At 34.1% G+C, this 144,179-nt stretch overlaps 11 protein-coding genes and 2 non-coding genes across 19 annotated transcripts; 6 read left to right on the top strand and 7 right to left on the bottom strand.

Moving 5' to 3' along the window:
- Nucleotides 1–2,281: 2,281 nt before the first annotated feature.
- LOC102628050 (gibberellin 2-beta-dioxygenase 1) lies at nt 2,282–3,886 on the top strand. The gene is made up of 3 exons (XM_006477863.4): nt 2,282–2,745; nt 2,851–3,187; nt 3,294–3,886. The coding sequence occupies exons 1-3, from the start codon at nt 2,342–2,344 to the stop codon at nt 3,543–3,545; spliced, it is 993 nt and encodes a 330-aa protein (XP_006477926.1). The 5' UTR covers nt 2,282–2,341; the 3' UTR covers nt 3,546–3,886.
- A 2,385-nt stretch (nt 3,887–6,271) lies between these two features.
- On the bottom strand, nt 6,272–8,423 carry LOC102628338 (cationic amino acid transporter 8, vacuolar). Of its 2 annotated transcripts, XM_052438684.1 has the most exons (2): nt 7,088–8,423; nt 6,272–6,833 (listed from the first exon to the last, which is right to left on the bottom strand). In XM_052438684.1, the coding sequence occupies exons 1-2, from the start codon at nt 8,353–8,355 to the stop codon at nt 6,521–6,523; spliced, it is 1,581 nt and encodes a 526-aa protein (XP_052294644.1). In that variant the 5' UTR covers nt 8,356–8,423; the 3' UTR covers nt 6,272–6,520. The 2 variants fall into 2 exon arrangements, with proteins under 2 accessions (XP_052294644.1, XP_006477927.2); XM_006477864.4 differs by having other exon boundaries at nt 6,272–8,423.
- A 41,364-nt stretch (nt 8,424–49,787) lies between these two features.
- Nucleotides 49,788–50,591, bottom strand: LOC127900609 (uncharacterized). Its single transcript, XM_052435773.1, has 2 exons — nt 50,139–50,591; nt 49,788–50,069 (listed from the first exon to the last, which is right to left on the bottom strand). Exons 1-2 carry the CDS (start codon nt 50,589–50,591, stop codon nt 49,788–49,790), a joined length of 735 nt encoding a protein of 244 aa, XP_052291733.1.
- A 3,505-nt stretch (nt 50,592–54,096) lies between these two features.
- On the bottom strand, nt 54,097–54,774 carry LOC127900608 (uncharacterized). The gene has a single exon (XM_052435772.1). It carries the CDS (start codon nt 54,772–54,774, stop codon nt 54,097–54,099), a length of 678 nt encoding a protein of 225 aa, XP_052291732.1.
- A 10,198-nt stretch (nt 54,775–64,972) lies between these two features.
- LOC127901573 (small nucleolar RNA R71) lies at nt 64,973–65,076 on the top strand. The gene has a single exon (XR_008053816.1). It is a non-coding gene; the product is annotated as a small nucleolar RNA R71 (small nucleolar RNA).
- A 3,111-nt stretch (nt 65,077–68,187) lies between these two features.
- LOC112498391 (small nucleolar RNA R71) lies at nt 68,188–68,294 on the top strand. The gene has a single exon (XR_003065709.2). It is a non-coding gene; the product is annotated as a small nucleolar RNA R71 (small nucleolar RNA).
- Nucleotides 68,295–78,278: 9,984 nt separating this feature from the next.
- On the top strand, nt 78,279–82,937 carry LOC102613747 (uncharacterized). The gene is made up of 4 exons (XM_052438679.1): nt 78,279–79,567; nt 79,668–79,817; nt 81,356–81,541; nt 82,422–82,937. The coding sequence occupies exons 1-4, from the start codon at nt 78,404–78,406 to the stop codon at nt 82,500–82,502; spliced, it is 1,581 nt and encodes a 526-aa protein (XP_052294639.1). The 5' UTR covers nt 78,279–78,403; the 3' UTR covers nt 82,503–82,937.
- A 5,432-nt stretch (nt 82,938–88,369) lies between these two features.
- LOC102628912 (ubiquitin carboxyl-terminal hydrolase 15) lies at nt 88,370–97,920 on the top strand. 5 transcript variants are annotated; one of them, XM_052438678.1, is made up of 14 exons: nt 88,370–88,561; nt 90,527–91,048; nt 91,853–92,288; nt 92,378–92,789; nt 92,877–93,025; nt 93,124–93,215; nt 93,759–93,838; nt 93,943–94,105; nt 94,317–94,440; nt 94,583–94,740; nt 94,837–94,921; nt 95,210–95,422; nt 96,669–96,730; nt 97,057–97,920. In XM_052438678.1, the coding sequence occupies exons 2-14, from the start codon at nt 90,681–90,683 to the stop codon at nt 97,757–97,759; spliced, it is 3,045 nt and encodes a 1,014-aa protein (XP_052294638.1). In that variant the 5' UTR covers nt 88,370–88,561; nt 90,527–90,680; the 3' UTR covers nt 97,760–97,920. The 5 variants fall into 5 exon arrangements, with proteins under 5 accessions (XP_052294638.1, XP_006477931.2, XP_024954294.2 ...); XM_006477868.4 differs by having other exon boundaries at nt 88,371–88,561; nt 90,617–91,048; nt 93,759–93,844; XM_025098526.2 differs by having other exon boundaries at nt 88,371–88,561; nt 90,591–91,048; nt 93,759–93,844.
- Nucleotides 97,921–98,049: 129 nt separating this feature from the next.
- Nucleotides 98,050–99,993, bottom strand: LOC102628634 (uncharacterized). The gene is made up of 2 exons (XM_006477865.4): nt 99,656–99,993; nt 98,050–98,634 (listed from the first exon to the last, which is right to left on the bottom strand). The coding sequence occupies exons 1-2, from the start codon at nt 99,913–99,915 to the stop codon at nt 98,202–98,204; spliced, it is 693 nt and encodes a 230-aa protein (XP_006477928.2). The 5' UTR covers nt 99,916–99,993; the 3' UTR covers nt 98,050–98,201.
- A 4,115-nt stretch (nt 99,994–104,108) lies between these two features.
- Nucleotides 104,109–106,321, bottom strand: LOC102614052 (receptor-like protein 33). Its single transcript, XM_052435771.1, has 2 exons — nt 106,154–106,321; nt 104,109–106,100 (listed from the first exon to the last, which is right to left on the bottom strand). Exons 1-2 carry the CDS (start codon nt 106,319–106,321, stop codon nt 104,109–104,111), a joined length of 2,160 nt encoding a protein of 719 aa, XP_052291731.1.
- A 2,102-nt stretch (nt 106,322–108,423) lies between these two features.
- Nucleotides 108,424–109,977, bottom strand: LOC127900607 (receptor-like protein 33). Its single transcript, XM_052435770.1, has one exon. It carries the CDS (start codon nt 109,975–109,977, stop codon nt 108,424–108,426), a length of 1,554 nt encoding a protein of 517 aa, XP_052291730.1.
- An 8,309-nt stretch (nt 109,978–118,286) lies between these two features.
- On the bottom strand, nt 118,287–120,509 carry LOC127900606 (receptor-like protein 33). The gene has a single exon (XM_052435769.1). It carries the CDS (start codon nt 120,507–120,509, stop codon nt 118,287–118,289), a length of 2,223 nt encoding a protein of 740 aa, XP_052291729.1.
- A 16,369-nt stretch (nt 120,510–136,878) lies between these two features.
- On the top strand, nt 136,879–139,371 carry LOC127901402 (cytochrome P450 72A397-like). 2 transcript variants are annotated; one of them, XM_052438610.1, is made up of 2 exons: nt 136,879–137,301; nt 138,486–138,922. In XM_052438610.1, the coding sequence occupies exons 1-2, from the start codon at nt 137,025–137,027 to the stop codon at nt 138,500–138,502; spliced, it is 294 nt and encodes a 97-aa protein (XP_052294570.1). In that variant the 5' UTR covers nt 136,879–137,024; the 3' UTR covers nt 138,503–138,922. The 2 variants fall into 2 exon arrangements, with proteins under 2 accessions (XP_052294570.1, XP_052294572.1); XM_052438612.1 differs by lacking the exon at nt 138,486–138,922 and adding an exon at nt 138,929–139,371 and having other exon boundaries at nt 136,880–137,301.
- Nucleotides 139,372–144,179: the final 4,808 nt, after the last annotated feature.

Raw genomic sequence — 144,179 nt, 5'->3', positions numbered from 1 at the left:
CTAAAACCAAATAGTGCTTAAATATAAAGTAGACTAACTTAATTTTTTATTACTATAAAAGAAATTCAAACAATATGGGGACATTGCCCATTGCCCAAGCCCGACGGCCAAACCAGGCATGTACATAAAAAAGAAATTTGATAAATTAGAAAAAAAATTTTTTCTGAAAAATAAGAAAAATAATAATATAGCCGACAGTGAAAGCTACGAATGAGATGAGGCCACGTATCCTGATAAATCAACGCGGAGTCTCAGCTAGTCCACGTACATATATTTTTGCTTCTTTGATGATGTTCAAGGGGAGGCTGTCATTTTAACACGTGTATTTTCCTTTTCTGAAAAGTGTCACTTTTTTTTTTATGTCTTCTGAAGTACGAAAGAATCTTCCAACACTTGCATCAAATTTGTATTAACAAAATTTAAAATATTCAAAATATATTAAGGGACGTCAATTCTTGTCTGAGGTCTTATTTGGTGGGATGGCTCCGTTAAAGTAATCTAATTGTCGACTTAAGTTACGATAAGGGAACAGAGTTTGAAGATTTAAAATGATAGGCCTTTTTAGTCAATCATGCAGAAAATTTGTAATAATATTTATTGGTGGAACTAAATATGAAGGTGGTGAATTTTTTGAAAGAACTGGGAATGTATATCCATCAAATCTCTAACTTATTGTGTGCATATTGAGTCCAAATATCTTTTATATATATCTTAATATCCTAATTTTCCTCATCTCATTGATAATTTTTATTAGTTTGTCCAACTCTCTCTCTCTATATATATAGGGTCTCCTTGAGTTAAGATTTGCGTAACTTACAGCCCATGAAATTAATCAATCCAATCGGTTACTATTTTCTCATAAATTCAATGTCATTCGTTAGATTGAACAGTTGTAAGTTACGTGAAACGCAACTAAGCAATTTCTCTCTCTTTCTCTCTCTCTCTATATATATATATATTAAAAAGTATGAAACTTTAATAGTTCATTAAATAAAACTTATTATTTAGGAAAAAAAATTGAATTTGTTTAGGATTTTTATTTTTGTAACTTAACATGTTGTCAAACAAAAAGAAGGAAAAAAGGTTTCCTCTTTAAAAGGGTGCCGCCCATGACTCTCATTCTTGGTCGAAGCAAAACTTACTTTTTTTTTTTTTTTTGAGGGTGACATCGTGTTCCCTATGCTGTCACCTTCTACCATCTTGTAGAGATTTTTACAAATTATTATTCATCTTAAATTAAATAATATATTTTATCAGTCTGATCCGAGGCTAGTGACGTCAGAAATTAACATATATTTTTTGGTCCCAAAAATATTAATTTATCAAAATTTCTAACATCAAATTTGAGTGCTGCTTTTCCGAAATTTATTTCATGTTTTAGGTTGCCTTCAATAGAATAATTGAATTGACAAGATCTCTTGCCAATAAATTGAAATCTTTCATACATTTTGTACTTATAACGTCATTTATTAACGTACATGGTGTAAATTTAATGATCCAATCAATAAATACAAACATATTTGTAGTTTTGCAATTTACGTATTGTCCTTTTTCTGACCTAAAGAGCTTCTACTAATATCTAGAGCATGAAAGATTTGTAGAAAAAATTTAAAATTTTTAACATATTGTGGCCATTGAAATATAGCCACGCCTCTTTTTTCTTAGCACGAAGGTAAAAAATTTATCAATTAGATTTAAGTTTGTCCAATAACTATTAAGCAGTTTTTATTTAACTAATCACTTAAATTTAAATTCAGAAAAGATAGAAATTAGAAATTTGATTTGAAATTTATCTATCCACGCCTTATCAAAAGAAAATTAGAAAGGAAAAAGCTGTATTGTGTATGAATTTTTAAGAAAGTAAATGGGACAATTCCAATGACAGCTAAACCATGCGTTATGGTTATACAATCATTTTTCTCTCAGCTTATGAATTATCATGTAATTCTAAAATCCATTGATAAATGATAGTTATCCGTAACGTCTTGTCGATTTGACCCATTCTTTTTTATGATGTTTTTATGATAAAAGAAATTAATATTAGCTCTTTTTTAATCCTATGAAGAGTTATTATTGCCTGTTTTTATCTTTTTTTTTTTAGAAACTCCTATAGGACAGTAATGCCTGTTGACTAGACTTCACTTAGAAAAGATTCTAATGGCCATACCAATAAAAAATTGTGGTAAAGTAAACAAAAATAAATAAAAATAATATTGCAATATCAAAATTCAATTTGTGCTCTCTCTCCTTCCCATATAAATAGCGAAAGCTGAACCCCAAAGCCATTCACTCGTAAACTCATAAGCTTTCACTTTCCAGAAGCTAAAAAATTATTCCAACAATGGTGGCCTTATCAACAAAACCAGCAATCGAACAGTTCCCGTATATCGAAACTTGTTGCACAACTTCCGCATTATTCACTTCGACTTCAAATTCAATCCCTCTTATTGACCTCTCGAATCCCGACTCAAAAAACCTTCTTGTCAAAGCCTGTGAGGAATTCGGATTCTTCAAGGTAATCAATCATGGGGTCCCCCTGGAATCCATTTCCAGGCTTGAATCTGAAGCCATCAGGTTTTTCTCATTGCCATTTTCAGAGAAAGAAAAATCTGGCCCTCCAAGTCCTTTTGGTTATGGCAACAAATGCATTGGACGGAATGGTGATGTGGGTTGGGTTGAGTATCTTCTCTTAAACACCAATCAAGATTCAAATTCATCTCTGGGCAACAACCCAGATCAGTTTCGGTATAAATACCCAACCGAATGAATCAAAATTCAGTCTTTTCATTCATAAATTTCTGTTTCTGAATTCTCAGTTTCTTTCGTTTGCTGTTTCTGGTTTTGTTGCAGCTTTGCTTTGAGTGAATATATATCAGCAGTGAAGAGGATGGCATGTGAGATTCTCGAGTTGATGGCCGATGGATTGAAGATTCAACCGAGGAATGTTTTGAGCAAGCTGTTGATGGATGAGCAGAGTGACTCTGTTTTCAGGCTGAATCACTACCCACCACGCCCAGATCGTATTAGCAATTTGATTGGATTTGGAGAACACACAGACCCACAAATCATTTCTGTTTTAAGATCCAACAACACTTCAGGATTGCAAATTTCTCTCAGAGAAGGTAGTTGGATTTCAGTACCTCCTGATGAAGACTCATTTTTCATCAACGTTGGTGACTCTTTACAGGTAATAAGCTATTATTTTGTTCCTTATCTTTTATTGTTATTGAAGTTTGGTGTAGGGAGATTTTTAATGATTTTGTTGGGTTGGCATTGGCGTATGCAAAATGCAGGTACTGACCAATGGGAGGTTCAAAAGTGTGAAGCATAGGGTTTTGGCCAACAGCTTGAAATCAAGAGTTTCAATGATTTATTTTGGTGGACCACCTTTGAGTGAGAGAATTGCTCCATTGCCTTCACTCATGAAAAATCCCGAACAAAGCTTGTATAAAGAGTTTACGTGGTTTGAATACAAAAGATCTGCTTACAATTCAAGATTGGCTGAAAACAGGCTTATGCATTTTGAGAGAATAGCTGCCTCATGAGAATTAATCTGTGTTGTACACTTGTACTTTGTGTTATCATGTCATTACTTTCCTTTCTTGTCAACAAGTTCTCAATAGTTAATCCCATCATATATTACCTTTGTAAAATATAGAACATTTTGATGATTTATTGTGTGTGGGTGTCAGTTAGCTCGATAAAATATCAAAGTAGAACAAGAGGTCTAGGTTCCAACTTCCAATCTTGCTCACATAGCAAACTACTTATTCGTAATTGTCATTGTCGTGTGATAATCTCCTGTACACTTGTACTTTGTATTATCATCTTCTGATTACTTTCCTTTCTCGTTAATAATACAAGTTGGTTGTCATAATTAATCTCATCAGCTGCCTTCATCGAATATAGAAACATTTTGATGATTTATTGTAGTGGGTGTCAATTAGCTCAGTAAAAACTGTTAGGTAGTACAAAAGGGGAATGGTTCGAACCCCACTCATGTGTATGCGCTATCTAGTGACGTATATGTAACTGTCACTCGCATTTTTCTGACATGTAGGATGTAGAGATCGAAGGATTTGCACATTGTAAAGCGATAGAATCTTGTGGGCTCCTTTTGAAAGGGATTAGGGACCACAAAATGATAAAAAGAACAGGCACATTGATTGGTACCGCGGCTTCAGCTCAGGTCAAGAAGAAACCGCGTCTAAGGGAATTGATTTTGAGCTCCTATCTTTTTACTCACGGCTAGAAATAAGACACTTAGTACTAGTGAAAACTTTACATTTTCAATCGTTATTTTCGTAAATTTATGCAATTCTTCAACTTCTCAGACTGCCGGTTGAATGTTAACAATGGTTGGTACCTTGGTGGTGAAGGCCACTTCTGGCCATGTGTGTGTCAGAAAAGCCAGAAAGGAAATCTACGGATGCATGAAATATCAAAATCAGTCAGTGTTGGACCATTACTGGGAAACCCCACATGATGTACCAATGATTCTTTGACACATTTTCAAGGAAAATTTTGATGCCGTGTATGTGTGATAGTTATCATATCAAAGGAAAGGGACTACTCATAATCACATGTCAAAATTTCAGCACATATTGTTTTGCGAGTAGAATCTGTGAAATTTTCTATTTATGGAGATGTAAGAAAACATCATGAAGGAAAATGGAAAGAAGGATGGATATTTACTGAATATTTAACATCTTGTGACCCGTACCCTATTGCAGAATATACTCCCTCGAAAGAGAGAACAATTAATCAAGTAATTTCGAATATTTAGAGGTACATGCTAAAATCCTCTGCAACTCAAGATGCTTGAAGATATAAAATATCTTGAGCATTATGACATTCTTGAAGAATTGAAATGAAGTCTTCGGACACTATTTCAGGAGTAATGCCAACCAGAATACAATACCAATGAAATCTACAGCAAAATATCAGAGAAACCTTGCTCAGTCTGTCTATATAAATAATGAAATTTTGTAGCCTAAGCTAGCAATATTCTTCAAAACTTCAATGCTAAAAATTTTCTACATGTACACACACACACACACACACACAAATAGCTGAAAAGGTATCTTTACAGCTGGTTTCTCTGAAGCATTTCAGACGAGAGCTCATGTTGTTGAACAGATATCATAAAATCCAGTCAAAAATTAAATGATAGTGACTAGGAATACAACAAATGGAGCTTGAAGAATAGAAAAATCTGGGGATTTATTAGCAGGTTAATTTCAAGATACTTACAAAAGGCCTAAACATCAAGACTGCTGTAACATGAAAATTTTATGCTTTTAGGTTGTTATTTAGCATGTTTAACAGCATAAATGAAAACATATATGACACGAAGGAACAACCAAAACCAACGAGGGTATATAGACATCCTTGATTCTTCTTATTAAAGATGATCTTCAAAGTGAAATCCAAAAGCCAAATATAGAACTTACTTCAGTAATTAGAAGATGATTGTACCAATTGGCTAAGAAATACTACTTCGTTCACTAATTTAATAACCAGTGACCCCCAATAACCAATTCTCGCATGAATTCCTAAGGATCCAATAAGTCCAACATTGATTCCTTTGAACATATCAATTGGACAAATGCAGCCATAGTGAGTAGGATGGATATCTCGTACCCCGAAACTAGCAATTCGCCCTGTCAATCCTCCAATGCCCAAATAAATCAATTTTCTCCCATGAACTATGTGTCAATGGATTAGTTCGATCCGAAACTTGAGATAATGGATGTAATTCGAAACAAGAATCATAAGCGCTTGTTAAGAGAGTTGAAGTTAACAAATTTGAAGAGTTGGCATCAATTTATGCCTAATTGCTACCTATCACTCTGTAATACCTTGTGTATCACTTCAGTAACTATAGAGATCCACAAATGAAATAGAGCACTTAACAACACCTGCCTTAGTCTGCAGAACATTGAACTGCTAATTAAAGCTTAAAACAAGAACTGACTTCTAATATTTGTTTTACAAACGATGCCAATGTCCAACTGTAGAATTATGTGAGCAACATAATAAATATATGTTAATTTAGGCTTTAGATGGCTCTAGCAATTTTCTGTTTGCAGTAGCAAACTCCACAGATTTGAATGGAATAGATAATAAAATCCATAAATAATATGATACTCCATTTCAAGGGACACCATTTCTACAATTTTAGAGATTGCTGAGACTTCAAGACCTGAAGAGTTACAGCAACAAAAGCAAACATGGTCCAGTTTTCACCGGAACATCAATCATATGAAAATTTAATAAGGAATTGACCATTAATTCTTCATTGATAAAAAAAACTACATTAACATAAAACAGGAAAAGGAAAAAAAAAATGCAATTTCATTTCAAAAACTATGAAATTTAGAAAACAAGTTGCACAAACTATGCACAGATCATCTTTGGCAATATCCTAAGGATAATCAACTGTAATATGAAGAACGTCTAGATGATTCATTCGGATCAAGATGAAAATCTCTTGATTATATCTCAAGGACCTTCCTCTTTATTTGATTTTTCTTGGTTCTGATGAGCCACATCGTAAGTTGCATGAAGGCCAACTAACAAGTAGTAAACAAGCATTACTGCACTGCAAATGATGAACCTCAAAAATGCCAAATAACCCAATGAGCCTATGAGAAATAAATTCATTGCAATTGACAATGATGGCAACCATGGAACCAGAGGAACTCCCCAGAGTTTTGGAACACGTTGTTTCGGGAGCAATGCCATTCCTAAAGTCCCCAAAAACCAAGGTGCAATGGTTACCACATAACCAATCCATCCTCTTCCATTTGAATTCCAGAATGCTGTTATGCCTATCGAAGAAGCAACAACAACAGTTAAACACACTAGAAACTTAACCAAATTATTCTTTGGAGTAACATCCTTCTCATAATATCGCCTTACAAGCAATGCAATAGCCATGAGCATAAAAATTGAGAGTGTACTGAAAGAAAAAACACTTGACAAAATATTTAAGCTAGAAAACAATGCGATTATAGCGCTAAGAGTGGTCACCAATAGGGTAGCATTAATTGGTGTTTGAGTTTTAGGGTGAACCAGGGCAAACCAGGGTGGAATCATATGAGCTCTAGCAATCTGAGTTGTGTATCGAGCTTGACCAAGTGATCCCACCAGCAAACTAGTAGTCATTCCTTTAAGTGCACATACGCTCACCAAATACTTCGCCCAATTCATCCCAATTTGTCTGAAAGCAATCGAGTAAGCAGCGTTCATATCAATTTCGGTATACTTTACCATCATGGTCAATGCCAAAGCCATTAAACAATAAACCGCAGTAATCATACACATCGAACCAACCAAACCAATCGGTATATCCCTCGAAGGTTTCTTAGTCTCTTCAGCCATAGTTGCCACCATATCAAAACCAGTATAAGACCAATAAACCACAGCTGCAGCTTCAAAAACACCCTCAGTCCCGTACGGCAAAAATGGATCCAAATTTGTAGTCTTCCCATGAACAAACCCAACAATTATAACAAATACGATCACACATGAACTCACAATAGAGCTAATCCAATTCAACCAAGAACTCCTCCTAGTACCACTCAATGCTATCCCATTACAAACCAAAAGAATCAAAACCGCAACTGGGTCCAACAAATTAAACCCATCAGCAAAACAATCAACTTTAAAGCGCAACAAATCAGAATTGTTGCTATCAATCATGCTAGCCAAATACGAAGACCAAGACCTAGCTAAACCTGCAGCACCGACAACAGCTTCTAAAAGGATATTCCCAGCAGCAATATAAGCAACAAAATCACCTAACTCAACACGCAAGAAAGAAAACGAACCCCCAGCAACTGGGATTTCAACGGCAAATTCAGTGTAACAAAAGGCCGATAACAGAGCAGAAAGACCTGAAGCTAAGTACGACAAGACAATGGCGGGTCCGGCATGTTTTTTGGCTTCTTGGCCGGTGATGACGAAAATGCCAGAGCCGACGACGGAGCCGAAGCAGAGCCAGGTGAGGTCCCACCAAGTGAGGCATTTCTGCAAGGGCTGTTTGCTTTCTTGTTGGAGGGTAATGAGCTCGGTGGCGTCCGTTGAGCGGGAAAACAGGCGGTTCTTGAGACGTGGGTAGGTTTGTTTGAGTGCTGATTTGTAGGAGGTTGTGTTTTCGAAAGAGGGTTCTGGGAAAAAGGCTTGCTTGTTCCATTGATGCCAGCAGCTTGTTCCTCTCAGTGGGGTCTCTAATTCTGTCTCTGTTTCTACAGCCATTGTTGTTGTTATTGTTGAGACAGATGGTTTTTGGGATGATGATGATGCAGATGAACTCATGAACTGAAAAATAGAAGATTGTTGCCTAATCATTTACTATGTCTAGGTGTATGATTGGAATTAGGTAGTTGGGCTGAACATAGCCGGAATTTTGGGCTTTGTGAGTGCCAATGAAATTGAAAATCTGAAATGAAATGAAATAAATCACCTTTCGAAAAAACAGTTAAATGACTGTTTTAAACGGACACGTGTCGCAATGGCAGGGAGCCAGCAGTATATATTTTCATCTTGTTTTAATTGGGTAATTTTTAAAAACCTCTCTTAAGGTTCGAGCTTGTTGCAAATAGACGACGAGAATCTATTTATTTGTAAAAAACCCCCTACCATCAGTTCATTTTAACATTGACCGTTAGTTGACTGTACAAAGACAATATTACCATTAACAACAATTTGTAGACTGATATAACTAAAAAAAAATAAAATTATTGGCGCGAAAAACACAAATCCTATTTTTTGATAATTTTATCCTTGTCAATTTCAAAAATTTACAATATCATAGGGAAAAATTATGACTATTTCATTTTCAAGTTTTTAATTTTATCTTTCTTGTAGGAACTTTAAGGAAATATCAATAATTTAAAGAGGATTTTTCAAATTTTTAATTTTATCTTTTTTGTAGAAACTTTAAAGAAATATCAATAATTTAAAGAGGATAAAATAACCAACAATTTTAATTTTTTTTTAGTTATATCAGTTTACAAACTGTTGCTAAGGGTAATATTGTCTTTGCATAGTCAACTAACGGTCAATGTTAAAATTAACTGCGGTAGGAGTTTTTTTACAAATAAATAGATTCTCGCCATTTACTTGCAATAAGTCCAAACCTCAGGGGAGGTTTTTAAAAATTACCCTGTTTTAATTTTACCATTACGAGGTGAGTAGTTCTCGGTAAAATTTAGGCAGCATTGGATCATTAGAAAATCAGTAAGATTAGTAAGGAAGAAGTGGCTTTTTAAAATATGATTTGTGTATCACTTTTGTTGATCCTGAAATTTGGTCTCTTTTTGTCCGATTAGATCGTACCACTAACGTTTGTGTTGACAATAAAGAAGAGGTTGCACTCCACTAGCTTTAGCAGTTGCCCGAGCTCATGAGATCCAAATCATTCTTTCTCTTCTTTCCAAGCCTGCATTCACAGAAACAAATCAAAGACGTTAGTAGTTTTTCCGGCGTAAACCCTCTGATACTTAAATCAGTACAAGATATTTACGGGAAAACTGTATGATTCAAGTTGTGCAGATTCATTGTAATATTCTTAAAACAAAATGTATCAAGGATTCGTATGTAAAAATATCTGGTATTAATTTGGCAGAGTTTTTTCTTTTTTCTCAATTTTTATCTCCCTTTTTTCATCGATTTCTCAGCCTTTTATAGGCTGTCATCCCACTCTCTCAGAGCATTTTTCATGCGGTCAAATTCGAGTGATCAAGGACCTTGATGAGTCTTCCACAACCGAACGTGGGTAAACTTGGGGCATCATGTTCTCCCTAACGGTTTGAAGCATGTCGAAACTGTCGTGCGTTCGTGAGATAGTGTTCTCTCTCTGAGTGACAGGCATCTGGTTGGTATGGACTTCTAGTCGGTGTCCGTTTCTTGTTGGCTCGTGTTCTATAACAGATGTGCTACTAGGAACCGGCTCGTAACATTCAGCCGGGGAGATTCGTTCCCTGGTACGGAATGGGGAAATGCATGCATTGTATTCAGCCGAGCAATGGACCAATTAGGTCGATCCCCCACTGGGCAAAAGGCAATGGGGATGACATAGCGGTCAGCTTTTCTGGGGGCTGAGCAGGGACATTTGAGAAGTTTTGGCAGACCTTGCAACTTTTAGTCATCTCCTTCGCATTCTGGTGCATAGTTGGCCAAACATATCCTTGTCATAGTGCCTTGAACACTAGAGTCCTTTCTCCCAAGTGGTTGCCATATATTCCTTCATGTATTTTCCGCAGCACATAATTTACTTTCTCATCATCCAAGCATCTCAGGAGGGGTAAAGTGAACCCTCGGCGGTAAAGTACCCCATTAAGTAATGTATACCTTACTGCTCGATATTTTAACCTCCTTGCTTGCTTTCAATCCATTAGTAAAATACCGTCACAGATATATGAGAGAATGAGGTCCATCCAGAACCTTTCGATGTCCACCCCCATTACTTCTATTTCTTCTCCAATACTTGGCAAAGTTCTTACTTCTAATGGGATTGACTTGGGCAATTTTGGATTTGCAGTCGCAGCCATTCTGGCCAGCATGTCTGCCCGGTAATTCTCTGTTCTGGCTATCTGCTTTATTTCTACATCTCGGAAGAGCCTAATCATCTGCTTTTCCTTCTTCAAATAAAGCTCCATCTTCTCTCTTCTTGCTTGAAAATGCTCATTGAGCTAATTACAGACCAGTTGGGAATATGCTCGAATCTCTACCCTTTCTGCTCGTATTGCGTGTGCCAGCTTAAGCCCAGTAATGAAGGCTTCGTACTCTGCCTGGTTATTCGTTAGCTGAAACTCAAACTTCACTGCATAAAATACCTCGACCCCCTCTGCACTCCGTATCACCACCCCTGCTACGGATCATTGTTCACTGCGTGATCCATCCACCATTATCAACCACACCCCCTCTGGTTTTTCTTGTTCAACTGGTTGCTCCTCGTGAACCTCTTCACTTGGCTCCGTACAGTCCAACACAAAATTGGCCAAGGCTTGGGCTTGGACCGCTCCTCGAGGTCGGTAAGTTAAGTCAAACTCGCTCAGCTGCACAAACCATTTCACTAACCGACCAGATGCATATGATTTTAGGAGCATTTGCCGAAGAGGTTGATCAGTCATCACAACTATCGGGTGCGCCTGGAAGTATGGTCTAAGCTTACGTGCTGTTGTTACTAAAGCCAACGCCCATTTCTCCAACACGGGATACCTGATTTCCTCGTCCACCAAAGCCTTACTAGTGTAGTACATTGGGTGTTGCTTTCCCTCATCTTTTTTGACTAACACCGAACTGGTAGCCCACTTGGAGACAACGAGGTACAAGTACAACTCATCACCCTATCTCGAAGTTGATAACATTGGGGCATTGGCAAGATACTCCTTCAGCTGCCCAAATGCCTCATCGCATACTGCTGTCCACTCCATTTTCCTTCCCTTCTTCATAATTTGGAAGAAAGGGTGACATTTATCCATGGCCCTCGAAATGAATCTGTTTAATGCTGCCAATTTCCCTGTAAGGCTCTGCACCTCCTTGATTGTTCGGGGGGACTTTATTTTTATCACTGCCCGTATTTCTCTAGGTTGGCCTCTATTCCTTGGTGGCTCACCAGGAACCCCAAGAATTTACCCGAGCTAATACCAAATGCACATTTCTCGGGATTCAATTTTATTCGGTATTTCCTCAGCAAGTCAAAGGTTTCTTTCAAATGCCGTACATGATCTGTTGAGTTCTTAGACTTCATAATCATATCATCCACGTACACCTCCATGGTGTGTCCAATCAATGGTTTGAAAATCCTATTCACCAACCTCTGATAGGTTGCCTCTGCGTTTTTTAAGCTAAATGGCATTACCCTGTAACAAAACAAACCCATGTTAGTTATAAACTTGGTGCTCTCCTCATCTTGTTTATCCATGGGTATCTGGTTGTATCTAGAAAAAACATCTATAAAGTTGAGTAGGCTGTGGCCCGTAGTTGAGTCAACCAACTGATCTATTTTAGGTAGGAGGAAGCCGTCTTTTGGGCATGCTTTGTTGAGATTTGTGAAGTCTACACACATTCTCCATTTTCCATTTGCTTTCTTTACCAGCACCACGTTGGAAATCCATTTTGGATATCTGGCTTCCCTAATGAATCTTGCTCGTAACAAATTTTCCATTTATGCATTTATGGCCTCGTACCTCTCTTGGTTAAAGCACCTCCTTTTATGCCTCATCGACCTTGCACTTTTTTTATTGCCAACTTATGACAGGCAACCCCAGGATCAATTCTTGGCATGTCTTCATACGACCAAACAAATATGTCTGCATGAGATTGTAAGCATTTCACCCGCTCGCCTCGCCCAAGTTGGACCCGACTTTTACTATTCTGCTCGGATCATCTTGGTTTACCACCACCTCTTCCAAAGTCTCAGCTGGCTTCTATCGACCATTCCTGGAATCTCCTCGGCTATCAAGCGTGGTAACTTATAATGTTTCATTGACGGCTGTAGCATAACAACTCCTCGCCATCTTTTGGTCACCTTTCACCACGCCTACAACCCCGTTCACTCTATACTTCAACGCCAGGTAATGCGTGGATATGACACATTGGCTTACCCTCATGAAAGGTCGCCCAAATATTATTTGATAAGGGCTTTTTTCTTCTACCACTACAAAGTCCAGCATCATTATCTTTTCAAATGGTTTTGAGCCTACAGTAACCGGCGGCTCAACAATTCTTGGGGGGTCAGCCATCCTCCTCTGAATCCTTTCAAAGATGTGTTCGTGCGTTCCAACTTCAAATATACAATTCCCATTTCATCTAAGGTCGATTTAAAGAGTATATCGACTGAACTGCCTGTGTATACCAGTATCCTCTGGAATCCTTTACCCGCCACGGTTGCCTTGATAACCAATGCGTCCTCGTGAGGGTATATGACACCTTCTTCATCATCATATGTCCACATAATGGGAACTTATCTCACCTTCGCCCTCTTGGCTGCTGGCAAATTGAAAAACACCTATTTGCTGGTCAGAACATATCTCCCATAATTATTTCTTGCCTTATTCGAATCACCCGCCAATGTTGGCCCTCCTGCTATCACCAGGATGGTTGGTTGTTCACGCTCCAGATTCCTTTCAGTTCCTTCCCCCAACGTACACTGTGACTCCTTTCAGTTTCTACATACTCATCCATATATCGGTTTCTCACCAGATCCTCCACTTGATTTTTCAAATCGCGGCACTGGTTGATAGTGTGCCCATGGGTATCGTGAAACTTGTAAGACCTACCCTTATCCCGTTTGTGAGTAGGTTTGGTTACATGGGCAGGGGGTACAAGAGACCTCGCCCATCAATCTTTTCGTATAACTCCTCCATGGAAATCTTCAATGGAGTGTACTGCTTGTATGCCAGGCCTTGGTCAATCAATTGGACTACTCGGCTGTCGTGAAATTCTTCTCGGTTGGCATCGGGGGTGGTTGGTTTGGTCGGCTCAATCTTAGGTTAACTACATTCAACGCCCTGAGAGTGTTGTGATAAGGATGGACAGCCATTTGCTGGAATTCCCGTTGCCGCTCTGGGAATGGGGAGCGCTGATGCTGAGCTCGGCTATGTTGGAACTGCTGTGGTCTTTGAGCTATTAGGTAAGGGCGAGACCGAGCTGATGCTACTCCCATTACTGACGATTCCTCAGCATGCTTTTCGAACCCGCTCTCATTCGGTGCTCTCTTCTCCTTTCGCCTCAGCTCTTCAACTGCTCACTCTTTATCCTCGCTGCTTTCTCCTCTTCAATGTCTATATCCCTTTTCGCCTGTTCATATCCAGCTGAATCTTTGAATTACGGGATTTCTCAAGTTGTACCACAATCGGCATATCCTCACCCATTCTTTCAACCCTTTCAATGCTTGAGGATGGTTGAAGGCCCCCAGATCAAGTACGGCCCGATAATACCTCTTCACAAAATCCCGAAGAGATTCATGCTCCTCTTGTTTCATCCCCATCAACTCCATCATATCATCCTCTAGGGCTACTGCTCCGCGAAATTGCTTGGCCAACTCTTGGCATATCTGCTCGTAGCCCTTTATACTTCCACGTGGCAACTTATGGTACCATTCTCGGGCTTGTCCTTCCAATGTCAATGGGAACACCCTACACCTCTGAGCTGGTGCTAACCCTTGCACACCCGTCATGTCATTGAAACGTTCGATATGCACCAGCGGATCACTTCTCCCATAATATTTTAGGTCGGGAAAGTGGAAATCTCTTGGGATCACTAATCTCATGATTTCGGCTAATAGCGGGGACTCATCATCCAATATTATCCTCTAGCTCGGTTGCTTTCTCTTGCCCTGCATTTCATCCATCACCTGCGCCAACTGTCGCACCTCTCCCTTCAATTCCAAAGCCCGATCAGGATCGCGTGCAGCTACCTGGTCATGCTTCTGCTCAACATTATGCAGCCGCTGTCTGAGCTCGCTTTCCTCAAAATTTGCTCCTCGACTGTCAATTCTCAGGACCCGCTCAGAGCGAGATTGGTCTCTCCCTTCATCCATATGCTCTCCTGGGATTCGAACTGCACTCCTATGGGGATGTACGCCATAGGGTCGCTCCCCCAACAGAGGAATTTCCTTGTTTCTACGCCTCTGATGGCTGGGCTATGCAATAACTTCATCTCTTACCGCATAGTCTCATAATCCCTTCTCTGCTCATCCTTCAGCTCATGCAATATAGCCGTGAGAGTCTCCATTTACTTCTCCATCCGCTCCATTCCCTCTTGCATAATTCTCTCTCTAGCCTCATTCGCTATCTCTCAGAGAGTGATTATCTCATAGGTTTCATTGTCGCTCCCTAGGGCATCCTTCCTTGTCACATCCATCACTTATCGTTCACTGCTCCTCTAATTATTACTATCTTAGTGGTAGCTTTTTATCCAACTCCCCACAGACGGTGTCAAAATGTTGATGCTGAAATCTGGTCGCCTTTTGCCCGACCAGATCGTACCACCAACGTTTGTATTGACAATGAAGAAGAGGTTGCACTCCACTAGCTTTAGCAGTTTCTCGAGCTCCTGGGATCCAAATCACTCTTCCTCTTTTTTCCAAGCCTGCGTTCATAGAAACAAATCAGAGACGCCGGTGGTTTTTCCAGCATAAACCCTCCGATGCTTAAGTCAGTATAAGGTGTTTACGAAAAAACTGTATGATTCAAGTTGTGTAGATTCACTACAATATTCTTAAAACAAAATGTCTCAAGGATTCGTATGTAAAAATGTATGGTATTAATTTGGCAGAGTTTTCCTTTTTTTTTTTTCTCAATTTCTGTCTTTTCATCGATTTCTCAGCCTTTTATAGGCTGTCATCCCACTCTCTCAGAGCATTTTTCATCTCTTCAAATTCGGGGGATCAAGGACCTTGATGGGTCTTCTACAACCGAACGTGGGTAAAAGTGGGGCATCGTGTTCTTCCCAACGGTTTGGAGCATGGCAAAACTGTCGTGTGTTCGTGAGATCGTGTCCTCTCTCTAAGTGAAAGGTATCTGGTCGGTATGGACTTCTGGTCAGTGTCTGTTTCTGGTCGGCTCATGTTCTATAACAGATGTGCTACCATGAACCGGCTCGTAACATTTAGCCGGGGAGATTCGTTCCCTGGTACGGAATGGGGAAATGCCTGCCTTGTATTTTTTATTACTCAACAACTTTTATACTTATATGCAATGCTATGTATATTGTTATTTATATTATAAAAATTTGAAATTATCTTTATTAATCAGGAAATAAAATTATTAAGTTTAAAGAGATTATTATTAACTTGAGATAACAAAATAAAAGAATAAAATTAATGATATAAAATATTGATGTTAATTATGAGTTATTATAGACAAACAATAAAAAAATTTATATATACATATTTATCAATATGTAATTTTATTTAACATTATGTTTAATTAAGTTATTTATATTTTTATAGTAGTTTAATAGTAAGATCCACCAAACTCATATTATTGCTTTGAAAACTCAAACCATTTTTAAAAATAAATTTTAAAAATTAACAACAATTATTTTAAAAATTACAGAATTATCGTACTTGCTCTTGGAATAATGTCTTATGGTAGTTATTAAATTGGACTTTATCATATTTAAAAATAAAGCTAATTATTTTTCATGTTTTATTTACATGTGTTTATTGTATATGTTGTAATTATATGAAAATTAATTATATATAAAATATACATACAATAATCATAAAAAAATAAAGATATCTTTATGATGCTGTATGCGGTTTTACAACATTGATGGTGGGATTAGTATGCCTAAATCTTAATCGTTTATTTAAAATAATAGATAATTAAATAATTAATTACAAGATAGCAGATAGCTTACAGATTGCTAGTAAATATTTTTTTTAATTTTAAATTAACATAAATTTGGAAAACAAAGTCACCCACACTCCACCCTTAGTTTCATAAATAGTAACACATACCCCTTATTTTCATAAATGACTATTATGCATTTTGGTTAAAAACAACCTAAATAAATATAAATATACTAATAGGATAAAAATAATAAATAAATATCATATGATACAAATAAAAAATTACAATAAGTATAATTAATAAAATGACGTGTATGACAGAAATTTTTTAATATTAAGTTATTATTAATCTATCCTGGCGGATGTACTAAAATCTATTAATGCAAAAATTGACTTTAAGATTGATATTAATATAGACATAATTAGAAAAGATATTGTAAATAAAACAATATAAATTTTATAAATTATTGTGAATATTAGGTATAATTATTTCAATATTCTATATCATACATTGCACTTAAGATGTTAATTTTGTTGAAGTGATATGTTATTAAAAATTAAACTTCGCATTTATAATGTACGACAACTTTAATGTAAAGACATTTTTGAGTAGTCAATTGTAGTAAATACTATTATAGAAAGATAGTTGGTAACATGTAACAAAATGGTATGGAAATAGTTAGTAGAGATGATTTTTCTTGTACTTACTAAAACATATGAACTAACATATATACACACACACATATAGATTGAGTCCTCCTATCTACCCCTATTTATAAACAGAACATAAATTAAAGTCGTTATTACCGCAATATATTATGAATTGATATATCAAATATAAATATTAGTAAAAATTATAATTTGTAGACTAGTGAAGTAAACTATATTTTATGGGTATTTGATACATTAATCTAAGGTCAAATGAGATATATCACATACTACTTCATGTAGTAGTACAATTTTTACACTTCCATATAGTTTTGTAAGCTAGTAAGCTAATGAAATGTTGGGTTTATGTGCTTTTTAAAGCATGTATGGATTTACTAATGTAGTTTGACTATATTGAACTTGATCACATATGAGATTTAATTAACTTTGAAATGATTGTCAAACTTATTAAATCTGATAGGTATTGATTTTATTACAATCTTAATCTTGAGTTAATTATAGTTTCATGTTTGTGATTGTCATTTCATTTGAGTTACCAATAGGCACGACTGACAAATGGATCGGTCCAATTCGGGTGCCCTTTTAGGATTCGAACCATAGCACATGCTTTCATAAAACCGTACGATTCTCATTTCCTAATGATACGTAAACAAGGTATTTCTGGCTAGTTTATCAAAGAAGAAACTATGAGAGTTAAGTTAAATAAAACTGAAACCTTAAATAATTTGATTGTCATTTCATTTGAGTTACCAATAGGTACGACATACATTTATAGTCATGATTACCCAGTATCTTGGTAGAAACAATTATGAGCAGTGAGATTATAAATTAACAATATAGAATTTATATAACATATTTTTTGGCGGGTTTTTGGTACTTGATCATAGAATTCTCTGGTCAGATTTTATCAACATAATTAGTATATTGAAAATGGTCATTAGAGAAAACCAGTAAATGTCAAGGAACAATATGTACTTAAATTGATTGGACAATTAAGATATCAATTTAAATAACGATGTAATACAAAGGATTGTTCAGTAAAGAAATCAATGTGGTATCAGTCGAATTATTATTCAAGAATATTGTCCTAGATGGCAAACAATTATGGAGTTAGTTCCAATATTTTAGTGGAGTAGATTTGGAATTAAATAATTGTGCTAGTTTAATTACATGTCTAATTATTGTAACCACTATTGTATGTATCCATATGATCCTTGGGTTAGCTCATTTAATTGATTGCATAACTACTGGATTGATAAGTAAGATAACTAGCAATTTGGGTTAAAGACTTAAATATATTATTTGGTGAGAGGCTCTATTTAATATAATTGTATATAAGGAGCCTTGTATTATTTTACTAGACAGTCTCTTATAACAAGAAGAACTCTACTTTTGGCTTTAATATTATATTTTAATTTAAATCAATTTTTTTATTTAATAGAATTAAAAAGGGATAAATAAGTAGTCTAGGGTTTTCATCAATAGATATAAAGAGGGCTTGTTCTTTTACCCAAAAAAGAAGATGAGCCACATACAGAACGTAGAAAGAAATTTTTTCTCTCTAGCTTTGAGAAAAAAAAAGTTTTCTATTGTTAGTTGCTTATAGTAGTGATACAGACACCTACACATCAAGTGCAAATCAAACTTGAGTCATAACTTGAAAGATCATTGACGATAAATTGTGATGCAATACAATTGTTGGTGACATATCATGATCTAATAAAATTGGTGGTGACAGATTGTGACTTGGAGCCTAAATTACTTCTACGAAAAAGCAAATATACGATTTCTAGATTATAGTAATTCTATATGTTGTATGAGAATTGCGATTCAAATATTTTCGCTGTAAAAAAAAAAACTAACAATTGGTATCAGAGTGATCTCATATTAATATATAGAGTTACTGTATGAAATCAATCTCTTGTGTTATGCGTATAAGATCAGTGGCACTAATTTTAAAGATTATTTCATTATGTGAATGAATATATTTGTCAAGCACGTTAATGGTTGTCTTAAGTCATGGTTATAAATTTCCTTATATTAATTTTATGGATTTGTAACAAGAGTGGTGGTTATTTTAATGGTAAGAAATTTCGTGGTTAGAAATTTCCTTGATTCCTCATGTTCCATTTATTTTAATGGGAAGAATATGCAACAACTCACTGGTGAAGATGTAATATGAAGTCAATTTGTGACACTTATAGATGCTGAGAATTTTTATAGTAAATACTCGAAAGTTATGGGCTTTAACATTCGTAAGAATGATATACAATATGATAATGATGGTGAAACCTAAGTAAGACGTTGGGTCTGTAAAAGGGAAGGTGACCGTGCTAAAAATATATTAAAAGGAAAGATAGAATTCGCGAATTGAGGGTTACTATGAGAGTCAAGTATCCAATTGCTTTCAGAGTGAGGATGAATAAGAAGCTTGGTACTTGGTTTGTTATTCCTGAACACTTATATGAGTTGGCAAAGGATTAAGAGGTTACGTTCCTTCAATCCCATCAATTAGTTAAAGATTGTGACATTGCTTAAGCTACTTCAATGAAAACTGTTATTGTTAAAACTAGTCAAATTATGCACTTTTTAGTCAATCAAGCGAGGGGCTATGACAATATGGGTCTTACATTAAAGGATTTGTATAACTTATTAGATATTGAAAGTTGATCTATAATACTTGAAATAGATTCAGAATTTGCACTTGCGTGCTTTACATTAGAGGATTTATATAACTTATTAGATGTTAAAAGTCGATTTATAATACTTGAAACAGATTCAGAATTTGCACTTGCATACTTAAAAGGAAAAGTTGATATGGATCTAAATTTCTTCTATAAATACATTGTAGACAAGGAAAATAGATTTGCAAATTTATTATAGGCTAATTCTATTGCTCGTTTAAATTATCGACACTTCAGGGACGTGTTAGCTTTCGATAATACGTACAAGACAAATGAGTAGCTTAAGCCATTAGTCATGTTAGTAAGAGTTAATAATCATTATACGACATGCTTTTTGGGATGTGCATTGCTTGTAGATGAGACAATTTATATATATACATGGGTATTGGAAACCTTGTTGTACGCTATGATAATAAAAAGCCTATTTCTGTAGTGACTGATAGAGATTAAACAATGAGGAAGGCGATTAAAAAGCTCATTCTTGAAGCTTAACATCATTTGTGTGTTTTCCATCTACAAAGGAATGCATAATCTAATGTATGTGATAAACCTAATTTCACAAAAGTATTTATGAAGTTTATTTTCAAATTTCTTACACCTACAGAGTTTGATAAATAATGGTAGAATATGGTGGAGGTAGAAGGTTTCCAAAATAATGATTGGGTTAACAAAATTCATGTAAAACAAAATGGATGGGTGGAAACATTCTTAAGGGTTCATTTTTTTGCTAACATGCGTAATACACAATGGTATGAGGGAATGAATGCATAAATGAATAGATTTCTTCAATAGAAGTTAAAGTTGTGAGAATTTGTTTCATAAGTTGAGTTGATCGAGCCTTGTCACACACAAGATACAAAGAATTGCAGCATGCATTTAAAATAAAGCATTTAGTTCTTTGATCAATATCCATCTTGAAAGCTTTAAGAAGCATGCCGAGAGCATTTGCACTCAGAATTTAATTTTCATGGTTCATGATGAGATTCACAAGGAAACTTATTTCATGGTATCAACCTGTATGCCAATTGACTAAATTCGAACAAGCAGATAAAAGATGGATTGTGGTGTACCACCCAAAGGATCAAAATCTTGAGTGTAAATGCATGGAGTTTCAATCATCCGATATTCTATGTTGTCATTTATTTTGTGTGATGAAATCTTTACATCTTTATGAGATACCTGATTCATTGTTAATAGAAGATGGAGTCAAAATGCAAAAGTAGTTGAATGTCCATCGAAGTTGTTGGATGATCAATCTAAGGATATTCTTAAAATGAATAGATAAAAGTCACTGAGTATTGAGTTCAATGAGATTTATTGTTATGCCTCGACGACAGATGTTGGATACTTGAAATTAAAGGGTTATATCACTTAATTCAAGTCTGAGATGACAGAGTTAAGTGGAACTTTTGAAGAGAAAAGAGGTAGATGGTTCACTGAAAAGAGAAATGCAATTATCATAAAAGATCCATGAACTGTGAGACCAAAGGTGCTCTTAGTGCAAAGGTTAATAAAGGTGTGAACTTGCAAAAATGTGGATGCTGCAAATTACATGGTCACAATAGATGCAAATGTCCAATACTGAATAAAGTACTTTTATATTAGCATAATTCTTACAAATGTTGAATATTTTAGTTGTTATTGGAACAACATTAAGTAGCGAGTAACAATATGTCGCTTAGTCATTATAATACTTTCTCTATATCAATTATACACTCATATTAACAGTAGATTAAAACAAATAAGAACATTAAAATACAAACATACCAAATACGATCATATTTAAATACTTACACCCCTTTCATCTAGTTGTTCATGAAAAATATATTGTAAAATATACCATTCTTCCTCTGAAAAAAAAGCTCTATGTTCGAATAAACCAAACTCTTTGTCGCGGCGGCTTCTCTTTTTGGTAAAATTTTTGTAAGGAGATTTTTTATAACGACTAGGCTTTTGGGGATGCATCTTTTTACTCTAAATTGTATTTAGTTCGATCGATGATACCAAATACAAAAATCAACCCCATCCATGGTTTTATCTTACATATATAAGAATATGAATTTTATTATTATTTTTTGTTTAATGAATGTATTAGTATATATAATGTTTGAAGAAAAAATGTAGAATAATAGTTTATTATCATACCTTTTCAACAACATTATGGAAGATTTGGTCCTATTTCAGTTTTTTACATGTGAAAAAGTTTTTCAATGACAAATTTCATCATATACATCTTTAACCTTTTCTTTAAACTATCTTCACTGCAAACTCATCTCCCTTCTCTATGAAATTTTGACGGTTTGATTCAATCTTACTAATTTGAACATCTTTATTACAAGAGGTCATCTTGTCCTTCCATTATGTTCAAGTATTTTAACTACAATATATATAAGGAAAAGGTATTGGCTACAAAAGTGATAGGTATATAAATTGAGAAAATTAGCTCATGAAAGTATATCAAGCAGCTTAACTCAAGTATAAGGTGCTAAGAAGAGGAAAGTCTAAGGTTATTGCTTGTTGAGTCTATGGAAATGAAAAGAATGGACCTTAATTAAAAAATTATATTTTAAAGACACTTAAATTAAAACAAATAAAATTATCATTTGACAACTGCGATAGAGCTTTACCGTGTTTAGATGAATAGTGTTTACACGTTGGTGAGATATCCATAGATAAAATTTTGATTTCATGTAGATTATTCATAATTTTCTTCGTTACTGTTAATTACTATTTAACCTTAACACCAAGGAGAGAGTGTTTCAATTAAAAGACACCAAAAATCCACAACATAGCATGTAAAAATTTAACATCTTAAGCTAGGTCTAGTTGTTGATGGATTCAATTTGTTTTCTAATGTGAGCAATGCATTTAGTTGTTGGTCTGTAATACTTGTCAGTACAATTTACCTCTTTGGTTATTCATGAGAAGAGAAAATATCATGCTGACTTTACTAATTCCGATGCCTAATTAGTTGAGTAATGACATTGACGTGTATTTACAACCCTTAATAGATGACCTTAAAGAATTATGAGAAATTGGAGTGAATGTTTTTATGCATTCGCTAAAGAGTCTTTTAATTTGAAAGCAATTTTGATGTAGATGATAAATGATTTTCTAGCTTTTGAAAATCCTTCTGGATGTAAAACTAAGGGTAAACAAGCATGTCTAATATATGCAATGAACTTCTTCAAAATGGTTGGCATTTAGTAGAAAAGTTGCATATAAAGGCCATATATGTTTTCTGTCACATTTTATTCTTTCTACAATAAAAAAAAGCATGGTTTGAAGGAAAAACGGAGCATGGAACACGTATGAGGATTAAGGTTGGCAAGAAAATTTTGAAATATTTGAAGGATTTTGAAAATGATTAGGGAAAGTGAACAAAATACGAAAGAAGTATGATGAAAATTCTAAAATTTCTGGAATTTAGAACAAATGATGATTGATTTACCATATTGGAAGGTACAAAGCACTGAATATATATATATATATATATATATATAATAGTTATGTGTTTAAAGACTTGTGTTTTATTTTCAAGTTTTGTTGTGTGGTGAATCCTTACTGGTAGTAAGTCCCGCCATAGGATAAGGTCATCCGTTTAGGGCTGTAAAACCATACCTGTAGCCATCCTGACAAAACCATAGATAGACCATAGGTTTTTACTCATGGACCCTATGCACTGTAGATCATCATCCTTTTCTAGCTCTTCTTCCGGGAAGACTAGTGCTTCAAAGCATGTTGTGAGTTCAGAAGAATTCTTTATTGAAAACTTTGATAAAGCAATTGATTGTTGGGAACTTCCAAAAATTTCTAAAGAAAAGATTTACAAAACAAAAAAGCTTGATTTTTTAAAGAATGATTATATTATAAAGACTGAAGAACGTGACATAACTCTTTCAAATCCATTTGAAACAATTCACTTGTTTTCTGAGCATTCTTTAAAGAAATTAAAAGAAAAGAATTTCAATTATGTTCACATCGGTCTTATTCAAGTCGGAATAAAACCCTTAACCAAAGAAGGCTTGGATACTTCTATCCTTGCTGTCTTAAGAGATGAGCGATTCATCTCTTTTGATGATTCTTTGCTAAGTAGCATCGAATCCAGTCTTTGTAAAGGTCCAATTTCATTTGATTGTTATCCAAACATAACAATTTCACTTAAAGATAAAAATATTTTGAAAAGCATGATTCTACAAATCAAAACTCATAATTATAATATGATTGAGGGATCCATCCCAGTTGCCTTAATTTTTAAAATCTCGTATAAGGCAATGATCACTGCATTCAGTACACAACATAAATTCCAGTAAAAAAGAGATGAGACTCTTCTCTTACAGACTGATTTGTCTAGAGCCAACATAGTCATCCCAAAGCCTATTCAATGGAAAGATGTCCATCTTCCAGAAGAATGGATTCTTGAAGGAGCCGCTCCACCAGCGATTCCAAAACAACTTGAGCCTAATACAGAGTTGCAAAATGTGACTCAGTATTCCGATGGAAAAGTCAAATTGTCATTCAGAAGATCCACCTCATCCAGATTTTCTGATAGAACATCGTGCTCAAGCATTCCTTCATTAGAAAGGAAATTTACAAAAGTCCCTTCTGTTATAAATCTTCCTTTTCAAAGTCAACCTAGGTTTTCAACTTCAGATATACCTAGCACTTCTATACGATCTGTTGACTATGCCACTAGTGTTCCTCACCCTATTTACACTAGTAGTCAACATGAACAAAGACAGGAAGAGAAGGAACCTTCTCCTCCAACTTCCCCTACATTTTCTGCCGTTACAGAAAATGTAATTAATGTCATTAAAAAGGAATTTGAATTGGATAAAGCTTTTCTGCATAAAGATTTTTATTCTGATTTAAACAAAGAAAAAAGACTTTGGTTTTTCAAACATTTTTTAAATCAAAGGAAAGAAATCCAACAAAGCTATTATGAATTTGTGAATCTTCATCAAGTTCATATATTGTTTTTTGATTGGTTCGAGATATATTCTTCTAATAACAACATCTCTTACCCCTTCAAAGAGTCAAACCCTATTACTATTAGGAAAAAGACCACTGAATGGAAACTCTCTGAAAGTAATAGAACTGTCGATTCTGAGCATCCACCCCTCCGAAGTGTAACCGTTGACCACGACGAACCTCCTATAGAAATTAGGGCTTCACCTTACAAAATCCCTAAGCCTAATGATACTGATAGTAATTTAAGTAGTATTATTCAACAGAATAATTTCTGTAATACTAACTTAAATACTATAGGAAAACAGTTGACTAGGATAGAAAACCAATTCCAACAGTCAACCATATCTATTTCTCCTAGTCCAAAGCCTATTCCTTCAAAATCAGATTTTGATAAAAAGCTTAAGGAACCTATTTTCAAACCCTTTCAGGTTTCGAAAACTAGCCAAAAGCTTGCCAATGAATCAAAATCGGATTTTACCAAAGCCATCAGAGAACAATTAGATAGGATAGAAGCTGCTTCTTCCTCATCTAGCAAAGTTCAGATAGCCCCTGATACTCCTCAATCTAGCAAGATTGGAGTATTAGAGAAAGATGACCAAACTTCTATTGCCTCTTCTGACTTAGAAGCCTTTACCGAAGAACCTGTTTCAAAAGCCAATAAAATCCATTGGGAACTTGCTATCCCTACTTCCAAATCTCCACCTGATTTGACTATAGACAACAGGCCTAGTGCATTAAATCAAGCTCGATATAATGCATCCTCTGTCTATGAGTGGAATATAGATGGAATCTCTGAATACAACATTCTAGGTGTATTGCAGCAAATGACCATGGCAGCCAATGCCTATAAAACCCAATCAGGAACTTCTGACAAGGCCATTGCAGAAATCCTAATTGCAGGTTTTACTGGTCAACTTAAAGGATGGTGGGATCATCTTCTCACTAAATTGCAGCAATTAGACATCTTAAATGCCATCCAAACCGATGAGAATGGCGCTCCCATTCTTGACGAATTCAATAACCCAATTCAGGATGCTGTTGTCACCCTGATATTGACCATTTCCCTTCATTTCATAGGTGACCCTTCTCACCTTAGGGATAAAAACGCCAAGTTACTACACAACTTAAGGTATAGAAAACTCAGTGATTTCCAAGAATACAAAACCACTTTCTTTACTAGACTCTTCCTTAGGGATGATGCAAATCATGTAACTTGGAAGGAAAAATTCCTTGCAGGTTTACCCACCCTATTAGGAGAAAAGGTTAGGAATTCCATCAAAGCTCTTTATGACAATCGTATTCCTTATGACGAGCTCACTTATGGTGAACTAGTCAGTTTTGTCAATAAAGAAGGTTTAAAGATCTGTCAAGATTTGAAATTACAGAAACGTCTGAAGCAGGAGCTTAGGAGATGTAAGCAAGAGTTAGGCAGTTTCTGTAAGCAATTCAACTATGACCCCTTTAAAGCTTCTACTTTCAAAACTTGTAATGGTAAGTGTTCTTCGAAACCGTATAAGAAACATTACAAGTCTAAGAGCCATAGGAAACCCTTTCATGATTTTAGGAAACTTCCTTATAAGAAACCTTCAAGGCCTTATAAGAAACATAGTTTTTCTAAAAAGAAAGAGTTTAAAGCCAAACCTAAAACCCCATTCAATTTCAAAGATGCTACATGTTTTAAATGTGGCATGAAAGATCATACTGCAAAGTTTTGCAGAATGAACAAAAGACTCCAAGAGCTTGACCTCAATGAGGACATCCTTTCCAAAATAGCCCCCCTCCTTATAGAGTCTTCAGACTCTGAGTCTTCCATGACGGGAGATAGTGACCCCCTCCAAGTAGATGAGTTATTTGGTTCAGACACCTCTGCATCTAGCAGCAGCGATTCTGATTCAGATTCCTATTTAAAGAAAATCAATGTTTTGACTAAAGACCAAGAGATTTTTCTTGAACTTGTAAAGCATATTTCTGATCCAAATCTTCAAAAGGATTATCTTGATAAACTTTTAAAAACTATGGATTCCGACAAAGCCGGAACCTCTGCTGAGATTTCTAAAGTTCCAATTATCAAAAAGAATTCGTATGATCTTACTCAAATTTTAGATAAAAAGAAAACAAAAAAGATGGTTCCTAATATCCAGGATCTTCAGAAAGAGATAAAAGAAATTAAATGTGAAATCAGAGATTTAAAAGAAAAACAAAAAAGTGATTCTGAAACTATCCAACTTCTTTTACAAAAACATTTGCAGGATAATTCAGATAATGAATCTAATCTTGATAATGGTGATGAAATAAAAGTGGAAAACATTGAGTCAGTACCCAATGATTTCCTATTTGTTTTAAAACAAATCACCACAAGAAAGTATTTGATTAAAGTCACTTTAATCTTTTCTGATGATTTTGCAATGGACGCCATTGCCCTTTTTGATACTGGCGCCGATTTAAATTGCATCAGAGAAGAGATCGTCCCCAAAAGATTTCATGAAAAAACAAAAGAAAGACTTTCTGCCGCTAACAATTCAAAATTGAATGTTAGTTCCAAAGTTGAAGCCTCGATTTATAATAATAAAATTGAATTTAAAACTTCTTTTGTTCTTACAAATGATATACACCATGCTATCATTTTAGGAACCCCTTTTATAAATCTTATAACCCCATATGCTGTCAATTATGATGGTATATATTTCAAAGCAAAATCCAGAGACCTTGTTTTCTCGTTTATTGAAAAGCCAAAAACTAGGAATCTAAACATTGTCAAAGCTTGTTCTGTTTACCAAAACAAAATCAATGCCATTCTTAAATCCAAACAAGATGATTTATTTTGTTTACAAAAGGATTTAAATTTCCAAAGAGTTGAAAGTCAACTACAAAGTGATTTTATACAAAGAAAAATCCTCGATTTCAAAAGCCTTATTGAAAAAGAAATATGTGCTGATTTACCATCTGCTTTTTGGAACAGGAAACAACATTTGGTAGATTTGCCTTATGAAAATTCTTTTGATGAAAAACAAATACCCACCAAAGCACGTCCAATCCAAATGAACATGGATTTGCAACAACATTGTAAAGATGAGATTAATGATCTTGAAAATAAAGGACTCATTGTAAAATCCAGATCACCATGGTCTTGTGCCGCTTTTTATGTCAACAAAAATTCTGAAATTGAAAGAGGCGTTCCTAGACTTGTGATAAATTAAAAACCTTTGAATAAAGCTTTAAAATGGATTAGGTATCCAATACCTAATAAAAAAGATTTGCCCCAAAAACTCTGTTCAGCTTTCATTTTTTCTAAATTTGATATGAAGTCTGGTTTTTGGCAAATACAAATCCATCCTAAAGATCGTTATAAAACAGCTTTTACTGTTCCCTTTGGACAATACGAATGGACAGTAATGCCTTTTGGTTTGAAAAATGCACCCTCAGAATTTCAAAGAATCATGAACGATATTTATAATCCCTATTCTGAGTTTTGCATTGTTTACATTGATGATGTATTGATTTTTTCTCAAAGTATTGACCAACATTTCAAACATTTAAAGACTTTTCACCTTGTTACTAAAAAAGCTGGGTTAGCCCTTTCTAGTTCAAAAATTTCTTTATTTCAAACAAAAGTCCGGTTCCTAGGTCATCATATTTCCAAAGGAACTATCACCCCAATTGAAAGATCTCTTTTGTTTGCAGATAAATTCCCAGACAAGATTCTGGACAAAACCCAATTACAAAGATTTCTTGGTAGTCTAAATTATGTTCTCGATTTTTGCCCTAATATCAATAGGATGTCTAAACCTTTGCATGATAGGTTGAAAAAGAATCATGTTGCATGGTCAGAAGAACATACCAAAGTTGTTAGATTAATAAAGCAATCTGTAAAAAATATTCCATGTTTATTTCTTGCAAATCCTGCATTACCTAAAATTGTTGAAACTGATGCATCTGACATAGGTTATGGAGGTATATTGAAACAAAAAGAAAATGATAAAGAACAGATAGTACAATATGTTTCTGCGCATTGGAATGATTGCCAGAGAAATTATTCTACTATCAAAAAAGAAATTCTTTCTATTGTTTTATGCATATCTAAATTCCAAAGTGATTTACTAAATCAAAAATTTTTACTTAGAATTGATTGCAAAGCTGCAAAACATGTTTTAGAAAAAGATGTTCAAAAAATTGCATCAAAACAGATTTTTGCACGATGGCAAGCTATTTTAAGTGTTTTTGATTTTGATATTGAATTTATTAAAGGTGACAAAAATTCTGTTCCTGATTTTCTAACCAGAGAATTTCTTCAAAACAGATAATGCCGCCAAAGAAGAAAGACAAAGGTAAAGCAGTTCTCAATGTTACTGGTCCTCAAGAACCTTCTAAAGAACCCCAGTCTACCCCTTCTAAAGAAAAACTACTCTCTTCTGCCATGCCCATTAAATCTTGGATTGAAATGGTTGAAGAACATGGAGCCCAATACAAATCTATTTCTTCTGATGACCAAGTAAAGCAATGGATGAGTTCCATTACAAAATCACCTGAGCTCATGCTCGCCCTCCAAAACCTTTCTCAAAGCCAAATTTCTCCCCAAAAGGAAATTGAAATTACAAAACCCTCTTCCCAAAATGTTGTTGTCTCTGCTGAGAGCTCATCCTCCCAAATTGTGCTTTCTCAGCCAACACCTTCAAAGAAAACCTCCGATTGGTTTGATAAAACCCATTTTCAAAACATTCTTTCTCTAGAAGATGGATTTTACCATTCTGATCCTTTTCAAAGCATTTCAAAGTTTTTTCCCAAAGGCTGGTTTTTCAAACCATGGGATTTGACAAAACCCCAGTCTTATTATCAAAGCATTTTGGAAATAACTGAATCAGTTAAATTCAAACATTTCTTTCTTGACAAGGCCCATACAGAACCAGCTTATTCCACGGCCACAATCCTAAAAGTATTAAGCCCAAATCAGTGGGGTGACCTACTCCACAATTTTAAAACCTTCCCTCTAAATTTTGAAACTCGTTTACCACATTGTCGGACTTTTTCCTACTGGGATTACCAACAAGCATGGTATAACACATTTTTTATCCAAAACCCTAAAAAATCCCATTCTTGGTTATTTTTCTTCAACACAAAGATAACCGTTCAAAGCCTTCCAAATTGGTTTCAGCATTGGTGGAATCTTTTTGGCCCAATTCCACAAATCCTAACACCAAACGCTACAAATTGCCTAAACCTCTTCAAAGCCCATTATTTACCCTCTATCTCAGAGAAAAGATTTCCCCCCTTTCTTTGCTTTTGTGCAAATTTCTTCCTACCATGGGTCTGTTCGTGGAACCTCCGTTTCCACACCCAAGAATCCCAAGTCATCCTTCAAAGAACCTTTAAAGTCAAATGGTGGTCAAAATTTGATGAACAGTCCAAATTGACTGTTAACATGATCAAAGATTGGCTCTCCTCTAAAAACCTCCTACAACCAACCCTGGAAGCCTCTAAAGCCCAACAGACCTTCCTAACCCAAAAATCCAAAGCCCAGTCTCTTTTGGCAAGCGCCAAAACTGAAGATAAGTATTTCAAAGCCATGGAACAGCTCCTCGCCTCACGATCAAAGTCCTCAGCTGCAGATTCCTCTGAAGATGAAGATGAAGATGTTGATGATGATGAAGAGCCTTTCATTTCTCTCGGAGACGATAATGAAGATGATTGTTTCGGCATTTTCTCTCTGATAAAGCATTGTAAATAATTATTTGATTATTTACTTAAAAAAAAAAGAAGTATTTTTTCGGGTGGTCCCCTGGACACAAGTGAGAGCGCACATGTCTCTTTACCCGTATTGTTCGTCAGTCTGTATTTCTGTATATGTACAAAGCATCTACTATTCAAAGATACGATCCAATTGTTACTGTGCACTTAAAATCCCGCTACAGTGAACAGTTTAAAGATTTTTGTATATAAACCGAGAGGAAGACTCAGACTCCTCAGGTTTTTCATTTCTCATTTTCAGAGCTTCTCTCTCTACTTCTCCTCCTTCTCTCTAAAAATCTCTCTCCGAAGGGTTCCAAAGAAATTTTCTGTTTACACAATAGTTCTATCACAGAGCTTTGAGTGATCAGATTAGTTCTTTACCTTCAATCTTCCCGTCTTTCAATCTTCCCTTCTGGAAAGATTTGAAAATTTGTAAAAGCCAGAAAGCAAAAATGTATGTTTAAATTCAGTTCTTTAAATTTCAATGTAATTTAAATTTTTGCAATTTATTTTAAAGCATTTACTTTTCTGCAATTTAATTTTATGCACATTTAAATTCCAGCAATTTATTTTAAAGCATTTTTCTTTTCAAAGCATGTTTGCAGACTGATCTGTATCAGATCCGCCATATAAATTCTACATTCCTCTGAGGCAAAGAGACCGGATCTCGATCCTCAGTTGTAAATCTTCTCTTCTTCCTCCATTCCTTCAGAGCACCATTTCCGGGATCCGGATATGGTACTGTGTATGTACCCAAACCTTTAAAAGAACCTAATTTAAATCTGATAATAGCCCAATAAAAAGAATCAACCACGTTTAAAGTAACTTAACTTTATTTGGTAAAATAAAACTAAGTTGGTATATCGGCTGGAAACCCGAACGTGCGGACTATTGATCTGTTCTAAGTCAGATCTGGGTCCAAAGGCTTCACTTTGTGTAGCATCGATCTGGTTTAACAACGCCACGTACCAATTAGTTATTAAAAATTTGACTAACCGCGTTCAAATTTGTTTGATCACTGTATGACCCAAAGAACTCCATAATCAAAGCTGGTAATTTATTATTTTAAAATTTGGAAAAGCCGATCCATTAATTGTTTAATTAGAGTTTTTAATATTGAAATCCTACGAAAGCACATCCATGCTTCGATCCTATTTCCTTCTTGGAACCATCTTTTTTGTTTTCTTTTTATCTAAAATTTGAGTAAGATCATACGAATTCTTTTTGATAATTGGAACTTTAGAAATCTCAGCAGAGGTTCCGGCTTTGTCGGAATCCATAGTTTTTAAAAGTTTATCAAGATAATCCTTTTGAAGATTTGGATCAGAAATATGCTTTACAAGTTCAAGAAAAATCTCTTGGTCTTTAGTCAAAACATTGATTTTCTTTAAATAGGAATCTGAATCAGAATCGCTGCTGCTAGATGCAGAGGTGTCTGAACTAAATAACTCATCTACTTGGAGGGGGTCACTATCTCCCGTCATGGAAGACTCAGAGTCTGAAGACTCTATAAGGAGGGGGGCTATTTTGGAAAGGATGTCCTCATTGAGGTCAAGCTCTTGAAGTCTTTTGTTCATTCTGCAAAACTTTGCAGTATGACCTTTCATGCCACATTTAAAACATGTAGCATCTTTGAAATTGAATGGGGTTTTAGGTTTGGCTTTAAACTCTTTCTTTTTAGAAAAACTATGTTTCTTATAAGGCCTTGAAGGTTTCTTATAAGGAAGTTTCCTAAAATCATGAAAGGGTTTCCTATGGCTCTTAGACTTGTAATGTTTCTTATACGGTTTCGAAGAACACTTACCATTACAAGTTTTGGAAGTAGAAGCTTTAAAGGGGTCATAGTTGAATTGCTTACAGAAACTGCCTAACTCTTGCTTACATCTCCTAAGCTCCTGCTTCAGACGTTTCTGTAATTTCAAATCTTGACAGATCTTTAAACCTTCTTTATTGACAAAACTGACTAGTTCACCATAAGTGAGCTCGTCATAAGGAATACGATTGTCATAAAGAGCTTTGATGGAATTCCTAACCTTTTCTCCTAATAGGGTGGGTAAACCTGCAAGGAATTTTTCCTTCCAAGTTACATGATTTGCATCATCCCTAAGGAAGAGTCTAGTAAAGAAAGTGGTTTTGTATTCTTGGAAATCACTGAGTTTTCTATACCTTAAGTTGTGTAGTAACTTGGCGTTTTTATCCCTAAGGTGAGAAGGGTCACCTATGAAATGAAGGGAAATGGTCAATATCAGGGTGACAACAGCATCCTGAATTGGGTTATTGAATTCGTCAAGAATGGGAGCGCCATTCTCATCGGTTTGGATGGCATTTAAGATGTCTAATTGCTGTAATTTAGTGAGAAGATGATCCCACCATCCTTTAAGTTGACCAGTAAAACCTGCAATTAGGATTTCTGCAATGGCCTTGTCAGAAGTTCCTGATTGGGTTTTATAGGCATTGGCTGCCATGGTCATTTGCTGCAATACACCTAGAATGTTGTATTCAGAGATTCCATCTATATTCCACTCATAGACAGAGGATGCATTATATCGAGCTTGATTTAATGCACTAGGCCTGTTGTCTATAGTCAAATCAGGTGGAGATTTGGAAGTAGGGATAGCAAGTTCCCAATGGATTTTATTGGCTTTTGAAACAGGTTCTTCGGTAAAGGCTTCTAAGTCAGAAGAGGCAATAGAAGTTTGGTCATCTTTCTCTAATACTCCAATCTTGCTAGATTGAGGAGTATCAGGGGCTATCTGAACTTTGCTAGATGAGGAAGAAGCAGCTTCTATCCTATCTAATTGTTCTCTGATGGCTTTGGTAAAATCCGATTTTGATTCATTGGCAAGCTTTTGGCTAGTTTTCGAAACCTGAAAGGGTTTGAAAATAGGTTCCTTAAGCTTTTTATCAAAATCTGATTTTGAAGGAATAGGCTTTGGACTAGGAGAAATAGATATGGTTGACTGTTGGAATTGGTTTTCTATCCTAGTCAACTGTTTTCCTATAGTATTTAAGTTAGTATTACAGAAATTATTCTGTTGAATAATACTACTTAAATTACTATCAGTATCATTAGGCTTAGGGATTTTGTAAGGTGAAGCCCTAATTTCTATAGGAGGTTCGCCGTGGTCAACGGTTACACTTCGGAGGGGTGGATGCTCAGAATCGACAGTTCTATTACTTTCAGAGAGTTTCCATTCAGTGGTCTTTTTCCTAATAGTAATAGGGTTTGACTCTTTGAAGGGGTAAGAGATGTTGTTATTAGAAGAATATATCTCGAACCAATCAAAAAAAAATATATGAACTTGATGAAGATTCACAAATTCATAATAGGTTTGTTGGATTTCTTTCCTTTGATTTAAAAAATGTTTGAAAAACCAAAGTCTTTTTTCTTTGTTTAAATCAGAATAAAAATCTTTATGCAGAAAAGCTTTATCCAATTCAAATTCCTTTTTAATGACATTAATTACATTTTCTGTAACGGCAGAAAATGTAGGGGAAGTTGGAGGAGAAGGTTCCTTCTCTTCCTGTCTTTGTTCATGTTGACTACTAGTGTAAATAGGGTGAGGAACACTAGTGGCATAGTCAACAGATCGTATAGAAGTGCTAGGTATATCTGAAGTTGAAAACCTAGGTTGACTTTGAAAAGGAAGATTTATAACAGAAGGGACTTTTGTAAATTTCCTTTCTAATGAAGGAATGCTTGAGCACGATGTTCTATCAGAAAATCTGGATGAGGTGGATCTTCTGAATGACAATTTGACTTTTCCATCGGAATACTGAGTCACATTTTGCAACTCTGTATTAGGCTCAAGTTGTTTTGGAATCGCTGGTGGAGCGGCTCCTTCAAGAATCCATTCTTCTGGAAGATGGACATCTTTCCATTGAATAGGCTTTGGGATGACTGTGTTGGCTCTAGACAAATCAGTCTGCAAGAGAAGAGTCTCATCTCTTTTTGACTGGAATTTATGTTGTGTACTGAATGCAGTGATCATTGCCTTATACGAGATTTTAAAAATTAAGGCAACTGGGATGGATCCCTCAATCATATTATAATTATGAGTTTTGATTTGTAGAATCATGCTTTTCAAAATATTTTTATCTTTAAGTGAAATTGTTATGTTTGGATAACAATCAAATGAAATTGGACCTTTACAAAGACTGGATTCGATGCTACTTAGCAAAGAATCATCAAAAGAGATGAATCGCCCATCTCTTAGGACAGCAAGGATAGAAGTATCCAAGCCTTCTTTGGTTAAGGGTTTTATTCCGACTTGAATAAGATCGATGTGAACATAATTGAAATTCTTTTCTTTTAATTTCTTTAAAGAATGCTCAGAAAACAAGTGAATTGTTTCAAATGGATTTGAAAGAGTTATGTCACGTTCTTCAGTCTTTATAATATAATCATTCTTTAAAAAATCAAGCTTTTTTGTTTTGTAAATCTTTTCTTTAGAAATTTTTGGAAGTTCCCAACAATCAATTGCTTTATCAAAGTTTTCAATAAAGAATTCTTCTGAACTCACAACATGCTTTGAAGCACTAGTCTTCCCGGAAGAAGAGCTAGAAAAGGATGATGATCTACAGTGCATAGGGTCCATGAGTAAAAACCTATGGTCTATCTATGGTTTTGTCAGGATGGCTACAGGTATGGTTTTACAGCCCTAAACGGATGACCTTATCCTATGGCGGGACTTACTACCAGTAAGGATTCACCACACAACAAAACTTGAAAATAAAACACAAGTCTTTAAACACAGAACTATAAACTGTTCTACACTATCCTCCCCTTGGCTCTGATACCAGAAGGAAATAGGATCGAAGGATGGATGTGCTTTCGTAGGATTTCAATATTAAAAACTCTAATTAAACAATTAATGGATCGGCTTTTCCAAATTTTAAAATAATAAATTACCAGCTTTGATTATGGAGTTCTTTGGGTCATACAGTGATCAAACAAATTTGAACGCGGTTAGTCAAATTTTTAATAACTAATTGGTACGTGGCGTTGTTAAACCAGATCGATGCTACACAAAGTGAAGCCTTTGGACCCAGATCTGACTTAGAACAGATCAATAGTCCGCACGTTCGGGTTTCCAGCCGATATACCAACTTAGTTTTATTTTACCAAATAAAGTTAAGTTACTTTAAACGTGGTTGATTCTTTTTATTGGGCTATTATCAGATTTAAATTAGGTTCTTTTAAAGGTTTGGGTACATACACAGTACCATATCCGGATCCCGGAAATGGTGCTATGAAGGAATGGAGGAAGAAGAGAAGATTTACAACTGAGGATCGAGATCCGGTCTCTTTGCCTCAGAGGAATGTAGAATTTATATGGCAGATCTGATACAGATCAGTCTGCAAACATGCTTTGAAAAGAAAAATGCTTTAAAATAAATTGCTGGAATTTAAATGTGCATAAAATTAAATTGCAGAAAAGTAAATGCTTTAAAATAAATTGCAAAAATTTAAATTACATTGAAATTTAAAGAACTGAATTTAAACATACATTTTTGCTTTCTGGCTTTTACAAATTTTCAAATCTTTCCAGAAGGGAAGATTGAAAGACGGGAAGATTGAAGGTAAAGAACTAGTCTGATCACTCAAAGCTCTGTGATAGAACTATTGTGTAAACAGAAAATTTCTTTGGAACCCTTCGGAGAGAGATTTTTAGAGAGAAGGAGGAGAAGTAGAGAGAGAAGCTCTGAAAATGAGAAATGAAAAACCTGAGGAGTCTGAGTCTTCCTCTCGGTTTATATACAAAAATCTTTAAACTGTTCACTGTAGCGGGATTTTAAGTGCACAGTAACATCTGGAACTCTGCACTGTTCACTGTAGCGGGATTTTAAGTGCACAGTAACAATTGGATCGTATCTTTGAATAGTAGATGCTTTGTACATATACAGAAATACAGACTGACGAACAATACGGGTGAAGAGACATGTGCGCTCTCACTTGTGTCCAGGGGACCACCCGAAAAAATACTTCTTTTTTTTTTAAGTAAATAATCAAATAATTATTTACAATGCTTTATCGGAGAGAAAATGCCGAAACAGTCATCTTCATTATCGTCTCCGAGAGAAATGAAAGGCTCTTCATCATCATCAACATCTTCATCTTCATCTTCAGAGGAATCTGCAGCTGAGGACTTTGATCGTGAGGCGAGGAGTTGTTCCATGGCTTTGAAATACTCATCTTCAGTTTTGGCGCTTGCCAAAAGAGACTGGGCTTTGGATTTTTGGGTTAGGAAGGTCTGTTGGGCTTTAGAGGCTTCCAGGGTTGGTTGTAGGAGGTTTTTAGAGGAGAGCCAATCTTTGATCATGTTAACAGTCAATTTGGACTGTTCATCAAATTTTGACCACCATTTGACTTTAAAGGTTCTTTGAAGGATGACTTGGGATTCTTGGGTGTGGAAACGGAGGTTCCACGAACAGACCCATGGTAGGAAGAAATTTGCACAAAAGCAAAGAAAGGGGGGAAATCTTTTCTCTGAGATAGAGGGTAAATAATGGGCTTTGAAGAGGTTTAGGCAATTTGTAGCGTTTGGTGTTAGGATTTGTGGAATTGGGCCAAAAAGATTCCACCAATGCTGAAACCAATTTGGAAGGCTTTGAACGGTTATCTTTGTGTTGAAGAAAAATAACCAAGAATGAGATTTTTTAGGGTTTTGGATAAAAAAAGGTGTTATACCATGCTTGTTGGTAATCCCAGTAGGAAAAAGTCCGACAATGTGGTAAACGGGTTTCAAAATTTAGAGGGAAGGTTTTAAAATTGTGGAGTAGGTCACCCCACTGATTTGGGCTTAATACTTTTAGGATTGTGGCCGTGGAATAAGCTGGTTCTGTATGGGCCTTGTCAAGAAAGAAATGTTTGAATTTAACTGATTCAGTTATTTCCAAAATGCTTTGATAATAAGACTGGGGTTTTGTCAAATCCCATGGTTTGAAAAACCAGCCTTTGGGAAAAAACTTTGAAATGCTTTGAAAAGGATCAGAATGGTAAAATCCATCTTCTAGAGAAAGAATGTTTTGAAAATGGGTTTTATCAAACCAATCGGAGGTTTTCTTTGAAGGTGTTGGCTGAGAAAGCACAATTTGGGAGGATGAGCTCTCAGCAGAGACAACAACATTTTGGGAAGAGGGTTTTGTAATTTCAATTTCCTTTTGGGGAGAAATTTGGCTTTGAGAAAGGTTTTGGAGGGCGAGCATGAGCTCAGGTGATTTTGTAATGGAACTCTTCCATTGCTTTACTTGGTCATCAGAAGAAATAGATTTGTATTGGGCTCCATGTTCTTCAACCATTTCAATCCAAGATTTAATGGGCATGGCAGAAGAGAGTAGTTTTTCTTTGAAAGGGCTAACCCAGCTTTTTTAGTAACAAGGTGAAAAGTCTTTAAATTTTGTTCTTTATCATTTTCTTTTTGTTTCAATATACCTCCATAACCTATGTCAGATGCATCAGTTTCAACAATTTTAGGTAATGCAGGATTTGCAAGAAATAAACATGGAATATTTTTTACAGATTGCTTTATTAATCTAACAACTTTGGTATGTTCTTCTGACCATGCAACAGGATTCTTTTTCAACCTATCATGCAAAGGTTTAGACATCCTATTGATATTAGGGCAAAAATCGAGAACATAATTTAGACTACCAAGAAATCTTTGTAATTGGGTTTTGTCCAGAATCTTGTCTGGGAATTTATCTGCAATATATATATATATATATATTTACTTATATTTTAAATATATTTTGATTTTATCCAAATGATTTTTCTAATTTGATTTCAATCAATGTGGCCGAAATTGCCATTACAACATAGTCTAGATGTGATGCAAATTGAGAAAAATATTTGTGAGAGTATTATTGGTACACTATTAAACATTAATGGAAAAACAAAGGGTGGATTGAATGCCCACAAAGATTTAGAAGCCATGGAAGTTTGAGAAGAAATACAACCAAAAATTTGATAAAGGTGCTAGATTATGCTTGCCTGCAGCTTTATTTACATTAACCAAAGATGATAAAAGAATATTTTAAAAAGATTATTTGACTTAAAATTACCTTATGAGTACAGCTCAAACATTAGAAATTGTCTCAATTGATGAATGTAATATTACAGGCCTCAAATCACATAGTTGCCACATTTTGATGCAATAATTTATGCCTGTAATATTGAAAACGCTGTTAACTAAAGGACCTATGAAGGCCATATTTTGGTTATGTTCATTTTTCAATAAGTTATGCTAAAATATTATTGACAGAGAAGACATGTTAAACCTTGAAGATGAAATCAATAAAACCTTATGTATGTTTGAAAGATTTTATTTTTCCAACATTCTTTGATATAATGATCAATTTGTCAATTCATTTATGACATGAAGCATGACTTGGAGGACCTGTGCAATATCAATGGATGTATCATTTTAAAAGGAAAAAACCTCTATTTAGAATAAGCTTCATTGTAACATCATATAACTATATTAAGAACATGAAGATCTATAACGGATATGTTAGGAATCATACACAGCTGAAGGTTATATTGCACAATGCTACATTGCAGAGGAATGCATGACTTTTTATAGTGAATTTTTGAATCAAAATGTTGAATTAAGCTATTGTGAACGTCAAAATGAAGATTTTTCTATTGATGTGATTCTTGAAGGTCGTCCAATCTTGGGGGAATATCAAATACTTTAAGTAATAAAGCGTTAGGAAATGAACATTGTCATGTATTATTCAATATAGCTATAATAGAGTTATGTTTAGAGTAAGTACTTAAAACAATTCATTATTTATTTTTTTGTTAATATTATAATTTTACTCAATTTTTCTTTTTTTAATTGTCAATTAGGATGCATTTGTAAGACTTAAAGCAATCAAGCAAGATTTTTAAAAAAATAAATAAAAGTTTACTTTAGAAAACACATGCTGATAATTTCTCTAAATGGTTAAAAGGTAACATGCTACTTAATTTTTGTTTGTGCATTTGGAAGCTTTGTTATAAATTTCTGGTTAACTAATTTTGCATGTACATATGTCTTCTCCAATGATGCAAATAATGATATAGATGAATTTAAATGGCTTTCATTTGGTCCCAGAAAATAGGCCATGAGTTATAAGGGATATATTATTAATCAATAATGATTCTATGCAAGAGAAGTTGAAATGTCAACACAAAACAATGGAGTTTCAATTGAATCAACAACTATATATACAACAAGTGTGAAAGACATTGCACAAGTTATTGATGTTGTTTCTTATTATGGGGTTGTTTCTTATTATGGGGCCATAAGAGAGATAATTTAGCTTGATTACCATAAGTTTCACATTCCAATATTCAACTACTGTTGGACAAATAAAGGGCACGTTATAAGGATTGAAGATGGTTTTATAGTTTTTAATATACACCAAGGTCAAAATCAGCATGAAAGAGAGCCTTTTAATCTAGTATCACAAGCGAAACAAGTATTTTATTCGAGAGAAAATGATACATCAAATTGATATGTCTTACTAAAGGCACCACGAAGGGGATATTTTGGTACGAACATGTATGATGAGAATGTCGATACAACTTTCGAGTTGAAAGATATATCAACTCTGGATACAAACAATGATAATGAAAATGAAAAAAGTTACTGATATTAAAGGTTATTGGTGTACCCTGTTTATTTTTGTTTTTGGTATGGTGTTTCGTTGTTCTTTTTAATTTCTTGTTATCTTTCAACAATTTGATGTTGTACTTTAAGTTTGTTAATATCTTTGCTAAATTTCTATATGGTGCATATATTCTAATAGAATATGAAAATGGTTACAATGCATTGGCTACTGGTAAGATTTTATGCTTCCAACATTTAGTTTATTTAATTTCTTAGCTAAAATAAGTTTTCTTTTATTATTTTTTATTTGATATATTTAATGTTAACTTTTTTTTTAATTTTCAGGCTACTTCAGCGGTGATTAATTAACATGAGTTCAAGAACAAAAGAATTACATCCTAAATCAGCTATTAGAAAAAGATGTTTGCAAGCACTATCTAATATCTAGCTAGAAAATTCCAAGGATTTAACTACGGCCCATTTGGAGAAGTCCAAAGTATCAGAAAGAAAGAGAGGTCCTACTAAAACAAAGAACATCGTTATCAATGGTGATGACAGGAACTAATAGAAGAAAGATATATTACATTATCTTCATTTTTAAGAAGTTTTTGTTCAAGAGATTGTACCATATACAATTTTAGATTGGAGAAAAGTGCCTTTGAAAATGGAAAATATTATATGCAATTGTGTTCAAGTTAGTTTTAATATCATGATTACCATTTAAAATTATGAAATTTATTTTCTTTATAGTATTTATTTCATTAGCTATGCATTTTTATATTATAGCTGAGGTACAAGTTGGATAATGAATGGCAAAAAACTTACATACTTAAGGAGATAGTAGGTCTTTAGAGGACTTCAAAATCAAGGCTTGTGCAAAAACGATTGATGGCAAAAAATTTAGCAGAAAGGATGCAGCTCAGACCTGATAGCATCAAGTCAAATCATGAGTAAAAGGACTTTGTTAAAGAAAAAAGTAGTGATCAATTTAAAGTATGTGTTTTATATTACTTGTATATTATTTTATGCCATTAGTTTGTTAAATTGATTGTATAAAATTATTTTTTAAATATAGGTTAAAAGCGACAAGTTCAAAAAAAATAAGGAAAAAGCAAATTCCACATGTAAGGAAATTGCTCGGACAGCTCATGATATGGTCATGTCTGTGTAAATTTAGATTTTTCTATTTGAATCTTATTATAATACAATAAGAAATAATAGATATTATATACATTAAACCTTAAGGAAAAAAAAGGTATAAAATAGCTAGGATATTTCTAATCAATCCCTAAAAAGTAAGAACTAAATCTCTTATACTCTAGTTAGTAATAACTAGTATTTACAAAAAATAGTCAACACACAGCTGTAAAAAAAGCTAATATCTACAACATTTCCCATCAAGCTAGAGCATAGATGTTCTTCAAGCTAGCTTGCCTACAAACTTGTGTCGAAGTACTCATTTTGTCAATATATCTGCAGTTTGTTTTCCTGTAAGAATTACACCAAACAAACAACTCTAGTTTCCACTTTCTCTTTAAAGAAATGATGATTTACGTCCATATGTTTTGTCTTGTCATGATGGAAAAGATTATGAGCAATATTAATTGATGTCTTATTGTCACATTAAAGTTGCATAGGATTGTCTTTGATTAACTGTAGTTCTTTGAAAAAATGTTTTATCCATATAAGCTTATATACTGCATGTGCTAGTGCTCAAAACTCTGCTTCTGCATTGCTTTTTGCCACTACAATTTGATTTTTACTTTTCCAAGTCATAAGGTTACCTTACACCTTAGTACAATAATGCATTGTAGACTTCCTATCCATGACATTTTTAGCCCAATCAGCATAAACAAACTTTTTTTTTTGCCTTCTCAAAATAAAGTCTCTTTCTTTGTGCTAACTTCAAAGTATTGAAGCATCAATTTTACTGTCGCTAAGCGAGCTTTTCTTAGTGAGTGCATGAACTAGCTCACTAAACTAATTGCAAAAGCAATATCAAGTGCAGTGTGGGAAAAGTAGATTAATCTTCTTACTAGTCTTTGATATCTCCCCCTCCCTGAGGTGCACTAATTTTGTTCAAGACCTAACTTGTTGATTGGTTCAACTAGTGTGGCAGCAAGTTTATAGTTAGTCATGCTAGTTTTCTTTGGCAAATCTAAGGTGTGTTTCTGCTGTGTAACTAGAATAACTTTAGTTGTTCTAGCCACCTCAATTCCTAGAAAATAACGTTGCGAGCCAAGATCCTTGATTTCAAATTCACGAGCCAATTTTGTCTTCAGTCTTTCCAGCTCTTCTTTGTCATCCCTCATTAATATAATGTCATCAACATACATGATGAAAATAACTAACTTCCCTTCTGTTGACTGTTTGTAAAACATAGTACGATCAGCTTGCATTGAAAGTATTCACAGATCTTCAAAACTTTCCCAAATTGGTCGATCCAAGCCCTATGAAACTGTTTAAGGCCATGGAGAAACATTTTTAACCGACAGAGTATTCTAAAAGGCATTTTTGACATCAGATTGGTTGAGAGACCAATCCAAATTTATAAGAAGAGAGAGAAGAATCTTTACAGTATTAAGCTTTGCTAGTAAGGCAAAAGTCTTTAGGTAATTCTCCTATCGATTTTTGTAAAACCCTTCAGCACGAATCTTGCTTTATATATGTCCACACTTCTATCAGCATTACATTTGATTGTAAATACCCACTTGAACCCCACAGTCATTTTGTCTTTAGGTCTTGGTAAAGTCCTAAGTGTTATTCTTTATTAAGCTGCCATTTCTTCTTGAACAATTTTCTTCTACTCATTGACTTAAGGGCTTTAAGGATGTTTCTTGGAATAATGGTATTAGATAAATTGGCCATAAAACTTTTATACTCCTTAGATAGATTTGTATTTGACAGGAACTTGTAGATAGGATGTTAGGTGCAATTTCTCACTCTTTTTTTTTTATTTATCACAATAGGCAAATCTGTAAACTTTTGAGCTTCATTCTTAGCATGCTTAGTAGGTGGGTTTTAACCCTTCCTTAGTTCAGATCTTGGTTTTACTTGGCCTATAGATGGTTATATCTTTTGAGTTTTATTCTTCCTTCATGAATAGACACAAAACTCGTTGTTGGTTCCTCCAAACGTGAATTGGCTTATATTCATTCATTCCTCAGTGACGCTATTGTTGATTAGGTTCTATGATGTTAGGTAGGCTAGAAAGAAAGCCTGAACTAAGTGAGAAGGTATTTGGAAGATTTGAAACAAGTCTAGAATCATTTGGAAAATTGGGTTTTAAGCTAGAATTACTTGTCATGTTGGTTTCTAAGGTGGAATTACTAGGCATATTCGGTTCTAGATTAGGCTCTAGGCTAGAATTATTAGTAGGCTAAGAAATTAGTGTGGAGACCTCGGTTTAAATGGGCTCTAAGATGTCAAGAAGATCCCAAGAATTATCTTCTCTCAAATTCTCCCCCTGAAGAAAATTATTTGGGTAGAAAAGTTAATGTTCAAAGAAATTACATCCATGATGACAAATAGTTTCTTTTCTTGAGGATTATAATACTTGTACCTTTTTTTAGTGGGAAAATATCTTTGAAATAGACACTTGATAGTTGTAGGAGACAACTTTGTTCTTTGAAGACTTGGAAGATATATAAAGGCTATACAACTTAAAGTTTTGATTGCAAGATTAGAGGTAACAAGGTGATTTTGTGGGTAGCTTTCAAGAAAAACAAAAATAGATGTCTTGAACATAAGAACTCGAGAGGGCATACAGTTTATGAGATAGGATGCTATAAGAATGGTCTTCTCTCATTATATTTTTAGTATATAGGTTGTGAATACAAAACGCTCTAGCGACTTCTAAAATGTGTCTGTTTTTACGTTTCACAACCTCATTTTGTTATGGTATTCCAATAAAAGAAATTTAAAGGACAATCCTTCTTATGATAGGTAACTCTCTAAAATCGAAAAAAATACTTGGTTCCATTATTTATGCTGAATACACAAATGTCAATTTGAATCTGGGTTTTTACCATGGCATAAAATTGTTTAAAGGTTTGTCTAGCTTCAAAAATTTCCTTTAAACGGTATAGCCAAGTTGTCCTAAAGTGGTCATCTATGAATGTAATGAATTATTTAGTTTTTTACAGGTTCTTAACTTTGATGGACCCTAAACATAACTATATATCAAAGAGAAAGATTGGGATGGTTTATAAGCATAAGGAAGAAATGGTACACGTGTCTGTTTAGCTATTTGACAAAATTCAAAATGTAATAAACTCACATCTTTATTTTTAAATAAATAAGGATACAAGATTTTTGGATATAAAAGCTAAGGTGACCTAACTTATAGTATCACAACATTATTTTAAAAGATTAAGTGACTTGAGCCTATACTTTCATGGGCCCTTTTATTCTCGAGATAGTATAGCCCCTCATATTCCTTCGCATTCACAATCATCTTCCTCAAGATTAGATCCTGAAATAGGCATTTAGAACCATAGAATTTAGTTACACAATTTGTATCCTTGGTAAGTCTACTAATTGAAAGAAGATTGCACTTAAAATTTAGGACATGTAAAACAAAAAAAAAAAGTGAGACAATCCGATAGTTTTACTGTTCCTTTTCCAACAATAGTGGATAACGATCCATCAACAACCCTCATTTTATAATTACCTAATCACAAAGTCTAACTAGAGAAAAATTGAAAAGACCTTGTCATATAGTCCGAGGCCCTTAAATCAACAATCCAAGGACTCTTTTCGAGGGACTGGAAGCTAGAGGCTGATGGGTTGCCTGTATAGGCTACATTATAGGTAAATAAGGGCATGTCATTCCCTTTTGCTTGCTATTTTTATATGAGGAGCTATTATAGCATCTTAAATTGATCTTTTATGTGGGAAATCTGATTAGTTTTCTCTGTCACCATTCCATTTGCTTTTTGTTGGCATTTTGGTTTCTAATCTGTTGGCTTTCCATGAAGCTTCCAATATGAGTCTGTGGTATGTTTTTTCTTATGGCAATAGTCACAGTAGGGACGTTCTCCATGTTTCTGTCCCTTTTAGTCGCCTAGTTGATCTGTCTTTTTGGTCACCAGTACTGATATCTCTGTCCCGGGTTTCTTAACTGGTCTCATCATTACTCTCTTTTGATTTTCTTCATGCCTCAGTATAGAAAAAGCTTCTCGAATAGAGGGCAGAGGATTCTTTCATAATATTGTACCATGACCTTCATCAAGTTCTTTGTTGAGTCCATAAAAGAAATCAAAGGGGCATTTTTTTTCAACATCCTCTTATATTTAATGACATCCTCATAACAATACCACTAAGACACATAGTAGAGGTCGAGTTCCTACCATATATTGTGTAGAGAACTGAAATATTGAGTCACTAATAGGTTGCCTTGCTTTTAGTCGCATAACTATAACTTGATTTCAAAGAGATGAGCCACATTCCGATGGTCAAAGAAGGTTTCTATCAGGGCTTCCCAAAGCTCCTTTGCGGTTGATAAGAAAATATTAGCTCTACCAATCTCCACGTCCATCGAGTTGATCAACCATGCTTGCACCATTAAATTTTCAGCATCCCACTTCGGATGCCTAAGATCCGAGATATCAAGGTTTTGCTTTCCCCTATAATATACCCTAATTAGCCTTTGCCATGAAGAAATAGGGTGACAAATTAAACCCATTGAAAGAAATTTCTACCAATTAACTTGTGTAGAGTTATTTGTAAAAATGGGTTTTCTGTACATATGAGGACAAAAAAAAGTCCTCTTTCATGGCAGAATTAGAGGAAATTTCATATTTTTGTGCAAGGCTTGTTGTCTTCTCTATTGGAAGCTTTGAAGCTTTAAAATAGAAGAAGGAAAAAAATTCAAAAGCTCGAATCAGATTCTTGTGCACTTTGTTTTGTTTATTTCTACTAATGTTATAGTAAGGAAATCAATTGTTTAGTCAAAATATTTCTTTTTCTATAATTGGTTGTTCATAACATTGAATGTACCTAAAAATTTGTAGCGTTAAATGAATGAAATTGAAAAATATCCTTCAAACCTTACTTCAAGTGATTTGAAAGATGATGTTGTGTCAAAAGTAATAGGTCTTGACAAATCTTATGTGAAAGCACTTGGAAAATGAGTTACTTATGCACAATTAACCCTAACATCACAGAAGGATATGTTTATAGCTCAAGTGTATGTTTATTGAAATATAAGATATTCGTTTTTAGTTTATAAATGCATAATTCTTTTGTAACTAAATTATGAAATTTTTATCATATAAAGTCAAAATCAAACAAATAAAGATTGTGATGATGAATTGAATACACCTACTCATGTTGTAACAATTTGAAAGTCAACAATATTTATCTACAAATTCAAATTAATTATATTTATTAAAATTATAATTTTATTATTATTTCCGCGTGCTAGAGGGTGAATATAAAGACTGATATCACTAAATGCAAGCTGCTTGATTCAAATGGTTGAGAGGTTATTGTAACTGAAGGGCATTGGTCTTCAAGTTATACAAAAGTACTTGTTCATCATATCCTTATTTGACCAAAGGCCATGAGAATTTGGGTAGATGTAGCAAAAGAACATGAGAAGTATTTATGGAACACTATGCCTTATAAGACATACATTGAAGAAGCTATTGATAGTATAGTTGTACGGCTTGCTAATTGGGCTGTTATAGACTCTACAAATTGACATTTGTGTCATTCATATATTTAATTAATTCTTATCCATTAGCTTTTATACATTTATCCAGCATTTCTTTGTATTTTTTAATGTATGTGACAACATGAGCTTCAGGCACCATACATTGCTTTTAATGACTTGTAGTTTAGAAGTGCTGAGTTGATGATATGCATGTTATATAAGTTGTAATTTGTTTCAGGAAATGTCCATATTTTAGAGGAGACTCTATCAAAATTTTTTCTAAGGACAAGATCAATTGCTTATTTGAATTCACTGCTTAAAACCAGAATTCTGTAATACTATAAGTTAAAATGAAAGTTTTTTGTTTAATGACTTATGGTAGTAGTAGTTGTTGGTTGGGAAATATAATTTCGGATGTGTTGAGTAGATGATATATATGTTATATAAGTTGTAGTTAGTTTTAGGAAATGTCCATGTTTTAAGGGAGATTTTGTCAAAATTTTTGCTAAGGACAAGATCAATTGCATACTTGAATTAACTACTCAAAACTATTATTGTATAATTGTTGGTAAATTTTTATAATCAAATGCTATTGATGCCAATGTGCAAGTGTACACAACAAGTAATAAAGTGATGAATATTCAAAATCGTCTCCACAGGGATTGATGTCACTAGAAGTGCTACAGCAATCACAATAGTGCAATCTAACTTAAGTCCAAAGTTAACAAATGTAAAGTAAGTTCTATCAAAATTGATAATTGTGAAAGAATTAAATAAAACAATGCAGTAATGAAATAAACTAAATTAAATGTGTCTAAGATTCAATTGAGAATATGGTAGTTGAATGATCAAACTCTCTTTATGGGCTGACTGTTTTTCATCAAGTTAACACTAGTTGGTACAACAATTGTTACAGCACTGGGCAAAATTAATCTGCATCCTTAGCTGTCGCATATTGGAACTCTCACACCCTTAAGTATATTAGCAATGACCTGTTGTTATTCTACCTATGTCATGGCCTTATGACCCTTTAGTCTTTCCGCCCTACAAGGTGAGTACTTGTATCTAGTGTGTCACAAATCTTAACTTCAAGTATAGCCCTTATGGGATTCAAGATAAACTTAATCCAAGAAACTTAAATTAAGATCAAGTATTACTCTAATAATATCTACTAAGACATGTCCTTTTGCGACTCTATCTTAACTTGAACTATTAAATGGGTGGTCAACCGAAATAACAATTATAATAATAGCTGCTAGAGTAAAATGCTACAGCAATGACATAACAATTCATAAGAACAATCAAGAACCCATTAGATTGTTCGTCACTCAACTACAAGCAAATTTAGTTTATATTCTGAAAGAGAAAAAAAAAGCATCAACATATTGTTCACGGGATACATTAAATTAGACAAAAAAAGAAAAAAGATATAAGTTGAGAACGGCAAAAAGTGAATCCAAATAATTCTGCGGGATTTTTCAATATTGCTGAAGCCGTCCTCTTCAATTCTAATTTTCTTCTTCTTTTTCTCTCTAAAGTCCCTAATGATAATTTCTTCATTGGTTTATGTGATACACGCCTCCTTTTATAACTAAAAACTAGGGTAAACAAAAGCCTCGGGCGTGCATGAGTTAAATTAGGAAACTGCAGCAATTCTGTAGCTGACCCGCGCTAAGTTTTCTCCTTCAGTGCTCTAGGATTGCTACAGTAATGGTTGCTCTGACAACGGCTAGAACACTGCATTGTTCTTGGTTGTGCTTAACTTCTTTTGTGGCAATATTCTTTCCTCCTCTTGCTGGTCTAATATCTTAGCATCCCTTCATGAATTATAAACTTTTGAAAACCTACAATTATGCACCTATTTTGAGCACAAATTACTCTAATTCAAGCAAAACTTATTAAGACTCACTAAAATGAATGTTTATGCAAAATATAATAAAAACACCTCATTTACTCTCTAAGTGATCTTGATTTAAGTCTAGAATTATTGTAATAACTCGCATTTCATAGAGTTTTCACACCCCCAAACTTAAACCTTTACTTGTCCTAAAGTAATGACAACATACTAACACTTCACGCAAACAAGCATGCAACACACAACTTTAGCTCTTTTATCAAATTTACAAGGATTTTTCTACCTTCATATCACAATCCCAATCATGCAAAATGACCATAGATTGAATTCCAGAGATGCTACAACATTACCAAGAGATTGCATGTAATTCAGCAGTAACATAATTTTATTCATATATGGGGTAGCATAAATCTCACATACTCAAACTGTGTTGAGTTAAATAATGAAAATTTGAGAGTATTCAACCTCATCACTGCAACATTTATTTTTCATGTGAATGCCAATCAATTGTAATGATGACACCTAATTACTCAAACCATGCACAGATCAAAGTTGTTGTAGCAATATCTGTAACATAATCTTATCTAGACATATCTTTTACTCAAGGCTGAACATAGGGCTCATGAACAGACCTGGCTCCTCAATATCCTAGACAGAGGACTTCCTTGTATTATTGTCTCACTTTTCTCTTCTTCTTTTTTTCATAAAAGAGTCATTGCTACAGCACTGCTCATAACTCTTGTTACCTTTGAACGCAACTCTGCATATGGGGTACATACTCAGCTTTGGTTACTCAGCAACTTGAGCAATTGGAGCATAATTTATTTCATAGCCAGCACAGTCAATCAAACTTTTTCTCCCTAAACTTAAGATCTTTGCTATTCTTTTAGCTCTGCTACAGCAGTCTCATAAACTCCACCAAAGTTTAAGTGTAAGGATAGAATTTCACTCTCCATCTATTACTGTCTCTACTCGGCATTCTTATAACCACCCATTAATACTCAATTTATCTTCATTAGGATTTCTAATCCATACACAAATATTAGATATCAGAGTTTCACACAATACATATATAAACACATATCCAAAGCACCCAGATATATATCCCCCTCAAACTGAAAATGTGTTGTGTCCTCACAAGCACGCAACAAAAAAGTCACACAATTTGACAAGGACATAGAGGAGGACATTTAGAAAAGACCACACAAATTGAAAACATAATAAAAGAAAAGTTTTACAGAATTAAATAAATTAACTAGCAAGAAGGGGATACTCCCCTATGGTTTGGGTATTGCTGCAACATGGTGGGATGACATCAGCGCTTCTTGGATGCACTGCGCAGCTTATCCTTTGGGGAAACTTGTGGGGAGGTAACGGATAATGTCTTTGTCTTTTTCTTCACTGGGCTGGTGGGAGGTGTTGTTGCTGGGGCAGCTTGCTTGTTTGACACTGATCTGGTCCTTTTTTGTTCTGTCGAGGTTATTGTAGCAATGCCTCCAGAAGTGCTGCCCTTGCTTTTGCTGGCTCCTCTCGGACTAGCACGAACAGGTTTGCTAGGAGTGGCCTGTGGAGGAGTTGGGGTTGGTGCATCAGCTGCCTGTCCCTCAGCAGTGATGACGGCAATGATGTCAAGTAGCTGCTAGGCTTCTGTGGGTGTATGCGTTACTCTGGTTACTGTAGCTTCCAACTCTGCATCGACTTGCTCGGCTTCATCTTCGGAGGCAAAAGGGGTTGCTATTTTTTCCTTGCCCTTTCTTGGAAGGACTGGAATTGGGGACTCCTCTTCAGGTTCATTCTCTTCATCTTCTTGGATGATGTGCCTTTTCCTGGTTTTGGGAGAGGTCCTGACTGAGGGTTCCTTACGTTCTTTCTCCGAATCTTCTTCTGCCTCAGTGGGTGAACTGTCAGTTGCAGACTTGTCACCTTCTTCCTCAGGTTGATCAGATGGTTTAGCATATTCTGATTTAGCCTCTGCTTGTGATTCTGCTACAGCTTCTGCTTTTGGTTCATCTGTGTCAGTGGCTTCTTGATTGACTTCTGCTGGAGTATGTGTGGTGTTGATGTCAAAATTGTACTGCTGGAGCAATGAATCAGGGAAATTCCGGTGGGTGTTTTTCATGTAAAGAGCAAATTGGTGTAGGTGGCTGTCCAGGTGCTATAAATAGCTTCAAAACCGATCGTTTTTCCTCTGCTGAACCTCAGTACATTAAGGGATACTGGTGCTCAGCGCCTAAATTGTCTGTTCTAAACCAATAGCTCGTCTCGCTCCTGTTACAGCAGCTGGTTCAGTTGTTGCTCCAGCACTTTCACCAGCAATTCTCTCAATGGTGCGTGCAGTAAGGGCATAATCATTCTTGACATGCTCATCCTTTGCATCAAGACGAACACTTGATACTACACAGATGTTGGTGATGAGTGAAGTAAATAATAAAGCAGTTGCTTTGTGTTTCTTTATGGCACAATCTCTGATTTCTTTTTCGATAATGCTTCCCACATCTATAGGAAGCCCTCGAACAATAGCATATAACAAAACCAACATTTCCTATGAAACAGTAGTGGTGTGGGTGGTTTGCATAAGCCTAGATTTTAGAAATTTCACCCACACCTTAGCAATGGGTTTTAAATCTATTCTATTAATTACATGTCCTTTCTCATTAGCCCACGATGCCCCTTATACTGTAAGAGTTGTGAAGCTGGTGTTCCATCTTTTCGGGGTCAATTTGTTCAGCAACTTGGCATACTCATAATTAATTTCAGCAGGTAAATTATAAAAAGCATTTATAACTCGAGAGTCTAATGGAACAAGTGTGTTTCTTACCCAAATGTTGTGCTGGCTAGGGCTTACCAAATTGGCGTAAAATTCTTTGACTACTAGCAGCACAGGGTCTCGAGGGTGGTTGCAAAACTCTAGCCACCCACGCTTTGCTGCAGTATTGTGTACTGTTTGCACAATTCCGGTGAATGACTTTGGAAATTGAAACCCTTTTTCTTCCAAAATCTTGCGTGGTTCATGAATTCTTCATATTTTTCCTCCACGTGGTAACTCTGGAAGCGTGAAGGATCTTTGAGTCGGCAGGCTGTTCTTTTACATCTTGGCATTGCTATAGTAGTAACAATTCGAAGGTACTATGCCTGAGAGTAAAATGAGAAGATGGTGGTAAGAATTATTGGAGCCGTGCTTGCGAAGAAGAGGGGAATAGTGCCGTAGGTCACTACACACAGTAATTCCCTTTTATAGTTGAATTTAAATGAAGATAAATCCGGTAAAGTAAGATAAATCAGGAAAGAAAATATTTTGAATACAATGAGTATATCCCATAAAAATAAGCAAGAGAAATTAATGCATTAATTTCGGAGATTTTTTCTTCCTCAATTTCTATCCAAATCCATGCATCCATCTGTCATGATTTATCTCCAACGGTAAGTGAGAGGCTCCAATTTTTAAGTTACTATAATGGTAATATCAGTTGCTGCAACACTTAATTATTTGCTCCAGCAACGGTTACATGCTCCACTCCAATAGCCTCTGACACATGGCTTGCCTCTGTACTCTGTTACAATACAACCCGAATTGTCAATAAAGAATTCATTTGTCACACATACTTCCCTCAAAAACTAAAACCAATTCTAGAAAAGAAAAAAAAATTAAAAATAAAGATATAAAATGATAACAAAAGTAAAGAGTTCAATAATGTGAAAGTATAAAAATAAATAGCAAGAAGTGAATAACAAAATTAAAATAAAAGAAAGAGCCTTCAACAAAACTAGAGAGGATCAAGCTCGGTTTAAAGTGGCTGCCTCCACAATGGGTTGCCTCCCATTGAGCACTTGATTTAAGGTCCTTCAGCCTAACCTTCTTTGATTGTTCAATAGCTTGGTTCTTCAAGGAGTAAGACCTCTTTTGTGCAATCTGCCACTGGGTGTATGTAATGCTTAACCCTGTGTCCATTAACTTTAAATTCTTGGCCTGTTTGTTCATCGAGAAGATCAACAACCCCATGAGGGTAAATTCTGAGCAGCTTAAAAGGTCTAGACCATCGAGATTTTAGTTTTCTTGGAAATAATCTCAGTCTTGTATTATGGAGCAGCACTAGTTGACCAGGGCTGAATTTCCTATTTTGGATATGCTTGTCGTGCTATTGTTTTGTCCTCTCTTTATAGATTCTTACATTTTCATATGAGAACAGCCATAATTCATCAAGCTCGCAGAGCTGAAGCTTCCTTTGCTCTGCTGCAGCATGTATATCCCAATTTAATTGCTTCAGTGCCCAGTGTGCTTTATGCTCTAGCTCAAGTGGCAAGTGACAAGTCTTTCCATAAACAATTCAGTAGGGAGACATGCCAAGTGGTATTTTGTATGTTGTTTTGTAGGCCCATAAGGAGTTATGTAACCACAAAGATCAATCCTTCCGTGCTGGGTTCACTACTTTTTCTAAGATCTTCTTAATTTCTCTATTGGACACTTCTACCTGATCATTAGATTGTGGGTGATATGTTGTTGTTATTTTATGCCTGACTCCATATTTTATCGTGGCTGCAGTAAATACTTTGTTACAAAAATGAGTACCTTTATCACTAATAATTGCTCTGGGAGTGCCAAACCCGGAAAAAATATTTTTCTGAGGAAAGACCACCACTGTTTTAGCATCATTGGTAGGTAATGATACAGCTTCTACCCACTTAGAGATATAATCTACAACAACAAGGATATATAAGTTTCCAAAGGATGGTGGAAAATGTCCCATGAAATCTATTCCCCATACATCAAAAACTTCAACTTCCATAATATTTGTCAATCGCATTTCATGTCTTTTAGTTATGTTCCATGTCCTTTGACATCTGTCACAACATTTGACAAATTCACAAGCATCTTTAAAAATAGAAGGCCAGTAATAACCTGATTGCAGAACTTTAGCAGTTGTTCTGTGACCACCAAAATGTCCTTCATATGCTGTAGCATGGCATGACTCCAATATATGTGGAATTTCTCCCTTTGAAGCACATCTTCGTATTACTTTATCTAAGCATAACTTATATAAATATAGGTCATCTATTGGTAGCTTCTAACATCATGAAGAAATTTCTTTTTCTCCTGAAACTTCAACTTAGGTGGTAGCAACCCAGTTACTAAGTAGTTAGCAAAATCTGCATACCATGGAGATCCTGATTGCTGCAGCACCTGTGCTTGTTGTACTACCAACAGCTGTTCATCAGGAAAAGTTTCAGTGATGTCCTTTCTTGTCAATGTACTTGTGTCTGCGTCCAGCCTCGACAGGTGGTCTGCTACTTGATTCTCAGCCTTGACAGTCTTCTAACAGAATTTTATGCATGCATATTGATGGACTTATCCCTTTGATATCTGCCATGGTCCATCAAATTGCTCTTCTGTATCTCCCAATCACATCTACTAGACTCTGTTCTTACCCTGCATCTAGAGTATAGGAGATGATTACAGGGAGTGTATTGTTTTGACCAAGATAAACATATTTCAAATGTGAAGGTAACAATTTTAATTCAAGATTAGGAGGTGATTCAATAGATGGTAAAGTTGTTTTTACTTCCCTGTCTGAAAGATTCAAATGCTTAACAAATCTGTTATGTCTATCAGATTGCTTTCCTTCCATCTAATTTATCTGGTTTGCTGCAACATCTTCTTCTTCAAAGCTTTCAAATGTGGTCACTTTGTTGATCTCATTATTGCAGTATCTGTCAATTCTGTTTGCTACAACAAAATCCACAACACTCAGGAAATTACAATCCTCTAACTCATTAGGGTTCTTCATAGCCTCTAATACATTAAATGTGACTTGTTGATCATTCACTCTCATGGTGAGCTCTCTTTTCTGCTCATTTATCAGAGTTTTTCCAGTTGCTAAGAAAGGTCTTCCAAGTATAATAGGTACCTCTTTATCAGCCTCAAAGTCTAGTACAATGAAATCTACTAGGAAGATAAATTTGTCAACCTTCACCAGTACATCCTCAATTTTTCCTTCAGGACATGCATGAGATATGTCAGCTAATTGCAGGGTGACTGTGGTTGGCCTGTATTCCCTTACTCCCAACTGCTTAAATACAGACAATGGCATCAGATTAATACTGACTCCCAAGTCACAAAGTGCTCTGCCAGTGTACCTAGTTCTAATAGAACATGGTATTGTAAAACTTCCTGGATCCTTCAATTTTGTAGGAATCTTATTTTGCAGCATATAACTGCTTTCCTTTGTTAAAACAACCGTTTCAAATTCTCCCAACCTTCTCTTTTGTGCTAAGATGTCATTTAGAAATTTCACATAATTAGGCATTTGCTCCAAAGCTTCCACTAAAGGTATGTTGATGTGTAATTGTTTCAGCACTCCTAGAAATTTATTAAACTGCTTGTCTAGTCTTTGCTTATGGAATCTCTGTGGGAAAGGGGGTGGATGCCTAAACTGCTGGCTAGCTTCAGGAGGTGCCAAACTCTGCTTATTTAGTTTGTTGAAGGTTGTGGCTATTGTTGTACAAATTTTATTGAACTCGCAAGTGCACGAATTTATTGTAGTAGAGATCAATGGTGACGAGTGTCGATCCCATGAGGAGGTGAATTTTAATTGTGCGTAGAATTAATTTTCTAAATGGGTGGTTGGATTTATGGTGAAAATAATTTGGATTATCTTAAAATTGGAATTAAAATGGTGAGAATAATTTGAAGAGAATTCTATTGAAATGACGTACTTCGGTATCTGGATCCGTATCAACATGCACCATGGGCTAAATATTCTTTATTAATGCCAATTAAATCATGAGGGGGGAATCCACACCTCATGAACCATACTTTAATCAATATGGTGTTAAGGGCTTATCGTGCCAAATAATAATAACCTTGTATTAGGGAGCCGGTGAAACCAAGGCGGTACTAAACAAGATTATTATTATTTGTCGACGAGAAGTCAAAACATCCATAAAAACTAGAGGGGAAAAGAAAATAATGACACATGTTGATACTTCACCTTCAATCCAAGCTTGAAAGAAAATTAGCTACTCATAATTGAACTAGGGGTAAAATAGAAATTTATTAAAATACGTAGAAAATATAAGATGGAGAAGGAATTATAGAAAATGGATCCCAAAAATGGATTCAGGGCCATCAAATTAGGGGGGGAGGCCCCTTTTTATAAATACATTGAGTAAATCGTAGCCATCGGATTAAAAACAGTTTGGACGCTCAGGATTGCGCCACATCATCAGTCAACAGTACGCAGTTTGACCATGCGGGTGAACAGTAACACGGTTTGACCCGGGTTGAACAGTGATGCGGTTTGGTAGAAAATAATCCTGTGTAATGCATGTACCGTACGCGAGATTTTTGGTCCACTGATATGCTGCCACGTCATCGATCAACAGTGCATAAGAATTTTAGTCCAACAAGATCGTGACACATCATCAGTCAATGCCACATCATCGGTCAATGCCATGTCATCGATCCGTTTATGTGAACAGTGTCGTGAACAATAACGTAGATAGTACCATACATGTGAATAGTACCGTACATGTGAACAATGTCATTTTTCCTTTTATGCTCTTTCTAAGATTTTCAACCGTCCTGAGTTCAAAAGTGATGTTTGTTTTGCCGTCTGATCTCTCGTTCATTGTGAAATGACTATGATGCCCTTAAAATACATAAAATACTTAATTATAATACAATACATATAATTAAATGACAAGAAGTTTAAATACATAAAAGTAAGGGTGTTAGTAAAACTTAAAGTGTAAAATGACGATTTTCTCCTTTATAAATATATATTTTCTAACACTCAACACACCTCCCAACCAGCTTATTACTAGTCCCTAGCAAATAAAGTGAAAACAAAATTCAAATCAAAAATGATTTTTTTTTAAACAATCATGTTTATTCAATCAGACTAATGATATTAATTAAATAAAACTATAAGCATTATCTCTAGTCAAAAGAAACATCGCACCCACATCAACCATCCACATGAATCAGTCCAGTAGACTTTGTCATAGCTACTTTCAAGAATGACATGTCAAACCCCAAAATCTCACTGGAAGTAGTGACACTCTCACAAAGAAATTAAATCTAATAAAAATAGTCACTCCAATGAATGGCAATTGAGAGAAAATAATGAAGAAGTGATATCACATGCTCTCACCAAAATGAAAGAAATATGCCCTCAGCTTAGAAATAATACGATCTCAAGTAAAATAAAAATGCTAGTCAACCCAATTTATTTATTTTTATTTTTTTATGCACCACTACATCTTTTTAACCCATATAACTAGCTTCTACTTCAGATTATAGTTCCCTAAAATTAAGAAGGACTTTTATTAGGACGTAACGTAGGCTAGGGACATGGCTAATCAAGGAGAGGAAATAAGGAAAACAAAGTGTATGTTTGAGAAAAATGCAGAGATTTTTGTTTTTTTTTTTTGGAAGTTGCAAGGTGGATTTCACCTATTATTGTTATATTTTTTTCTTTTTTTAAAAAAAAACAACAATTTTTTTTTGCTTTTGTTTAGCACAACGTCACTGAACAAAATAATTATTTACATTTTTCTCAAACATAAATAAGTGATGGAACTTATAAGACATCGGGTAATACTCCAAATCGGAGTGGGTCAAGATGATAAGTTGAGAAAGAAAAGGTTTTTTTTTTGTTTTAAGGCTCAAAAGGGTTAACTATGGATATTTCACAAAAGGGATGGTTAGAAAGGCTCAAACGGATCAAATATAACATTTCCATAATCTTTTAGGGCTCTAAATAATCTTCCATATCTACTAGTTAGATGGGTCTCCAAATGTAGCAGCACACTTTTTTCTTTTTTTTTAATTTTATAATATTTTTTTTTAGGGTTAACTCAAAAGAAATCTAAAGATCATGTATAAAACTACTAAGCTGTATAAAGAATGGGCAAAAGGGTTACTCTCCAAGAAAAATAATAGGCTCAAAAACTCACTCAGTACTTATTATGACATGTTCATTCCTTCAAGCAACTCATATTTATCTCCAACATCAACATGTAAAGTAGCAAACATAGCGTAACATCATTTAAGACCAAAGATAATACAAATACTAAAATTTGAAATTAATCATGTCATCCAATGTTAAAACAAATCACACAATTTTTTTTTAAACAACATTCTACCCTCCAACCTATTCTAAACATGAAAGGAAAATATGCATGCAGAAGTGTGAAAATGATGCAGAAAAACTAATTAAAAAAATTACACTTAAAATGATAAAAAAATGTTTTTTTTAACTAAGAAGATGCGTTTCTAGAGGCACTATACTCCATATTCAGCCATCTTCGACTTAAAAAATTGGAAAGTGTATATTTATAAAGGAGAAATTAGAAAGAAGAAGAAAAATGATTGTAAAAAAATTAATAAAGAAAAATAAAATATCTGGAATTTTTTTTTTAACGAAAAAGATGTGTTTCTAGAGTAACTACACTCTATATTCAGCCATCTTCAACACAAAAAGTTAGCAACAACTAGTTTCTACAATAAAAAATTAGTAAAAACTTAACCAAGATTCCACAATTGTCGACTATTCCCTCCCCCCAACCAGAACGAAACATTGTCCTCAATGTTTTAAAGGAAAGAAGTAGAGTTTAGAAGACATCACCTAGGTGGTGCAACACAGAAGAAAATATTTACAGGCGGGGAGTTAAATCTAATTTGTACTTCTTACTGCGGCTACTGTTACCGTTATTATTTGGACTCTCCAACACAAAGGTCTAGGGGTCTAGATCCGGTTTATAAGCTTGTAACATATCAAGTAGCTCTTAGCAATATGAGCACAAATAAAAAGCTTTTTCGCATTGGAAGGAACGAAATAGTTTTTTATTGCATGGTTAAGAAATGCGATGAAACCATCATAAAAGTTATTGACATTTAACAAACCGATGGGTTTCTGGTGAATGTGCAAATGGGCCCAAGATGCTAGTGTGATAAGTGCCTCTAGTGTTGCAAGATCTCCTGGAAGGAAAATAAAAGCATCAGCATAATTAAGCATTTCAGTTATTCTTTCTTGCATACCTGAGACGACTAACTCTTCTCTAGTCAGTGGGTCAGACAAACTGCCCAAAGGTTTTAGGGCTCTTGGAATGATGCCTAACACTTGGCTTCCTCTGACAAAAGCAGCTTCTGAGACCAATTTTGATAACCCTCGGTTACCTCCTCCATACACCAAGTGTAATTTTCTCTCTGCTATGCTTCAACCAAGATCTATGGCTGCCTCAACGAACTATTTATGTTTGCCATAGTTAAATTCAGAAAGCACACAAATGTTCTTGAATTGTCTATTGGGAGTAGCTGCCATTTTAATATTTCTCAAAAATAATTTGTGAGTGCTTAACAAAAAGTCATATTTAAGAATCTTGGTGACAGCGGGTCACAACTGTGTATGAGGTGACATGTCAGTGTCAAATAACGCGTAAAGCACATGGCTCGCGAGTCAAAAATGAAACAGTAAAAATAAAAAGAAATAATCATAAAATAAAATTATTAAAGACAATAATGCAAAAGATAAAATAACAGTGAAATAAAATAACAGTGAAGTAAAATGATATTTACAGGTAGTTGCGACTGTGGCTCACATCTTCCTCTGGTTTTACGTCCAGAAACGGATTGAACGCCCTCTATGGGTCGAGGATGGGCTTCCCATCCAGTTTTCTTATAAACTGGCAAATAGAGTCGTTTATAGTCAGATTTCCGAGACTATATCGTGCATGCTCTTTCTGGAATAATGGTCATAACTGGAGAATCGCTCCTTGCACATATCCACTGGGATGCGTTTCAAGAGACAGAAGGATATCATCTAATGACTCCTTATTCAAGCCATCCCTAATGAATTGAATCTTATCTTCTCTATTATCAGACATCATTCCTAAAGAACATGGTTTTTTATCGCAACTCATTTTGGCACACTTATGACAAGCAACAAAAATTTTTTGAACTCGTCGTTTTCTTGCATAATTTCCTTTACCACAACCAGGCATGTATGCAATAAATTTTGGAGGTAACTCACTTGCCAGTCGTACTTTAGCCTCGATTAACCAATGGATGTCAGCAGGTATATGATTCCTCATGATCAATCGCATGTGTTCGGACCGGGCTTTATAGATTGTAAGGAGGGCATTCTGAGGAAGTGAAGGGAATCGCTTGTGAAGCTTCGCTAGAATCTGATTTCTGTCCATACCTTCGCCTCAGAATATCAGTTATTATGGGAAAATTGAAGTAACCCACTTGATTGTCACGGAGTACCGTTATCCGCCACTTCACTGGGGTAACAAACTAAAGCACACAAATAGAAAAACAAATTAAAACACACAAAGAAAATTAAAATCGTCCTCTTATTGAATTTACCTCAAGCTCCAACTGGATGTCGTAAACACTTCTCTCAATGTCTCTGAGTTGGCTTTCTAAACCCTCAACATAGGATACTAACTCTGGTGGTTGCAGAGCCCAAATACGATGTGTCTTACAAAATCGAATCTGCCTTTTGAGATGAGAGTTTACACGTTGAAGTGGTTTAAGAATGTTCAGGAGGAACGGTTTAAGTATGGTACTCATGATTAACAATGATAAGAAAAAAAAACTTAATGGTTAAACAAACACACTTACGCAAAAATAATTTCAATTAGCAAAAGAATAATAAAAAGAAAAAAAAAGAAAAAAATCAAATCATCGAAAAAAAAAATTAATTCAAATCTAGTGGGTCACTCAAATTTATTTCGGTGTCCTCTCCATATGGTTGGTATTCTAGATATGGTTTTAATCTTTGACCGTTAACTTTAAACGTGGCACCGTTCTTTAGGTCTTTAATTTCAATTGCCCCATGTGGAAAAACAGTATGAACAATAAAAGGGCCAAACCATCGAAAGCGTAACTTACCTAGGAATAGGTGCAAGTGAGAATTGAATAAAAGCACTTTCTAACATGGAGTGAAAGATTTTCTCATAATTTGCTTGTCATGGAAGACTTTCATTCGTTGCTTGTAAATCTTGGCATTTTCGTATGCATCATTGCGAATTTCTTCAAGTTCTCCCAGCTGTAATCTTCTTTCTGAGCTGGCTTGCTGCATGTCAAAGTTGAATTTCTTGATAGCCCAATATGCACGATGCTCGAGTTCCACAGGTAGGTGGCAAGCTTTTCCATACACTAGCTTATAGGGTGACATCTCAATCGGGGTCTTGAAAGCCGTTCTATATGCCTATAATGCATCATCAAGTCTTAATAACCAATCTTTTCTGTCGAGCTTCACCGTCTTTTCTAATATGTGCTTTATTTCCCGATTGGAGATCTCAACTTGGCCATTGGTTTGCGGATGATATGGGGTCGCCACTTTGTGAGTGATTGAATACTTTGTCAAAAGTGCCTTGAATGCTTTATTACAAAAGTGGGCACCACCATCACTGATTATTGCTCGAGGGAATCCAAAGCATGAAACAATGTTGCTTTTCAAAAATCCTATCACCACCTTATGATCATTGGTTCTACATGGAATTGCTTCTACCCATTTCGATACGTAGTCAACAGCAACCAATATGTATTGATGGCCAAAAGAAGGGGGAAAGGGTCCCATGAAGTCGATACCCCATACATAAAAAATCTCAACCACTAAAATTGAATTTAATAGCATCATATTCCTTCGTGTAATGCTCCCCATTCGTTGACACCTATCACATGAAGAACAAAAGGTGTAAGCATCTCGAAATATAGTTGGCCAATAAAAACCACATTGTAAAACTTTAGTAGCTGTTTTCTTAGCACTGAAATGGCCTCCACAAGCTTATTCATGGCAGAATGAAAGGATATTTTTAATTTCACTTTCTGGGACACATCGTCTAACAATTTGATCTGCACAATACTTGAACAAATACGGGTCATCTCAAAAGAAATCTTTATTTCTGCAAAGAATTTAGCCTTGCTTGCTTAGTCCAATGCTCTGGAAGTTGACCTGTAATAAGATAATTAACTATATCAGCATACCAAGGTAATACTTCCACACTCATTAATTGTTCATCTAGAAATGACTCATTCAATGTTAAATGTTTAGAAATTGTGTCAAAATGAAGATGAGAGAGATGATCTGCCACAACATTTTTTGTGCCTTTCTTATTTTTAAATTCCAAGTCGAATTCCTGCAAAAGTAACACCCAACGAATTAGTTTAGCTTTTGCATCTTTCTTTGTGAGAAGATATTTAAAAGCAGCATGATCTGTGAATATAATTATTTTAGAACCAATGAGATAAGATCGAAATTTTTCTAATGCAAATACTACTGCTAGCATTTCTTTTTCAGTAGTTGAATAGTTCAATTGTGTATCATTCAATATCATACTAGCATAGTAAATAACATGGGAAATTCAATCAACTCTTTGTCCTAATACTGCTCCTACTGCATAATCAGATGCATCACACATGAGTTCAAATGGTAAGCTTCAGTTTGGGGCCTGAATGATGGGTGATGATGTCAACAATTACTTTAATTTTTCAAAAGCCATAAGACATGAATCATTAAAGATAAAAGGTACATTTTTAGCAAGTAAATTGCATAAAGGTCTAGAAACTTTGCTAAAATCTTTAATGAAACGTCTATAGAAACCAGCATGCCCAAGGAAAGATCTTACTTCTCTGGCTGTTTTGGGTGGAGGAAGATTAGAAATGAGATCCACATTGGCTTTGTCAAACTCAATACCTTTGCTCGAAATGATGTGATCGAGAACAATACCTTGTTTTACCATAAAATGGCACTTCTCCCAATTTAAGACTAAATTCTTCTCGATGCATCTTTACAGAACTAGTGTTAGATGATGTAAGCATTGATCAAACGAGTCACCAAAAATGGAAAAGTCATCCATAAAGACTTCAAGGAATCATTCAACCATATCAGAAAAAATGCTTAACATGCATTGTTGAAATGTAGCAGGTGCATTACATAATCCAAATGGCATCCTCATATATGCAAAAGTACCAAAAGAGCAAGTGAAAGCGGTTTTCTCTTGATCTTTTAGTGCTATGGGAATCTGATTATATCTTGAGTAACCATCTAGAAAGTAATAAAATTCATGGCCTACTAATCTATCAAGCATTTGATCAATAAATGGTAAAGGAAAATGGTCTTTACGTGTGACAGAATTCAACTTTCTATAATCAATGCATACACGTCATCTTGTAGTTACTCTAGTTGGTAGCAATTCATTATCAGCATTGGTAACTATTGTGACTCCTGACTTTTTAGGGACAACTTGTACAGGACTGATCCATTAACCATCAGAAATTGGGTAAATGATACATGCGTCTAATAGCTTAAGGACTTCAGTTCTAACAACTTCTTTCATATTATGATTTAACTGACGTTTCATTTCCCTAGTAGATTTAGTATTTTCATTGAGGTGAATATAATGCATGTAGTCTACTGGGTTTATACTTTTGATGTCTGCTATGGTCCATCATAATGCTCTTTTGTGCTCTTTTAAAACATCCAACAACTTACCTTTTTGTTCGTCATTTAGGGATGATGAGATGATTACCGGCAGAGTACTTTCTTCTCCTAAAAATGCATATTCCAAAGTGTTGGGTAATGGTTTGAGCTCGAGTTTCGCTGGTTATTCTGATAATGGGATGAGTTTCTTTTCTAACGGTGCTAGTTGTTCAACTCTTGACTTCCATTTATTAATGTCCATGAATGGTGCTGAGTCAAGTAGGGCGTTGACCTCATCGACCGATCTGTCAATATCAAAATCTAAACCAAAGTGAGTTAAACATGTTTGTAAAGGATCATCACTAAGGTTTGAAAGAAAAGTATTATCAACTATTGTTTCTATTAAATCTACATCAACAATTCTATCATCTGCATTGTGAGGTTGTTTGGCAATGTTGAAGATGTTCAGCTCCATAGTCATGTTACCGAAGGACAACTGCATATTTTCAGTCCGGTATTGAATGTGAGCATCAACAGTTGCCAAGAAAGGTCGGCCTAGAATAATGGGGATATGTTTCCTTGAATCCTGTATTGGTTGAATGTCAATTACAATGAAATCAATAGGAAAATAAAACTTATCTACCTGGATAAGCACGTCCTCCACAATACCACGAGGTATTTGCGTGGACCGATCTATAAGCTGTAACACCACTGGAGTTGGGTGTAATTCTCCAAGTCCAAGTTTCAAAAATACTGAGTAAGGCAACAGATTTACAGTAGCTCTTAAATCCAACAAAGTATTCTCAATTGTGTGGTTCCCTAAGCTACATGAGATAGTGGGGGAGCCTGGGTCTTTGCATTTTAGAGGAATTTTATGTTGGAGAATAGAACTAACGTTTTCTGTTAAAAATACCTTATTTTGAACATGAATGTTTCTCTTTTTAGTACAAAGGTCTTTAAGAAACTTGGCATAAGATGGAACTTTCTTTATAGCATCAAGTAAAGGGATGTTAATATTTACCTGTTTGAAGATTTCAAGAATCTCACCTGTGGATTTTCCCTTATTTCTTTTAGCTAACCTCTGAGAAAATGGAGCTTTGGGAACATATTCTCGTGGGTTGGTTTCTTCTTTCTCCTCCGGTGATGAGTCCTCAGTATTTACAGGTACAATTTGATTTTCTTTTGTCAACGACATTTCCACTTTGTTGTCGACTTCTTTTCCTTTTCACAAGGTCGTGACTGCTTTGACCTCTACATGCTGTTGTGGTGAACTGGTACTTGCTTCATATACTCCTTTAGGATTAGGCACTGGTTGACTTGGAAATTTACCTTTCTCAACTGTCATTGCCAAGGTCTGAACTAAAGAAGTAAGTTGTCCCAACATCTTCTCGAGGCTTAAAACTAATTGGGCTTGTGAGTTGAAGCCTGCTCTCAACTCATTTCGTAGTCCATCAATGGTGTGGTTCTGTTACTCAATCGTGGAGTGAGTAACATTCTTGAAATTCTGGAATGCACCCTCTCATGGTCTGAGTTGAGAGTAGTTCTGGTTTTGATTGTATGGTTTAAATAGTGGCTGAGAGGCTTGAGGATTTTGTGGAATTTGTGGAGCTGGAGCTGCTGGTCCATTCTGTTGGAATCCTTGAGACCATAAAAAATTGGGTGGTCTCTCCATCCAGGGTTATATGTGTTGGAGTATGGGTTGTAATTCAATGGTTTTCTCATTACACCTATGGCATTGGCTTGATCTGAGTATGAGTCATGGTCATATGGCTCTATTGATTTAGCAGTCGATAACGATGCTATTTATCGAGAGAGACCTTCAATTATCGATTTAACTTCTTTAATTTCTGAACTTGACTCGCCAATGTGAACCTCATTTACTCCCTCAATTCTTTTAGTGTTCCTAAGCGACCGACTCCGTTGTTGGGAATTATCCGTTTGTCGCTGGAAAAATTTCCAAATCTCTGATGCACTTTTTGACATTAGCTCTCCTCCATTTGTTGCCATTAGTCATTCTTACACATTCGGCAATAATCCCTCCAAAAAGTATTGGCATTGGTGCCATTTCTCGTGCCCATGATGTGGACACTTCAAGAGTAGCCCATTGAATCGCTCCCATGTTTCGAAAAACTGTTCCTCTTCTCTCTGTGTAAACTCTGAAATTTTCCTGCGAATAGCATTGGTTTTATGCACTGGGAAATATTTATTCAAAAATTTTGTAACCATTTGTTCCCATGATGTAATGCTATTAGCAGGCAATGTATTGAGCCATGAACGAGCTCTATCTTTTAAAGAAAATGGGAATAGTCTAAATTTAACACCATCATCTGAAAAATTCTCATATCTAAATGTTTGACAAACAGCATGAAAATCATTCAAATGATTATATGGGTCCTCATTTTCTAGGCCATAGAATGTTGGGAGACAATTTAGCACACTAGGTTTTAGTTCAAAACTTCTAGCAGCTACATTTGGGTATCTTATGCATGATTGCTCAAATTAGCTAAGGGACTAAAATAGTCCTTAAAAGGCCTCTCCTGTGGTGCTTGTTGTTGCAAATTCATTTTATTTTTAGTGTGTTTGTGTGTGCGCAATGTTTTTTCTAGTTCAAGGTCTATAGGTTTAAGATTATGTAATAATGACCTACGGCCATGCATGCAAGGAATACAAAATAAATGGGAACAAAACAAATAAAAATAAAGAAGAATGAGGAATTACGGTACTAACCTTATCACGCTGTTATAACCTTTCTATAAAAAAAACACACTTAAAAAAATATGTGAAATAAATTAACTAAAAATAAATTAATAAGATAAACAAAAAATAATTACAAAGAAAAATAAATTGAAAATTAAATTACATAATTTTTAAGAAGAGAAAAAGAAAAGAAATTATTACCTCTAAATGTATATTCACTTTTTTTAATAAAAAAAATACAAGAAAACAAATAAAAGAAATTATTCACAAAAATTAATTTTACGAATTAAAATAACTTACCTCCCCGGCAACGGCGCCAAAAACTTGTTGTGCAAATTTTATTGAATTCGCAAGTGCACGAATCTATTGTAGTATAGATCAATGGTGACAAGTGTCGATCCTACGAGTAGGTAGATTTTAATTGTGTGTAGAATTAATTTCTAAATGGGTGGTTGGATTTGTGGTGAAAATGATTTGGATTATCCTAAAATTGGAATTAAAATGGCGAAAATAATTTGAAGAGAATTCTATTGAAATGACGTACTTCGGTATCTGGATCCGTATCAACAGGTACCATGGGCTAAATATTCCTTATTAATGCCAATTAAATCATGAAGGGGGAATCCACACCTCATGAACCATACTCTAATCAATATGGTGCTAAGGGTTTATCGTGCCAAATAATAATAACCTTGTATTAGGGAGCCGGTGAAACCAAGGCGGTACTAAACAAGATTATTATTATTTGTCGATGAGAAGTCAAAACATCCACAAAAACTAGAGGGGAAGAGAAAACAAATTTACCAAATAAAGCCCATGACACATGTTGATACTTCACCTTCAACCCAAGTTTAAAAGAAAATTAGCTACTCATAATTGAATAAGGGGTAAAATAGAAATTTATTAAAATACGTAGAAAATACAAGATGGAGAAGGAATTACAGAAAATGGATCCCAAAAATGGATTCAGGGCCATCAAATTAGGGGGGGAGGCCCCCTTTTTATAGATACATTGAGTAAATCTTGTCCATTGGATTAAAAATAGTTTGGACGCTCAGTATTGCGCCACGTCATCAGTCAACAGTACGCGGTTTGACCATGCGGGTGAACAGTAACACGGTTTGACCCGGGTTGAACAGTGATGCAGTTTGGTTGAAAATAATCCTATGTAATGCATGTACCGTACGCGAGATTTTTGGTCCACTGATATGCTGCCACGTCATTGATCAACAGTGCATAAGAATTTTAGTCCAACAAGATCGTGACACCTCATCAGTCAATGCCACATCATCGGTCAATGCCACGTCATCGATCCGTCTATGTGAACAGTAACGTAGACAGTACCGTACATGTGAACAGTGCCATTTTTCCTTTTATACTCCTCCTAAGATTTTCGACCGTCCTGAGTTCAAAAGTGATGTTCGTTTTGCCGTCTGATCTCTCGTTCATTGTAAAATGACTATAATGCCCCTAAAATACATAAAATACTTAATTATAATACAACACATATAATTAAATGACAAGAAGTTTAAATACATAAAAGTAAGGGTGTTAGTAAAACTTGAATTGTAAAATGACGATTTTCTCCTTTATAAATATACATTTTCTAACACTCAACAGCTACTGGTGTTGCAATTTCTTTTTCAGCATGTATTGGTTGAGTTCCTTCCATAGTTGTTGCAGCTTAGTCTCTGTCACAAGTGTCTTGATGGTTGGGTTGTTGTAACTTACTTCCATCTTGAGGTGGTTTTTGTGAGGAATTAAGTTCCAGCCCCTTTTTAGTCACATCAACAGGGATATCAACATTTTTTCCAGATCTGAAGTTAATTACTTTACAGTGTTCTTTGCCCTCTCTTCTAGGATCTTTGTGTTACTAGGTAAGCTTCCTTGATTTCTGCTACTCATTGCTGTGGCAAGTTGTCCCATTTAGTTCTCCAGGTTCCTCAAGGATACAGTTTGACTCTGCACAATTGCTTCATTCTTTGCAATGTATTCCTTAATCAGTGCTTCCAGTGAAGTGATTGGATCCTGATTGGTATGTTTTTGCCCTTGACTCTGCTGATGAAAACCAGTAGTTGAATGTTCCTATTTTGTCCATTCAATGCTGGAGCATTTCGATTCTGACTGCTCCATGAAAAAATTAGGTGTTGCTTCTATCTAGGGCTATAAGTATTTGAATATGGGTTGTTTTGAAACTGTCGATTGAAATTACCCACATAGTTTAATGATGCTGGATTTATAAGACAATTATCAAAGTCATATTCTTCACCACAGTATATGCAAGAAAGTTCAGCAACTTGCTTTACTGCTGCTAGAGCAGATGTCATGGCTTTTACCATGTTAGTCAATGAGGTTACTTGTGCTAATAAAGCAGTAATCACATCTATGTTATGTACCCCTGCTGCTCCTCTTGCTACCGGTTGCCTTGTTAATGGCCACTGATAATTATTGTTGGCCATTCTCTCCAGAATTTCATAAGCTTCAGTGTAAGATTTAGATAACAAAGCTCCATTTGCAGAAGCATCCACCATCAATCTTGTACTAGGATTCAACCTATTATAGAAAGTTTTCAATTGTATGCAACAAGGAATGCCATGATGAGGACACCTTCTGAGTAGTTCTTTGAATCTTTCCCAAGCCTCATACAAACTCTCATCTTTAAGTTGATGGAAAGAAGTAATCTCATTCCGCAATTTTGCATTTTTTGTCGATGAAAAATATTTCATTAAGAATTTATCAACCAACTCATTCCATGCAGTGATGGAATCAGATGGTAACGAATTTAACCATGCTCTTCCTCGATCTCTTAAGGAGTAAGGAAAAAGCCTCATTCTTAAAGCATCTTGGGTTGCTCCAGCAATTTTGAAAGCATCACTCACTTCTAAGAACAACTTAAGACAGAGGTGAGGATCTTCATTTGGCAATCCATTGAATTGACCTACTGTCTGCAACATCTGAAACATTACTGGCTTCAATTCAAAGTTTGCGGCTTCTACTTTTGGTCTGATTATTTCAGGGTGTACAACTTGAGGAGTTAACATAGCATAATCTCTAATAGCTCTATCCCTGTCATCGGCCATGAAAATAATGTTGTTGTTGTCTGGTTGTCTTTGGTTAGCATGTTCATTATGCTCTTCTTGAATGTTGACTGGTTGTAAGGGCCTGTAAGGGTCCAAATTTCCCACATCCTGCAAGTTATCCATGCCTGAAATAGTTTTTGAATTCCTTTGTTCTCTTCGCAGTCTCCTAACAGTCCTTTCAATCTCAAGATCAAATTGGAATACAACAGATCTGTCTTTGCGCATGCAAGTGTTGATCTGCCAATAAATAGAATAAATCAAATCAAATCGGCACCATCAAGATTTACTTTACACTTCAAAAAGAAACAATCAATTCCCAGCAATGACGCCAAAAAACTTGTTGGTAAATTTTTATAATCAAATACTATTGATGACAATGTGCAAGTGTACACAACAAGTAATAAAGTGATGAATATTCAAGATCGTCTCCACAGGGATTGATGTCACTAAAAGTGCTACAGCAATCACAATAGTACAATCTAACTTAAGTCTGAAGTTAACAAATGTAAAGTAGGTTTTATCGAAATTCATAATTGTGAAAGAATTAAATAAAACAATGCAGTAATGAAATAAACTAAATTAAATGTGTCTAAGATTCAATTGAGAATATGGTAGTTGAATGATCAAACTCTCTTTATGGACTGACTGTTTTTCATCAAGTTAACACCAGTTGTTACAGCAATTGCTACAGTACTGGGCAGAATTAATCTGCATCCTCAGCTGTCGCGTATTGGAACTCTCACACCCTTAAGTATATTAACAAACATCAACATATTGTTCACGGGATACATTAAATCAGACAAAGAAAGAAGAAAAATATAAGTTGAGAACGGCAAAAAGTGAATCCAAATAATTCTGCGGGATTTTTCAATGCTGCTGAAGTCGTCCTCTTCAATTTTGATCTTCTTCTTCTTTTTCTCTCTAAAGTCCCTAATGATAATTTCTTCCCTGGTTTATGTGATGCGCACCTCTTTTTATAACTAAAAACTAGGGTAAACAAAGGCCTCGGGTGTGCATGAATTAAATTAGGAAACTGCAGATAACAATTCTGCAGCTAACCCGTGCTAAGTTTTCTCCCTCAATGCTCCAGGATTGTTACAGCAATGGTTGCTCTAACAACGGCTAGAACACTACACTGTTCTCAGTTTTACTTAACTTATTTTGTGGCAATATTCCTTCCTCCTCTTGCTGGTCTAATATCTCAGCATCCCTTCATGAATTGTAAACTTCTGAAAACCTACAATTATGCACCTGTTTTGAGCACAAACTACTTTAATTCAAGCAAAACTTATTAAGACTCACTAAAATAAATGTTTATGCAAAATATAACCAAAATATAATAAAAACACCTCATTTACTCTCTAAGTGATCTTGATTAAAGTCTAGAATTGCTGTAATAACTCTCATCTCATAGAGTTATCAATAATACTATAAGTTAAAATGAAAGTTTCTACAACCAACATTTTATAGTTGTTTAGATATTATGTTGAAATCTCTTTAGCAAAAACAATCACGATAGTAAATTAAATTTTTCTAGTGAAATATTTACAAAAATTTGTCACTATATTTGCTCTTTTCGGGTGATTTTGTGTATTGTATTTATATTTTCAATTGATAATACAGGTTATATGGATAAATACTACTTGTAAAAGAGTTTTCGATGCAAATTGAAAATGAAATAGTATTTTTTGGTTTAATCATTGCCTTTTTGATATGGCACACTATGTTTATAATTAAGCATACTTTGCATTCGTACTTGATATATATTTTTTGAAAAGAATTTAGATCTATTAAAATAGATGTATGCAATTTTAAAATCCTAGAGCTAATTAATTAATCAAATTAATTAATTATATTACTTAACAGAGAGAAGCTTAAGAAAATATCTTGTATAATTAACCTGATTATATTAAGCACGAAATTAGAAAACTAAATTAATTCTCTAAAAATATTATTCACAGTTACTATTTACGGAACTGTTAACTGATACTGTTTATAGTTACTATTCACGATTACTGTTTATCCGCATAAAAAATATTAAATTTTCAAAACATAATAGAATTGCAAAAATTAAAGGACACGAAAATTTTTACGTGGTTCAGATTAGTCAATACTACATCCACGAGGCCACACTCAGATGAAAAGTAATTCATTAAGTTGAGATGTTACAACCAATAGATTTACTAAATGAGTGCTGATGTTTGCCTCGGGTCAAACCCCAAAAAATACAAAACGTCGTCGTTTTGTTTTTAATTTTTTTTGCTTCTCTGTTTTCTTATTTGCATCGTTTTCTTTTTTTTTTCTTTTTCGTTTCTGCCATCCTCGACCGAGATCCACAGCCCTTGAGTCGACAGCAGAACGAGATCTACTAATTAAAGCTCCATCATCTTCGTCTTAAGTTGAACTGAAGAAAGTGATTAACAAAGAACCCACCCATTTAGTGAAGAACAATACCAACAGCAGCTGAGTTTCGGCTGTGAAATTTGTCCTTGAAAGCTGAGTTTCGACGGAACAAGACCAACAGCAGCTGCGAAGTTTCGGCAGAACAAGATCAACATGTGCCTGAAAGCTTGAATTTTCGAAGCTTGAATTTCTTTTTTTCTGGGTACTGTCTTCTTTGTAGCATTTTGTTTTTAATTTTATTTTAAATTTTTCCCTGCGTTTTTACAACATTATAACATTGTAACATTGAATTTATTTCTTCAGTTCTCATATTCTTGATTTGTCTCATTTCCGTTCTCATGTTTGTATGAAACTTTGTTTTGGGTGATATTGTCGTTATTTGACAATTACGTTAATATAATGGGTATTAAGCTGAGAATTTGTTTCTATATTGCATTTTGAATGTTGATTAATGAGCTAGGCATTTGTTTGTATATCCGAATCTTATACTGCAAAAGCTATATCATTTGACCTGTACAATTTGACAAATTATTTTCATTATATTTCAAACCTTAATTTTCATTGTCATCCTCAAGAAATCAATAAGATATATTGTATACAGCCTTGAGTTGACGGAGTCATGAATATGGAGAAGTTTCTATTACTAATACTCTTGTTAATTACCGTCTATTGGATTTGAATTATTCAACTTAACCACCTTACCATCTGCTGAGTATTTGTTTCTATGTTTTATTTTGAATGGTGAGTTGTTTCATTTTGTTTTTTAAATTTTGTGTCTAAATTTAATGAATTTGCGATAAATAACTAATAAGATATTGAATTATTTTAATTTGCAGCAGTTAATGGATAATTTCGAACAAGTGGAGGAGGTTGATAAAGTTGGGGAATTACAGGATTTACAGGGGGCTGATTTGCAAGAAAACAATGAGGAATTGGTGGTCGAAAATGTTGTTGAACCTACGGTTGGGATGTCGTTTGATAGTCTTGATGAAATGTTTGAATATTATAAAACTTATGGCCTACAAGAGGGGTTTCCAGTGATGCGGAGATCTTGTAGAAAAGGGGATGAAAGGAGTTTGAGATATGTGACATTTACTTGTAGGAGAAACGGCAAGTCAAAAGCCAAAGCCACTAATGTTTTGCGGCTTCAACCAAACTAAAAAATTGGATGCAATGCTAAAATTGGAGGACGTTTGGATATTGTTAGTGGAAAATGGGTAATTGGAAATTTAATCCTTGAACACAACCATGCCGTGAGTTCGAGCAAGAGTAGGTATTATCGATGCAATCGTTCCATTAGTCCTTTTGTTAAAAAGTAGCTTGAAATAAATGAAGAAGCTGGAATTAAAATGGCTTAAAGTTTTAAGTTGATTGTTGTCGAGGCTGGTGGCTTTGAAAATGTGTCATTTTTAGAAAGAGATGCTAGAAATCATGTTGACAAGGTGAGGCGATTAAGACTCGAAGAAGGGGATGCTATTGCAATTCAAAGGTATTTTCAGAAAATGCAAACAGAAAATGATGGGTTTTACTTCAGTATTGACCTAGATGAGGAGGGTCGGTTAAAAAATATTTTTTGGGCAGATCCAAGGAGCAGGGCAGCCTATAAGGACTTTGGGGATGTTGTCACATTTGATACCACATACCTAACAAACAAGTATGACATGCCATTTGCTCCTTTTGTAGGAGTTAATCATCATGGTCAATCAATTTTGTTAGGATGTGGGTTGATTTCGCATGAGGACATGGAAACATTTACATGGTTATTTGACACATGGCTATCATGTATGTCTGGGTGTCCTCCCCTTGGAATCATTACAGATCAAGATAAAGCGATGAAAAACGCAATTTAAATTGTTTTTCCAGACACTAGGCATCGATGGTGTTTGTGGCATATATTGAAAAAGGTGTCTGAGAAGTTTGGAAGGTATGTAGAATATCATGCCATTAGAGTTTCATTGCTTTCTGTTGTTTATGATTTACATACTCCTGTTGAATTCGAGGAAGCTTGGCATGACATGTTAGATAAATATGATCTTAGTAATAATCAGTGGCTAAGTGGAGTATATGAGGAAAGAAATCGTTGGGTTCCATGTTTCGTGAAAACTACTTTTTGAGCTGGAATGTCAACCACTCAGCGTAGTGAGAGTATGAATGTGCTCTTTGATAGGTATGTTAACTCGAAAACAACTTTGAAGCAATTTGTAGAGAAATATGAGAAAGCAATGGAAAGTAAAATTGAGAAAGAATGGCAAGCAGATGCATGGAGTTTTAGCCAACGGTTGCCATGTCGTACCAGTTTTGCAATGGAAAAACAAGTTAAAGAAGTGTACACTATTTCCAAGTTTCAGGAATTTCAACAGGAGCTGATGAATAAGATATATTGTGAGGCTTTCAGTTGTGGGGGGTCAGAATTTGAAGCTATTGAAAATAATGAACAGAGTAGAGAAAAGACTTTTAAAGTCATTTTTGAAAAAGATGAAGGTGAAATTCGTTGTGTGTGTTCAATGTTTGAATATAAGGGCATTCTTTGCAAACACGCTATCACAGTGTTGTCACGTAACCGTATACAATTACTGCCTGAAAAATATATCCTACGATGATGGAGGAAAGATGTGCGGAGATTCTACAGTAAAGTCAAAGTCAAGTTATGATGCACGAAGTTCAAGCATTGAACATCACCGATATAAAGAAGAGTGCACTGCTTTTTATAATGTTGCTAAGGTAGCTTCAAAAAATGAAGAAAGCCATAAAAATATGATGGGTTGGATCGAGAAAGCAATGAAGGATGTATCTCTGAATGTTCTAAGTGACGGTGGCGATACAACCATTTATGGTGGATCAGGAAGTTGTAGCGAAAACATACAGGATCCAGTAGTAACTCGGCGTAAAGGTCGTTCGCTTAGTCAAAGAAAGCAAAAGCAATTTAAGAGGCCAAAACAGAAGTCGAATAATGCAGGATCCAGCACAACTGTAGAGGTAATTACTTTAATACATTCATTTTATATTAATTTAAAATATATACTTTAAATGTGTGTTAACCGCGTTTGTAGAACTTGGAGATACATGATTTTTCTTCGCAAGTGGCTACTATAATCCCAACACAAGAGAGCCATATGGCTATGGTAATATTTTTTTTAATTTATTATTTCCATTCATTGTCATATGTTTGATCATTTGTATATAATTTTTTTTTTGGTTGTATAACAGCTAGCACAGCAAGCACCCTTACAACATGCATTTTACCCCCCTTACTATCAATCTTGGATGAATTATGGCGGAGTCCATCATGGAAACTTGCAATATTTTCCGCAATAAAATTTCAAGGAGGCCAATCGAGGGGAGTTTTCAACTAATGAACCAAGCACATAATCGAAGTTAATTGAAGTTAGCTTATGTTTTATGTATTTACTTGGTGTATGTGTATTTCGACATTTTTTAAATTTTAGACTTTGTAAGTATTTTTCAAAATTCTGAAAATGGATCTATTTGGAACATATTAGAATGAGTTGGGCCATAGTATAATTTTGAGAAGTATTATTGGGGTCAAATTCCAAATTTAGAATACTTGAATTAATTCAAACAACCGAAAACTTATATTTAACATGAAAATATTATTACATATCATGGTCAAATTCTACAATAGAAGTTTTTTCCAGTAACATAGTACAAATAGAAACAACTTAAAAACAATACTTAAATAGAAAACATAATACAACAATCATGATTAATTTAATAAAATCATATTGTCGTGCCTCTCTCTTTCGAAGTTCGTCGTCCAACAATTGCCTTTGCACTTCACGATCTCGCATATGCTCAAGTTCTTTATACAATAATTGAAATTTTACGGACAAACACTCAATCTCCAAGGCCAACTTCCTAACCTCATCCACTAACAAGTTTATCTTCTCTTCACTAGATTTACGATCTTCTGCCCATTGAAAATTGGTACATCCTCTACAAATCCAAAATTTGATATTTGGATTTTTTGTTGTGTGTGATATTAACAGCTCCATCTGATCACCGCATCCATTACACATTCAATTCTCGCTTGTGTTGGATGACATTGTTTGTGAAGCCATAGACCGTTAGAAAGAAACTGCCGAAAAAGGGATACAATTATAATTAATAATGAAAAGAAAACCAGAACAATGTGTGTCAAATTCTGTGTGTGTGTGTGTGGTTCTCTGTGTGTGTGTGTGTGTGTGTCCGTGTGTCTGTATGTGTGTGTGTGTGTGTGTGTGTCTCTGTGTGTGTATGCGTCTCTCTGTGTGTGTGTCTAATTTTGTTACAAGGACTTGTTACAAAGACTTTCCTAAAGTAATCAATGAACCAGAAATAATGCCAATGCATGAAAGATTCCATCACGGAAAAGGTAATGACGGACTTTAGATAAATCAATTAGATTCCAATATATGAAACTACATACAAAAACATTGGGGCTGGTTACCAGTAGATACAGACAATATGGTTGCACAAAAATGCTGCCTATACAATTGATAGCATTCAAATCATCATAAAGCATTGAGAGTATATATTGGACAAACATTTAGCACCAGAAGAGTACATTTTTGTTATTTTCTTCAAGTGCTGATGCACAATTAGTCGTGCAAGTAACTATTTACATATTGGAAAATTAGTAAAAGTAGTTGCATCAACATCTCTCATGCCCAGAAATAACAAACAGAGAGCAGCTGCATAAGCCCAAAAATAACAGAGAACAGAGCGCAGCTGCAATAGCTAAGAAATACACCTTACATTAATTCAAAAAAGAACAGAGAACAGCTGCAATAGCTAAGAAATTTCTCATTTCTTCAACCTCACAAATCAAAAATCTCTCATTTCTTCAACCTCAAAAATCAGAAATCTCTCGTCATCATTCATCCTCAACCTCAACATTACCAAATTCAAAATTGTACCCAAATCAAGTGTGAAAGGGAAATAAATTGCAATTTAACACATTTAAATAAAACGGGAACAACAATAGCTATCCAAATTCAGCCAATAATATTAACCTAGATCAACCAAATCATCCCCATTTTGCCATAACCTAAAGAGGCAAAAACGAAGCATTACCTCAGGCTGTGAGCTTTGACGCTTCGTGAGTTTAATTTCCTGAACAAGTTTCAGTTACCAGCGTTGACGGTGACCGTGGTTGTGAGTCGGTCGTGGTGGATCCCGAATGGCTGGACCTTGGTCAGGAAAGGAAGGTAACGACGATGACCGTGGCTGTGAGTCGACTACCAGCGTTAACGATTTTTTCGGTAAGGAATCCCAGGCGAAACGAATTCTTCGGTAAGGAAACTAACGAATTCTTCTATCTGTCTCAGGTGAAACGAAGATACGAAGAGGAAGAGAATTACGGTTTCTGTTGGAGAAGCAAAAACGAAATTGTCAAAAACGGCAGCGTTTTGGAAAAGCAAAAAAGAAAAAAAATTAAAAACAAAACGACGCCGTTTTGTATTTTTCGAGGTTTGACCCGGGGCAAACATCATTTTCCAAAAATTAAAACTCTCGCTTAGATTTACTAAATTTAAAGTGCTATGGTTTACTTTTAGTAGCATTTTCTACATGCTACTATATCTTAGTTTTATTGTAGTGAGAATTGCACTAATAAAAGATGGTAGTGGTTCAAGGCATATTATGAATTATTTATATTTTATTATAGTTAGTTATATTCGGATGCCAATAAAATTTACATTTGTTTAATATATGTATATTTTGTTTGGAGGCATAGAATGTAACTTACATTAGAGTTCGTGTAAGAAAGGTTAAGATTGATGAGCCAAGATAACATATAAGAAAGGCTAAGATTGCTAAAAATGTTTTAGGGGTTTGTTTACGAGATATAAAATTCATCTTCATGATGTCTGGATATGAAGGCTCTGCCTCCAATCCAAGAATACTTTGTGATGCATTAAATAAGCCGATTGGAATAAGAGTTTTTAGAGGTATCACTTATTTCAAAAAAAAATTAATTCAATCAAATTACATAATCAAACTAAAAGATACAACAATTGGAGGGACAAGTCATTTCCACATTACAAGAGGCTATCAAAAATTTATTTAGAAAAGACCATGGAACTGGAAGGTTGACAGAAATTGTAATTGATATGACTAATGCAGCACTACAAGAAGATATTCATGATTATGACAATAGTTTGATGATAAAAGTTCCCCAATGTCTGCCACCCACTATGTTCATAATCATCATAAAGGAAGAGGTCTAAATCAAATGAACATATTGTTATTCAAAATATTTTTGGAAGTGGTGAAAATCATGATTATATTATTGAAAAGCTTTCTTCGATGAGACTTTTATGTGGATGATGAGTTTATGACCTTAAATTTAATGGTAGAAAAACCTTCAAATGTAAAGGCTTTTAAAATATTATAAAATGATATTTACCAAAAGTTGACATATGTTAGGATGCGTGAGCACAAGAGGAGAGGTGGAATTTGATTTGGGAGTATGCATTTCCTAACAATGATATTTTGAAGTAGCATTTTAGCATGTTGATTTGTGTACTTAAATTATTTAACACACCCACATTCTTGGTGATTATATTGTAATTATTTTATCGCTTTATTATTTTGTGATTATGTTGTGCTATGTCTAAACTTTTATACTATCATCTTAAGATTACTTTTAAACGAACTTTATTTATTTCAACTATTTATTTATGTTGTGATATTTTTTAGAGGTTATTCAATTGAATTATCTGTTTTAATCTTTATTTCACGAATTTAATATTTGAGAAATATTAAAAAATAAATGTTATGCTGTCGAAAATTTTAGAATTTATTAGTTTTACATATGTTTTATGAAAAATAATGATATTTTTTAACATTTATACTAAAAACGTTAATGGAAAAGTTCTAATAGTATTTTTCTAAATACTAATAAATATCATTTTTTAAATATATAATTTAAATTAGTCACCAATAAAAATAATGCAGTTTAGTGTAGTATCAAAAATAGTATAATTAAAAATTAATATAATACTATGCAATATTATTTTAATATACTACTAAAATCATAAAACATAATATGATATACATGCATTAAAAATACATTATAGTGAAATATAGTACAATTTTTTCCCGAATATTAATTATTACATTTGGTTGTGCTTTTAATATTTCCATTTCGCTTTAACAGATGATTTCAAATTGAAACGGCGTCGTATCACCCTTTTTTTTTTTTTTTTTTTTTTTTGCTCCTTGAACACAACGATGAAATCAAAACCCTACTAGAATCACAGTTACTCTTTTGATATTATTAGCAGAAACCCCCTTTAAAAAATCAGTGAATTGAAATCGAAATGAGAGGAGTGATAGGTAGACGAATCAGTAATCCTAATAATTTCATCATCCCAAATGTAACCAATCAGACCACTTTTTCCTTCTGCTCTGGCTCGTCCGGTTCGGGCCGGGGCCGCGGCCGAGGAGTCCCCACCGGCTCGTCGCCGTTCGACCGCTTCGCTCCGGCGAAACCCCCAGGTCAGCCCGCAGCAGAATCAAAACCCGAGTCGTCGGCACAGCGACAGCCGCCGTCGAGTGGAAGCGGGCAGGGCCGTGGCCACGGAGTCCCCACTGGCTCCTCATCGTCCGACCGCTTCACTCCGTCGAAAGCGCCAGGTCAGCCCGCATCTGAATCAAAGCCCGACTCGCCCCCACAGCCACAGGCTCCTCCGAGTGGAAGCGGTCACGGCCGCGGCCAACCTTCCGCTGCCCCATCTCCGTCCATCTCGTCTTTCTCGTCCTTCCTTACCGCCGTTAAGTCCGGTGCTGGTCGCGGCCGAGTTTCCTTCGCTTCAGATCCTAATGAGTCACCTCGGCCTGACGCTCAACCTGCAAAACCCCGAACATTTACTCCGAACGAGTCAGCCACCGATTCCACTCAGCCGAGTGAGCCCAATCTCCCATCAAGTATCATCTCCACCTTACCTGGTGCCGGGCGTGGAAAGACAGTAGTAACACAACAACAACAACAACAACAGCATCAACGACAACAACCGGGGCCTCCCCCGCAGGAAGAAAACCGCCATATCCGGGCCCGACTCCAACCTCAGCCCCGACCTGAAAAAGCTCCAGCGGCAGAAACTGGGTCGGCTCAGCCCAAGCTGAGTAAAGAGGATGCTGTAAAAATGGCGATGAAGATTTTATCGCGGGGTGAAGAAGGAGAAGGTGAAGGGATTAGTGCAGGTGGGCCTGGGAGGGGGAGAGGGATGGGGAGGGGAAGAGGGAGGGGGAGAGGGAGAGGGCAGGGAAGAGGGAGAATGCGGAGACAGGAAATGGAGGATGATGAGGATGGAAGATTCGGTGGTTTGTACTTGGGAGACAATGCCGATGGGGAGAAATTGGCTGAAAAAGTAGGAGCTGAGAAAATGAATATGTTAGTTGAAGGTTTTGAGGAGATGAGTGGTAGAGTACTTCCTTCTCCGATGGAGGATGCTTATATCGATGCCTTGCACACTAATTGCATGGTTAGCATAATGATATTGTTTTTGTTTTTGAATCAGAACTTGTTAAATTTAACTTGGTGTATAGATGTTTGGTCATTAATAATGGCCTTATCAAATGCAGATTGAGTTTGAGCCAGAGTATTTGATGGAGGAGTTTGGTACAAACCCAGATATAGATGAGAAACCACCTATTCCTCTACGGGATGCACTTGAGAAGATGAAACCGTTCTTGATGGCTTATGAGGGAATTCAAAGTCAAAAAGAGTGGGATGTAAATTCTTTCTTCATCTTCCTTTTTTTAATGATTTTAAACAAATTGAAAATAGTTGTAAGCAAAATTTGGTGGAGATTATATTAGTGTTGAACTATTGGTGCATAAGTTCTGAACATCTTCTGTTTAGTTGTTGTGAAGGTTCTTGTCAGTCTTCGTGCTTTGACTTCTCCTTTATTTCTTATTGATTGATTTACATTAATCACATGTTGAGTAGTGTTTCAAGTGATTGAACAATGATTATGATCTTCAAGGAGATTGTATTTTACAAGTTTAATGTCCTTCATTGCTCTCTAAGGAGGCCGTTGTCCAAGCTGGATATGCAAGTAGTGCTACCGTGTGAAAATCTTTATTAACTTCTCATGAAGTTGAAGTCTCTAGTTTCCTGGATTTGAGAGGCTTCATCTTTGATGACATCATTTATTCCTAGGAGTGTGTAGTTTTATCGTCAAAGATTCTAAGGATAGGTTAACTGTTTTGCTTTCTTAAGCTATCTAAGTGACCTGCATCTTTTGTATTTGCTTGATGCAAATTTTTGCAACGTTAGCATCATCAAATTTCAGTGCCTTGACCATATCAATATTTTTCCCCTTTTGCATGATCCAAACTTCTATGTTTTGGAGATCAAGCAAGATGTGTATCCCATAGGAGGGAATGGGGAAAATTAAATTAGTTCTTCACAAGTTTCTTGGTGAACTGTGTTTGATTATGGAGTTTTTGATCTGCTTTTGCATGGTGCAAACATATAAAAAAAAATTTGTTGATATTTTGCAACTTTAATAAGGAGAGTAAAGCTGTTATAGCATTGTTAAAACTTTTTGAACCACAATGTAACTAAATTGAATGGCTTGTAATTTTCCGTACTTTTTTTATTCACCTTTTGGTTTTTTTGGATATAGTTTGAACTGCCCTGCAATACAGATGTAACACTTTATGCATTAAATTATACAATTTCCAGTTCCTTAGTATGGGGGGGAAAAAAAAAGAAGTGAGACACCAGGACATCCTAGAAAAGTACGATTGTTGTATTGGCACCCTAAAATTCATGAATATCTGCATGCATACAATTATTTATTGTCTATAAGTGAAGTTAGTAGAGGAATAATCCACATTGATCAAATTTCAATATTGTCTTAGTTTGCTTTTGTGATGAGTGTTTGCATGATATGTACCATATATGCATATTCACGTGTTTTCTACTTTATGGAATTGTTGTCCTTGCTATTGTGAAGCCAAAATTTTCCACATCCTTGCAGGCCTTTTTAATGTTTAGTCACATCCCAAATAAGCTTTCACGACATTAATATAAAAAAAAGACTTGAGTAACTGTAACAATTATTATGGACTAGAATAAAAGTGTGTATATTGATCTACAAGGAGTTGTATTTGTACATTTAAGAAATGATGATTTAGTGCTTTTATCTAAAATAAATGTTTGGTTAACAATGAGTAGTGCAATTTTTCACTTTGTTTACTGTATTTTTGACCTTTCTTTCTTTCTTTCTTTCTTTCTTTTTTTTTTCCCTTTCCTTTTTCAGGAAGCTGTCAATGAAGTAATGGAGAGAGTGCCGTTATTGAAAGAGATTGTCGATCACTATAGTGGACCGGATAGGGTGACTGCAAAGCAACAAGGAGAGGAGTTGGAAAGAGTCGCAAAAACTATTCCTGAGAGTGCACCAGCTTCTATTAAGCGGTTTGCTAATCGTGCAGTGCTTTCTCTTCAGGTTAGTCTTTTCCTTGGTGGTTTTATTAAGATTTGAAGTTAATTTGATATGGGAATGTTTTGTTCATTGGTGTATTTCATTTATCACTGTGGTCTACATAATACATTCTCCAAAGGTAATGGGTTGTGAGGCAGCCAGAACAATTAGAGGCTGTTTCAAAATTGTCATTCTGTAAAGGTCCAATAAGGTACTTTTTATTTGGTTTTGTGTTCTGGCTCACTTGTATGAGTGATAGAGAAAACATGGGTTGAATGTGTACGTGAAGATAAATAAGCAATTCCGGGTGGATCCAGTAACATGTTGTTCCTGGCATGCAAAGATAAATGCAATTCTGGTGAATTGGATGAGACAAACACCATCATGGTTGATGATATCTGCTGTTCATTTACCATTAAAGTTTGATGAATGGGTATATGACGAAACTGAATTTAAGGATAATTGAATTGAGATTGTATCTTCATATGCGGGGAGATGGTTTCACATGTTGTGGTGCCGCAATGACAACATTTGGGTGGCTGCAAACGTATTGGGTGTGCATTGTGTAGAAGTTAATCCAATCATTTCTTTTTATCCCCCTTTTTTTCCCACAACATTGAAGCTCTTAATGTGTTTTTGAACCCTTTGTTAGACTGCTCTTATCTTTGGCATTATGCAGTTTTGAAGATTTTTTATCTTTTTACAACATTTGTAGGTGAAATAGATGCCTATCAAAAGGAGATGCCCATATATTACATGCATTTAATCTGTTTAAAAATGATTGTCACGATAATATTTGTGAAAGATTGCATGTACTGACCGCAAACCTTGTTATTCTTTCACACGTCTTAATTTGAGATGCCTTGCCCAAAAGGTTATCATATCTAACAAATTTTCATTGCAGAGCAACCCTGGTTGGGGATTTGACAAGAAATGTCAGTTCATGGATAAGCTCGCGTGGGAGGTTTCTCAGCATTATAAGTAGAACAGAACACCTGTTGTATTACAATGAACAACCAATTCAACATCTTCCCCAAGGTTATATTGTGAAACCATCTGGTATTTGAAAGATGAGATCGTTCATTTTCATTGGAGAAATGATCAGAAATTTGCAAATTCTTTTTTTTTTTTGGCTTGTGATTTAATGTGCTTACTGAGCACTTTCAATAATCTCATTCAAGTGTTATATTGCTTTGTTTACCATTTGTATATTAGAGGCTATATTTAGTTTTGTAGCGAGAAATATCAGGTTGAAGTTATAACAACATTGGTATGGCTTTAAGCTCTTCATGTGCAGTAGGTCATACCTAATTCCTTTTGAAGGTGAGTGCTTTTACTGTCTCTTGGTGTTTGCGACTTAACAGTGTTTGTGAGGAAAGGAAATACAAGCACTAGTTGCATGCATGTGGTTTTTATGACAGCAGATTTTAACAGCAGGATGCTACTTATTTTGCCTCTTTACTGTTGAGACTACTCTTTCTTTATATTTTCTTTTGAAACAAACCATTGGTTGATTGTATATAATAAAGAGAAAATTAAGGGGTATGTGTATTCCGGGTGAATCCAATTTCCAGGAGAGAAACAATTTTAGTTGATATGGTATTAGGATCTTTTTTCTGCAGCTCCTATCTCTTCGGTTTTTGATAATTCAGCATTCTTCCTGATAAAGGTATTTAAAAACGAACCTTTCATTTTCATTTCTCTTATTATTTTAGTTTTGCACCGAAAATGTTAATTTTTGAAGTATTCAGAAGTTATGGATTGTTCCAATGGTTGATGTGTGCATGAATAAACAATAGACAGATTGAACAGGAAAGGTTCTTGAGTGATTTTTATTTCGGGTTCTGATTATTTTGGTTGTGGAAGAAAAATGATTTTCTTTTCCTCAGAAATAAATAGAATTAGGTTTTGAATCTATATACATATATGGAGAACTCATTTTCTGGTAATATTTTGGTTTTTATTTTCAAGTTCTAATTTGGAAATGACAATAGTTCAGTAGTCAAATAAAATAAATTTATAGTTTTTTTTTTTAAATCATATTTATCTTATAAATCTAATAAACTGTCGTAATGCAAACAAACTGAATGATTCGTTCTTTTTTCACCAATTTGTTCCCAAAGGAATCAGTTGTTTCCTAATTGAAGCTTGCCTTCAATCTTATAGTCTCGACTTCCGTTTTTGGTTTGACACTTTTGACTTTTACCATGCATTTCATTAAATATGCATGTAAACAGATCTTTTACGACACAATTCATATCAATCCATTTGTAAATTGTAATGCTAGCTTAATTTATTAAGTTGTTGTATTCGTCGGCTCCAATAATTTGTATAAAATATGTGTTGATATACAAATATTTGTATAATTCTTTTGAATTAATCGGAGATAACTATCGGAAAACGATAATGACATAATTTTGTAAACTTTTTCGTCGTCAACTCATCTCGCCATATTCTTTACGTTGACATGATCAACTTCGCCATGAATCTTTGTCTCATCGTTATTACCATCTTGTTCATCATCCTTAAAACATTTATATCTAATTATCGCCTCTCATCTTTGGGTATCTTCTCCGACAACCTATGGTTATAATTAGATCAGAGTAGTTTAGTTGGTTAACCTAAAAAAAAATTACTATAGTAATTTAGTTATAAGATCTCTGGTACTTTATTATGTTGGCTAATATTAAGTATCTATAGTATTATGAAACAAAGGATATGGTATCGACAGTGCTTATCAAATTATGTAGAACATTAAATCTTTTGATTATAAGAAACTTATAGCAAATATAGTCATTCTTTTTAATTATATCTAAGTCTGATGTGACCTATGATTGATGTATTATTGTGTTCCAAAGAATAATTTGTAGTTAAGCACAAGGGCCTTGTTATCTGATATAATCCGTCAGATTAGACTAATGAAATCGAACGGATGGAAGTTAATTGCACAACTAAAGATAATAAGTGGACAACCGTGAAGAGGGAATGCGAGTTTGGGCGATTAAACACGAATCAACTGAAAAAAAAAAAATGTCAAATCTTTTAAGATACTACACAAGCCCAAGCAATTAAGATATCCATTCTCATTAATTAATTAAATTAACTTGAAAAAATAAGGACTTAGTTCTATCACGGCCATCAATGAAACATTAGACACAACCATGGTGCCATCGTGAAGCACCCTCTTTCAGCTACTCCTTTGAAGGCAATGCTGGGACTAGCAGTTTGGAATTTAAATTTAAAAGAATTATGATCGGGTTGGTGAGCAAGCGATGAAAGATAAAGAGGAAACGATGAATGATGGATATCTGCACCAAAAGATAAGGGACAGCCAGAGTTATGATCGGGTTCATGGATTAATGCTTATTGTGAAAAATTTCTAGACACATTTTTCTTTTTCTTGTTCAATTTTGTTATTAATGTAATTTTTTTTTTAAATAAACATTTCATGATGCATGTGCATTCTCATGTTCTTACATGATGATATGTTTTTAGATTTTAAAAGTTACATATTTTTCAGCAAAACTCAAATTTTTATTTTTTAAGTGCACTGACAGGTTTTTATCCGTCACAATTGAGTATGTTGCGTTCTTTTAGTTATAATTTTGTCTATAAAACTCCAAATTCAGTTCTGTAAAATCCTGTGAAAAGCTGATTCAATAAGCTTTCTAAAGGTATGTATAGCTCATTCTAATTATATTTCATTCGTTCTCAGTTGAATTTCGAAGTTCTCTACTCTGCACTATGTGTCTGTTTCTTAAAATATCATGCATGATATTTCGTTTTTGGTATTTTCCTTTATGTTTCTGACTTGTTTGTGTTGGATTATATTTATTTATTACTCTTCTCTAAAATTTATGTTTGTAGTTGCTCCAAATTCTTCCCTTTTGCAATCTTTTGGCAAAAGATGGGGAGTAATTGAATTGTTCATTTGAAGTCTTCAATTGCTTGATGTAATGAATTAGGGGAGTAGTATTTTCAATTATAGGGGGAGTTTTTATTTTTGTTTAAAAATTTTTAAATTTTCGGATTTCTAGCTCTTAGGGGAAGTTTATCTTTGTATTGCTCTTGATTTTCTGCTTAATGTTGCCTTTTTATTTATGGATCAATAAAATTAGCATTTTATTTTAATTCTTGCCTTGGTTTATTTAAATGAACTAATATGCTAATTGCCAATTATTTTGGTTAGTTCCTTATGGTTGTTTATGCGTATTTCATATTCATGTTTTAGCACAAAGTTTCATGGAAGACTTATGTTGGATTGTTTTTGCCACAAGAATGCTAAAGGGGCAGATTGTTAAGTCCATTATTTGTAGAGCTGACATCTTATGACAAGTTTAGTTAAATTAAAATTTTATTTATTGCATATCTTGTAATAGGGATTAATTTATTAATTCTCTAATTTAGTGAGATTCTAATTTATTAGGAATATTTATTTTCTAATTTAATTAGATGTGTAATTTAGCAAGTCAATTAATGGTGTGATTTCATAATTGGCGCATGAGATCTATTTAGAACAAGAAGTTGGTTCAAACAGGAGGTTCATTAAATGCTCTAAATATTTCTTGTAAGACAAGAAGATCATATTTATTTCTATTCAGATTCATAAGAATTATAAGAGTAAAAAAAACTCTTATTTGTAAAGAATTTAAGTCTTTTAAGACTTATTATTTTTGTGAAACTCTAGTACCCATATAAAGAGAGGTATTTCACAATCGCAGGTACACAACACAGAGCATAAAGTATAAAAGCAAATTTTGGCCTCCTCCCTAGAGAATTCGGATTTGGCACATAATGTCGTATTGATTTATTTACTTATCTTCTTTTCATCTTTGTAAATAGTCTATGTAGATCTTGGATCACTAGACATTGAAGAATTAAAGAATTGTTATTGATCATTTTGTGAAGTGCCTTTGAGGATCGTGAATCAAGAAGGGTAGCAATTATTTAAGAGAAGCATATTCAGTCTAAAGTTGAGTAAACTGTATGGTAATAAACTGTAAGTGAAAGCCTTAAATTTGGTAAATTTATAGGTTGTAACATCTCAACTTAGTGAATTACTTTTGATCTGGGCGTGCCCTCATAGATGTATAATTGATTAATCCAAACAACGTAAAAATCTCCATGTCATTTAATTTTTGCAATTTATTGTGTTTTTAGAAAATTAATATTTTTTATGTCAAATGAACAATAATTATAAACAGTAACCGTGAACAGTCCCCCCGAGTAACAGTAAACAATATTTTCAGAAATTAATTAAGTTGTTAATTCTAGATTTTTAATTATCTACATCTATTTGCAATAAATCTAAATTTCTTTCACATGGCATGCAGATGTTGAGCTTTGATGTTAAACTCTCATTAATCATTGCATATCAATGCCCCCGAAAGTGGTGCCTCCCAAAATCATAGCTCATAATAAATTACCTTCCACTGTTTGGATGATCTCACTAATTTTGATCAAAACCATTAATCGATTTCCTGTATAACCCTACCGCACATGAACTTAGTCCTTCTTCTTAGTCAATTTTTCCAAGGTCCAATTGCGTTTCAAAGGAGTACATACCACGAAAAAGATCCCAATTATAAAATCTGTTTGTAAACATTAATGGTACATACAGTCCTGTATAACAGTATTAAAAAAAAAACCAAACATGCCCTTACCAGCTGAACAATTTTTTTTAAAAAAATTATTCTAGTCTTTCCCAACAACTTACTAGATAATCAAATCCTTTACTTGTAACATTAATTGAATTTGTTACTTTGGATTTATCATTTAATGGAATGCGAATCCTCTCTGCTCTGTACTCTGTAACAGTTTGTAATCTTGTCCTATTGATAAATTTGGTATCATAAACAAAAATTTCACATGCAAAACTTATTAAATTATACAGCATATTTTTGGTGATTGGCTCTCTCTCTCTCTCTCTCTCACAGTGTGATTGTGTCTTTTATTATATTTAATAAAAAAACTGATCGTAATTCCAGATCCATATGTCTTAATCTATAACTGAAAACAAAATCAATTACTTCCCAAATCCATTTTTAACTCTTTATTTAAATGTTTTTAGAATTTGAATTTGGGCAGATAATTAGACAAATCTATTTTAAAAATCATTCGATTAAACAAAGAAAATTATGAAACACTGAGTTACTGAAATCATGACTCCGCACAAAGCCAAAGGCCATGATTTCGCCATTTGGGTTGATGATCACACCATGATTTGTTTCCCTATTCACAGTATCATCGTCATTGTTTGAATCAAAGACACAATAATAAGCACTGGAGTAGCAAATCATATAATATAAGCGACTCATTGAAACATTGATGCTTTGCATCGATGCATGATATCATGTGATATCAAGCGTCGCGTGATTAAAAATAAGGGAAAAAAAAACAATAATTGCGTTTTTTTTAAATTAATAATTTTTTTTGTTTTAACGGAAATATAAAAATTCGCGTCTGTAAGTCTGTCACTGTCAACACAACAGTTATACTTATCCCTCTAGAACGATCACCTCCGTCCACGTTTCACGCAGTGGAAAATCTTTGGGAATCTACATTCGCTGGGTCCCACTCGTTCGTACTCCCCCTTTAAATAACACCTCACCGCCATTTTATCTTTGACCGCAAAATGACGTCGCTACCCCCCCACCCCCTTCACGCATCCGACGGTCCAAAACCAGTCATTCCACCTTCGTCACCCCGAACCCCACATTTTCCACATTCGGGCTAATAGTGTTGCGCCACGTGGATATCTGATTAAAAGTGGATTGTGTTATGGTGTGAGTTAAATAGATGGAAAAATTACCAAAATGTTGAGAATAAAGTGTGAGGGAGAGATAGTGTACTAACTACTAAGAGTGTGAGTGAAGGGGAAAAAAAAAAAAAAATTTGAACGTGAGGAGGCTGCAGTGAGCTTACCATCTAAAGAATCAAAGAATCTTTTTTAGCCAAGAAGAAAGACGCAAACAAAACAGGAGAGAAACAAAGAAAATAAAGAAAGTGTTTTTTTTTGCTCAAATTTCTTGCCGTGGATTTGAGGTATGCTTTGCTTTTTTGTTCAAACCAAGCCCATTTGGAATTTCCTTTCTTTTTTTTTTTTAATTTTTGTAGCTGGTTTTGCTTTTGCTTTTGTTTCTGAACTTTTCTGTGCTTGAATCTTAGGTTAATGCGATGCTAGATGGTTGATTTCATCTGGGTTTTTTTCTTTATTTTTTTTCCCTTGACTGAAGTGGGAAATGGGTTGTCTGGTGAATTGTTAGCTTTGTAGAATAATGCTGCATTTTCTGGGTTTTGTTTCGGGCACTTTTGTGAGGGATTATGTGGAAATGGGAGTTTTTTTTCCCTGCTTTAAAGATGGTGGCTTGGTCTCTGGCTCTTGTATCTCTGTTGGGTATGTTCAATGGGTCTCTTTTTGTAAGTATCGTTGCCTTTTGCTTTCTTTGAACTGGATTTAAGTTTTGATTCATAAAAATGTAGATGTTTCTCGGTGGAAAAATTGTTATATCTGATTTTTTTTTTTAAAGAGCTTAGAGATACATTTTGCAAAGGGATTTAGGAGTTACTAATTTAGGGAATTAAATTTTAGGCTCCAAAGCGTGGTCTACTCCACAAATAAGCTCTTTATGCAATTACAAGGGCTTCTGGTAGTGGAGTTTGCTGCTGGGAAATTCTTGGTGTCCTAAGAGAATTTGTAAAGTGTGTGTGAGAGAGACAGTTTGTAAAGGAGGGTGTTTTCTCTGAAATGTGGAACGCAAGGATGGGAGAAGCTTCTGAATGTTATAACGTTGCTTATTTGGCATAAATGGTGGTGTCGTGACAAATCATGAAAGTATCTGAATGTATTTTTAGTTATTCTTGAGTAAAAGTGGCTGTTTTATGCATGACTCTGCATGGATATCTAGAATTGGGTCAGTAAAAGGCTTTTAAAAGTATGCTGTCTTGGCTATAGATCTTGGTGAGAATTTGGATTTTAAATTTGTGAATGTGTATAATGTATCAAGTTTGAGATTGAATCCCATTAGCACTAGATGATATTTGTGGAGAGTGTTTTTGGGTCTAGAATCTTCTATTTATGTGCTAGGGTGTATAGTGGTAAGGATGCGAGATTAAATATTATCTGATGTGGATGATAAGAGTTTTAGGGCCCAGAGTATTCTATCTACAGCCAGGACGACTTTGTTGAGATCATTGGAATTGTGATTCTCCTCATGCTCTCCTTTTGGCAAGTATAGGTCTTTCTAGGATGTTTGTAGACACTTAGTCCTGTAGGCATTTGTGTTTTAGAAGTTTTAATTTTTCTTTTGGTGTAGCTTGGAGTGCTTATAATGTGTTAGATTTGACCACGTTAAAACATTTGTTTGATTTGTTTTTTTATCAATCAGATGTTTGGATATATATTTGTTGTAATTGATATTCTGCATAAGTAGTTCTGGAGGAGCTCTTCAATGCTTATTGTGAGAACCTGGGCTTATGCTAAGACTGGAAAAATTTTCTTTATGGACTTTGATTTTTAGTCATGCTCCAGGTCGTAGTCTTTGAAATGGAGGTCTTTGCTTAATTTCAGATACTACGTTATATTGATGTGAACAAACAGGGAGGCTTATCTCTACTGATTCTATTTGATATAAGCAAACAATTGATTTTCTGGACTCAATAACGCTGAGTGCTACCTTTATTGCTTTTTTGTTGAAATCTTTACCCTGGAAGAATTTATAAAAATGTCATAGTGACTTTTTTCTTCTTTCTGATGTACTTGAAATCTGGAAGTAGGTATTTTTGCTTCAATTCTCATTTTGTAGGGTGGATTGTTACTGTAGACGCTTCAAGATTACAAACTAAAATAGACCTCTTATTTATTTATTTACTTATTTTTATACACCGCAGAGAAGCACATACATCTGGTTGTGCACTTTATAAAAAGAATGAATGATGTTTGTTTTTCTATAAAGAATGAATGATGTCTGCTTCGTTATTCTGATTGCTAACTTTGCAAGTTTGAATCAGAAAACTTGTAAGGATTGCACCGCCAGGTATTGATTCTTGCTACATTCATGTTGCTGATCCTAAGGTATTGATTTACCTGGCCACATGTAGCTTTAGAGACTATCTTCTGGGTAGTGGGTTTCAGAGAGTTGGACATGAATTTGTGGGTGAGGACATGCTTGAGCCAAGGGAAGCTGATGTACCTGTCCTGTTTCTGGTCTTGGTTGTGCTTCCTCTGGTTGCTTATGTGTTGCTTGGAAAATGGAGTGAGGCTGCAAAGAAGAGGGAGAGAATAAGTTTGCTTGCTCAACTGGCCGCTGAAGAAGCTCTTAGAGTAGAAGCAGTTCCTTCTGTCAGTGTTTCTCCTCTTGTGCCTACATCAATAAATGAATTTCATGCGTCTACATCAAAAAATGAATTTAATGTGCCCGCATTGAAAAATGAATTTCCTGCATCTACATCAAAAAATGGATTTCAGCTGTGTGCCAGATGCTTTGCTCCTGCTACAACTCGCTGCTCCAGATGCAAATCTGTCAGATATTGGTATATTTCACTTCTTTTTTTGCTGTAAAATATGCTATTATCAGTAATTTATATAATCCTTAAATTCTTGTCTAAGTTTTTATCTTATTGAGCTAGATCAAGACTGTATTATCTCAATCAAACTGCCTACATTTGGAAGAGTTGCCAAATCTTAAAATAGTTCTCACCATAATCCGTACTCTACTTTGCAAATGGGTGGAATTTCCCACCTTGCATTCTTGGTTGAATAACTTATATCATGGATTAGAAGAGTTGACTATATCCCATTAAATTTCTTGATAATTCAACAAGTGTGTGTATCCACACCTGCGCGCGTGCGCACACACACACGCATATGTACATGTGTATGTACACACACACGCGTGCGCGCACATATACACACGCATGCACGACAAACCTGTTTTTTATTATCTTGCAGACCAGAGTTCTTGCTTGATGTCTTTTTCGGTTCCGAAATCTATTCAGCTTCTTTGTTTTTAGTCATGTAACTATTGGCATTAGTGGTGTGAGTCTCAGTTTTTAGCTTTTTGAGGGAAATTAATTATAAGTTAGCATCTCTGTGGCACATATTCCACCACCACTCCTGGCTTATCATTTTTATTTTATTGTTTGCTAATCAGATTTTGATACTTGTAATTTCTTTTAGTGATATTGCCATTCATGAATTTGTTATTATTTTTGTGCACATAAAAAGGAAAGAAAAATGCATTTGAAATGTATTTATCACCAACAGGTATAAAATATAACATTGTTATTAAACATCTCTTAGCATTTCTCAGTTTCAGACTGATAACCTGTGTGCAGTTCTGGAAAGTGCCAGATAATTCACTGGAGGCAAGTTCATAAGCAAGAGTGCCAGCAACTGGAGAAAACCAGCTCAAGCTCATCTTCTCTGGCTGGCTCAGTTGATGATTCTGTTAATGAAAGCTTGAACTTGCAGTTATCTGGGTACAATAATAAGCAGGGTGGGATGGGGGAAGCACCTCCAGATGGTGTGATTCATCCTTCAATGAGCAGATGTGCCTCTTCAAGCATGGATTGTTCTACACTTGAGAACTCCCAAACCTCCATGATGGAGAGAACTGTAGACAAGCGGGTTTACCGTAAATCCAAGAAAGACCTGTTAAGAAGAGATGTTGTAACTATGTTTGATTCTCATGATGAGATCTTGAGGAGTTGCACTAGTGATCCAATTTCTTCTAATAATTTTTCATCAAAAGAAGCTCCTATAAGGCATAAGGTTATTAGCATTTAAGTTAATTATTTATGCACCTGTTTTTTTCTAAGTGACGTTCATTTCCAATAATTATGTTAAGCATTTTTCTGCAGTCAAGAACTGGTGCCTCTGCTGTATCATCTGAAGAAAGTCAGAGAAACCTCAATTTGAACAGCTCAGATGGCTGTGCCTATGGTCAGGGTGCTACTGGAAGTACTACATATGATAGTAATGGTTATCGGAGCCGACATTGGAATATATCTGAACCAAGAAATAGCTGTGAATCTTCAAGCTCATCAAATTCTGCAAAATACGGGACATATACGCGTGAAAATGAGCTTGACTTCACATCTAATGGAAAAAAATTTCTTAATGAAAGTATAGAATTGAATGGTTATTGTGAAATGAAAGCAATGAATCCCATGGGGACAAAAAATTGTAAATCAGCAAAATCATGTACGAAAGTGGTTGGTGATCAGTCGTGCTTAGAAAAAGAGAGGAAGGGACCAATTGCAGATGAATCAAGTAGGTTTTCTGGAATTTTTCCTTTTTATATTTCTAGCACTATATGGTTCTTCTAATTTTCTTTTTCTTATTTCTTTTGCTTTGCAGAAGCTGCAAGAGTGAGAGATACCATCCCTGCACAGGGAAGCAATGTTGTCTCAAAGATGGGAATTATGAAGATGATGGGATTAAGGAAGTCAACAAAACTCAGACAGGATAGCTCAGAACTCCGGCATGATCAGCACAGGAAACTCAAGGTTGGTTCCGCGTTTCTTATAGTCAGATGTGAATTCAACTGGACTCATGCAAAGAGTTTGTGGAAGCTTTCATTTATATTTGTTATTTATTGTACTAGATGCTGTTTCCATATGAAGAGTTTCTGAAGTTATTTCAATATGAAGTCATTGACCTATTATCACCCAGGGGCCTTCTCAATTGTGGGAACAGGTAATGTTTGTGCGTTCTACTATATGTTGCAGATTAGGAATGTAATCTTGATAAAAGGAAGTGAAAATGATTCGGTTAGTCTAAATAGTCTAGGAATTAAACATTTATTAATTTCCTGATTTGCACATGTAGTTCAAAAGTGAAATTGTAATCTCGAGATTGTATTGCTTCTGATTTTCTATACCCATATATGGTAGCATGTATGTACTATTTTATGGATGATTGTTGATTATCCTTACCTTTTGTTTTATTTTGTTTTTTAATCTCAGTTCTTAGTTCCATTCATGTATGAAGGGCTTAAAGGCTGATAAAATTTGATTATAAAGTGCCTACAATGATGCATATTGGTTGCACCTAACATATAGGGTCATCAATTAATAGGCCACAAATCATGTGGAAAGTCTACTGTATTCAATGGATATTCTTGTCTGAATTGTAAATGACCGGGATACACTTTGTGCTTGTTAAAGAAGTTTTAGAGCCTCATGCTACTTCATAGCATCTCAGATATTAGCTTATTGATTCTAACTTTTTATTATGCAGTTGCTATGCTAATGCTGTGCTGCAGTGTTTAACCTGCACAAAGCCTCTCGTCATCTACTTGCTCCGTAGATCACATTCAAGTGCCTGTACTTACATTTGCTCATTTCCCCTTATTGAGAGCTTTTAATTACTGGTAGTAGTGAACTTGTCATGAACATTCACATACCTATTGCTTGAATGACAGGCTGCGGGAAAGATTGGTGTCTCATGTGTGAGCTTGAGCAACATGTAATGATGTTAAGAGAAAGTGCGGGTCCTCTGTCTCCTGGTAGAATCCTTTCACACATGCGAAGTATTAGTTGCCAGATTGGGGATGGGAGTCAGGAAGATGCGCATGAATTTTTAAGGTCTTTGAGAATTGACAAGCTGAATTTTTTTTTTTCCTCTAGAGATACTGTTTTCCTTTTTCACTTCTCCTTTTATGTATCTAATAGTATCTGAATTATAAATAAATTTAAGTTCAGTAGTACGAACTTCTGTAGTTTTATTGTAACGTGAAATTTCAGTCTTCATTTATCCACAAATTCTCTTTCATGTGTCAATTCTGTCTTTATCTAGGCTCCTGGTTGCTTCGATGCAATCCATATGCTTGGAGAGACATGGTGGTGAGAGCAAGGTTGATCCCAGATTGCAAGAAACAACTTTTATACAGCATACTTTTGGTGGACGACTTTGGTCAAAGGTTTTATTTCTTTTGTCTCTCTTATAAACTTATCTTACGCTCTGTTCAGACATATCTTTAATTTACTGCTCATACCATATTATCCTTAACTTCTACTCTTTTGTTAATCTGTGATGCTCACAGTCAATTTTAATTGAATCAGGTCAAGTGTTTGAGATGTTCTCATGAGTCAGAGCGGTATGAAAACATTATGGATCTCACGTTGGAGATATATGGTTGGGTTGAGTCACTGGAAGACGCATTAACTCAATTTACAAGCCCTGAGGATCTGGATGGGGAAAACATGTATAAGTGTGCAAGGTTTGTCAACCTTGTTGAAGCCCATTTTTTTAATTTATGTTAAATGTTTAAACATGTATAATAACTTACCAGCTCTGCAAATGTATTGATTAAAAGGTGTGCTACATATGTTCAAGCAAGGAAGCAGTTGAGTATACATGAGGCTCCAAACATCCTAACAATTGTCTTGAAGAGATTCCAGGTATCACGTTATTTATTGATGAGAGTGAGGCCTTTATATGTTACTCTGTCATTGCTACCAATTTTATTGCTCCCTGGCTTTGCTGTAATCTCCTAACCATGAGTCAGTTTCCTTGACGCTGACAGCTTTTAGTTTTGAACTCTTTTTTTATTGATTATTTGGTTGGTAGAGTTGTTTGAAAATTTATTTGTGTTTAAATATATTCATGTTTATCTTGTCTGAATATTATCTTAGGTTTATCATTATTTGATTTGTTGGATTATTTAGTTTTGGGTTTTGCTTTATCAGGAGGGAAGGTATGGAAAAATAAATAAATGTATCACTTTCCCGGAAATGCTGGATATGATGCCATTTATGACTGGAACTGGTGACACTCCTCCCCTTTACATGCTTTATTCCGTTGTTGTACATCTGGATACACAGAATGCATCTTTTTCTGGACATTATGTGTCATACATAAAAGATATGCAAGGCACTTGGTTCAGGATAGATGACACGCAGGTAAATTTGTCTCTCCATTTTAAAAAGTGTTGGGTGAATTGGTGATAATTTCTTATGGAATGCTTTGTTTTTAACGTGTTTCCTTATGATGGCTCGATCTGATCATAGCTGCCAAATAACTTTTTTTTCCTTTGCAGTTTGGGTGTGTTTAGAACACTGCATTGTCTTACATTTTAATGCAGGTGTATTGTATTATACTGTATTGTATTAACATTGTACTATAACAATGCTGTATAATATTTGTTGTTATACTGTACTATATTAATTTTTTTGTAATTAATTTAAATTATATATTTAGAAAATAATATTTATTAGTACTTAGAAAAATACTAAATATAGAAGTCTTAAACTTAAGAAATTTAATTTTTTTAGTTTAAATGTTCAAATGTAATAATCTTTAATATCATTATTTACATTATTATTAATTTTTAATTAATATTATTCCAGTTTATTCATATTTAAATATTTATTATTAGTTATTTTAAATTAATTAAAAATAGTTGAATTTTATATATTAATTATTGTAATAAAAAAATGTGATATTATATCATATTTTTATATATTGTTTAAGTATTTATTATTAATAATATTAAATTATTAAATATTAATCAATTTTATATATTAATTATTATAATATAATTAAATAATACATTATTTAGTTATATTTTTAATATAATATAAATTAAAATTTAATATAATATTATTTAACAAAAATTATAAATCATTAATTTATATTAAGAATTATAATGTAAAAATAAAAAATAAAAATAAAAATAAAAATTATATAATGTTATATTACATTAAAAAGTTATATTTATTATAATTATTATAAAGTAAAAAAAAAAAAAAAAACTAATGCAGCCATTGTCGCATTAGCTAAACCTGACTATGCATCACAGTGCATTATAATGCACCATAATGCGGCCACTTGATGCAGCCAAACATGGGGTTGCATTGCAACTCCATGTTTAGCTAATGCAATGAGGGCTAATGAGGGGTGGCAAACACCCCCTTATTGTATTCTCTCATTGAAAACTTGAATTCTGTTAACCAGTGAACATTACACAAAATCTATTCTAGAGAAAACTGCATAGGAGTTACTTAAATGTGGTTGGTGGGTTCCCTGCTCATATGTGAAATAATAAGATTGAGTAATGTTGATTGGTTTTGCATATGATTAAATAATTATCATTATTACTTTTTGCTGCTGTGGAATTCTAAGCCCCAGATTTTGTATCATTTGCAGGTTCATCCAGTGCCTATGAGTCAGGTGATGTCAGAAGGAGCATATATGTTATTTTACATGAGGTAAGCATTTGACTTGCTGGTAATATGATCTTCAAATCAGTCTTTTCCTTTCTGTGAATATTTGTTACCATTTACTTATCTATATGATTCGTTAATCATTGCTGTATCCTGGACACAATTGTGATGTCAGTTTCTGCCCCTTGTTATGTGTTCTTACTCTTTTATTATCATTGTACTCGGTTGTATGGTTAAAACTGCCGCTTATGTGTTTAAATGAGTTACATGAATGTTCTACCAGTTGTTTGTGCCTTTGTGTAAAACAGCAGCCCCTTCTTTTCATTTGATATCGATAACTATATTTTGTACTTGTATAAATTTTCTCTTAGATCCTGTCCCCGTCCTCGGAGGACACTCTCTGGTGGTAAAGCTATGCAACAACAGGTTCCAGCCTCTGCAAGGCATTCCATGCCTAAAAGTCAGAAGCATTCAAGACAAGGACAAAGCAATCCAAGCAGCCATTTTGTTGGACCAGAGTCATTTTCTGACCTCAGACCAGAGAATAATGGGTTTACTGATCACACTTCCAATGGCATTCTAAGGTGGGGTGCAAACAAAAATATGTCTCCAGTAATGGAAAGCTATGCTGAGTCACCAAGCATGGAGTTCTCTGATGTTACATCAAGTGACTGGTCCCTTTTCACAAGCTCAGATGAGGCTTCTTTCACGACTGAGAGTGCTAGGGACTCTTTTAGCACCATTGATTATGCTGATGGAAGCAATGGAGATCCATTCTGCAGCATATATGGTCCTGAATCTGCCAGTCCCAGGACTGTTTGCTGTAGGACTTTCTCTAGTAGTAAGCCTCAGACTAGATTCGTGTCAGAGAAGGGCTATGTTCTGGATTCTTACCTGTCAACTCAATCTCTAAACAGAGCATGGCAAGGAGAGAATTTAAGGCAGGTTATTGATTCATCAACTGAATTGTCTTCCGATAGTAACTGTGGCAGTTTTGTAAATTACGGGAGCAACCAGATGTATACTCTTGATCGGACTTCTGGTCACTGTAATCTTAGGTCATGGGATTCCTGACTGTTTTTTCAGTAGATGACTAAGCCGGGTAGACGTGGTGCCTCAAATTTTTGTTTTCAATAGTCTGTTGATTGGGGCATGTTGTTGGAATCTACCAAAGGAACATTCTTGTTACATCTGAAATTATTGTTGGAAGTTGTAAAGTGCCAGCATTTCCCTGAGCTCCAATTTGTTTGTTTTGGCTTTTTCTCGCCGTTTGTTTATTTACTATAGTTACTTGAGACCTGGATATTTGGAAATTTCACAAGCAGCAAACCAAGATCATTTCTCTGCAGCTAAAGTACCGAAACTATGCCAACGGACGACACTTTATTCAATAATGGATCCCTCTTAACATTTCATATGACAATGCAAAACGATTATTACATTAACCGTATAAAGCAAAATCCATCTACTTGATTTCTCTCCACTTAGTTCTTCATTACAAACCAGATTTCCAAACTCAAATTGCAAACCCTTCTTCCAAATCAAACAAAAGCCATATCTCATTCACTCTGTTGTAAAATTCAAAGGGAGAGTTATACTGTGCAACAATGTAACTTGAAGTTGGGTCTTCTGCACGTCTTTTCTCAATGGCTGCAGCCCAGTTAGTGCCTGCAAGACTGGCTTGCAATGCAGCCGCTTCTTCACCAATGTTAGAGTCTGATACAAACCCGCTGAACTGTCTCACAGCTGCGTACGTTGCTTTCCATTGTTGGATATGGAGGCCTTTTGCTGGAGGTGGGTTGGCTTGGTTCACCTTTGGGACGTAAAAGCTAACGGTGAATGAAGATTCACAGAAGGGTCCATCACTTGGTAAAACTTCAGTGATTACTGGAGCTGTCATCTCTATTGTTTGCTCATACTCGTTCTTTCCTTGAATGTAATCAAATAGCCTGGAAGAGGATATATAAAGCCATACGTTAACATGACATTTGTCCAAGACAGTTCAGTGTGTGAAGCACGCTGAAAGGACGATAGAGAATTAGAGAATCAAATGCTATAAGGCTCTGAAGGGATAATTGATCAAATATTTCAATGACTACATATTTGTAAGGATAACACAGCAACTAGTTCCTTTAAGGAAAGAACCCAAAAAAAAAAAAAAAAAGAATAGTTGATTCTCAATGAACCCCCATTAGATCTTAGTAAGATGGTAAACCACTTTTACTCTCGAGTCGAAGTCCCTCATGTGCATATAATTTTTTCTTGAGTTCAAGTTCCTTTGTGTGCACTTTTTTTTCTACGACCTATTATGAGTCCAATATTGACCCTTGAAGGCTTAGATATTTGGACTATGGCATTTAAAATAAATCTAAGATTTAAAGCACTAGGGAGGGATCGAATAAGAGAAATTCTAAAATACATAATACAACCAATTAATGCATGTATGACATACATAATTAAATTTAATATAACCACTATTTACACGGTAATTTTTTAAAATAAATACACACGTATCATAGTATCAGTTGCCTATTATATGACTAATACGGTATCTATAATGTATTTTAAAATTTCTCATCCAATAATTTATATTAAAGAGCAATATTAGGCATCCCAGCATTCAATTCCTAATTTGAGTCCTAACTAATGTAGTATCCATCTATTATATGGTGATTAAACAAATTTTACAAACTCTAAAATCCATCATCTAAAAAAAAAATAACACATGGCATTAGACCTCACTCAAATGTTGGGATCCTAACATTATTGCTATATTAAAACAGGTCTCGAAGACTTTCATTATAATATTCGAAAAAATGAAAGATTTAAAGTCCTAATCTTGTATTATCTGGCTTTCTATCTATAAAATAATCGCTAGTCAAACAAAGCAACAACAAAAAAAACTTAAACAAACGAAATCAACAAATTAAATAGATTACTAATAATTCAGAATTAAGAAAACAATCTTACTGGAGAAAGCCAGTTCTGGTAGCTTGAACTAGAGAGATATCTTGAATAGGGGAAGTAGACATCCACATGGACGAATTATAGCGACGAATTTCAAAGCCATTGCCAACATGAACGGTCTCAAAGCTTGGACACTCAATTCTGTTGCATGTTGGTGGAAATATTTTCAACCCCTTTGAAGATTCAGGCCATAAACCCAAGTTCAGATTTGAGAGTAGGCCCAGAAGAACTGAAAACTTTAACATGCTCAAGCCTGCAGCCATTTTTGTTTTTTTAGTGGAGAGACTTCTGGGTGCTCGATGGTGAGGATAATGGATGAGTAATGCCTCAACGCAAAAATATTTATCACCCACAGTGTTCGTGTTTTTGAACTGATGATTTTCTTGAGGTTCATGTGAAGACACGTGTCGTAACTCTTTTCATTTTTAATTTATCGAAAAATCGAAATTTATGGAAAAATGCTGACCAAATGGGTCTTGATGATAAGGCTGACTTTTACTGTTTGCAACCTTTTTAATCAAACAATTAGATTTAGTGTCTGTTTGATATGGCTTATTTAAGAGCCATAAGAGTTTATTTAATCGTATAAATACTTTTTAAAAAATTTTATAGTGTTTGGTTATTTTTTTAGTAGAGTTTTTTTAGCTTAAATAAACTAATTTACCTCTACTAGTAAAAGCCCAAAATTTGAACTTTTGAGAATAGAGGTTATAAAGCTTTTCTAAAAATATATAATATAAAAAGTATCACACAGTTTAATGGTTTAAAAGTGCGTTTTTTATTGACAACCAAACACCCAATGACTTTTTATCCAAAAACTCTATTGGTATAAGCTCTACTGCTATAAGCTCTACTGTTATAAGCTCTATTTAATAAGCTGTACCAAACGGAGCCTTAGTATTAAGTTGAGTTTTAAAATTATAAGTTTAATTCATTTTTTTACAAATTTTGAGATTAATTTGTATTAATATTATAAGCTAAATAGTACAATATTTATGTGTTACATCATGTAAGGAATTAGTAAGAGATCACCACGTGATAACTTCTCATTAAGAGATTATAGGATTATTTGTAGTTTAATTAACTTAGGGATATTATCATTTTCCCGCTAAAGGTATTCTGACACATTATGTTAGTACCACGATTTGGTAAAACCATTAATTTACTACCAAACGTTTAAACTATTAGCATTTTCTCATTATTCCGTTAAAATTCAGTTAATATGTAATGAAAAATTTATAAAAGATCAATTTTACCCATGGAGCATAAAAGACCATGTAATTAACCTTGAGCTTATAAAATTGAACTTTTGCTTTATCTCAGTAACAAGTTGAGTTTTATGTGATTTAAGATTAAAATATTAATCAAACTACAAAATTATGTCATTTAAGAAATTATATTTAAGTATTTACTTAATCAAAGTTTTAGTTAACCAACAAGTGACTTAGATTTAAAACTCTAGTTGATCGCTCATTTGAGAATGTTAATTCACTTACTTAGCATTATGTGGTATTTTCTTAAAAGATTTTGAATTGTTTGATGGTTGTGAGAGTAAAATTTAAAATAATAAAAACTAATATAATTATCATGTTAATGTAATAGTCTGAGTTTTAAAAAAATTTTAAAAATAAATATTTTTTTCCGTGTGAAAAGGATCGAAAAAAGGTTTATTCAACTAAATATTATTTGGTCCCTCTCATTTTAAAAGTTTAATATCTTACCTCAAAATTAACATACTTTTTATTAAGCACCCCTCAAAAAATTAAATCCTATGGCATTTCGCTCCAAAATTTCCAATTCTTAATTTGCCCTAACCAGAGGACCCAATCCATTTTTTTTTTTAATTTTCTCCTAAAGATTATTTGGATGTGAATAAAAAACCCATCCACTAAATTCGTGTGATAATTATATGGTCTTTTACGCTCCAGGGGTAAAATTGACTTTTTATAAATTTTCCGTTACATATTAACTGAATTTTAACGGAATGGTGGGAAAATGCTAACAATTTAAACGTTTGGTGTAAATTGATGGTTTTACCAAATTGTGGTATTAACATGATGTGTCAGAATACCTTTAGTAGAAAAATGATAATATCCCATTAACTTAATTTCAATCAATTAAGTCATTAAATTTGTCTATCTTTCAACTTAATAATAATCTTTAGTCATTATATAATTCAGTGTAGTTGTAGCCTCTACTAGAACCCGGGTTCAATTCTTGGAGGTGGTAAGTGAGGTAAAAAATATATTTAGGCTTGCCCACCCCCTTACCTTTAAAATAAAAAAAAAAGTTATTAAGCTAACATTTTTAGCTTAGTATTTAATATAAAAAATATGAATAATATCATTAAAAGATATTCTATAAAATATCCTTATATACTTAATTAATTTTTATCATTACCTAAATAAAAATTAGTAATTAGTATTATTACCTATTTTTATAACTTGTGATAATATAGTGGCATACTATTAGTATTCTTGTCTTTTCATTTTCTTCTTCAAATTAGCATTATTTATCTCCATAATTTTTTACGAATATTTTTCATAAAAGATTGTATTCAATTAAAAATGATTTAAGTAATGATAATATATTACTTTATTTAAATTCTTTACATGTTTATTATTTTTTTAATGTTTATAATTTGTAAGGATATAAATATAAAAATATAAATTTTTAAAATTTTTTAAATTAAAAAAAGTGAACAACTTAACATTTATTATTAACAATTCTGATAAAAAATAAACATATCATTCCCTGTGATATTTAGAATTCAGATTAATTTTAGATGTATTTAAATTTAAAAAAAAAATACTATCTGTGTCATGAAATCCACAGGTCAAGTCTCCAGATGAAAGACTGACACGTCACAACGTTCCCCATTAGCCACATAATAGTTAAAGGGTTTCCATGGTATATATACAGGGGCAAATTTTGAAAGACTTGTGTTAATTTTCTGAAGTAATACGAGATTTACAAACATCGTGTATCTCCGAGTCAAATATTAAAGACTTTGAAGTTTGCAAGATTGATAATACCCACACTTGAACCCGCGAGAGTGTTCATCACTGTTTTGGGACTAACTTTTTCTAGGTTAGTCAAGAGATTTCTTTGATATAAATCAATTTTCATGGAATCTCTGTAATGACTCAGTTGAGCGCACGCATGGTGTTCGATGAAATTCCTGAATAAAACTTAACATTTCTTGGACGAGTAAGACGTCATTTGCTTTAGCCATTTCTTTTCTTGCTTACACATTTGTTGAAAGGAGGACCATGAAGAAACAAAGTTGCATGACAGATCCTATGCCCATTACTGCCCAGCTCTCATCAGCTGCTGGTGGTTAAGAAATTATGCGGCTGGATTTGATGTTTGCCTTACTCATCTGATTGTCTTCCTAATTTGGTGATTCTAGTTTATGATAAAGACAGTGAATTAAAAGCCACAAGCACCTTGATCTCTAAAGTTCTTTGTTGTGTTGGTCTGATGCTGCGTTCAACAGTCTACCTCCCTGGCTCTTATTAATGTCTTATATGTTTTATTTTTAAGAAGGCAGTAGGGTTGATAAAAGCACAAATTGATTGTTTGATCCTCCGATGACCAGTCAAATAAAACTACGTAAAACCATTCAGTAAAGTTTTTAGAAGTACATTCAACAATATTTGTAGATAAAATCCTAACCTGTTTTCAGAAGCCTCAATTCCAAAAGGGATGGAAGAGTGTCTCTTATTATCCGAATCTTTCCCAAATTGTTTCGATATATATTTGGCAAAACTCATGGTATAAAATTTCCAATCTTGATCTTCGAAACTAACTTTCTTGATGGACTGCTTCTGGTTCCGCACCAACATTTTGGGCTACACCAAAAACTTTGTGGGATCTCATCAATTTCATCATCAGATATTGCTAAAACGAATCTCAACTTCAACCATGATATTTTGGGCTACACTAAAAACTTTGATGATGGAAAGTGGCAGCAAGAGGAAGCTGATTTCTATAGTTGTCGATCTTTCTCTTATAGATTTGTTCAAGTTGAACTGCAAGGCTATTTGGAAGTTCTTTTCTGGCTTCGTATTGTATTATAATGATGGATGATGCTTTGGGGGCCATTTGGATCTGCACGTTCATATTTGGGGAAAAAAATTAGTGATAAAAAGAACTATAAACCCAACTAGATTTACTCAATTTATAATATTGCAATCCCAGGGTGTACATATTATTTTGTTGGTATTTTATCACAATATATTTTTGGAGGAGTAATCGAATAGGAGTAAGCTACATGCATATTATGCCCTTCTTTTTAGCTTTACTAGTTAAGGAAAGGATGAATTTTATATGAGGAGCTAATGCCTAAACGTCATACATAACTGTTGATTCTGCTACGACAAGAAACAACAATATACATACAATTTAACCTCTCACCAGGCTTATAAGTAAAGGACGACTTTCACTTATTTCTTTACCTCCTATGTCTTCGTCTTGCTCTTCTAACATTCTTCTGCTGGTCTCCTTCAACCATACGCACAAACCATTGTGGTTTTCCAGTTGAGAATACCATGTATCCAATGGACAATCCAATCACTAGTCCAGACGCATACCCCATCTTCGCCATTTTCCAATCAAACCGGCTAGCAGTTTCGTCGTGATCAGAAGAAGCCAAAGGAAGTGCTTCTGGCAGGCCGTCATTGCTACATCTCACAGTCAAGGGCTCTCCACACAAATGAATGTTCCCTATATAGGAATCATTTTCAAATGTGTTAAATTGATTGCCTCGAGGAATGCGTCCCCAAAGCCGGTTATATGAAAGATTTAACAAGGCAAGGGCTGTAACGCTTAACAACTGCTCTGGGATTCTTCCATCAAGCTTGTTGAAAGAGAGGTCCAATGATTCAAGTGCTGTCATATTCTCAAAGGAGACCGGAATGTTACCTGTCAGGCTATTGTGTGAAAGGTTGAGCACTTTGAGTGATTTAAAGTTTCCTAGTACTTCAGGAATCTCTCCGTGGAACCGATTTCTTGAAAAATCCATTGCTCTAAACATGACTAAGATCTTTTGCAATTGAAAATCATGTCCTTGCATTGCCACCGTTATGGACTCGTCATAGAAGGCTCCACCCATATATTCAAGTCTTCCCTGTTCGTCCACATTCTTCATTGCTTCCATACTAGGAAAAATCCTTCTTGGTAGAAAACCAGTGAATTCATTATGAGAGAGATCAATGATTCGAAGGGCTTGAAAGGGAAATGTAATATTGGAGTTGCATAGTGGACCATAGAATCGATTAGACCTCAAGACAAGAATTTTTAGCTCATGAAGTGATCCCAACCAGCATGGAAATGAGTCACTAATCATGTTTTTCCCCACATTGACAACTTCCAGCTTAATACATTTAGCCAGAGATCTTGGTAATGGCCCTTCTAATTTGTTGCTATTAAGGTCAAGACTCCTTAAATGACTTGCATTTGCAAAAGTATCATGGATGTGACCCTCAAGGCTGTTGTTCTTCAAGTGCAGAGTAATCAGCTCAGTGCTAAAGTTTCCAAGACATGGTGGAATTGTTCCGCTCAAATTGTTGTCAGATAAGGAAAGATATTGAAGGGAACTCAAGCTGCAAATAGATGGAGGGATCTTTCCGGACAATTTATTGTTTGAAACTAACAAGACTTTTGTTGAAGGTGGTGGAACCAGAATTGATCCTTGGATTCTGTTGTTTCGCAGATCAAGGGTGGTGATATTCATCCATGGATGTAGCTCTATATGCGTCATAAAATTGTTAGAAAGATCAAGATCAATCAAACTCTTCCATCCTGGAGAATCAGATTTCGAAATCCGACCTTGAATTCTGTTGTTGGAAAGGTCTAAGAGGTACAACTCCTCTGAGTTTCTCAAGAAACCTGGGAACTCAGTGATATTGCAATAAGCGAAACGCAATACCTTAAGACTAGGTAATGAATATTTGATACTGATATTGGCAGAAGAGGTAAATGAAAGTAGGCTGTTATTTGAAAGATCAAGAAATTGAAGCTTTTTTAACTTTGAGAACTGGTCGAATCTGATTGCGCCACTCAAATTATTTGATGAAAGATCGAGAATAGTGAGGTTCACTAATTGAAAGGTGGAATTAGGAATTGTACCACGGATCTCATTTTCTTCCAAACGAACATCTTGTAGTGAATTAGGCAACTGGAATAGATCAATAGGACCATTAAGCATGTTCTTTGAAAGATCTATAGAAAGCAAGGAAGGCAGAGTGAACAACCAAGATGGTACTCCGCCTTGGAAATAGTTTCCAGAAAGGTCGAAAGTGGTTAAATAAGACAATCCACTTACATGATGAGGCAGTTGGCCCGTAAAATGATTTGATGCGAACGCAATTTCAGTAGCTCTGGTAAGGTTTCCGATTGATGTTGGAATTGACCCAGTGAAATTGCAGAATCCAATATCTAAAACCTCCAAGAAAAATAGATTTCCAATTGAATATGGTATTTCACCTAAGAAATTACTGAGAGAAGATCCAACTCCCTAAGAGGACTACTCCAATTAGACTTCGGGAGATAGCCAGTGAGTTGACTGTTTAGGTTTAAAAAGAGTATTTGAAGATTTGGAAGACGAAAAATGTCATCTGGGAAATTTCCTTTAATCCTAGTACCACCCAGATCGAGATCCGTCATTGTTGAAGACAAGTTTAACAGAGAAAAAGGTTTGATCAAAGACATGTTTGTCGCTCCCAGATGGAGAAGACTTAACTTTGTAAGGTTACTCGCAAGCAAATCAAAAGTTCTTTGTTCGATTGTCAAGACACAGAAGGAAAGGTCAAGATGAGTTAGTTTGGACAAGTGGGACATTTCATGAGGGACTAGACCACCAAAATTAGAAGCCGAGAGGTTAAGATATGTCAATTCCTTCAGCCGTCCAAACTCCGGAGAGAGTTGAGAACCGAGGAAATTGCTATAAGCAAGGTTGAGGGATTGGAGATGGGAAAGATGAAAGAGGGTGCTATTGTCATCGATGGTACCTAAAAGCCAACTGCAGTTGCTATAAAGGTCGAGGCCGATCACGTTTCCAGTCACATTATCACACGTTACTCCATCCCATGAGCAACAATCGGTACCCTCCGTCCAAGAGTTCGTCTTAGGAGAAGAATTTTCTTCATTGCAAAAAGAGTAATTCGCTGATCTGACGGAAGTGTTATTTTTAAATTGAAGCAAAGCCAAACTTTGTTCGGGAGGGCAGGAATGAGTTGTTTTAAAAGAAAAGTGATGGAAAGGTGATGAACAATCAACTTGAAAACTATAACCAAGCAAAAGGAAGTAGAAGAATAAGAGAGTGCAGGAGACTTTGTTATAATGCCATATGAACCTCTCCATGGTTTCTAAGAATTAATGCAAAGAAACGTGACAATTACTTATCATATGTCTAATTGTTGAGAGGCGGGTGGATGAGTGTTTATATGAATTCCAAGGACTGTATCTTTAGCTTTTATGTTTCATTTCCGGGCCGGGCGTGTTGCGAGTTGGTCAAAGATTGATTTAAATGATACATTTAACATTTTCTGAAATGCATGAAATGGAATGCAATGGACAAAAATAAAAAAAAATTCCATGAAATGCATTATCCTCCAAATGGCGTGAAAGAAAGCATACGATGGAATAAATACGAGAGACGGCCGCGGCTGAGTTTCACGAACTATCTTTCAGCCGGCCAATATCATTTGTTGACTGAAATCCAACGAATGCAAGGATTAATGAGAAAAATAGAAAAAAGTAGTGGCTAACTGGATGACCGGGTTAAGTTCCATTTTTTTTTTTTTAATTCTGTTACTAAAAGGTGTTCGCATTAATGGTTTTGTTTTTTACCTTGTTTCACAGTATGGACTTAAAAGAGCAATCTCGATTCAAGCAAATCCAAAGAGTAGGATATTTTTATATTTGGCATTACATATCATATGCACAAGTATGTAATGGTGTGTTTACTTTAAAATTGGGAAAATTGAAATTCAAAATCAAAATAATTGAGAGTATTTACTAATTAAAAGAGAAGGGGGAATGAAAATCAAGTATGTGGAACCCACAAATTTTACAATTTGAGAATAGGAACTTGATTCTCAAGGGGATTGAGAATGAAATTTCCATTCCCAGAACTACCATTTTACTCCCATTAAATTTTCATATTCTCCAAATTACCTCAACCAAGTAATATTTCTTTTACATTTTGATCCTTACAGAATTTATGAAAATGCTTAGAAAATTTGTAATATTTACAAATATATCCCTCAATATTTATTATTATTATTATTATTAAGGTTTTGCTAAGTTACAATTAATATAACTTACAGCCCAACTAAAATAATGCAAAAATCAGGTGGGTTCCACTACCATTTTAATCATTTATGCATATTTTAGGTGAATTGTAAGTTTTATTAATTATCATCATCATCATTGTATTTATTACTGTTAAATTATTATTATTATTATTATTCATTTTTTTATTATTTTTATTCTTGTTATTGTTATTATTATAATAGATGCAAATAATACTAAGTGCAACAATTAACAAATAATATATTAGTAACTTACAACAATTTCTTTCAATTTCAAAATAAAATAAACACATGAATGAGAGTACAATTCGTTCCAATTTCAATTCCTATATTTTAAGTAAACAACTTATTTTGATTACTTATTTAATTTCAACACATTTCGATTATCAATTAATGAATGCACCATGAAAATATATCCTCTATTTATAAATCAATTAATAATTGGCTCCATACTTATAAATCAATTAATAATTGGTCCACATTCTTCATTGCTTCCATACTTACAAAGATCGCTCTTGGCAGAAAACCAGTGAATTCATTACGAGAGAGATCAATGATTCGAAGGGCTTGAAAGGGCAACGTAATATTGGACTTGCATAGTGGACCATAGAATCGATTAGATCTCAAGACCAGAATTTTTAGCTTCGGAAGACATCCCAACCAACACGGAAATGTGTCACTTATCATGTTGTTCCCCACATTGACAACTTCCAGCATGTTACAATTCGCCAAAGATCTTGGTAATGGCCCTTCCAACTTGTTGCTATTAAGGTCAAGACTCCTTAAAGAACTTGCATTTGCAAATGTATCATGGATGTGACCCTCAAGGCTGTTGTTCTTCAAGTCCAGAATAATCAGCTCAGTGCTAAAGTTTCCAAGACATGAAGGAATCGTTCCACTCAAGTTGTTGTGAGATAAGGAAAGATATTGAAGGGAACTCAAACTGCAAATCGACGGAGGGATCTGTCCGGACAATTTGTTGTTCGAAACTAAGAAGACTTGTGTTGAAGGTGGTGGAACCAGAATTGATCCTTGGATTTTGTTGTTTTGCAGATCAAGAATTTTAATTTCCTGCCATGGATGTAGCTCTACATGTGTCAGAAAGTTGTTGGAAAGATGAAGATCAATCAAATTCTTCCATCCTTCAGAATCATGTTTTGAAATTCGACCATGAATTCTACCATTGGAGAGGTCTAAGCTTGTTAACTTTCCTGAGTTTCTCAAGAAACGTGGGAACTGGTTGACATTGCAATTAGATAAATTCAATTCCTGTAGACTAGGTAAGGAATATTTGATATCCATATTGCTAGAGGAAGTAAATGAGAGTAGGCTGTTGTTTGAAAGATAAAGATATTGAAGGCTTTCCAACTTTGAGAACATGTCGAACTTAACAGTACCACTCAAGTTGTTTGATGTAAGATCGAAATAAGTGAGGTTCACTAGTTGAAAGATGGAACTAGGAATTGTGCCATGTATCTCATTTTTTTGCAATCGAACTTCTTGTAGTGAATTAGGCGACTGGAATGGATTAATAGGACCATTGAGCATGTTATTTGAAAGATCTAGAGAAACCAAAGAAGGCAGAGTGAACAACCAGGATGGTACCCTGCCTTGTAGAGAGTTTCCAGAAAGGTCTAAAGTGGTTAAATATGACAGTCCACTTACATGATGGGGCAGGTGGCCAGTAAGATAATTTGATGCGAACACAATTTCAGTAGCTCTAGTGAGGTTTCCAATTGATGATGGAATTGACCCGGTGAAACTGCAGCCTTCGATATGTACAATCTCCAAGAACGGTAGATTTCCAATTGAATCGGGTATTTTACCTGCGAAATTAGTGAAAGAAATTTGCAACTTCCTAAGAGGACTACTCCAGTTAGAGTTTGGGAGATAACCAGTGAGTTGGTCGTTTCCAAATAAATAGAGTACTTGAAGGTTTGGAAGACGAAAAGTTTCATCTGGGAAATGTCCTTGTATACCAGCACTACTGAGATCAAGATATGTCATTGTTGAAGGCAAGTTTAACAGAGAAAAAGATTTGATCAAAGACATGTTTGTTGTTCCGAGATTGAGAAGGCTTAAATTTGTTAGGTTACTCACAAGCAAATCAAAAGTTTTTTGTTCGATTGTCCACTCATTTAGGGAAAGTTCAAGATGAGTTAGTTTGGACAAGTGAGATATTTCATATGGGAGTAGGCCACCGAAAAAGGAACGAGAGAGGTTAAGATATGTCAATTCCTTTAGCCGTCCAATCTCGGGAGAGATTTGAGAACCGCCAAAATCGTTAAAAGCAAGGTTGAGAGATTGGAGATGGGAAAGATGGAAGAGGCTGCTATTGTCATCGATGCTGCCTTCAAGCCTGCTGCAACTGCTGTCGAGGCCAATCACGTTTCCTGTCACATTATCACATGTTACCTCATCCCATGAGCAGCAGTCGGTACCCTCTGTCCAAGAATACGTCTTAGGATAAAAAACTTGTTTATTACATGTAGCGTAATACCCAGAACTGAAAAAAAAACTTGTTTATTACATGAGTAATGGAAAGATGATGAACAATCAACTTGAAAATAACCAAAAAAACACAAGAAGAAGTAGAAGAAGAAAAGGGCACAGGAGACTTGATTATAATGTGATACGAACCTCTCCGTCATCATTTCTAAGAATCAATACTCAGAAACTTGACAATTAATGTCTAATTGTTAAGAGGTAGATGATAAATGTTTATACAGAGGAGTTTTTATATGCTTTCCGTGGACGGTATCTTTGGACTTTTGTATTTCATTTCCAGGCATGTTCCAAGCTGGTCAAAGATTAATATATCTGAAATGCATCAAATTATGAAATGCAATTAATGGACAAAAATAAAATGAAAAAAATTCAATGAAATGTATGATCGTCCAAATGGTGTGAATTAAGCAAGCATGCAATGGACAAAAAAAATAAAATAAAAATAAACGGTACCCATCAATTAATGTTAAAGTAAATAGATGTTTTTAAATACGAGAATGTGGAAATTTTAGCTAATAAATTTAATCAGTGAGTACATACGAGAAATATCGGCCGCAGATGATTTAAATTTTCTGCATCCTTTCAGCCGGCCAATATCATTTTTTAGGATTTGTTGACTGAAATCCAATGGATGGAAGTTACTGAAACCAAAAACAAAATAATAATAAGTAGTGGAGAACCGGACGGAAGGATTAAATTATTATCTATTAATGGCACACCGTCACATGCTCACATTTTGACTGTTTTTCTGTTTTGCTGTCTCTATTTGTCGTAGAAATAAATTCTAACAATGTCTAAAATATTACTAAAAAAATTGATGTAAAAAATCTTCAAGCGAGAAAAATTGTTTTAATTTACCAATTTTTTTTTTCTTTTTTCCGAATACAGCATCCTCATTAAAACGAATTGAGTATTCGCGAAATACTCGCTCATCAATTAACCTACAAGAACGTCATAAAGCAATTTGCACGAAAAATAATCGTTCAAAAAATCTGTACTCCGAGAAATTCAAATCAGTCTCCTCATTGATTTCTCCTTCTTACGCCTCTGCTTCTCTCTCTCATTTGGATATCTAAGCTACCCTTTTATAGGTTTTTATTTGGGGCCGATTAAATTTTACCCGATGGGCTGTTATGTTAAAATTTTGTAAATTGTTTTACACATTAAAATTAAGATTGAAGCGATGTCATTCAATCCTACTGCATATGTGCAAGGAGGGCAGTGCTCATAGTTTGGGGACTGTTTTGCACATTACAATTGTGAAGGTCCATATTAGCTTAACTTAAACATACATACAACTGAATGAGATAATTGAATTAAGGATTGCATAGCACTAAATATGCTTTTCATTGCCAACGTCACAGAATCGTCGTAGTATTATCTCCTATATATTGAACTCCTGATCCCTTTTCCTCCACATTCTCCATTGCTTCCATGCCTACAAATATCCTTCTTGGCAGAAAACCTGTGAGTTCATGATGAATGGTTGTTCGTCATATATCAATGATTCCAAGGTCTTGAAAGCTTATCCGGGGGGGGGGGGGGTTGTCTCGAAAGGGAAATATGACTTTGGAATTGCACATGGGATCTATTTGATCTCAAAACCAGAATTTTTAACTTAGGAAGAGATACCAATCAGCAGGGAAATGTGTCACTTATCATGTTGTTCCTCCCATTGACAACTTCCAGCTCAGTAAAATTAGCCAAAGATTTTGGTAGTTGCCCTTCCTACTTATTGCTATTAAGATCAAGACTCGTTAAAGAACTTCTATTCACAAAAGTATCAGTGATGCGGTCCTGAACGTTATTGTTCTTCAAGTGTAGAATAATCAGCCGAGTGCTGAAGTCTCTAAGGCATGGTGGAATGGTTCCGCTCAAATTGTTGTCCGACACGGATAGATATTCAAGTGAGTCAAGTTGCAAATTGGAGGGATCTGTCCGGATAATTTGTTGTTAGAAACTACGAAGTGCGTTGAAGGTTTTTCAACATTGATAACAGTTCAAACTTGACCGTGCCACTCAAGTTATTTTTGGGGCTGGAAACCTGCTGGTCCAAATCGTCCGTCCCCACCAATACAAATTTAGTCTTGGCATTGGCGTCTGGTCGCAACTCTGCCCGACAGCACGACTAGATTTCAGAACAAATAGACTCTTTATCTCTAAGTCAAATATTACAGACTTTGAAGATTGATAATACCCATAGTTGAACACACGAGTGTTTATAACCTGTGTTCCTAACTTTTGATTCGTTAGAGTTTTCTTTCATATAAATCAATTTGATCCGATTTTGTGTACTTTCTAATGACTTGTTGAGTGCATGCATATTGTTTGAACAAATTCCTGCACAAAACCTAACTTGGCCATTTTTTGTTTTTCAGCTGCTGGTGGTCAAAAACATGGGGCTGGATTTGATGTTTGCCTTACTCACCTGATTGTCTTCCTAATTACAGTGATTCTACTTTATGGTGACGGTCGCTGAAATCGCCGCTAGGGAGTCACTCGAGTTTAAATTCTGAAGAGGTAGCGAAGAATTGAAATCCACAGGCACCTTGATTTCTAACGTTCTTTGTTGGGTTGGTCTAATTATATTTTATGCATTCTTGAAAAAATACTTATATATTATGCAAACATTAGGTGGATGAGATTTGTACATGGGTTGTGGATATCTACATAATCTCTTCACAGACATTATGTAGATGAATGTCAACCATTAGATCGTAAACATTTAAAATCTAATGGATACTTTTTAATACCGGTGACAAAGTTCAAATTAATTAAAACCATTCATGAAATCTAACAATGGAGACGTAGGGATGAACTGTCCGTGCGAATGGACTGAAGCTTAGGCCATTGGACGTGATAATGCTAAAGAATAAAACTGTTAAAAAAAATAGGGAAAAGATCATCCAATCTTTTACGGTTTGTTAAAATAGTTATATAGACTCATTTAGTTTTAGAAATGGTTATACGGACTCCTTTTTTATTATTGTAACCTTTAATTGTAATCAAACATTTTATAACAAATGCAAATAAAATATTAAAATAAATATGATTAATGAAATAACACACACACACACACACACACATATATATATAATATCATAAAAATCATTTTTAATTAAGTTATTATTGATATGAAATATTTTATTAATACTTAAATACATTATTCCAAAAATTAACTTTAAAATTTATGCTAATGTAGACATGATTTAAAAAATATATATAAATATTATAAATATAAAATATGAAATTTAGATTTTTTAATGTTATTTTGAATTTCAAGATCCAATTATTTTAATATTATTAATCTTAAAATAGATTATTATAGAATGTTATTTGAAGTCATTTTTTGGGTTGTTATAATCAAAGGGTATAATTGTTAAAAAAGAGCTTGTATGACCATTTATAAAAGCAAAGGATCTATGTAACTATTTAAGCAAACTTTGAAGGTGAATTTTTTTCCCTATATATAAGTCCTTTTCAACCAATCTTGCTAACAAAAATAAATTTTTACGTAGCATTCATCAACTCAAGATGAGTATCAGTATAAATAAAGTTTGTCAATAAACTCCCACAAAAAGGAGAGATAAAACTCTCACAAATGTTCTTATAAGAACCGAAATATAATGAAAGAAAAAGGATTTAATTATCTATAATGTTTTTCACAATGAAACACCAAAACAAATAAGTGGAGAACAACATATATATTGTCATTATTAGAAGTAGCCTGTCAAACTTGGAATCTTCATCGAGGGTTGGTGCTTAATAGTGAGGTCAAAAGCAAACTCAAGTGCTACACGCATATGTATTACATTAATTAACAACCTTTTTTTTCCTCTTAAAAGATAGAGAGATGGACAAAACTCAAATTACTATTTTAATCATGTCTCCTTAGGATTTGAACTTTGGTAGCCAATCAAATAAAATTGTTTGAAAGCCATTTAGCAAACTCTTTGCTAGCAATTAACAACAATTTCTATATATGCATTTTGATAATATTCATTCTCATGCAACTGCAATTCTCGTGCTGCAGCTGAATTAAATAAATATCAATACTCACACTAAGCACTATGTCTTTATTCTTGAAAGATAGATAATAGACGAAGAAACCAAATGTAATGGATTAATTATATGTAAGAAAGGTTTGATTCAAGTAGCATACTACTTTTTCTTAGAAACAAGGAAGAACAGTAAGTGACCTATACTAGAAGCAAGTTGCTTCTTGAGCATCAAAGACTCTTCATTTACTATTTATTGTACTGTTGGTTATTTATAGAATGAATCAATGTAATCAATACCATAGCAAATAAAAAATTGCATTAGTCTTTTTAGGACTTGCCTCTATCCCTGTGTGGCTTACTGTCAACCCTAAAAACTTGTTTGAGCTCACTCCAAACACACTTCTCAAGATTAAGTTTCGTCTGGTAGTTCTTAAGTAGGTTGAGGACTCCTCTTGTAACGCCAAAAATTTTCATAATATTAAATTATGGAAATTGGGCTTTCATTGAGAATTATGGGTGGCCTATAACCCTTATTAAGAAAGGGATACTAAATTATAAATAGAGGTTATTCATGAGATAGTTTTGGAAAAAGGATTATTTTTCCTTATTAAATAGGGTTTCTTAAGACTCCCTATAAATTCATACTTTTCCTCTTCCATAACCCTAAGTCCACGACATTCATTCTTCTTCTCTGCTGCTCTTTACGCTCCTACCCAAATCTTAGGATTCAAACCTTTGTTTAGGAGAGAATCAAAATGACGGGTAAGTTATTCTCCCTATTCTCAACGGATTTCTAATCACTCTATCTAGGGTTTATATTGGCACGATTCTAGATGGTTATAGATCATAATGCATGATTTAAAATGTATTTGGGTTTTGTTTAGAGTTTTGATTTATTATGAGTTTAGTTAATCAATCCTTGACGTATGAAGCACAGGATAATTCTGGATAGCATGAGTATCTCGAATTTAAACCTATACTTTCTGAATGAATTTTCTTATGAAATTTATATTTCTGGAAACTATACACGTAGGGCTTCTTGAGTAAATTTATTTCATTAAATTCGACTTCGTTTTCAAATTTATATGTATTTTCGAAATAGAAATCACTGCACTGGAAAACTGCGATTCCAGCATTGCAATCGGATTCACAAGATTATTTGTACCACCAAATGAACTCGGAAAATTCTGAAAGTTTTATATGTAGGTTAATATATGTGTCTAGGATTCCCAGTTTTAATTTCATAATTTCTGATCAGTATTGTATTTTATAAAAATCACATAACCCGTTCTGTTTGGTTTAGGTTATGTGAAAATAGTTTCGAATTTGTTGAGAATAAATAGTTTTGAAAATGTTTTTGATATCGGATCCTCTTGCAAATTTTACATGGGGTACTCATGGATGTCCAGAATAGATTCATAGAATATTATATCATTCTGCGTTTTAGATTAAGAGTTAAAATTCTGAGAATCAGACCTGTACGGGTATGAATTAGAAAATCAGATTCTTAGAATAAGTTATTAATTGTCATATCTTGAATTTATTTAAGGTGTTGAAGGTGATCGAGGTCCTTAGAAGCTTAGAGGTGTGTTAATTAAAATTCACTTGTCGAGGTAAGTAACTTCATTCCTAGTATACGGGATATGTATAAGTATTTTGATATTATTATTATAAGTATAAATATTTTTATACTACTTAAAGGATTAATTGATTTTGATAATAAAATTAGTTTTATGTAAATGTTTTAAAGCTAAATTCTTTTTAACAAAGTATTTTATAAATGCTTTTGAGTATGTAAGTTATTTTGTTATATGCCTACTTTTATGATTTTATTTATAAAATGTTATGCAAGCCTAAATTATTGTTATTAACTTTTTATAAATCTAATACGAATGCTTTCTACCCATGTATGATTTCGATTATTGATGATTGTTTGGGATTTCTAATGTTTTGGCTCATTGTCCATAGTCATTTTGATTCTGATTCTGAATTCTGATCGTAATATACGATATATCTTTCTGGACCAGTACTGGGTTTCTGTTATGAGTGTGCACATGATATTCTGATTTTGTTTCTGGCCGGGTCACCGGGACTATCGGTGACACTATGTAACATGAGCTAACCTTTTGTTTTTTATATACGTATTATATGATTTGCTTCGTAAATAAATATGCTTTTGGATATTTTGAATTATTAAGAATTTATGTTATGTTATCATGATATATTGTTTTATGAAAATTATGGATTATGATATATGTTTTAAACAAAAGAAGGCTTGCAATATTTTTGGCATCGATATGCCTAGTGTGTTAGGAATGATTTTACTTACCGAGTTGACGGCTCACCCCTCGTCATTACTTTTTGCAGATTAAGTTTCTTTTGAGAGGTGCGCTTAGCTTTGGAGTTAGTAATTTTCCGTTTCTGTTGCCATTTGAATAAGAGGAGGAATAAACTCGTGTTTCTATCTAGTTATTTCTATTATGAACATGTAATTTGGAGTTTGAGACTTTTGTTATTATTTTTATGTCCTCGGGAGAGATTATTTAGTATTAGACGTTTGAATTTGTGGATTTATTTTGAATAAGAATTGGAGGTATTTCAGTTTGAAACTTATGAGTAAAGATTATGATTTGTGAGTAACCTCCTTCTTCACGTGCTCCGCACGTGTTAGATTTGGGGTGTTACACCTCTAAATCCTAAACTTTCTCATTGAGATCTGTAGATTCAGTCATCATGTCATCTATAAGCACCTCTATCATATTTCCAATTAAGGGCATAAAGATCTTATTCATTAGCCTCTGGTTTGTTATCCCAGTGTTTTTCAACCTAGAAATCATCACTTTATAGCAATACAACCTTAACTAATGATGCAAAAGGTCTTCTTTTTATCTGGTTCGAACAAGGGATATTATCTAGTTCAATAGCTAAAACAATGATCATGCACTAGATAAATCGATTATTATGAAAGCCATTTCAAGGAGGGTTCTCTTATAACCTTGAAAAAGCATCCATGAAACTAAGGAGTCCATGTTTTACTTTTGAATCGATCAGTTGATTCATCTTTGGCTATGAAAAGCTATCTTTGGGGCACAACTTGTTGAGATCCATAAAGTCTATGCACAATATCCCCTTGCCATTCGCCTTCTTTACCAAGACCATATTAGAAATTCAAATTGGGTAATTCACCTTCTTGATGAAACCAACTAATAGAAGCTTGTTACCTTCAATATACAAGTACCAGAGCAATCTCATGTTGATAATATATTATAACTGTGGAAAAATGGGCAGGACGTATTTGATAATTGATGTAAATAATAAAGATTAGATTAAGTATGAGAAGCTAAATGATATAAGCTAGAAAATATTATTACTAATCTAGGATTGAAAGTGAGTACAAATGAAGCTAACCCATGAATTATAATGATGGGCAGCCAATTAAATGTTGCCACCATTTAAGTCACAAATGTGTGGCTGTTCTTTCATGTAAATCTTATCCAAATTACTTGCTATTTACTTGACTAACTAAGCGGTTTCAACAAGCCTGATAGTGAGATAAGCGTGGAGCATGTGATGTAAACCACAAGCATCACAAGAAATGGTTTGATTTCAGTAGATAGCCATACCGTTATTTACACAACAGAAAGAAGGATTTTTATTTAAAAAGCTAGTACATAATTTCACATACAATCATCATACACGACTAATGATTCTGCTAATGAAAAAACAAAGCAACTATTATTGAACAGCCAAAACACTTGAAACTTAATCTTATCCTATAGCTTAATTTCAGTTATTTGTATTTTTCTTCTACATTCTATGTCTTGGTCTTCGTCTTCTTACCTTTTTCTGCTGATCTCTTTCAACCATTTTCACTAACCATCGTGGTCTTCCAATTGAAAATACCATGTATCCAATCGACAATCCAATCACCACTCCAGATGCATACCCCAGCTTCGCCATCTTCCAGTCAAACCAGCTTGCAGTTTCATCTTCCTCGTGATCAGTAGAAGCCGAAGGAGGTGCTTTTGGCAGCCCGTCATTGCTACATGTTACTGTCAACGGCTCCCCACACAAATGAATATTCCCAATGTAGGAATCATTATCAAATGTATTAAATTGATTGCCTCGAGGAATGCGTCCCCGAAGCCGGTTATATGAAAGATTTAATGATGCAAGGGCTGTAACACCTAATAACTGCTCTGGAATTCTTCCATGAAGCTTGTTGAAAGAGAGGTCCAATGATTCAAGTGCTGTCATATTCCCCAAGGACACCGGAATATTACCTGTCAGGCCATTGTGTGAAAGGTTGAGCACTTTGAGTGATTTAAAGTTTCCTAGTACTTCAGGAATCTCTCCATTGAACCGATTACTTGAAAAATCCATAGCTCTAAATATGAGCAAGATCTTGCTCAGGTTAACTTCCAGTCCTTTCATTGCAACAGTTACAGTATCTTTATAGTAGAAACCACCAATATATTGAAGTCCAAATTCCGTTTCGTCGACATTCTTCATTGCTTCCATACTTACAAAGATTTCTCTTGGCAGAAAACCAGTGAATTCATTACGAGAGAGATCAATGATTCGAAGGGCTTGAAAGGGCAACGTAATATTGGACTTGCATAGTGGACCATATAATCGATTAGATCTCAAGACCAGAATTTTTAGCTTCGGAAGACATCCCAACCAACACGGAAATGTGTCACTTATCATGTTGTTCCCCACATTGACAACTTCCAGCATGTTACAATTCGCCAAAGATCTTGGTAATGGCCCTTCCAACTTGTTGCTATTAAGGTCAAGACTCCTTAAAGAACTTGCATTTGCAAATGTATCATGGATGTGACCCTCAAGGCTGTTGTTCTTCAAGTCCAGAATAATCAGCTCAGTGCTAAAGTTTCCAAGACATGAAGGAATCGTTCCACTCAAGTTGTTGTGAGATAAGGAAAGATATTGAAGGGAACTCAAACTGCAAATCGACGGAGGGATCTGTCCGGACAATTTGTTGTTCGAAACTAAGAAGACTTGTGTTGAAGGTGGTGGAACCAGAATTGATCCTTGGATTTTGTTGTTTTGCAGATCAAGAATTTTAATTTCCTGCCATGGATGTAGCTCTACATGTGTCAGAAAGTTGTTGGAAAGATGAAGATCAATCAAATTCTTCCATCCTTCAGAATCATGTTTTGAAATTCGACCATGAATTCTACCATTGGAGAGGTCTAAGCTTGTTAACTTTCCTGAGTTTCTCAAGAAACGTGGGAACTGGTTGACATTGCAATTAGATAAATTCAATTCCTGTAGACTAGGTAAGGAATATTTGATATCCATATTGCTAGAGGAAGTAAATGAGAGTAGGCTGTTGTTTGAAAGATAAAGATATTGAAGGCTTTCCAACTTTGAGAACATGTCGAACTTAACAGTACCACTCAAGTTGTTTGATGTAAGATCGAAATAAGTGAGGTTCACTAGTTGAAAGATGGAACTAGGAATTGTGCCATGTATCTCATTTTTTTGCAATCGAACTTCTTGTAGTGAATTAGGCGACTGGAATGGATTAATAGGACCATTGAGCATGTTATTTGAAAGATCTAGAGAAACCAAAGAAGGCAGAGTGAACAACCAGGATGGTACCCTGCCTTGTAGAGAGTTTCCAGAAAGGTCTAAAGTGGTTAAATATGACAGTCCACTTACATGATGGGGCAGGTGGCCAGTAAGATAATTTGATGCGAACACAATTTCAGTAGCTCTAGTGAGGTTTCCAATTGATGATGGAATTGACCCGGTGAAACTGCAGCCTTCGATATGTACAATCTCCAAGAACGGTAGATTTCCAATTGAATCGGGTATTTTACCTGCGAAATTAGTGAAAGAAATTTGCAACTTCCTAAGAGGACTACTCCAGTTAGAGTTTGGGAGATAACCAGTGAGTTGGTCGTTTCCAAATAAATAGAGTACTTGAAGGTTTGGAAGACGAAAAGTTTCATCTGGGAAATGTCCTTGTATACCAGCACTACTGAGATCAAGATATGTCATTGTTGAAGGCAAGTTTAACAGAGAAAAAGATTTGATCAAAGACATGTTTGTTGTTCCGAGATTGAGAAGGCTTAAATTTGTTAGGTTACTCACAAGCAAATCAAAAGTTTTTTGTTCGATTGTCCACTCATTTAGGGAAAGTTCAAGATGAGTTAGTTTGGACAAGTGAGATATTTCATATGGGAGTAGGCCACCGAAAAAGGAACGAGAGAGGTTAAGATATGTCAATTCCTTTAGCCGTCCAATCTCGGGAGAGATTTGAGAACCGCCAAAATCGTTAAAAGCAAGGTTGAGAGATTGGAGATGGGAAAGATGGAAGAGGCTGCTATTGTCATCGATGCTGCCTTCAAGCCTGCTGCAACTGCTGTCGAGGCCAATCACGTTTCCTGTCACATTATCACAGGTTACCCCATCCCATGAGCAGCAGTCGGTACCCTCTGTCCAAGAATTCGTCTTAGGATAAAAAACTTCTTCATTACAAGTAGCGTAATACCCAGGATTGGAAAAAGTTTCATTTTTAAATTGAAGCAAAGCTAAACTTTGGTCGGGAGGGCAGAAATGAGTTGTTTTAGGAGATGAGTAATGGAAAGATGATGATGAACAATCAACTTGAAAATAACCAAACAAACACACGAAGAAGTAGAAGAAGAAGGGGACCCAGGAGACTTGATTATAATGCCATACGAACCTCTCCGTCATCATTTCTAAGAATCAAAACTCAGAAACTTAACAATTAACGTCTAATTGTTAACAGGTAGATGTGATAAATGTTTATACAGAGGAGTTTTTACGGTATCTTTGGACTCTTGTATTTCATTTCTAGGCATGTTCCAAGTTGGTCAAAGATTAGTATATCTGAAATGCATTAAATTATGAAATGCAATTAATGGACCAAAAAAAAAACTAGAAAAAAATTCCATGAAATGCATGATCGTCCAAATGGTGTGAATTAGGCAAGCATGCAATGGACCAAAAAAAAAAAAAAAATCAATAAACGGTACCCATCAATTAATGTTAAATTAAATAGATGTTATCAATTAATGTTAAATTAAATAGATGTTTTTAAATACGAGAATGTGGAATTTTTATAATAAATTTAATTTTGAAATAGTATAATCAGTGAGTATATACGAGAAATATTGGCCGCACATGAGTTAAATTTTCTGTATCCTTTCAGCCGGCCAATTTTCTGCGTCCTTTTGGCCGGCCAATATCATTTTTTAGGATTTGTTGACTGAAATCCAACGGATGGAAGTTACTGAAACCAAAAACAAAATAATAATAAGTATTATCTATTAATAGCACACCGTCACATTTTGACTGTTTTTCTGTTTTGTTGTCACTATTTGTCGTAAAAATAACTTCTAACATGGTCTAAAATATTACTAAAAAATAATTGATGTAAAAAATCTTTAAGCAAGAAAAAATGTTTGAATTTTCCAATTTTTTTTCTTTTTTCCCAATATAGCATTCTCATTAAAACGAATTGAGTATTCGCGAAAATACTCACTCATCAATTAACCTACAAGAACGTCATAAAGCAATTAACAAGAAAAATAATCGTTCAAAAAATCTGTACTCCAAGAAATTCAAATCTGTCTCCTCATGGATTTCTCCTTCTTACGCCTCTGCTTCTCTATCTCATTTGGATGTCTAAGCCACCCTTCTATAGTTTTTTATTTGGGGCCGATTAAAATTTACCTGATGGGCTGTTATGTTAAAATTTTGTAAATTGTTTTATACATTAAAATTAAAATTGAAGGGCTAACATAACAATCCTTGCACAAATTTACCTGATGGGCTGTTATGTTAAAATTTTGTAAATTGTTTTACACATTAAAATTAAAATTGAAGGGCTGTCATTCAATCCTAGTGCATATGTGCAAGGAGGGCAATGGTCATAGTTTGGAGACTGTTTTGCACATTGCAATTGTAAAAATTAAATTGAAGGGATGTCATTCAATCCTAGTGCATCTGTGCAAGGAGGGCAATGGTCATAGTTTGGAGACTGTTTTGCACATTACAATTGTGAAGGCCCATGTTAGCTGAACTTATACATACACATAACTGAATGAGATGATTGAATTAAGGATTGGAAGACTTTTATTTAAAGATTGAACACTTTGATTGATTGATTTAGAGTTCCTAATTAATGGTGCGTTTGGAATTGAGATTGGATAGCTGTAGTTTAAAAACTGCAATACTAAAGTGTTCGGTAAATACTAACTGCTGTACCTTAGAAACTATGTTGAAATAATTTTTCACTTGTATCATGAAAAATATATTATTTCTTTAATAATTTTGTTAAAATTATTATGTAAAATTTATATTTACTATAAATTATTAATTTTTATTTCATACTTATAGTTTTTTTTCCAAAGCAGCTGTAGTTTAAAAGTTACAATACCTCAATTCCAAACAGGACCTAAGTATGTTAGGAATCTCTTCGTGGAAATGATTGCTGGAAAAGTTCATAGCTCTAAATATGATCAAGATCTTGTAGATTGTAAACTCTCTCCTTTTTCATTGCCACCGTCACAAAATCGTCGTAGTAGTATCACCTATATATTGTAACTCCTGATCCCTTTTCCAGCTCAGTACAAATAGCCAAAGATTTTGGTAATTGTCCTTCCTACTTATTGCTATTGAGATCAAGGCTCGTTAAACAACTTTTGTTTACAAAAGTATCCGGGATGCGGTCTTTAATGTTATTGTTCTTCAAGTGCAGAATAATCAGCTGAGTGCTACAGTTCTAAGGATGGTGGAATGATTCCGCTCAAATTGTTGTCCGACAGGGATAGATATTCAAGTGAGTCAAGTTGCAAATTGAGGGACGGATCTGTCCGGACAATTTATTGTTAGAAACTACGAAGTGTGTTGAAGGTTTTTCAACTTTGATAACAATTCAAACTAGACCGTCCCATTCAAGTTAATTTTGGGGCTGGGAAGCTGTTGGTCCAAATAGTCCGTCCCGCCAGTGTTGGCATTGGCGTCTGGTCGCAACTCTGCACAACAGCACGACCGTATTTCAGCATCAATAGACTCTGTATCTCTAAGTCAATTATTAGAGATTTTGAAGATTGATAATACCCATAGTTGAACAACACAATAGTGTTCATAACTTTTGGTTCGTTAGAGTTTTCTTTCATATAAATCGATTTGATTAGATTTTGTGAACTTTATAATGACTTGTTGAGTGCATGCATACTGTTCGAACAAATTCCTGAACAAAACTTAACTTTCTTGGACAAGTATGATATAATTCGCCTTAGCCATTTTTTTTTTCACTTGCTTAAGACATTTCTTGGGAGGAACATGAAGAAACAATGTGCACGACAAATCCTGAGTCTGTTACCGCCTAGCTCCCATCAGCTTCTAGTGGTTAAAAAATATGCGGCTGGATTTGATGTTTGCCTTACCTGATTGTCTTCCTAGTTACAGTGGTTCTAATTTATGGTAACGGGAACTGAAATCACTGTTAGGGGGTCACTCAAGTTTAAATTTGAGGTAGGGAAGAATTGAAATCCACAGGCACCTTGATTTCTAACATTCTTTGTTGGGTTGGTCTAATTAAATATTATGCATTCTTGAAAAATATTTATATATTATGCAAACATTATGTTCTTTTTAAACATCAGATTCGATCATATTGTTTACTAACATTTATATAGGAACCTTATTGGAGCAGTAAGAGACCACTGGACTCTTTGTATTTGCAAAATTTCTTCATATTGTCACCGAGTTTAGATACGGTCCATCCATCGAACCATACATCCCACCACATGAGAATCATATCAACTATTTTGTTTTCATTTACTTTCTGTAGAAGGTTTCATGAAAGCTCATATCAAACCTCCGGTTACAACGTTATTGTTTCGACAATGACGAGTAAAGTCCCAAGTTTTATAAGAATAGCATCAATCTCCCCGGAGTTAACGTACAAACCCCAATATCGACGAGAAAAAGATAAAACGCGGGAGTAAACATGCAAAGCCCAAAAACAACGATATTATTCCTGTTAGGAAATTGATGGGTGAAGCAGGGCCACAACTAAAATGAAATTGGAAGTAAATAAAGAGCAAACATTAAGAGGACACTATAAATTACATGATTCGACTTTTAACATATATCCATGGGCAAAGACAGAATGAAAATATTTTGATTAATGTTAAAAATTGCATGTTTGTTAAGGGGTAAAAATGTTATTTTGTGCTATTATTGTAATTTATATTTGTAATTGTGTAACATATTGTGAATTTCTAATTATTTTTCTAAGTATTTAATTTTGTGTATTTTTATGTGTTTATTAGGTAAAAATAATAATATCATGCAATTTGAGGCTCCAAACAAATGTGCGGATGGCAAATTTGGATTTTGAAAATCCGAAAAATTATGTCATTGTCGAGGAGGATCCAAGACTTTTGTTGTAAATTTTTAAGTCAGGAAATTGATGGGTGAAGTAGGGCCATAGTTAAAATGAAATTGGAAGAAAATAAAGAGCAAGCATAAAGAGGACACCAGAAATTACATGATTAAGCTTTTAGCCTATATCCATGGGTGAAGATAGAATGAAAATATTTTGATTAATGTTAAAAATTTTATGTTTGTTAAGGGCTAAAAATGTTATTTTGTGCTATTATTGTAATTTATATTTGTAATTGTGTAACATATTGTGAATTTCTAATTATTTTTCTAAGTATTTGATTTTGTGTATTTTTGTGTGTTTATTAGGTAAAAATAATAATATCATGCAATTTGAGGCTCCAAACAAATGTGCGGATGTCAAATTTGGATTCCGAAAATCTGAGAAATTATGTCATTGTCGAGGAGGATCCAAGACTTTTGTTGTAAATTTTTAAGTTTTTACCACGATAAAGTGGTAATTGTAAAATTATAAGTTTTTATCATGTTAAGTATGATAATTATTAGTGGAATGTGTTGGATGTGCTTGAGTGGATTAAGTTAGGTTTATGTTTTATTAGTGAGACAAATAAAAGGTTAAGAAGTAATTAGATTTATTTATTTATGTGGTGTGAATTTACCATGTATTAGTATAAATAGAGAGGAGGGAACACACCTCTTCACACTTTCTCTTCTCTTCTTTCCCTCCAAATTCTTCCTCTCATCTCTCTTTATAATAAATTTTCAATAAATAAAATTAGTTTTATTTCAATTTTCAAATTCTATTTTTTTAATTATGTGTTTTTCCATTTTAATAATTTCATTTATTTCAAAAATGTTTAGTTAAATATTCATAGTTAGGGGAAGGTGAAACTCTTAGTAAAAAAATATGATTTAATTAAATTCGAATTTTAATTGTAAAAATTGAATTATTTTCTATTTATTTTATCTATATTTTATATTTTAAAAATTTGAATTATTGTAAACAAAAATGGGAGTTTGGTATAATCAATTTTTAATATCTCAGTATAAAATATGGAAAAATGGTATTTTGACTTATTGTAGATAAGTTGTGTTTTGGCACATTAAGTTCTTAATCCATAATAAAATTAATGGGAAAATTATTTCAATTTATACAATTAATCTTTTGGGAAATAAAATAAAAAATAAAAAGAATTTTTTAAATAATATTTATTATTAGGAGTGGATACATAACCTTAACTAATTCAATTTCATAGTTTTTTTAAAACTAAATTGCATATTTTTAATTTTATTTTTTGATAAATTTAAATAAACAAATTAAATCACTTTTAATTCATGTCATATTTTACTAGTATAATGAGGATTACAAGTATTGCATTATTTTATCTCACTATCCAGAACCCCAACACACCCAATCTCTCTCACTAAACTCACAAGAACTTTATAATTTTAAGCCCTTAAAATCACTCAAGCTCTCTGCTTTTTCTCTCACAAAATTGAATGCCAAAAATGAAATGGAGAGCTCCCTTTTTATAGCCAAAAATTGGCTATAAAAATATTATTTTTTTAACCGCCTTTGATTTTTCTTTATTCCTCTCTTTCCTTCTTCAAAAAACGCAGCTACCGAATTACATTTTTCTTCTTCTTTTTTTCTTTGTTCAAATTTGGTAGCTTCAACACTTTTTTTTTTCTTCTTCCTTGGCGACACCTAACCCTTCAACATTTACTACTTCAACTCTTCTAGATGTAGATTCTAGATGCAAATCCTGATCCTTCATAACATAATGCAACATTGGAGGTTCCTTTAATGTATCTCAATATCTTCTTCACAGCTTTACAATGTTCTTCACTAGGATTCACCATGTTTGGTATTATATAAATCATAGCGAACATCAAACTTCTCACTGTTGATGCATATAGTACTCGAGACATCTCCTTCCTCTCGCTTCATTACTAGAATACATATTTGAGGATAACTTGAAATTAACAGAAAGTGGGGTAGAAATTGGCTTACAATCTTGCATATTGAAGCGGCGCAAGATTTTCTTCAAATAATTCTTCTGAGAAAGCCAAATCTTCTTATTATTCATGTCTCAGTAAATTTGCATCCTTAGAATCTTGTTTGCTGATCTCAAGTCCTTCATTTCAAACTCCCTAGCCAACTGTGCCTTCAACTCTTGGACTCGATCTTTGTTGGGGCCTGCTACCAGCATGTCATCCACATACAATGGCAAAATAATGAAATCATTATTCTCAAACCTCTTATAATATGTACAATGGTTTGAACTGAGTCTATTGTATTCAAGGCTCATGATAAAGGAATCAAATCTCTTATACCAACATCTTGGCTTATGTTTGAGATCGTATAAAAATTTGTTCAACCTGATAACCAAGTTCGCCTTTCCTATTTTAGTAAAATCATCTGGTTGGAGCATATAAATTTCTTCTTCAAGTTCTCCATGAAGAAATGCAGTTTTCACATCTAACTGCTCTAGATGTAGGGCGAAGACTACTCTGACTGTTGTGAGTCAAACTAACAGAGAAAAAATCTCATTGAAGTCAATACATTCTTTCTGAGCATATCCTTTCACCACCAATCTTGCACGATAACGCTCCATTTTTTCATTTTCATCATGTTTGATCTTGTAGACCTATTTGTTTCCAATAACTTTTCTTCCATGTGATAGTGGTACAAGTTCCCATGTCTTATTCTTGTGTAGAACTTTAATTTCTTCCTGCATTGCTGTCATCCACAAAGCAACATTTGAGTTGTTTAAAGCTTCATGAAAAGTTGATGACACTCTATCCTCTGTTAGAAGACAATATGTAGCATTGATCTCTGTGATATACTCCAGTGCCATACTGGCAGTCGTCTCTCACGAGTTGATCGAAGAACTTTTAGAACTTCGGACTCGACTGATTTTTATTCCTCATGCTCTGGTGCTGCTTTAAAAGAATCTGAATCTTCTTTTTCCAGATTATTTTTCACATATACTGGTACAATCTTTGACTTTTCTTTTACAATGCTATCATCCTTATCTCTCATTTGCCATTGATCTTCTATAAAGGTAACATCTCTAATGATAATGATCTTGTGGGTAGTGGGGTCCCACAGACAATACCCTTTTACTTCATCAGCATACCCCAAAAAGAACACCTTATAGATTTTGGATATAATTTAGTTCTTTCTTGGACATTGTACGTCACATACACATAACATCCAAAAGTATGTAAGTGAGAGTAATCAACTGGCTTTCCAGTCCACATCTTCATCGGTGTCTTCAACTTAATTGTTATGGATGTCGATTGATTTATTATATCACAGGCAATTTTGGCTGCTTCTGCTCATAATGAGTTGGATAAACTGTTGAGTGTTAGAAAATGTATATTTATAAAGGAGAAAATCGTTATTTTACATTTCAAGTCTTACTGATAACCCTTACTTTTATGTATTTAAGATTCTTGTAATTTAATTATGTGTGTTTTGTTTTAATTAAGTATTTTATGTATTTTAGGGGCATCATAGTCATTTCACAATAAACGAGAGATCAAACGGCAAAACAAACATCACTTTTGAACTTAGGACGGTCGAAAACCTTAAGAGGAGCATAAAAGGAAAAATGACACTATTCACATGTACGGTACTGTCTACGATACTGCTCACGATACTGTTCACATAGACGGATCGATGACGTGGCATTAACCGATGATGTGGCATTGACTGATGAGGTGTCATGATCCTGTTGGACTAAAATTCTTATGTACTGTTGACTGATGACGTGGCACAATCCTGAGCGTCCAAATTATTTTTAATCTGATGGCCATGATTTACTCAATGTATCTATAAAAAAAAAGGGGCCTCCCCCCCTAATTTGATATCTCTGAATTCATTTTTGGGCTCCATTTTCTGTAATTCCTTCTCTATCTTGTATTTTCTGTGTATTTTAATAAATTCCCATTTTATCCCTAGTTCAATTATGAGTAGTTAATTTTCTTTCAAACTTGGGTTGAATGTGAAGTCTCAACATGTGCCATGGGCTTTATTTGGTAAATTTATTTTCTTTTCCCCTCTAATCTTTGTGGATGATTTGACTTTTCGTTGACAAATAATAATAATATTGTCTAGATACTGCCCTGGTTACACCGGCTCCCTAGTACAAGGTTATTATTATTTGGCACGATAAGCTCTTAGCACCATATTGATTATAGCGTGGTTTATGAGGTGTGGATTCCCCCCTTATGATTTAATTGACATTAATAAGGAATATTTAGCCTATGATGCATGTTGATACGGATCCAGATACCCAAGTGCTTCAATCATAATAGTTTTCTCTTCAATTTCTTCTCACCATTTTAATTCAATTTTTAGAATAATTTAAATCACTTCCACCACAAATCCAACCATCCTCATACAAAATTAATTCTACATATAATTAAAATCCACCTCCTCGTGGGATCGACACTCGTCACCATTGATCTATTCTATAATAGATTCGTGCACTTGCGAGTTCAATAAAATTTGCACAACATAAACTAGCAGTCTTCAACATAGCTCTTATCATTTCTGCACAAGTCCTGTTCATTTATTCTACCACTCAATTTTATTGAGGAGTGTATGTCACCGTTAACTGTCTCTGAATACATTCTTACTTACAGAAAGAAAGAAACTCGCGATTTGTATACTCTCCACCATTGTGTATCCTCAAGCACTTAATCCTTTTTCCAGATTCAAGTTCTACCCGCGCTTTGTATTCCTTAAACACTTGAAACACATTTGACTTTTTCTTAGTTGAATACACCCAATATCTCCTGGAATAATCATTAATGAAAGTCACCATGTACTTTGAACATCCTATTGATATGTCTGGTTATTCCCAAACAGTAGAATAAATTGAGTCTATAATGCATTTACTTCTGGCAACAAATCTATTGAACTTCAATCTATGCTGCTTACTTGTAACACAATGCTCGCAAAACGGTAAGTTTACCGATTTGAGCCCTAGAAGTAATTGTTGCTCAAAGAGAATCTTCAAACCTTGTTCCGACATGTGGTTAAGTTTGAGATGTCACATCGTCGTTGACTCTTCTCCATTTGACGCAACACACACATCAGTTTCCTGTAGTGTTTCTCCTTTAAGCATGAATATCTTAGCACTAGTCTTTTCTACTTTCATCAATATAAGTGCGCCTTTAACAATCTTCATGAACTTAATTTTCCACATGAGTTTTGCACCCATGACTATTTATTTGTCCCGTAGATAATATATTTTTCTTCAAGCCTTTGACATGTTGTATCTCTTCAATTGTGCGAATCATACCATCAAACATTTTTATTTTGATAGTACCAATACCAACAATTTCCAAAGCATGATCATTACACATGTATACAGATCCTCATAAGATAAGTTCATATGTGTAGAACCATTCTCTCTTAGAGGCCATGTGCTAGGTAGTTCCTGAGTTTATAAGCCAGATGTCAGATAGCCATTTTCTGCCTTCTGAAACATTTGTTGCCTCACTGTAGAAAATTTCGCCACCATCTGAGGTACTTGCTACACACTCCTGAGTTTGATGACTCAGGATCTTTACCCTCTCTTATTTTCTGGTTGTTCCAACACTCCTTTTTGACATGCCCTTTATTTCCATAATTGCAACATTTGACATTCGTCTTACTTTTTTGTTTTGATTTACCATGATTGTGACTTCCACTGGGGCCACATTCTGTTGATCTCCCTCTCATCATCGATAGTGCTTCTGCTTGTTACGAACTTGCATTATCTGTCTTCTTTATTTTTCTGCCTGCTCTCCTTATTTAACACAGAGGCTACAACATCATCGAAAACTGGACTATTCGCTGGGTTATTGTTTGTTAAATTGATGATGAGTTGAGCATATGAATTTGATAAACTTTGAAAGTAGAAGCTCCGTACGTTCATTTTCTTCTATTTTATGACCAACGTTATGATTTGTGAAACTCTAAAGTTTTTAAGGTGTTGATATGATCAATCATTGATGTAGATTCTGTCATTCGAAGAGTATAAAGTCTTCTCTTTAAGAAGATCTTGTTGTGCACTAACTTGGCCTCGTACAATTTTGTGAGAGTATCATATATTTTCTTTGCTGTCTTTTTCTCTGCTACACTGGATAATACTCTATCCGCAAGCGCTAAGGTGGATCAACAATAGCGTTGCCGTCTATCTCATTCCACTTGTCATCAGTTATTTCCGTTGGCTTTTCTCCAATTACTACCAAGCAATTATTTTTCCTCAATACAACTTTCATCTTCATTTTCCACAACGAAAAATTATTTCTATTGAACTTCTCAATTTTGTATTTTGCTGCCATCGCTTTTCACCACGAACTAACTTTGCTAGGATCGGCTCACACCATTTCACGTGAACAGTAACTGTATACGTGAACAATATCGTATACGTGAATAGTACTTGTAAGTGAACAATGCCCCCAACTCCAAAAAATACAAACAATAGCTCTGATACCAATGTTAGGAATTTGATGGGTGAAGCAGGGCCACAGTTAAAATCAAATTGGAAGAAAATAAAGAACACAAAGAGGACAACAGAAATTACGTGGTTTGGGTTTTAACCTACGTCCACGGGCGAAGACAGAATGAAAATATTTCACTAGTAAAATGAGGATTACAAGTATTATATTATTTTAACTAACTAGCTAGAACCCCAATACACCCAATCTCTCTCTCACTAAACTCATAAGAATTTTATAATTTTAAGCCCTTAAAATCACACAAGCTCTCTGCTTTTTCTCTCACAAAATGGAATGCCAAAAACGAAATGGAGAGCTCCCCTTTTATAAACAAAAATTAGCTATTAAAATACTATTTTATTTTTTTAACCACCTTTGATTTTTCTTCATTCTTCTCTTTCCTTCTTCAAAAAACGCTGCTGCCAAATTCCATTTTTCTTCTTTTTTTTTCTTTGTTTAAATTTGGCAGCTTCAACTCTTCTTTTTTTTTCTTCTTCCTTGGCAGCACCTAACCCTTCAACATTTGCTACTTCAACATTTGTAGATGTAGTTTCTAGATGCTACAGCCAAATATTTTGATAGTTCCCACAATAAATTTCAGACTCTAGTTTCAATGTACAAATCTCTAAAGTCTTACAAGAAAAAATTCGAAGTACACAAACCCCGAATATGTACGAGAAAAACACCAAAGTTAACGAAGAAATCCCAAGCTTCAATGTACAAATCTCCAATTTTTATAAGAAATAACTCAGAGTATGCAAACCCCGAATATGTACCCAAAAAATAAAAGAAAACATTGGGGTTAATGAAGAAACCCCAAGTTTCAATGTATGAAACTCCAAGTTTTACAAGAAATAACCCGGAGTACTACGCTAACCCCAAATATGTAGGAGAAAACCCCTGGAGTTAACTAAGAAATCCCAAATTATTAATATTTTAAGAGAGAGATAAAACAACTATAAGTGAGAGGATGTGTGAATTTTGTAGAGAGAGAATGTGTTTTCAAAGAAATTATGTGGATGAATGTTAGCCATTAGCTTGTAAACATTTATGTTGTGTTTACTTGTTGGATTAGGGAATCGGAATCCGGAATTGGAATCATTGACAGTGTTTACTTAATTAATATATTAATATATTATTAACAATAATTATTATAATTATAGTTTTTGAATAAATAATTACAATAACTAATATATTATTTTTATAATTAACTAATATACTATTATAATTAATATTAATAATTAATAATAATAATATTATAATTAATTCATATATTATTATTAATTAATTAATATAATTATTACTATTAATTAAAATATTAACATATTATTAACAAAAATTATTAATAATTATTATTTTTGAATAAATAACCACAAGAATTAATATATTATTATTGTTATTATAATTAATTAATTAATTAATATACTAATATAATAATTATTAATATATTTATTCTAATTAATTCATATATTTTTATTAATTAATTAATTAAATAATATAATTATTACTACTAATTAATATATTATTAACAATAGTCATTAATAATTATATTTTTTGAATAAATAATCACAATAATTTATATATTATTATAATAAAGTAATTAATATTAATATTATTAGTTAATATATTTTTATAATAATAATAATAATTATTATTATTATAATTAATTAGTATATTATTATAATTAATTAATTAAAATTTTTTACAATTAATTAATATATTAGTTAATAATAATTATGACAATAATTCATTAAGTACTTTTTAGTAATTTGTCACAATCTAACACATTCTGATTCCGATTCTGATTCCGATTCCGATTCCAAGACAAAGTAAACACATTAATGGCAATACAACTCATTTCGATTTCGATTTCTACAGTTCAAGTAAACAACTTATTTTGATTCCCATTCCTTATTTTCATTCCTCCCCATTCCAATGTCCATTCCCATTCCAGTTTAGTAAATGCAGCATTAAAATCTATTGGATACTTTTTAATTACCGATGACAAAAATCTAATTAATCATAACCGTTCATGAAATCTAACGATTGAGACATAGTGATGTACAATTAGCGCTAATGGACCGTAGCTTAGGCCATTGTGACACCATAATGTTAAAGAATAAAGCTGTTAAAAAAGTAGGAAAAAGACTATCCACACTTCTAAGGTTTGTTTAAATTGTCATATAAACTCATTTAGTTTTAGAAATGATCATCCATACCACTTTTTACTATTATACCCTTTGATTATAATAATATATTTTATAATAAATACAAATAAAATATTAAATATAAATACAATTAATGAAAATATATATAACAATACAGATAATATCCCTTAATGCTCGAGGAGATTCCAAAAAGAACAAATAAGAACCTATTAAAACCCTCTAAATAGCAAAGGTAAAGTTAGATGACTTGAAAAAAATATTTAAATAGGGTTTAAGTTTGGGGATGACTTAAGGATAAGGTTGATGAAATTCTTGCAAAGATATTCTAATGTATTTGCTTGGTCGTATAAAGACATACTAGATATCGACCCTGAGGTGGGTTTTCATAGATTATCCACGAGTATGACTCTAGGCCAGTAAAGTAGAAAATGAGATGCTTTAATTAAAAGAAGTATGCCACCAATATGAAGGTAGACAAGCTTATGTAAGCTGGTTTCATTAGGGAGGTGAAATACTCAGATTGGATTTCTAATATGGTCTTGGTAAAGAAGGCGAATGGCAAGTGGATAATGTGCATAGAATTTATAGATCTTAACAAGGCATACCCCAAAGACAGCTTTCCATTGCCAAAGATAAATTAGTTGGTTGATTCAACAATAAGATATGGAATCCTTAGTTTCATGGATGCTTTTTCAGGTTTACCAAAAAAAAAAAAAAAAAAAAAACCCTTCTTGAAACAACTTTTGTAGCAATCGATTTATCCAGTTCATGGTCATCGTTTTAGCTATTAAACTAGATAATATCCCATTGTTTAAACTAGATGAAAAAGGAGACTTTTTTCCATCACCAGTTAAAGGTTATACTGCTATAAGGGGACACCTTTTAGGTTGAAAAACGTTAGGGCAACATACCAGAGGCTAGTGTATAAGATCTTTATGCCCTTAATTGGAAGTACAATAGAGGTGCTTATAGATGACATGTTCTTAAACCAAGGGATCTCAATGAGCAAGTTTAGGATTCAAAGGAGACCTCAACATACTTAGGAAGTACCAGATGAAATTTAATTTGGAAAAGTATGTTCCGAGTGAGCTCAGACAAATTTTTGGGTTCATAGTAAGCCATATGGGGATAGAAGCAAATCCTAAGAAGACTAATGTAATGTTTTATTTGCTATTGTATTGATTACATTGATTGATTCCATAATAACCAACAATATAGTAAATAGTAAATGAAGAGTCTTTGATGCCCAAGGAGCAACTTGCTCCTAGTATAGGTCACTTACTTTTCTTCTTAGTTTCTATAAAATATCAGTATGTTACATGAATCAAACCTTTTTATATATATAAATATATGTATATGTATATATATAATCCATTACATTTGGTTTCTTCGTCCTTTATCTATTTAATTGATAAGGACATAGTGATTAGTGTGAGTGTTAATATTTATTTAATTCAGTTGCCGCGTGAGAATTGAAGTTGCATGAGAATGAATATTATCAAAATGCATATATAGAAATTGTTGTTAATTATTTGCAAGGACTTGGCTAAATGACTGTCAAACAATTTTATTTGATTGGCTATCAAAGTTCAAATCCTAAAAAGGCATGAGGTTAAAATAGTAATTTGAGTAACCAACAAAGTATTGGCTCCACTAGCAATGGAGTCCCCCTTAAGTGACTTGACTAGGTTTGCTCCCCAGTTCGAGTCGCAGGAAAGTCGCCTTTATTGGGAGAACCTGTGCCTCCTGGTTCGAGCGGGGACTTCTAGTCTGGGTTGTGGTACGGGCTTAAAAGTGCCTCCCACAGTTGGGGCCCTCCCCAGGATACCTCGTGGTTAAGACAAAAAAAAAAAATAGTAATTTGAGTATTGTCCATCACTCTTATCTTTAAGGAAAAAAAATGTTGTTGATTAAAATAATACATATGTGTGTAGCACTTGAGTTTGCTTTTGACCTTACTTCTACACACTAACCCTTGATGAAGATTCCAAGTCTGATAGGCTACTTCTAATAATGACAATACGTACGTTGTTCTCTATTGATTTGTTTTTGGTCCCATGCCGCAGCAAGCTTTTGAATTTTTTTTATAATTATTTAAAAAAATATTTTATTTATTATTTAAGTGCTCTAGCTAAAATAAAAAATTATGAAAGTGTGCCAAACAATTTTAAAAGATTTCATGTTACTCCTAGTTTAAATTTCTAATTTTAAATAATTTAATTAACTATTTAAATATTATGAAAGTTAAATCAAGACGAAAGACTGTAGCTATTAAAATAAATAAAAAACTAAATAAACAAAAGAAATTCATTTTACTCTTTTTGCGTTTCTCGTCTTTTTTTAGTGCTTTGAATGAAGGGTACTTTATTTATTTATTTGATACAGTGGGAGTGGAATAGTCGATCAGAGCAGTGCATATGCGTCCGTATGTGGATTTCATTCTAGTTCCCATAAATCAAAGGCACTTTCCTACAATTATTTAGTTTTTTAATATTGATCCCTAAATTCTAACTCTAGTTAATTTTAATTTTCAATTATTCCAATTGACCTTTTATCTAGAAAATTCCTAGTTTTATCATGTATTCATGTTAACTCTTATGAACATATTTGCTATCATAAAAAGACTTTAGAGAATAAATTAATTTAAAGAATAAATTAAGTGATAACTTAATTTTATGCATTGAAAAATTTGCTTTTGATTATATTAATAATGAAATTGTTTCATGTTATCTTCCACACATTAAATCCCATCGAGGAGCCTTCAACAAGGACAATTGTAATGAGTAAATTTACTATCAATGAATATTATAATTGCATGTTATTTATTGCTATATAAAAATTTTAAATTATATTATATTTTAAATGAAGTACTAATCAAGTGCGTGCAGTTACACACCTTATGGAGTACGATAATCACCCATTTGAGAGTTGTAAGACACAACACTACTCGTCAAATGAGAACTTATCACACAAATAGTTGTATCCCTGATCATGTTCAATTTTAAATGTGCCCCAACTCAATTTCGATCCTAGCTACGTCCCTGTTAAACCTTTTTATCTACCTACGATTGAACAATGGTTAACCAATGCACGGTTTAATAATAAATTCATAAATTTTAAGAGTACAAATGTCATTACTTGAAATTCTTATTTACATATCCACACGCATAATTTTATTTTTGATGACATTTTAGTTTATTTTTAGAACATATAATTAACCGAACCATACACTCTATGGTTCTAGAACAAAATCTTGAGTGACAAGTACACAAAGATGACAATACAGTTGTATAAAATATTAGACCCGTATTCTCTTTTAACACCACTTGTTGGAGATAGTATCTGGTCCATCAAACACATGCAGACAAAAATGATTTTGTCCGTCACTTTAAACCAATCTTCCAACCTCAAAGATATATACTCTCCCATTTCTCAGAACACTTAAAAAATTTCTGAGCGTGAAATGGAATTGACTCTGAAATCCACAGCGTTCACCATTGTTATTGTAACATTGGTAACATGGGCATGGATGGTGCTGAACTGGTTGTGGCTGAGGCCCAAGAAGCTGGAGAAATTCCTGAGACAGCAAGGTTTAAAAGGCAATTCTTACAGGCTTCTGTTTGGTGACTTGAAAGAAAGTTCCATCATGTTGAAGAAAGCAAAAGCCAGACCTCTCAGTTTGGATGATGACGCTGCAGTTCGTGTTAATCCATTCCTTCCCAAACTGTTCAAGGATTATGGTATGTATGTCAGCGGCCTCATATTCTCTTTTACTTGTTTCCAATTTCAGTAGGTAGCAGCCAATCCACTCATTGGTTGGCTGTGTGACCCCTTTCAAACCTCTAGCTGCCTTTTACAACTTTTACCATTTCATTTATTTAGTATTTAAGTGTTAGATAATAGATGGAAAAAACAAATTTATTGATCCTGAAAAGAGGTTATCCAAATATTATCTTGGACTATTCTCCTCTACTATAATAAAATCTAACATCATGGTTATTTCAAAAGGATTTTAAATCAATAATTACAAGTAGTTCTACAACCCCTAGTAGCATTAACAACGAATCCATTCAATGAATTACTTATGGCTTTATTTTTAGGTCCATCTTGTCTAAAGTGGCTTTAAAAACGATGTCAAATGAACTGCCAGAGTCTATCAAAATCCTTTTATATTCTTTGCTTACAGCATTGCCTTTTATAAACACCACATCTTTGTATTGGTACATAACTCCCACCTTATAATTGCAAATAGTTTGGTCTTTGCACCTTTTTCCAATGGTATATTGAAACGAACATCATGACTGCTCATACTATATCTTTCATAATTTTTTTAGCACTATTTGAGTCCTATACTAATGTTGGCCTTTTACAATAACTCTAGCATTGGCTCTTCCCGTGTTACATCTTCATTACTCACCTTTTCAGGCAACTTTTGCTCATCTGCCAATGGAAATAATATATTTACATACTCATTTGAATAACAATTTCTTACTAGATCTTTGACCTTATTTTTTAGATCACGACAATGCACCATGATCTGGCCATAGTTGTCATGAAATTCGCAGAATTTACTCTTGTCATGTTTGTTAGTTGCTCTTTGAGAGATGTTAGAGAGTACAACAGCACTTGATCTTTAATGGAGTGGTACAACTTTTCTAATGAGACCTTTAAAGGTGTGTATTGTCTATAAACTATAGTCTGCTAATGTGTGGTTCTATCTCTTGAGAAGCTTTATGTCTAGCTAGAAAGAATTAGTGGTGATAGAAGGTTTACACCTGATTTGTTTGACCTTTTGTCTTAGTTAGATGTTCTGTTGGTCACTTGGTTGTCCTAATTGGGTGCAAATATTTTGTTGATTATGACTTTTTAATTGTTTTTTATTAAAGGGATCCTGAGTTGGCTTTATTTGTGTATGTTGGATTAGGTCAAGACAAGAAATAATGCCGCGAGTAGGGTGCTCTCCTCAACCCTTACATGCTTAAGTCAATTTTACGGGTTTGCTTAAAAAATAAATACGGTGTCTTTTTTTTTTGTAAAGATGAATGAGGAAAAGAAAAAAGTCTTCTTAAGTAAATAGAGTAAGGAAAAGGATAACATGGAAAAAAAATCTGAGAGAGAGGAATATGAAACTTAGATTTGTTCAAATTTTCTAAGATTTAATAGAGGGCAGAATCTTCCTACTTTAGACTCTAGAAAAGCCCTTAACGGATAAAACTCGATTCTTTATTTTTCAGAGAAATCAATGGGGCAATTTTAATTGAGTCTTTTTTTTTCGTTAGTTCAACTTAAATGTCTCCTCGAGAATATCTGCTTATAGGTTTCTTCCTAACAAGCTATCTGCTCGTATATTCTTTTTGTCTTGAACAGTCGCTTATTGAGGCCTAGCAAGAAACCTATTGGGATTATCTGTTAGTGAATTGTTTATATCTCTGTTTCACAATGAAGAAAGTGCTATGAGGTACGAAGAAACACTTAATCGTGTTCCCACAATTTTATTACCCAAACAAGGGCGATGTTATAGGGTTAGGATCTCTTCATCTTAAGAAGAAGGTTTGTGGGTTCTCATCAATATTATCATCAGATATTGCTAAAAGGAATCACAACTTCAACTATGACATTTCGAGGTACACTAGCAACTTTGATGCTGGAAAGTGTCAGCAAGAGAAATTTGATTTCTATAGTTACGACGATTCTCTTTTATATTTGTTCAAGTGCAATTGAACCTATAAGGCGATTTGGAAGATCCATAATTTTTTTCTGGTTTTTTGTATTTCAATATATAATACAATATAATCAATCATGTATGAACACGATGACAATGCATGTTGTTGCTGGGGCCATCTGGACATAGACACAAAAAACAAAAAAAAAAAGACAATAATGGTGCATTTACCAACTGATAATCAAAATGAGCTGGAATCAAAATGAGTAGAAATTAGAATAGGTTAGAATGAAAATCAAAATAAGATGCTTACTTGAGCTATAAAAATCGGAATTAGAACGGATTGTATTCCTATTGATTTGTTTACTTTATCTAAGAATTGGAATTGATTGTTTTAAGTTATTAATGCCCTAAGTTAATTAGTTCCATATTTTTATTATTTATTATAATAATTTTGAATATTATTATTTAAAAAATATTGTTATTAATAATGAAAATAATAATAATCAATATAGTTGATAATGAAAATACTAATAATAGTAACAATATGATGATGATGATGATGATGATGATGGTGATGATGGTGGTGGTGGTGATGATGATGATGATTTTAACAATAATAATAATGAAAATAATAATATTATTATTAATATTAAGGATAGTAATAATGAAAATAATAATAATATCCACGATAATATTAATAATTTTAACAATAATAATAGTCATTTTGATGATGACAACGACCATGATTATTATTATTATTATTGTTGTTGATGCTGTTGTTGTTCTTGTCATCGTCATTATTGTTATATTATCATTATTATTAATATTAATTTAATAAGAACAATTATTATTATTATTATTGACAACAATGATAAGAATAAGAATAACAATAATAAGAATAACAATAATATATTAATAATTTAGTTTGGGATAAAAGTGAAATAATGAAATTTGGGTGGAGTAAAATGGTGAGTTAAAGGAATGGGAACTTAAATCCAACCCCTCATAGGAATTAAGTTTTTGTTCCTTAATCCCAAAACTATAGTGGCCTCATATGTTTCATCCTCATTCCCCTTTAATTTCTATTTTAACAAGTAAACAATATCAATTATTCTTATTTTGAATTCAAATTTTCAATCACACAAGTAAATACACCATAAACCCAACTAGATTTATATACTTAATTTACGACTGTAATCCTAGTCGGGTGTACACATAATTGTTTCTTTATCATTTTTTATATAGATATATTTGGTCCTCATAATGAGTAATGTCTGATTTATTATAAAGAGTTGGTCTATAGATATGCGCTCCATAATCTCTTCAAATCCAATTTCTCCGTTTACCCCATTTAAATATTGGAATTTTCTATGATGATGTATGACTTTTTACACTATTAATAATGGGATTGTTCTAGCCTATTGGATTTGAATATTTTAATCTCTACCATTACTTTAATTAAATGGATAAATAATTAGTTAATTAATAAGCAATAGGTAGCTTTCAAAATTAAGTTGATGAATTCAAATTAAGAGATAAGAATTTATAAGTTTTATTTATACAAATATTTTACACTGTTCATGAAAATCTCAAGGTGTACATTTATTATATTATTGATGTCGTAGAAAAAATAACAGTATTATAGAGAGACCTACTTAACACCTCTTAATAATAGTGTAAAGTTGATTTAATTAGCTTATTATAATTAAAGAGTATAATAATAATAATAATAAAGATATGTGCATTCATTTATGAAACTGATGGTGAGACTAATGTGAAATACAAGATATGAACATTTAAAACAAGTCTCACAGCGCTTTATATGAAAAATAATTGTATTGATTATTTTCTTTACGGAAAATCTTTTTTTCCTTGTCCTGAAGTACCCACATTTTAGTGCATTTTGTGCATATGTGTGCCTTATAAGTTGCCCATGAAATGATATTGCATTCTTACGAATTGAAATATTACTTTTCATAAATTTGAAAACATGAATGATAATAGAGCTTCGTCAAGAAGATATATGTCAGAGCAAAATATAACTAGAGATTTATGCTAATACCTCGTCAAATCAATCCAGACCAAGTTGAGTTGTAACCTAAATTTAATTTTATATTCATTTATGGTACAACAAAATAAAAGATTATTTTTTAGAAGAGATCACCAATTGCAAAGTTCAAAAAAATTATTCTAAGTAATATAAATAAGCTTTATATAAATGAATAAATTATGTCAATTTAGTTACTGTTCGGTATTGAGGTGGCGTAAATTTTAAACTACAGCTGTTGTGAAAAAAAAAATTGTGACCATACAATAAAAGTTAATAGTATATAGTAAATATAATTTTTAAATAATAATTTAAATAAAATTAGTAAAAATATAATAAATTTTTCATTATACAAGTATAAAATCAAATTAATTTAACTTTTAAACTAAAGCACTAATCGCTTTAATGTTATAACTTCTAAGGCACAACTACGGAATCTCAATCTCAAATAGAGCCTTAATATATTGTATAACCAAAGCACAACAACTACAACAATTAACAAGTTTTAAAGTATTATTAATTATTGAAGCATTTATGTTACTATGAGGAGCAGAGGTGTGATTGAATATGAGCAAGCTATATACCCATTATGCAATTTTTTTCCTTCACTAGGCAAAGAAAGGACGATTTTTATTTAAAGCGCTCATATATATAACTTCACATATATGGTTGTTGATTCTGCAACAAGTACAGTAAGAAATAGCACAACTACTGATCTAAAGCAACGAACACACTTACAAATTAACCTTAGGCTGTAGGTGATTTTCAATTACTTCTTTTATCTCCTATGTCTTCGTCTCGCTCTCCTATCCTTCTTCTGCTGGTCTCCTTCAACCATCATCACTAACCATTGTGGTTTTCCTGTTGAGAATACCATGTATCCAATAGACAATCCAATTACCAGTCCAGATGCATACCCCATCTTCGCCATTTTCCAATCAAACCAGCTTGTACTTTCATCTTCCTTATGATCAATAGAAGCCGAAGGAGGCGTTTTTGGCATCATTGATGCATGTTACTGTCCATGGCTCTCCACACAAATGAATGTTCCCAATATAGGAATCATTTTCAAACGTATTAAATTGATTGCCGCGAGGAATGCGTCCCCAAAGCCGGTTATATGAAAGATTTAACAATGCAAGGGCTATAACGCTTAACAACTGCTCTGGAATCCTTCCGTGAAGCTGGTTAGAAGACAGGTCCAATGATTCAAGCGGTGTCATATTCACAAAGGAAACCGGAATAGAACCTGTTAGGCCATTGTGAGAAAGGTTGAGCACAATCAGTGATTTGAAGTCTCCAAGTACTTGAGGAATTTCTCCCTGAAACTGATTGCTGGACAGATCAATGGTTGTAAAAATTGTTATGATTCTTTTTAGTACCACATCGCGCCCTTTCACTGTCACTGTTATGAAATGCAAGTTATGCAACCCAAGAGGGGGGGTGAATTGGGATTTTAAAATTTATGCAATATAATTCGCACAACAATTTAATCTATTGCCTTAATCAAATCAAAAACAACAAATTCAGTCAAGCACAATATTAAAAGAGTAAGGGAAGAGAAAACAAACACAATGATTTTTACGTGGTTTGGCTATCCCCGCCTACGTCCACGCCTCCAAGCTCACCCGGCTTGAGGATTTCACTATCCAAGCCTCCCAAGGCTTCAAATGTTTATAATTGACTTCCAAGGTGTCAATGAACCTTTACAACGAGAGATTATCTCCTCAATCTCTTCACCTCAAGTGTTTCTCACACTTGTACACTCACAATTTGATGAGAAATGAAAATCACAACAATGAAACTCTCTTTAAGAGTAGATAACAAATTATAGCTCAATGATGATTCAATAAATGATGATTTGCGAAATGGAAGCTCAATATATGTTATATGATCTTGTTTTTCCTTGTATTAGTCCTTAGAATGAAGTTTGAGTTGAGTTTTTATAGTGAAAGCCCAAAAACTAGTCGTTATAGACAAATTTCCGTGCTCAAGCGGTTAGCTGCTTGATTATCCGGCTAGCCGCTCAGGAATAGTGATATTACCGTTATTTTTGAATTTTACTACAGTAACAGTGTTCACTAAAATTACACTTTGACCCAAAACTGTCTATAATTATACTATGGCCCAAAACGTCATAAAACTTTACAAATAGGTCCAATTTCAGAACTTCTTAAAAATAGTTGTCTTTCCCAAACTTTTTGAAATTATGATATGGCCCCAAAGATTTTATTATGTCGCACAAAGGTCCTTTTTAACATAATACCTATATTTTTCAAAGTTCTCAAAACCTTTCACTTTAGTCCAAAATATTCATAAATTATAGTATGGCCCAAAACATTTCAAATGTTTATAAAAACGTCCAACTCTGAAATTTAATACTTATTTAAAATTAAAGATTTCAAATCTTAGCATTTAAGTCCAAATTACTTAAATCCACAAAATACTTTACTTTATAAAAATAAAACATTTTAGTTTATGAAAAGTATTTAATTAAATTAATCTCTTGAGCTTCTCAAATGCTAAATCATGCATTAATTAAATCATACCAGCGTTACAAGAATTTGTCGCAATAATTTATCCATTTAGCTCTAAACTTTATTCTTGATTTCGCCGTTGTCCATTGTCCGTTGTAATAGTGCAAAATACTTCCTATAAATAGAGGGAGTTTTTCATTTGTTAAGCTTATAAGTTTCTAAGCTTTTGAGAGTTCTGAGAGTGTGAGCAATTGGAGAGTGTGTGTGAGAGTACCGGGTGTATTTGGATTATGGGAAAGTGAGATATTTTACTCAAATTTGTACTCAAATAATTGTTAATAATACAATTATTTTTCTCTTCCTCCCGTGGACGTAGGCATATTGTCGAACCACGTAATTCTTGTATTCTTTATTTTTCTGTGATTATTC

Source organism: Citrus sinensis, chromosome 3 (assembly GCF_022201045.2).
Source record: "Citrus sinensis cultivar Valencia sweet orange chromosome 3, DVS_A1.0, whole genome shotgun sequence".
NCBI lineage: Eukaryota > Viridiplantae > Streptophyta > Magnoliopsida > Sapindales > Rutaceae > Citrus > Citrus sinensis.
The sequence above is the reverse complement of the archived record's forward strand: the minus strand, read 5'-3'. Positions and strand labels throughout refer to the sequence as shown.

Bases quoted from the DNA above. Each gene is read 5' to 3' on its own strand.
- LOC102628050 (XM_006477863.4), top strand. From the start codon at position 2,342: ATGGTGGCCTTATCAACAAAACCAGCAATCGAACAGTTCCCGTATATC. The intron at 2,746-2,850 runs GTATAAATACCC...GTTTTGTTGCAG, and splicing joins AACAACCCAGATCAGTTTCG to CTTTGCTTTGAGTGAATATA. The intron at 3,188-3,293 runs GTAATAAGCTAT...TGCAAAATGCAG, and splicing joins ACGTTGGTGACTCTTTACAG to GTACTGACCAATGGGAGGTT.
- LOC102628338 (XM_006477864.4), bottom strand. From the start codon at position 8,355: ATGATTAGGCAACAATCTTCTATTTTTCAGTTCATGAGTTCATCTGCA.
- LOC127900609 (XM_052435773.1), bottom strand. From the start codon at position 50,591: ATGAAAAACACCCACCGGAATTTCCCTGATTCATTGCTCCAGCAGTAC. The intron at 50,070-50,138 runs GTAACGCATACA...GCTGAGGGACAG, and splicing joins TGGAAGCTACAGTAACCAGA to GCAGCTGATGCACCAACCCC.
- LOC127900608 (XM_052435772.1), bottom strand. From the start codon at position 54,774: ATGCCTAATTATGTGAAATTTCTAAATGACATCTTAGCACAAAAGAGA.
- LOC102613747 (XM_052438679.1), top strand. From the start codon at position 78,404: ATGAGAGGAGTGATAGGTAGACGAATCAGTAATCCTAATAATTTCATC. The intron at 79,568-79,667 runs GTTAGCATAATG...TATCAAATGCAG, and splicing joins CCTTGCACACTAATTGCATG to ATTGAGTTTGAGCCAGAGTA. The intron at 79,818-81,355 runs GTAAATTCTTTC...TTCCTTTTTCAG, and splicing joins AAAGTCAAAAAGAGTGGGAT to GAAGCTGTCAATGAAGTAAT.
- LOC102628912 (XM_006477868.4), top strand. From the start codon at position 90,681: ATGCTTGAGCCAAGGGAAGCTGATGTACCTGTCCTGTTTCTGGTCTTG. The intron at 94,741-94,836 runs GTTTGTCAACCT...ATTGATTAAAAG, and splicing joins AACATGTATAAGTGTGCAAG to GTGTGCTACATATGTTCAAG. The intron at 96,731-97,056 runs GTAAGCATTTGA...ATTTTCTCTTAG, and splicing joins TATATGTTATTTTACATGAG to ATCCTGTCCCCGTCCTCGGA.
- LOC102628634 (XM_006477865.4), bottom strand. From the start codon at position 99,915: ATGGCTGCAGGCTTGAGCATGTTAAAGTTTTCAGTTCTTCTGGGCCTA. The intron at 98,635-99,655 runs GTAAGATTGTTT...ATCCTCTTCCAG, and splicing joins ACCAGAACTGGCTTTCTCCA to GCTATTTGATTACATTCAAG.
- LOC102614052 (XM_052435771.1), bottom strand. From the start codon at position 106,321: ATGACGGATCTCGATCTGGGTGGTACTAGGATTAAAGGAAATTTCCCA. The intron at 106,101-106,153 runs GTAATTTCTTAG...TTTTTCTTGGAG, and splicing joins GGGAGTTGGATCTTCTCTCA to GTTTTAGATATTGGATTCTG.
- LOC127900607 (XM_052435770.1), bottom strand. From the start codon at position 109,977: ATGACATATCTTGATCTCAGTAGTGCTGGTATACAAGGACATTTCCCA.
- LOC127900606 (XM_052435769.1), bottom strand. From the start codon at position 120,509: ATGACATATCTTGATCTCAGTAGTGCTGGTATACAAGGACATTTCCCA.
- LOC127901402 (XM_052438610.1), top strand. From the start codon at position 137,025: ATGGAATTGACTCTGAAATCCACAGCGTTCACCATTGTTATTGTAACA.